General features: G+C 38.0%; 6 protein-coding genes and 1 long non-coding RNA gene across 10 annotated transcripts; 2 read left to right on the top strand and 5 right to left on the bottom strand.

Moving 5' to 3' along the window:
- Nucleotides 1-2734: 2734 nt before the first annotated feature.
- NCAPG (non-SMC condensin I complex subunit G) lies at nucleotides 2735-26707 on the bottom strand. Its single transcript, XM_008930369.3, has 22 exons — nucleotides 26526-26707; nucleotides 25713-25922; nucleotides 24556-24784; nucleotides 23132-23277; nucleotides 22115-22199; nucleotides 21837-22026; nucleotides 19467-19616; nucleotides 17040-17180; nucleotides 15964-16087; nucleotides 14540-14629; nucleotides 14227-14406; nucleotides 13669-13779; nucleotides 11499-11618; nucleotides 9754-9990; nucleotides 9247-9428; nucleotides 7574-7748; nucleotides 6999-7160; nucleotides 5998-6169; nucleotides 4480-4566; nucleotides 3958-4036; nucleotides 2935-3183; nucleotides 2735-2885 (listed from the first exon to the last, which is right to left on the bottom strand). Exons 1-21 carry the CDS (start codon nucleotides 26634-26636, stop codon nucleotides 3057-3059), a joined length of 3108 nt encoding a protein of 1035 aa, XP_008928617.2. The 5' UTR covers nucleotides 26637-26707; the 3' UTR covers nucleotides 2735-2885; nucleotides 2935-3056.
- A 6737-nt stretch (nucleotides 26708-33444) lies between these two features.
- Nucleotides 33445-74547, top strand: FAM184B (family with sequence similarity 184 member B). 4 transcript variants are annotated; one of them, XM_018067745.3, is made up of 12 exons: nucleotides 33445-33975; nucleotides 45771-46535; nucleotides 53736-53846; nucleotides 63084-63296; nucleotides 64520-64673; nucleotides 65855-65967; nucleotides 66385-66569; nucleotides 69535-69681; nucleotides 71079-71196; nucleotides 71381-71485; nucleotides 72155-72357; nucleotides 73818-74547. In XM_018067745.3, exons 1-12 carry the CDS (start codon nucleotides 33841-33843, stop codon nucleotides 73906-73908), a joined length of 2340 nt encoding a protein of 779 aa, XP_017923234.2. In that variant the 5' UTR covers nucleotides 33445-33840; the 3' UTR covers nucleotides 73909-74547. The 4 variants fall into 4 exon arrangements, with proteins under 4 accessions (XP_017923234.2, XP_017923226.2, XP_017923238.2 ...); XM_018067737.3 differs by having other exon boundaries at nucleotides 72152-72357; XM_018067749.3 differs by lacking the exon at nucleotides 69535-69681 and having other exon boundaries at nucleotides 72152-72357.
- LOC108638748 lies at nucleotides 72804-74774 on the bottom strand. The gene is made up of 3 exons (XR_001920060.2): nucleotides 74054-74774; nucleotides 73300-73740; nucleotides 72804-73184 (listed from the first exon to the last, which is right to left on the bottom strand). It is a non-coding gene; the product is annotated as an uncharacterized LOC108638748 (long non-coding RNA).
- A 776-nt stretch (nucleotides 74775-75550) lies between these two features.
- Nucleotides 75551-77690, bottom strand: MED28 (mediator complex subunit 28). The gene is given in 5 exon segments (XM_018067771.3): nucleotides 75551-75895; nucleotides 76331-76443; nucleotides 77369-77435; nucleotides 77539-77603; nucleotides 77606-77690. Coding segments are annotated over 5 exon segments (528 nt in total). The 3' UTR covers nucleotides 75551-75697.
- A 1384-nt stretch (nucleotides 77691-79074) lies between these two features.
- Nucleotides 79075-94321, bottom strand: LAP3 (leucine aminopeptidase 3). Its single transcript, XM_018067763.2, has 13 exons — nucleotides 94159-94321; nucleotides 93560-93675; nucleotides 93152-93206; nucleotides 91032-91137; nucleotides 89812-89971; nucleotides 87095-87256; nucleotides 85948-86106; nucleotides 85071-85195; nucleotides 83608-83696; nucleotides 82172-82274; nucleotides 80470-80549; nucleotides 79714-79826; nucleotides 79075-79604 (listed from the first exon to the last, which is right to left on the bottom strand). The coding sequence occupies exons 1-13, from the start codon at nucleotides 94279-94281 to the stop codon at nucleotides 79406-79408; spliced, it is 1590 nt and encodes a 529-aa protein (XP_017923252.1). The 5' UTR covers nucleotides 94282-94321; the 3' UTR covers nucleotides 79075-79405.
- Nucleotides 94322-98087: 3766 nt separating this feature from the next.
- CLRN2 (clarin 2) lies at nucleotides 98088-103197 on the bottom strand. Its single transcript, XM_008930338.2, has 3 exons — nucleotides 102670-103197; nucleotides 98776-98955; nucleotides 98088-98353 (listed from the first exon to the last, which is right to left on the bottom strand). The coding sequence occupies exons 1-3, from the start codon at nucleotides 102920-102922 to the stop codon at nucleotides 98088-98090; spliced, it is 699 nt and encodes a 232-aa protein (XP_008928586.2). The 5' UTR covers nucleotides 102923-103197.
- Nucleotides 103198-103434: 237 nt separating this feature from the next.
- Nucleotides 103435-112997, top strand: QDPR (quinoid dihydropteridine reductase). Its single transcript, XM_029962250.1, has 8 exons — nucleotides 103435-103503; nucleotides 103767-104084; nucleotides 104199-104291; nucleotides 105261-105357; nucleotides 106160-106300; nucleotides 108545-108653; nucleotides 110071-110154; nucleotides 112118-112997. Exons 1-8 carry the CDS (start codon nucleotides 103435-103437, stop codon nucleotides 112224-112226), a joined length of 1020 nt encoding a protein of 339 aa, XP_029818110.1. The 3' UTR covers nucleotides 112227-112997.
- The last annotated feature ends 8185 nt before the right edge of the window (nucleotides 112998-121182 follow it).

The raw sequence follows: 121182 nt of genomic DNA, 5'->3' as shown, positions 1-121182 counted from the left end.
CCAGGCACTGCTGGAAGTCAGACAAAAAACAACACCACTAGAAAAACAAACGTTCTTGGTGCAGCCCTTACCCTTCAGCTTGGGAGAGTGACCAGCCAAAGGCCTGTTCTCAAGAGAAAGTGTTTTAGGGTGTAGTCTGAAGAGACAATCACAAAACTGGTTTTAAGAAACAGAAACCAGTGTGGGAATAAACAGGGGGTCGCTTTAAGTTTGACAAGTGACCACTACTATTTTATCATTAATAGGGAATCAAGTCTAGGTCTAGTGTGGCCATGTTTCACACCCTGCTGTGTTTAGCCAGCAAAAAGAGAGAAGTCACACCGTAATTGGTCCAGAGCAACAAAGAGGCTGTTTTTAAACCAATTAGAATATTTTAGGGATTAAAATTTTACTCTTTAATTAAGCAGCCAGGAAGTTAGGTACTCAACCCATAGAATTAAAGTAAATAACATTATTTTAGTAAAAGGAGTAATGCATATGAAGTCAATATTTTTTTCACTGCAAGTAGTAAGATACTTCCAGACTTGGGTCCTTGTCACCTTTGGATGTACTTTTGCTACCATGTGACTTTCTCAGAAAGTCAGCTGCATGCATTTAAACTATGATTATCAGTTATTGTGAGCTTTGAAGAAGACAGCAAACATCTGATCATCCCATCCTGCAATTATGCAGCTACCCTCTCCTCAGTAAGTGAAGTAATTTTGCAAGAGCACACCACGTTTTCTATCGCACAGAAATCCCTTCCCTTTACAGGGAGCTGGGCAGGTGAATACCCAGAGGGGCTGGAAATTCAGTGCCAGTTGCTGGTCAGGTTTCCAACCTGAAAGGATCACAGGGTAATTCAGGCATAAAAGGACATCACAAAGATCCTGCTAAAAAGGCAGACAGTTGTGATGACTTCATTCAGTCTTGTCTTAAACTAGGACAGAGCCTACATGGCCTTCCCAGGCAACCTGTTCCAGCAGTTCTCAGCCTGTTTCACTGCCCTTTTCACCTTATATTCTGGTCAGAGTTTCAGTCTATACTCATTGTTTTTTATCCTCCCACCATATGCAACAAAGAGCCCAATTCCATCTCTTCATCAGACTCCTTGCAAGTAACTGAGGATCCTCCCAGAGTGAACAAGCCCAGGTCCCTCAGCCTCTCCCCATAGGGCAGGCACTACAGCCCCACACCAGCCCAGGTGTTTGCTGTTTGCCAAAGGCAAACTCTGTTTCCTATTAACACACACCAGTGAAGCCACATCCACAGCACCTATAGATAATGCAGGCACCACTTGTTGAAAGTGTATTAGTGGCTGAAGAGCAAACCACTCAAGAGAAGGAGGATGAGAGAGAACTTGTAACTGAAAAAAACCAAAACAAACAAAAACCCCAAAACAAGCAAACAAAAAACCAACCAACAACACTTGAAAGCCCCAAGGAAGCTCTGATTGACAATCAACTGAGAAAAACTGAACTATATACTTTGCCCATTTGAATTATGTTCAGGCAGCATTCAAGGGGAGAGAGAGCATCTCTGATCTCAAGTGCCTGCATGTACACAAACACCCTACAACACAATTTGGGGATTTGAAAAGAATTATCAAAAGAGGGAGTTCAGGGCCTCAAAATTCTGTTTAAAATTACAAATATAAATAATTTATCACAGTTACAGAAGTTTCTGAATAGCAAATGTCAGCAGAAAAGCATGTTGTGGCATTTTGCAGGTTGACAAGTTTCCAACAAAATCTGCAAAGGAGGAAAAGCAACACAATCCTGTCTGTTTCCTATAAGCAAGCTTGGAAATAACATAATAGTTTGGGCATTACACTTTGGGAATGCTACTTTTCACTTGTGTTCCTAAGTAATTTTTGAGAATTACCAAAGATCTTTTATAGTGTATTTACCTATTTCAAATGCAAGTTCCACAGAAAGCTGCATTTGGCATCAATAGTTGAGATGCACCTGTCAAGCAATCAAGATTTCTCCCACTGCCTCTGAAATTATCCATAATGGAACACAGACAGACATGACCAACCAAGTGTTTCCATCTCCAGAGTGAATCTGCTCAGCCACCAGCGACTACTACGTGCAGTGTAATCTTCTGTTGTCCTGTAAAACTCACGACCATTCCTAGATATGTCATTAGAAAAAGATTTTGAACTGCAAAGCTACAAAGAACCCATAATTGGATGCTACTTTAAAAAGACAGAACATGGGCCTTAAGAGTATTTCATTTTTTACACCTCTCTGTACTTAAATATTCCTTTCCTTACTGGATCTTATTTTGTACAACAAATGTTTTTATGCTTTTCTAAAAGTACATCACTGATTTTATATAACAAGGTGAAGATCAGTAGGAGACTTCCAGAGTTCAGTTTATAAAATCAGTTACTCAGTTTTACCACTTTTACATTTTTCAGTAAAGTGGACACATATCTGCAGGAACCAGAATTCACAACTAAGATCAACTCTATCTTACATTAACATGAACAGTAAATATGTGCATCTGCTGACCAGGTTTTATTGTTATAAAACCTTATAAAAATTAAGAAAGTGGGTGCCACAGAGGTACGTACATTCAAAATTGCTGCCATCACAAGCAACCACTACAGGTCAAACCCTCTGCTAATGTTAAACACCAAAACAGCTTTAACTATTGAGTACTTAGCACCAACAGCAATTTTATCTGCAGATAAGAAGCAGTATTTTCTTTAAAGTAAAAGAAAAAAACCTCCAAGTTTTGTTCAGGTAATACTTTATTATGTTTTTAATATATGAATGAGGGACTTATTGGGAAAATAATAAAAAAATAATAAAAAGCATTGCTTAAAAAAAAACTAATCTAGAAATCTAAAGGGACTTCATATTGGGAAAATAATAAAAAGCATTGTTTAAAAAAAACTAATCTAGAAATCTAGAGGGACTTCATACTGCATTGTTTAAAAAAAACTAATCTAGAAATCTAGAATTATCAAAGGAGTTAAATATGACTAACAAGAAAAAAAAATCTCATTTTTCAAGTCTGATGTTAACTACCAGCATTGGCAAAGGGCACTTTCTTTCCTTTTGTCTTCAATTCTCCACTTCCTCATTCAAAAGTCTTGAAAGATTCATTCTGGTTTTTTCAAGTGCCAATGTTTTTGCTCGTCTTGGAGGCCTTGAACTTGACACTGGGACCGATTCTGGAACTTCATCACAACTGAAATGCAGAATATTTAAAAGTAAGGCCAAAAAGACTAACCAAACTCAAGAGTTTTTATATTAACAAACTTGAAACATGGTCTTAAAGAACAAAAAAACTTCTTACCAATTTTAAACTTTTTATTTTTTGAAAAGAATATATTGTTTTCCAAGTGATATAGCAGTTGCAAAATAAGCATAACTCCCACAAATTAGGTGAAATCAAAATAAATACACCAAATAGGCAAAAGGGAGTGGACTGACCCTGGTGACCCTGAAGTCCATGGATTACTTGCTTGAGAAAGAGTGAGCACAGCTAAAAATTACAAAGATAATGTTCTTTTAATTCTCATAACCTATGAGATCACACAAGAAGAAATCCATTGTCTATATTCACTTCTCAGAAGTTTATCAACACATGTGGGGAAAAAAGCAACAAAACTGTGGAGAGGGAAAAAGAAATAAAATTTACTCCTCCACAGAACAGATTAAAAAAGCAGAAAAAGTGATTGGAAGAAGAGCAATAATGTAAACCAAAAATCTAACGTCAGCTAGAATATATGTTGACTTTACACCCCAAAGGTATGCTACAAAAAGGTTACAGGCTCTTTGACAAAACCTGCCACTGTTTCAAAAGTACTAGTTCAAAGAAATTTTTTTTTCTAAAATATTTATCTGTGTTTTAGGAACAGAGGATATCAAAGGTAAAAGTCTGGGAAAGAAAAGCATTTGAATTAAATTTCCTTGCTGGAAGGAACATCATGGTGTTGATGGTGAAGAGTCAAGGACCTACCTTTCAGTACGACGTTTTACACTTGTGCCAGCTTTTCTTCTGCTCACAGACCTCCCTTCTGCTGCTGCTTTGCGCTGTCCTAAGTATAAGCAAAAGTCTCTTTTCATATCATGATACCATTTGTTTTCTTAAGCTAGTTTTGTATCTTTCTTCAGTGTTTGATATTGCATTGAAACACAGAAATATGCAGTCAGCACAGACAGAATGTGATTACAATACAAAAGCAACAATAAAAACCCCACAATTTATCACTTCTCCCAGAAACAACTGTTTGTTACTGTCAATGGCTGTGACCAGGTTCCCTGGAAATCCTGTAGTCAGTCTTTCCTTCTTTTTTTTTTTAAATCTGTGTTATTGGGAGAGGCTGAGAGCACAAAAATTTCCACAAAACAGACTACTCTAATCTTTTAACAAATAAAACTGTAAAAACTACAACGGAGTATGAACGGCTTTTATATCAATACATTCATAAAAAGCATGAAATTTTTTTATTAAAAGCAACTCATATTGTTGCCCATGTACCTTTGCCAGTTTTGTTTCTTGTGGATTTTAATTTTGCCGTTTCTTTAACTTCATTAACTGGAGTATGAAGAGCATCTGTGTTATTTTCTGTTAAAGAGAATAGCACAAACAGAAGTCATAAAAGTTGATTATCTTAAGTACTAGTATTTTAAATTTTGGCTGTTATATAAAAAAGCCACACAATCTAACCCCACTTTTTCTTTAAACCAGAAACTACATATTAAGGCATGCACTCCCACTTTTCTGGGAGAAGAGGCCAACCCCCACCTTGCCTTTCAGGGAGCTGTAGAGAGTAATAAGGTCCCCCCTGAGCCTCCTCCAGGCTGAACAACCCCAGCTCCCTCAGCCACTCCTCATAGGACTTATGTTCCAGACTCTTTGAAAATTTGAAATCCCACAGATTTGAAGCGGTAAATGCTGCTTAGTTTTTAATGATCCCAAATGTATTGAGGGAGAGGGTGGCAGAAGGAAAGGGAACAATGCTTTTCTCCTAGAGTCTGCTTTTAAAAAGTGCTCAAAAATTCTTTTGCATGACAATTTCACACCAAAAAGGATTATCAGATGTTAGCCAAAAACATTGCAACTATTTGCTCAAAGCATACTTCCAACTTCCCATCCAAGAAGTATTTGAAGACATAAACGTAGAAGATAAAAGAAATTAAACTATTTGGCACTTCTGGAAAAAAAACAGATTAAAGCCTTTAAATAACCCGCTAAAAATATAAATAATTAACAGAATGTAAAAGAGCACATGATCTGCTTCAAACAACTGCCTTGTCAATACTTTTGCTTTGCTTCTGCAAGCAAACTTAGTTTCATCCAACTGCTTTTCTGCTGACTAAAATATTCTCCTTTGTGAGCCCCAGCACACCGTACACTGCTGAGGCACGTGCAGCTGCGCACACTCTGCTGGCAGGGCTGAGTCTTCCAGCTACTTCCACTTCACACTCTTAAATAGCAATAGAAGGAAATGTGGCTCCCACAGATGAGTTGGCAACAAGGACAGACTGGAGTGAACACTGAAGGTATCAGCTCTATCCTGCTGTAACACAGCCTGCAAGAACCACGGGCATGATTCTTAATACTCCAAAGTATAAGAACCCCACCCAGCACTTATTTCTTCCTCCAAGTTAGCAACTCTCGTTCTAAAGATGAGTTAGTCAGCATCAGTATTTCGCAGGCACAGGAGTGTGCCAGACATTTAAAACAAACCAAAACATCTTAATACTGTTTTTGGTAAAAAGAAAGAGCTGCAGGGCAGAGCTTAGGATGCAGAATACAGCACTATTCATACCAGAGTAATATGACAGAATTTGGTCAAAAAGCACTACAAAATGTAAAATATTTCAGTACAAATATTTTAAACTGCCTGCATATTTATTACTAAATGTTACCTTTTCCTGTTTTTTCCAAAAAGTAGATTAATTTAATAAAGGAAAACTAAAACTCATTTTCATAACATCCAAACAATTCACTGAACTGTACACCTGCTACTGTACTACATGTCTTCCGAATTACCTTCTTCATTGTGAACACTGTTTTCAGGCAATGGGATGTCAGTGTCCTGTGTCCTTCCAGAGAGACCTGTTTCCTCCGTTTGTCTGGAGTGGGTTTTGCCCACATTAGGATCCTTGGTCAAGTTCATCTTGATCTTCTCAATAGTTTTTTGACACAGTTTATCTTCCACTTTCTGGAGAAAAGACATTTAATGTTAAATGCTACTTAATTTTACAACTATTTATTTTATCCATTAAATTTACCTACTAACAGGATTGTTTAAATTTACTGCACAAAGGATACAATGTGTGACATGAAAATGATCAGTCAAGCTGAAAGTAGAAACACTTTCTCCATCAACATCAGGCACTGAAATCCCACATTTTTAAATTTTTAATAATTTTTTTAAAGGAAACCTGAAAAACATTAAAGCAACTGGACCTGAAGTATAGCTACCTCTGGATGATATACCCATAGTGGATTTGGCATCCTTTTCAACATTTCTATATACCATGGTATTCATCTGTCATACTCCCAAATGTTAATTTTTTTCCATATTAATAAAAGCACCGAAGTAAAAATTCTTGTAATCAATCCCTTCCCACTTCATCTTAAATCAAGCACCCTTTTCATGTTGGCTAATGATCTTCCAATTACATCATAAGTTTAGGTATAAAATTTCAGCTCTTAATAATTAACTAGAGAAAAGCCATCCAAACTGCAAAAGACTTAATAGTGAATTTTATTTTAACTTAAAAAAGTTAACTACATCACAAAGATCTCATTGTACCACAATATATCAAATTGGGCACACTGTTGCACCCTGGTTATACTGTCTACAGTTTATGCAGTGATATCAGTTTATTTTGTAAATTACTCAAAAATTAATTTTCAAAGCCTGGTTAAAAGAGAAATTCCAGTCACATCATCATAGTAAACAAAAGGCACTTCATTTGTAAGTGTATCAGAATATTAGATTGCTAATGAATAAAAAGGTAAGAACCACGTTATTTATGTACTACCTCTAGAATCTCATTGAGCAACACCAGAAGATTCTCTTTGGAAGAATTACTGAGTTCTAGTGAACTTAAAGCTTTTGCATAAATACGGACATCTGGTGCAGTTGGGTCCGTCAGGATTTCATTGCAAATCTTCATGGCTAAACTATCATGCACTGTTAACTCCTGTAAAGGAAAGAAATCAGATATCAGACATTTTGTTGGGAACTATTTACAAGAGACAGCAGTGAGAACATTCCGATTTAAGCTGTTAATGCTCTTATTTTACAGAGTAAACATCTTCCTAAAATGCAGTATTTTTAGTATGTACATCAAATGATTTTTATAAATACTTTTCCCAGTATAGACAATTAGCCATGGTGCAAGGTCCTAGTAGCATTTTGTAATTGTAAGAGGGAGGGCAGACTGGGGGGGAAGGAAGTGGGAGGGAAAGTGTCAAGCTATAAGATTTCATTACCTCATTTAATCCAACTGCTGGGAGTCTCAGAGGCCCAGACAGGTAGCAGTAAGCAAGAGGGAGGGGCAGCTCTTAATCTCTAGACACAAATACTATTTTCCTACAGTTTAACACACTGTACCTGGTAGTCCTGAGACTTTTTAGACTGAAGTTTCAGTCCACTTGGTCTTGTCAGGTCCACTAACAGCTCAGAAACATTAGTGATATCTACTTCAGACAAAGGTGACGTTGCAGGAGCATTTAACAGTGTTTGCAGAGTTGGAAGATAAGCTTCTTCAAAGCATTCTTGGTTAGACCTGTTTCAGTGGTATCAAATATTAGAAGACAAAACTGTTTTCTCTTCCAGGATGAAAGTTCTCCGACCCATTGTAACACATCAGTCAAAGCAAAGTGGGAGCAGCCAACCTTAGCAGCAACAGCCAGCAAGATCAAGATATCAAAACTTGCTTCACAAAACCGATTAAGTTTTAGCACATGGTATTTCAAGTAAGTTTTAAGTAACACTTCCTGCCTCTGAAGAGTTTGAACATTCAAACTTACTACTGAAAACCTAACTGATATGTCTGATATATAGACATATTTGCTCTTAAGGACAAGAGAATACATTTACATAAATACATTTCTCTCAGGTTTTTTTTTTTGATTAATCTTGTCTTCTGCTCATTCCTCCTTCCCGCTAGCCTTTTTCTTTGTGGGTACTTTTCATTGTGTAAGAAAGCAAGGAAGCCTGGCAAAAAAAATATGCAGTGGCTAACAAGATTTTTGGAAGAAATACTCATGCTTTTTTCTCAGAAGAGTTCATCATTCCTGCTAAGCAAGCCTAAAAAAACCATGCTGCACTCAGTTCTGCAATAAGTTGCCTGAAAGTGTAGTTCCACAACATTTTTCAAAACAATTTGAAAGACAAGGTGTTGCAAAGTACAGGGTACTAACTGAAGTGAAGCCTTTGCTGTTTCTGATATTTATTAACTTTTGCATCTCCAACAACTCCTGTTTGAACTACACTCCTTAATGTAGCAATGTATTGGCCACAAAAATTTAATTCAATTTGGCTGGAAAAATAGATAAGGTAACATATAATAGAAGTAAATTGAATATTAACCATAAAAACAACCAGATAAATACTCAGTTCGTTCTAAGTCGCTCAAACCACTGTTAAACAGCAAATGTTAAACTATTTAACAAAATTTAACAAAAAGTTAAACAACTTTTTCATTCAGCAGGTGAAAGGAGATGAGAGTTGCTGTTTACATAAGCTCTCTACCTCCTTTGTCCACTACCAAAATAAACAGGAGATTTTCAATCTGCTGTGAATTTAAATTGGAGTATTCTTTGGTTCAAAAACAAAACAAAAACAAACCCCAACCCACAGCCCACCAGCCTGCTTCTTTGATATCTGCTGGGCCCTGATTATTTTCTTTTGAAGCATTCCTGCTAGCTACTTTTTAGTGACTCTTCAAAGCCTACCTGTAGTGCTCAACAGCATAAATAAGTAAAGCACATCTTTTTAAATTAATATTTTATTCAGTATCTTGGAGAATAGTTTCAATTATAGGCTTAGGAAAGAAAAAAAAAGTGGAAGGCCACAGGGGTAAAAGGGAATTAATGGAAAGGTGTCAGAATAGTCACAGGTTGAGATTATGTACTTTCAAAAGCAATAGGCATAGGAGGCTGAATTAAACCTTTAGGTCTAACTTGCATTTCTGCAATTTCTACTTGTGCAAGACCAAAAAAGGTTCCTAAAGCTGCTAGATCGATGTATATTGTCACATCACAAATTCCAAAGACCATTACCTGTTTGCATACGCAAATAAAGGGAAGAATACTCCTAGACAGTGTCGAAGCCGAGTGTCCTCTTCAGTCACGGGGTTGTACCACAACAAAACAAGGCGAGAAAGGAGCTTGGCACTGATCAGCCTCCCAGAGAACATCAGTTTGGCAATGCCTTCTGCAGCTTCTGTCCTAAGCTCTGAAAACTGAAGGAAGAACTCATCACAAACACAACGCACCAACCACAGCCTTTTGCACTAATACTTTCTAGTAATAGTCTACATCCTATCTTGCCAATCAATTCTCTACATTCCTATATTTGCACATGCACAGAATTCAAAGCCAGCTCAAGAGTATTGTTAGTCTGTACCAGTGAAAAACTTATAGTCATTTTCTAGGACTATTTTAACATAAGACTATTGATTTCAGTTACACATCACGTAGTAGTCATATACAACCTAATGGGATGGTAAGCCATCTGCAATAATAATTTTAAAACAAAACTAAGGCATATTTTATAGTATTCCTTACCTCACTGTCTAAGAAACCAGAAAGTAGCTTCAGAAGGCTGTGAACTGTGGCAGCATCTTCTTCATCCTCTATTGTTTTGCTTTCATCCTCGCCATTTTCAGTTCTAATGTGTGCACTTTCACTTTGAGAGTCATTGTCTCTTCTGCTTTTAAAAGGCTCAATTCCAAACAGCATTAGTTGATCAAAGATTGCCTTTAAAGCACTGAGCTTTATCTTTATATTATCTATTTGTAAAACCTAGGTTTAATAAGGAAAATACATACATCATCTTCCAGCAGATCACCAATGTTAAAATTCAGCATAAGATTTTTTGCTCTAAGACAACTATTAATTTGGGAAACTTTCTATTGTACTTGAGACAACTTTCAGATTTTAGGAAGATGTGATACAATTTTAAACCTGGATTTATAATACAGTCTGGGAAATAGTTTATCAAGGTATCTATGCAATTTGCATTACATAAAATCAACTGAAGTTCACTCACAGAGTGAGCATGCATGTGTGAGATGTAATTTTATTGTTCAACTCATAAAGAGACGCTGGACAAAGTCTGTTTGCCTGTAGTAGTTCCAGAGTGTTAGGCACTACAGAAACACAGCTTAAAAAAAGTACAGCTTAATTAAAATCAACAGTATTTAAAAAGACAGCAGGAAGCAAGATAACAAAGTCAAAGTTGCATAGGTTACTACACGTATTAGAGTTCAAATTAGCATTCAAGTAAAACCATACATCATGGGTGGGTTAACCTAGAGATTCTAGATCTGTTTAGCCCCACACCCTGCTTCTGATAGCAGCCTACAGAAAGATTGTGGGGTTTAGCACCTATAGAAATAAGTACTCAAGTCTAAAATCTAAGTTACTAAAACAACTGTATCTTCCCTAAACAAACTTGTTTTCTAATGAGACATACTCAAAGGCAAATTAAAAACAATAATATATGCTAACTTTTTAGTAACCCAAAGTTCTCCTACTATGGTGCCTGACAGCTCTACCATCTTGTCTGAGCCCAGCATCTCAGCTCAGCCTCTGCTGACATTTCTCAAGTGTCTACATGAACACACCTTTAATAAAGCACAATGGCCACCTACATGACTCTCAAAGCCAAGGTCAAAAAAGTTAACAGGTGTCATCTTTGATACAATTAGCTCATCATGAGAACATGTACCACAAGGGTGGGAGATGCGGGTATTATGGCATCCGACATGTTCTATATCCATAGATGTTTGGCCATGCTATTGTTTCTTGGTTTTAATATTGCTTTATCCTCTACTTAACAACTCTTTCTTAATCCATTAAAAAAATAGTAATTCAGAAATTATATCAGACACCCAAGATCACAGGTAAGTGTGTGACAGAAATGTGAAAACAATCACAGTCCCATTTTTAGTTTGGTTTCCCAAGGAAGGCTTAAAGAATACTATACCTTCTCTTTTCTATATCAAATAACAAATACATGACTGATTATAACCAGATTTGGAAAAGAAAGTGAGACCTTTCAGATAAGGAATTCCTAGAAACTTTCAAGACAACAGATGACCTTACAAAGGAAAGGCATGCTACTACCAAGGTAAAATATAAGCTTGAATATTATTAGACATCAGAAAAACCTAAATGAAACCACACTCTCCAGAAAATCAGGCTCCACTGGTTCTCAAAGACCATTACTACATATAATAGCTTGTTATGGATACAAGACTAGTTTTATTTACTAAGTTACAAAGACCATTTCTGATCAGACATTTTACCTGTAACAGCAGTGGAAGATGGTTTTGGGCAAATTCTTTGTTCTGAAGGGTACAGCAACCCAAACACAGAACTGCCATATTTCTTACAGCTGGATGAACATTAGTTACGCCAGGAAGTATCTGGAAAGAAAAATATTACACTTTATGGTTGAAATATATCAATTGAAAATAAAAAACTGACTACTAAAATGTGTTTACCCTGAAAATAAAAATAATTTAGTTTGATACAGGTTTGGAAAGTGGCAACTACCAAATTCTCTGTTTATCTAAATATAAACAGAAGCAGATTGGGTATGCTGTTCGAAATCAGCAATAAAATAATGGCAAAAGTCACATGAGTGTTTTCCTTTGTGGGTGTTTTTAATAAATATTTGTTTTCAAACAAAATGGAGTTGATCACTCTGAGATAAAAAGATAACACACAACAACAACAAATCTACATATTTCTTTATAAAAGACATTAGCATTCTTGCAGAGAAACTGTACCCAAGTTACCAAATACAGATGCCACTTCGATGTACTTGGAATAGCTTTGAGAAGACAATTGTAAAACTCTACACAATAAAAAAGCCTGACTAGATACAGTGGGAACACCACATTGGCATCTTTTTATATTTTTGCATTTAGTAAAACACAAATAAGTATCCCAAATCACTTAATACATGAAAATCCAGCAGGAACATCAATACAAAAGCATGATCTTGGACAAAGAAAAGTGGAATAAACAACAAATGTGAAAATTAAAGAAAGACCAAGTTAAAAAAAAAAAAAGGTTTCTGGGATGCACAACATTAATTAGGACTTCTAAGAATACTTCTATACATCTGCAACAAATCAGGTGTGGTTGCACTACATTTCAGCAAGTTTCATTGCAGCTGAATTCTAAGAATTCCCATTCTGAGGTCATCCAGTCCATTTTCTCCCTATCAAAAGATCAAGTTCAAATTCCTATGAAGTATTACATAAACAGACTAAATAGATACGTCCTAAGAATTCTTGTCAAGGTCCCAAGAATTTGCAGCTGAGATAGGAATAACCAAATCATTCCGTAATATTTATTTTTCTTGAACTTGCTCAGTCTTCCTTGAAATTTGTACAAGTGTTCACCATCCCACGACAAGGAATTCCACAGATCACACTTAGGTGACGAAGCAACTCATTTCATGTTTTGAGCTTGCTAATGAATAGGTTCATGGGGTGATCAACCAATCCTTACTCACTTTCTTCAATGTCTTACGACTTCTGCCCTCTCTCAAGCCCTACCCTTAAGGTTACAAAGCAGTAACCTATTTAAACATTCTTCAATAGAAGCCATTCCATACTTTTCCTTGTTGATCTTATCTTGACTACTTCCATTACAAACTTCGAATATAAACTGTCTAAAAAGATAAGAATCGCACAGAGTATTCCCATGTGGATACATCATTCATACAATGGTGTATTATTTTTTCAATTTTTTTGTTTGCACTTTCAGTAACAGTTAAAAGGCTGTGATATTTAGAAATGTTAATCTTCAAATGCATAGTCTTCAAAATGGAAACTAGGAAGTATACCTTGTAGACTACAAGAGGCCAATAATGCCACTGCTTTATTTTTCAATACAAAAATATTTTGCTCTTCAAAGGTGCTAAGAAAACAGAGTGGGGAATCTTTTCTTGTACATGGAAGGAAAGAAAGAAAGGTCTATATGAGTTCCAGTCTTTCCGAGATAAAAAGTTTTTGACTAGAAACAAACTAAAAGCCAAAACAACAACAACAAAAAAAGCCCCAAAACATTAAAAGTTCTCTATTAGAGCTCTCATAACTTTGGCTGATAGAAAATCCAAGTAATTAGAGGCAGTAAGCAGACATCTAAGCACTCCACTTGGCACAGTACACCTCAGCCCTGTCCAGCATTGTCATATACAGTAGTCAAATATTTATTATATTCTTACTGTATTTTAGTATCTCTCTGCCACAACCAGTTCTGGCACAGGAGCTCAGAATAGCATTATCTGCACTCACCTCCAAGACACTGGATTCTCAAAAGGCTTAAAAGCACCAAGCACAGCACTACAGATACAGCAAAGTGATTGTGAAATAATCACAAACCACCCTGCCAGCATCCAAGGGCCAGCTACAATGTATCCATTTTCATTATAATATAAACAGTATTTTTATTCCTACATACCAGAGATTGAATGATTTCAGTTATGGTTGGACTGATTCCTTTAGAAAGGGACATGACCTTCAGAAGCTCATAACACATCATCAGACACTTCAACAGTGTTTCAGGATCACTCTGCAAGTGGGTCAGGGAAAAGAGAAACATTATCAATACAAATGGTGGGTGTAATAAGAAGAATGCGGCCATTAATCATAATTTGTCCCTACCCAAATAAACATGTCCACTACACATTTGTTGTGCAAGAATATTAATCATCATCTGATGATGAAAATAGATCCCTTTTCATGTTTTCACCTAGTCAAGAGTAAAAGCAGTAAGAACATGACCCTTTTAGAATTCTTTAGTTATTTAAGGACAAAAGAACAGTTTAACTGCAATTAATTTTTTTGCTAGGGCATACCATCAGCTTCTATACTTGCAGAAAGAGAATACTAATACCATAAATGTTTGTTTTCAATATTAAAAATGTAGATGAGACAAGGCCAAGCTACACTTTCATTTAAAACTAAGAATAAATGTTAAAACATAACCAGCACTTAGGAATACAGGAAGGGAAGAGACCTTCTCCACATGCATTTCTTTAATTTCACATTGCTCTCCCGCTTTTATCAGATCATTTTTTGTGTGTTCCAACTCAGTTATTTGCTCTTTTAATACTGATGCTCTATTAAAATCCTGCAGAGCAATGCATTCTTCCAAAGCTTGCTTTGCTTCAAAAAGCTTCACTTTTATTTCAGCCAACTGAAATACAAAGTAAAAAGAAAATTAATATAATAACCTTTGTGGTATTAGCCAACAACACTCTATTGACACTACTATATAAAACTCTAGATGCATAAGCTTAAAATAATATTTTTTTTATTAACTAGCTTACCTTAAGCTCCCTCCTTCTTATTTCATCAGCACTAACAGGCTGCTCAACTGCAACAATTGGCTCACGAACTTCTGATATAATTTCTGCAATCTGTTGGTACAAACAGTGTATTAGTGCCACTAATTTCAGCTCAGCTGTCATACACTAAGCATTTAACTTTTCCAAATTTAAAACACTATCCTTCTGAAAAAGTATTGCACATCTGTGCAGCTTCTCTTAACAGCTCATATTCCCTGCAAATAAACCCTCAATTTGACAATGCATAGTGTGACCACAAGTCTGGTGTTTTCTTCCAATCAGCTGGGAAAGCAAAGAATGAGAAGACCACATTATCCATGAAGTCCAGCTGTTTCTACACCAACAGTTCTCTGGCACTATCTTTCTCCTCTAGATATGAACACAAGCTTTAAAAAGAATTGCTGGTAACAAGAGTAGGGCTTTTCATCAGCCAAAAGAGAACACCATCATTTAAAGGTCTATAAACAACCATTTGAAGTAGAAGAAGGAACATCAGCTATTTAATTTCAAGCCAAATACGCACATAGAAGTAGAAGCAGAACTAGTCTGAGAGTTTTTCAGTGGGTTAGGGGCTTCCTTCAAAGTCAGTCCCATTATGTAAATACAAAATGAGATGAAACATGATGAAAACTAAAGACTGAATGAGACAGGATAGTCTTAATTTGATTTATCTTGTATCAGATCACCTAAGTTTAACCTTCTCTCAAGCTGTACTAAATCAATGGAATGTATCAAATCAGTGTATTTCACAAGGATATCAGAAATGCACACATTTACCATTACAATTGTATCATAATGCTACAATTACCATAGTTCTTCCATCGTAACCATGGAACAGACCTATATCCATATTTACCCACTGGGCTGAGGATTTTCCAAAATTATCTCTGTCCTCAAGTCCCAAGTTCATTTAAAATATTTGAGTAAAATCAAGGGTCCACTTTTCCAGTGTCAAGTTTAAATAATTGCACTACATTTAAAGAGACTACTATATAAAATACTTTTGTTATATGGGTTTTTAGTACCTATCTGAACTACCAGGAGGGAAGAGAAATATGAAACCGGAAAATCTACATTATCCTCACTTTGAACGTTTTAGTCAAAACACTTTGGATCTAAATACAATAAGGTATTATGGAACAGGCTGTTGAAGTGCAACACTTTCCTAGTTAGAGCATTACATTTACAACACCAGTCAAATTTCCAAAGATAAAGATCTCTAGACAACCACAAAATGCAGGTATGCTAAAAAAAAGAAAAAAAAAAACAAGGGGGAGGGAGACATAAATGCTTTTCCAAGCTAAAATATTTGAGCTCCCAATATTTCTGTTACAATGTTTCATAAAAGCTGTTTGATATGTGGGAAGGCAGAGCCTAGAACACTATAAGCTTTTAGAATTACTTACAATTTGAATCCTTGTGTCATCACCCTTAACGATACTGAGCAATCTTTCAACGAGCAGAGGTATAAGTGCTGCTGAAGTTGCAGGTAGAATGAGAATCTTTTGTAAAATAACTAACAGATGTTTTCTGCATTAGAGAAAAAAAAGCACAAAAAAAGCACATTTTCTTGCTTATTCAAGAAAATGGAAGACATGAGTTAATATTACCAACTTCAAGCTAGTGTGATGAAAACTTTATAAGATATTATGAAACTTCTCCATAGCTATATCAGCTGCTAAATATATTTTTTTGCTTAGCAATGTTTGTCTTTTCCTGATTTTACCTAACTTTTCTTGATTAGAAAATGTTGGATTTTTTAAACAGGTGTCACTACTGTTCAAAAAAACAGCAGAAAACAGTCAGAATCAATACTGTAGAATGCTTTCATAGAAATTATCTGTCTGAAAACCCAAAAAAAATTACAAGTTAAACTATCCTGCCAGTCTGGCACACATATATGCATTCCACTGAGAGCTTGGAATTATTGCTGTGTTTATACTATCATAACTGCAATTTTTCACAAAATGCCTGTGATGGCATGAATTTCCAAATTTATTCACTCTTCTTACCTCACAGCAAAAGGCTGTTCAATTATAGAAATGACTCAGTTAACACAGTCCAATTTAGCGTGGCATCTAAGACCCTTTAGGCCTTAGCAGAATATAGCTTAAAAACATATGAAACAAACAGGTTACTTGCTACAAGTCATCTGTTGCAAAGTAATCCATTTTTATCTTTTATTTTTTTATACACTATGCTCCAAATAAACAGTCTTGTAACTTCATAATCTCAAGAACACTTTATGAAAACAACTGAATTTGTTCTCCACAATGTCAAATCTGCATTAAAACTTACTTTTCCATAAAAGTAAGCAGACACCTTTTGACCAATTCCATTAGAGAGACTGTGCTTTTTTTTCCAGCTAGCATGAGGACTGTATTTTGTCTGACTGATTAGGTTCATTTCCCAGAGGTTCTATGCTTGTACAAAGGCATGAGTGTCATAAGCTTAATAACACAGATTCAATATTTAAGTTTACCTTCCTCCCTCTTCCATGGTATCCATGCAGCCAATGATAAGAATCAGTTGCTGGCCTATAAATTCTTTTGTCATCAGGTTTTCAAAACAATTAAAGTCTTCTTTTTGTTCTTCAGTAAGAACTGGCATGGTTTCAAGATAACTGAATCCAAACAGAATAGATATACTTACATTCAGAATCACTGTTGGACAGTAAAAAATTTAAAAAAAAAAACCCACCCCGAACAAATCAAAACCAAATACCCAAAACCACTCCTCTCCCTCCCAAAAAAGTCCCACCACTTTCTTGTCCTGTATGAACAAGTGGTTACATTAGTTACAAACCTTAAAACTTAATGTTTGTGTTCTTTTCCTAGATTACTATTTTCAGAAAGCTATTTATACCAAATAATTTACAGTTTAAAAATAAAGCACTTCATTAAAAAAAAATCCCTTTTGTCAATGTTAAACAGTAAAAAACATAAAATTACAAGTTATGCTTCTGTGTGTGATTTCAGTTCTGTACTAATGCATAAAGTCAGCATCTTGGGAATAAATGTACAGATGTAGCATTTTTCTTATTATTTTTCTGCATATTTAGGTACTATGTATTTTTTTACAAGTTCAGAAGTGTTATATTGCCTGCAAGACCAAATACAAGAAAATCATGAAAGCATACATGATCAAATATGTCATCCCAGAATAACAATCTGTTATCATATACACTCAGCCTTATAGCATGGAAGTGTAACCAGTTTGTTCCATTTCTTTATTTTTCTAGAATCATTGTTCTCTTATCAAAATTCTATCTGAGTTATGCACGTTCAGAAAATCAGGAGTGAAACATATAATGTAGAAAATCCAGTAACGAATAGAATGTAATAAAATGAAATTTAAATATTGATATGAGCTGAGAAAAAGATGCTTTTTTCTACCCCAGCTTTACAGATACTTTTCAGCAGCAGCTCATTATTTTTAGCAAATTTTAAAAATTTCTTCAAAGTTAGGACATCTGAAATGAAAGTAAGTGTTTCTGATCACTTAACAGTAACGTCACCTGCACCAGATCACACTGAAATACCTAAGGCAACTTGCAATCCTGCATTTTTTCCTAAGTACCAGTGACTTGCATTTTCTTGCTCCTTCTGATACTCAGTGCACTGCACAACTGGACACCAGAGGACTGCAGAACTGCAAATCTTACCTGAAACAACTAGTAGCAAAGCTCAACAATGAACAGTTTTTCAGTTGATACCACAAACAAGTTCTAGCAAACCTAATTAACCTTACTCAGCCTCACCCTGAAGAGGAAGGTAACTGAAGGCATTTTAAGTAAGATCAGATGGAAAGAGAACAAATGTTCTCTCTTGAAGAACAAATTTTTTGGAGAACAAATATTTTACGGCCTGTTAAATTAATTATGAATGAATGTACACCCACCAGACTGGATACACATTTCAAAATTAAGCAAGCACAGATGCTTCATTTATCAAATATTTATGAAACATGTTAACACATTCCCCATTGAAAAGTAGCAATGATTTCTGTAAGTACCACTAGTATACTACATCCAGTGACGTGAGAAAAGAATATGCATATCTTTAATTGCAAACATCTATCAATACAATGCATTTTTCAGCAGATACGATTTTTAATCATTTCAGGAAGCTTCACTCTATGTTTCACAAGTACAATAGCTCAGTTAAGATTTCTCAGCATTCTCCATGCTCACAAATGTGAAGTCTGTTCAAAATTTATGTTAAGACTAAAGAATCTCACCAAGAAAAAAAAAATACCATCCTTCACTTTGGGGAAAAGACTGGCTTCACAAAACATTCATTTCCCCACACACACCCCCCTCAATGAAATAAATGTTCTGCAACTGGCTCATTTGGCAGCTCTGCCACTGCCTTCAAACATAAGTTTTTGGGAAGCATTCCTGCCTGAGCAGGCAAAAAAGAAGGGAGGTTTCAATTACAAAACTACTTCTCCTGGAGAGAGTAGACATATTTTACTTTATTTTCACAAATTACAACGAAAAAAGTATCAGTTTCTGCAGCCTCTAAAAATCTTTGTGCAAACACAGTGACCTTGATAATAACACGTACACAAAGGATAGCTGCATATTTCAGAACAATGATTTTATTATCTTAAATAACACAGAATTATGTGCTATTGATCTAACAGTCCCATCTTGCTGATAATTCAGGAGAAAGGGCTTTCCAAACATTGTTTTTAGGCTACAAATTTGCTGTTTACAGGTTTTGTTTAAAAGAAGTAAATCCTCTCAAAAGTCTTTTTAAAAAAGGGAAGAAAAATTAAAATCATTGTTCAAGCATGAATTTGGGTTTGGAGGACACCTGAACAGTTTGAATAAAAGAAATATTCTTTGCTTAAAAAAAATAAATCAATTTTAGCAGCAAACGATTTATTTTTAAATGCAACATACCTTAATAAATAATCTGCGTATACAGCTGGTTCTGGCAACATCTCCTCTAGTAAATCTTCACCTTCTTTACCTTTTGATTTTAGATTTTCACAAAGACATCTCCAATGTAACACATTCTCAGCTGTTAAGTCTTCCAGTGGAATCAGTTTTCTAAACAAAAATCAACAAACAAATACAAAGAGATAAATAAAATAGGGTCAAGGACAACAAATGCCCAGAAATATCAGAAAACTAGAAATAAAGATTACTTCCTAAGATGAAAATAAAATCCTGTCAAAGGTACTTCCCACAGAATTACTTACAGATTGACAAAAAACTTCCTCTCTTAAGTAAGGACACAGAGCTCCCCAATTCTCTTAGTACATTGCCCTTCTCAGTGTTTTAACTCAAGACTATTCATATCAGTTTGCATAAACATTCTGCTCAACCCTTCAGACCAACTACAGCAACCACCCAGTACTTTAACTCTAGGAAACATTTTTATCACTGTACAAGTCTAGAAAACTGAACACCATTTATCTGCAGAAATGCAACGACTGCATTAAAATATTTTTCAGCTTCTGTTTATGAATTGCTTTTTCCATTCTTAATACAAGACCTTCACTCAATATTTGAGTAGCATAAAAAGTAATACAAGTGCTTCTCAGCATATCTCTAAGCTCATCCTCCATTTACTAGTCACAGGACCCCACTACTCTTTAGATTCAAGTCTTTTCCATGCCAAACATGGCAATTAGTCTTCATTTTCAGAAGCAGAGCATTAAGTTGTGCACTAATTCTATCTCAAAACAGAAAGGACAGTATCACTGCAGAGGTACTTTTCACTCTCTTGAATCCCATTTTACTGGCAAACCATCAACAAAAATTTTGGTTTTGTTTTAGGTCCCTCACATACAAAACAAACAAACCCGTGCAATATGTAGATGAAAACCGATCATTTGATGGCTTCTCATTAGTCTGAGAGGTCTTTATTTAACATACAGAAATCATAGAACTTCAAAAATCTAACCATTTATCATACTGATACTGCATCACTCAAGCTATTTTCAGGAACATCACACAAGAACAACCCTAATATTTTTCATAAATTAAATAACTTCATTATGAGCTGAATAATTTAACTTCTCAAATTGTCAATAGTCTAACAGACCTACAACTTAAAATTCTCAGACAGCCCAGTTTTTCAGAATGGAAGTCTCATTTTGTGCAGGATCAAAGTCAGCCCGAGAAGCCCATAACTATATGTAAGTTCTCCTTTGAACCTCTTAAGACATTGGCACATTTCCAGAGGCTGTAAGAAAGTTATTTCATTATCACTGATTCTTTTAAAGGCAAACAGGCCCACACCTATAGCTTTGGAGTGCAATGCATAGAGCATCTACTGATTTCAAAATATCTGTCATGCAACTACTAGAATGCAAGACACTTCATACGATCATATTATACATTTAATCCCAAAGTTCAAAGATTTTGTTATCACTTTTTAATCAGTGACAATTTCTCATTTAATTTTATCATCTGACACTAGACTCCTACCACTGTTCATTCCACTCTCATTGCCTCAATTAACACAAGACATTTCTTCTCACACCTTTTTGCCTCCCTTAGCAATTTCCTATAACTTAAATTTCTGGTTTTCTTCCCCTCTTCATTTTTCCTTTATGGATCTTAATATGCATCACACTATCTTCTTCAAGGCTTAGGATCTCAAAAAGAAGACTAAGCAAATTCTGTCAAGCTCTTAAAACAAGTAAAATACCTCCAAAACAAGACTGACACACAAGTCCAGTAATTCCATTCCGACTGATTCGCCAAACAGGTCATGGATAACTGAACCAGTCCCAAACTGTGCTGCCTCTTAGCTCAGCAAAAAGCACAGCAGGAAGTCAAAGAGTGGGAAATGTGGGAGAAAGACTAGAAGCATTACTAAGAGGGAGAAAGGAAACAAAGGAGCTTTTCAGTATCCCATGCTAAATGAAGAGAGGAAATCAGAATTGTGGGTGTAAACTGGAGCACTTAAAACAAATTAGACTCTAAGCTGTTACTCATATAAAAGCTTTTTTAACTGATTAATTTACTGCCTACTTTTAGAATTTGACAATGTGACTTTGGGGGTATTCTGGAATTGAGAAGTCAAATATATTTTTCTCTTTTTTTTTCCTCTTGCTTATCTGGGCACAGATAAGCTGGTGAACACAGCTGGTGTTTACAGATCTTTTTTTTAAAGAAAAAAAGCATATCCAAAACACTTAAGCATACCAACAGAGCTTACACCACAGTATCAGTCTTTATCACAGGCCTTAGTTACTCTGCTCCCCATTTAGATATAATCCTTTATATTGTTATGCAAAATATTCGTCTTTTGGATACCTGCTGTCAAGGTATTTACATTCCTGAACAACATCATGAAGAGGAGATAATGAAAACAGAGCATTTAGTACTGGGATGGCCACTTCTGGGCAGTTTTCTACATCCAGCCGATGAAGCAGTTCTAAAACATCCCCTTCAGTGACTTGTAACCAGACTTGAAGTAGCTTCTTCATTACCTCCTTAACAGCATCTAATAATACAGGAATTTAAAGGGTTTAAAACAGAGGTCAAAAAATATCAAGTTTTCAACATATTTTCACAAAACAATTTTCTCTTACCAGATCTGTCATTAAGTCCTTGTTGCAACAATTTTACTCTCTGTGCTATTGACAGAGCTCTCATGTGAACTTTTTCTGCCAAAACCTTAAAAAGAATTAAGACACGAAAATACATTTCTACGAATGATAACAACTGAATCCATTAACTACATGTTGTTTTATATTCTCACTTTTATCCACCCACAGAAATCCTAGGTCAATAAAAGTCTGTAATACTTACACCATCAGCATTGTAACAATACATTAACAAGTAGACCCTTGTGCATGGAAAACAATGTAAAATAAAATAAAAAGTTAACACACAGCTTAGAAGCTTGTCAGCTCTGTTTGAATGCAACACCTGGATACAAAAACTATCCTCTCCCTTTAAAGCACCAAGTGCAATAAATACGTGCAATAAATTACTGAAGTATGTACTTTTCTTAAATCCTAATAACACGGATTCAGTTAAAAAACATAATTTAACCTAAATTAAGAAAGAGCAGAAGATTGTTCTGTGTGAAAAAGTTGAACATTTTGTTTCAAGATCTTGCCTAAGATGCCTGCTCAAGAAACAGACAGGTTAGCACACATTCTTGCCCCTACTCTACATATAAACAAGTAATGGTTGATACTTGTCAAAATGGGAATAGCAAAAATATGTAATTTTTTACTACTGCTGTGACCCTATATTTACTTAATATCTATTATGTAATAACAGAGAGGAAAATTTGCTTAATAAACATCATAAAAAGCATAGATAGAAAACAACAGATTGCATACATAATTTATACTTCTACTGTCTGATCCTCGAGAGACGAGTTCTATCACAAAAGTAATTTCTATCAAACAAGTTCTGCAGTCAAGTTCAGGGGTTTTAACTCGAAAACTTGTATTAGAGCACTGCCCCTCCCAATTTTTGTAAATGAAAATAAGTTATCTAACTGTTCTTAGTGTTTAACAAGTAAAATACAAAAAAAGGCTTTAGAACTTTTATTAAATCAGCCCTTGAAACTAACATTAAGTGATCCAATTTACCTCATATGCCAGCTTCCTGACAGCTTCCTTCACATCCATAGTGCGGCCTACAATCACTGGCAAAGTCCGTGCTGAGGGAGCAATACATGACAGCACTGCACGTCTCACTTCTGAGTTTGAATCATTTTCAAGCAATGTGGTGTAAACTGAAAATAAAATAGTAATAATAATGTTTTTCTAAGAGTTCGAAACATTATAGGAAAACAGAAAACACTAACAAAACAAAACAAAAAATCAGCAGCTGTTATTAAAATGCCTCTCCTGCCCCTGCAGAGCTGATAATTTAGGAAACAGTTCAGGGTCACAACCCCGAGATTTCAGGGCAATTACATGCTGAGCTATGATCTCAAAAGAAATAAGGTTTACAATTGTAAGTAGGAACCTCAGTTAATAACTCCAAAAATTGCTACTCCAGATCCCATCCATAAATAACCATTTTGTCATTTACTGGGGAAAAAAATTTTCCAAATGTTGGTGCTTTAAGATCTCTACTGATTAGCTGTATATCCTCATTACCTTTGAGGCAGTTGCTCAAATTTTCCTATAAATGGAAAACTGCAACCTCCATTAAGCCTACCAAAACTCATAGAGTAAATCCCCCTTGCAACTTTCTTTTACTATATTCTTGACCCTTCCTCAAAATTAAAAGCAACTATAAAATTAATTTACTCAGAGTATATATGAATTCATCTTCTTGCTCTGTGAGACAATGATTGACTATGAAATTTAGGTACTCCTAAACAAGCAACCTATAAATAAACACTTAGAAAATAAAATATCAAAGAAGGTACCTTAACAACAGAAAACCTCATCTAACTAAATTGTCACAAAAGACAGCATGTGAAGTTTAATGGGGGCACAATTTACATAACAGCTGTGCTGGTACAAATCTACACTCTGTCTACCTGGAGGCAACAGAAGTAGCAGCTTAGTCAAGAATCACACCATATACAAAGAAACCCACACACAGCATCAAGACACCTGTGCTGCAGAGGTGCTGATCTCTTACAGAAAGTGATGATAATTAGAGGTAATAATAGTTTTTCTTTACCATCCCTACTGTTTCTTAGAGCTTCTTTACTAATTCAGTTCAATTAATAGTACCAAAGGGTCCTTAGAGGGCAAGAACTGAACACACTATTTTCACTATCCTATTTCTACATTTAGTTCACAGAGCAGCCCAAGCCCAATACAATTGTCTAGAAAATATCTCCTTCAAGCAGTTCTGTCTTTTCCCCTTGAACGTATGCAACTCTTGCATGTACAACCTCCTCTGGTAAAGAGTTCCAGTTCATGAATTATTACAAGAATACTCTCTAATATTCATTTACTTGATGCTTAAAAACAAGAAGCTTAAAAATGCTTTAAAGTAATGTAAATAAACAAATGTTCTTAGAGAAAAGAAAAAGACCATTACTACTTACTATTAACAACAGGACAGTCTTCATCCTTAGGATCCTGAAGTCTCGCCAGGGCCAAGACAGCTTGAATTCTCACATTCGAAAATTTGTCTTTAAGTCTAATCAGCATAGCTTCATTAATTTTATCAAATAGGTCATCATCAATCTGGGCATTTTCTGGCATATTTCCCAAAATCTTACTAACAAGCTGACATGTTCGAAATCTAACTGCGTGGCTGTTCGCATCATGAGACTTAGGAAAAGAAAAAAAAAAAGTATTCTCATAATCACTCTTTCTCACATCCAACATAAAGGTCCTAATACACACATGTAAGTAGCTAATATTTTAATAAAGTAAATGAAATATGCACTTCTATGTTTCAAAAGCTTTTCCTACTCATTTTTAATAAGATTAAAAAGTCACAGAACCGGAAAAAAATTATGGCCCATCACCTGTATCAGTGGCTCTTTAGAAAATCAGCACTTCCTTCACAAAGGAAGCAGCATGTTTACCATTCCATGAAACCTGCAGTGCACTAGCCAACTTACTGCTTTGCCTCCATAAACATTAGAAGGAAAAAAAGATGTTAGCAACCATAACTAGTGAACTTGGCCCGATCAGTAATCTTTCCATGACAAAACATTAGTCTAAGAAAATGTAATTCTCTTAATTACATTTCTATTTCTCACATTTCTTAATTTTCTATTTCTGTGTTCATGCTATTGGAACCATTGATTTTTCTATGTAACACTTCCACTAAGCAGAAAGGAATTAATACCTGTCAGCCTACTTGTATGGAAGATCTTTTAATATTTTTCTATTTCTGTGTTCATGCTATTGGAACCATTGATTTTTCTATGTAACACTTCCACTAAGCAGAAAGGAATTAATACCTGTCAGCCTACTTGTATGGAAGATCTTTTAATATTTTTTGTTATCAAAGAAACAGTATAAACTCATTTCCACACCACCTCCCCAATTTCATGCTTATAAATGCACCTATAGTGGATTTTTTAGGGTTGGGGGAGTGGTGGTGGTGTTACTCATATAGCACTATCTTTGCCTTGCTTTCACTTTCTAAGTTCTAGTTTGTAAGTATCACCTCGAGCACCAGCAAATTTTCCCTACTGCAGGAAGTTTGTTTGTTATGTCAAAGATTTAATAATAATCATTACAGTACCTCAAGCAGAAATTTAAACACATAATTCAGAAGTAAATTATCTTCTTCTCCCTCCTCACTATCATCTTCTTTCTCGGTCTGATAGAATGAAGTAACAAATTTAGCCACAAAATTGATCACTTGCTCCACTGCTGGTTCCCGTCTGTAGATTATCATAGCATACTTGAGGAAATGAATGAATTTTTCATGAAAGTCTTCTTTATCATCCATCTGGGGAAAAAAAAAATCAAACCACAACAAAAGATAACTGCCCGCTTCATCTTTCAAAAGCTGTACCACAGAAAAATAAAATAAATGTGCTTATAACTGACAGCTTCCACTTAAATTTTTAAAGAGCTGCAGCCAGCAGTTAGGGCACACCCGCTGCCGTGCACCCCTCACCGAGGATTTTGCTTTAAGTGCACAGCAGGCACGTCCCGACCACTGGGCTCCACCCTGGAGTTCACATTTACCCGCTGACAGGTTTCAGGATGGCAATCGACACCCCCATCTACTACCACCCACATCTCGGGGGTCACATCCACATCTCGAGGATCCAAACACCATCAATTCCTGCCGCGGGCAGTTCTCACAGCCGCGTTCGCGGGAGGCAAATGCGTAGAATTCAGCGGCTTGGTTTGGGTGGGGGTTTTTGTGAGGATTGTGGGGGGGGTGGTATTCCGGTTTTTTAAGTGGCAGGGCTCTCCTTAGGCACACGGGCTTCATTTTCAGTGGAGCACTGCGGAGAAGGCCCTCGCCCTCGAGGGAGCAGTGGAGCAGCCGCGGAGCATCCCCAGCTCCCCCCGGCCCGGGGCCGCCCCAGGGCAGCCGTACCTGAGTATAGGTGCCCTTCAGAGCCACCACGAGCTTCGCGTGGTTCTGGTGAGGCTTCTGGGCCAGCTGGAAGGCCTCCTGGACCTGCAGCGACTTCTTTCTCACGCCCATGGCCGGGTGGAGGCTGCGAGCGCAGGCCCCGGGACCGGCCCCTCACACACAACGGCGCGGCCGCCCGCGCAGGCGGGCTGTCAAACCAGGCGCTGGGAGCCGCTCCCGATCTCGCGAGAACGCGGGCGCGCGCGTTCGTGGCGCGCCGGTGGCGGGCGCGGCGGGAGGCGGTGGTGAGATGTTGTCGCCATCTTCGCACAAACGCGGAGCTAGTCAGGCTGGGAAAGAGCCCCGGGATCATCGAGTCCAACCCGCAACCAGAGCCCACTATGTCAGCTGTACCGTGACACTGAGTGGCACGGCCAGTCTTTCCTTAAACACCTCCAGGGACGGTGACTCCACCACCTCCCTGGGCAGCCCATTCCAGTGTCTAATCACCCTTTCTGTGAAGAAATCCTTCCGAATGTCCGAACTAAACCTCCCCTGGAGCACCTTAAGACTATGTTCTCTTGTTACTTTTTACCTGGGAGAAGAGGCCTATCCCCACCTGGCTACAACCTCCTGTCAGGGAGTTGTAGGGAGCGATAAGGTCTCCCCTGAGCCTCCCCCAGGCTGAGCGCCGCCAGCTCCCTCAGCTGCTCTCGTAGGACTTGTGCTCCAGACCCTTCACCAGCTTCATTGCCCTCCTCTGGACTCGCCCCAGTTGAATAAGCCTGACGAGCCGTGGTACTGCTTTCAGCCACTCTCCCAAAGTCCTCTCCGGGCGCGAGTATCTGCGAAAATGAGCACAGTCGCATTTTGTAAACAGGAGCCTTACACCAGAGCATGTGGGGCATCAACCCGAAAAAGCTCAGCCGGTGTCAGTAAGAAAAAATAACTGAAACACCTTTCTTTTTGTATCCGCTGTGAGGGGGGCTGAAAAGACACATAGTATGGATAGCTGACTTGTTGGAATGTCTATTTGGGCTCCTTCCAGACTGAATCCCTTACTAGTGGAAATTTTTTTCCCAAATTTTCAAGCATTTGTTGTGAACCTGATGTTTTTTTCCCCAGATATCCTTTAACTTGAGACTAGTAATACATTCTGAATCTCATTAAAAACTGGCAAGATAACTGAGCTCAAACTCCAGAGCTGTGTCACTGCTTACAGAATGTATGAAGAGCATTTAATGACACTTTTAATGAGAAGCAAGGCCACAGATGATTAGCTGAGGGGAAACATTCTGAGCATATAGTAAGTAGAGAGTTATAGACAGTATTCAAAAATGTTAATAGAAGTAAGCTGTGGACTGTAGGAACTTAAGGTGTTTGTCGTCCGTATGCGTTTGGCCTTTAAAAAAATAAGGTGTCTGATTACCTCGAGTGATGAAAGCTATTTAGTAAGCACAGGTGACAAACCATCAAATGACAGTAGGTCAAATAGGCAGGACCCGTGCTTATTTTTTTCTAAGAAAAATAAATAAAAACACATAAAATAGCAAAACACTAGAGGTCAGTCTTGTTTCAGATCTAAGTTTTCCCGGTGTTTTCTTTAAGAAGCAGATTTTTATCAACGAAATAATAGAATTATTTTCTCCTTACAGTGGTGTCAAGGATTATGGGATATAAGAGCTGGATGTGAAGGATGGAGGGCAGCAGCAGGAGACTAATTATTATATTTTATAGATAAAAATAAATTTTAAAATAATTTAAACATGAGGCAAAGGGTTTTTTTCCTGACACATTATACTACCATACATCTGTGTATGTTTAAAACAGGTACCTGCTTTTTAAGGGTGAATCGTTTGTATTTTGTATTAACTTTTAAAACATATAGATGTGGCCTAATCCCTTCCTGCTCCTAGAGAGTGGGAAAGGGATTCTATATGCACAAGTAGAATAGTAACATAGAATCTTACATGTTAACATTTTCCTAAAAGTTTTCATTTTATGTTAAAAAAATAGTCACTCTACAAAACCACTATAATCAACAGCAAATCTTCAGTGAGTTTGCGTTTTTTAAGGTTATATTTTCTAGGGAAATACAATGTGTAGTAATTTTTCTATTTAATATATTTTTACTGGAAAGTTAACTTCATCTAGATTTTTTCTGCAATAGGACCCTGTTTGTGGAGAAGAAGATGGAAACAGCAAGACAAGAGCAAATAAAACTTTGTGATTCTTGTGGCATTAAAAACCCAGGACTTTTATTTTAAGTGAAACTAATAATGCAAACTGAATTATTTTTGATTCACATATGTTTAGTAGCCCATTTGTACCTGCTTGTGTCTCAGGTCTACAGATGAGGATCTTTCCTGGCGAATACTTTATAGTCCCTTAAATTGGATTTCAGCTAGGATATGAGATTTATTTCTTCCAGCTGCTTTAAATATTTCTGCTGGGCTTTGTATTTATATGTAGAAATAAAAGATTCCTAGAATAATTGATATTTAATGTGTAGGTAAATAACATGCTGAAGTAGGATCACAAATGCTGGCCATCTCTGTGATACCAGATACCTTGTTCAACTGATAGAAGTGTTGCTGTCATAGTTTTTACAGCTTATGTTTCAATGCCTTGACTGCACTAATCAACCTTAATGAGCCCTGACCAGCCTCTCCTGGGCCTCCAGGAGCCCCATTTCAGCTCAGCCCTGAGCTTTCAGTCCTTTGCTGAGCTAAGTCTCAGGGTTCAGTCAGGGCCAGCTACTTCCTGAGGGATGGATATGATGACAGACTAGAGGAGCAAGGCTCTCTCCACCAGTGCAGGCCCAGAAGTTGTGGCTAGTGGGTTTCACAGTTCTGTCTGAAAAGGAGAAGAGTGATGAAACTCAGAACTTTGGATGGTGCTCCAGGCTCTGGAGGGAAGTGCACTCTACTAATTAAAGCTTTTTTACTTGTCCTTGGAAGTAGTGACCTTATCTGCTATGGTCTGCTTCTGAATCACTGTTCTAGATCCCTTCTCTTTCCTTTGTCAGTCCTGTAATGTGAGCAAATACAGTGGCACTGGGTAAGCCAAGCTTGCTGCATGCCAGTTCCTTTGTGGAAATATTGGATGTAGGTCACTGGATAAAAAACAGGTTACAAGAAATAGAAGATGCTACTAGCCCATTTGTTAGGTGTTCAAGGGCTTTTATATCTGATGCATTTTGTTGGTTCCAGTTTCCATATTTAAAATGTAAGCATAGTAATGTTTCATTCATAATTAGGCCATTGTTATGCAGTAGTAATCAGAGGTTCTCTTCACCACGTTACTCCAAAACTTGCATTTATATAAGTCAGCTGGAAAATTGTATATACATTTTTGAATAGTTACTGTTTTCAGTCAATGAGGAAATTGGCAGCAATTCTAGTGGTTTTGGAATCCTGTTTGCTTTATGAGGTGAGAAGAAATTAAAATTATAAAGTAGTTATATATAATATTTTTATATATAATTATATGTACCATAGGTAATTACTGAGGATGTAGCAGTGGTAGCACTTTATACTTGTCATTTTTCTTGTGTTCAATCCCAACCAAGTTTTATTGGAAGTAGGATAGCGAATTAGGTGAGCAGGATAACTCTTACAAGTCTTCTGACTACATTTTTTTTATCCTTATTTCCTTTTTTTTTCCTCCTCTAAGAAGGAAAAAAAGTTCCGGAATTCTCTATTCTGGGGCCAAAAAGCTACTCTGGGACCAAAGTGAGTGTAAGTGGAGATCAATGAGGGTAGTAATTTATGAATTAAATTAGAATCTCACTTAGGATTGCATCTTCCTTTGTTGACACACCAACTTGAGAAGTTTTAAATCAATTTTAGTAATAAGGCTTTGTCATTTGAAACATAGAATCGTTGGAAGGGACCTTGAATATCGTCTAGTTCCAACCCCCAGCCCAGTGCCACCATGGGCAGGGATGCCACCCTCTAGATCAGGTTGCCCAGTGCCCCATCCACTCAGTTCTGACATAACATGACAGTTAATGACTTACTGAATTGTTCTACCATTTCCAAATGCAAATTTTATTGGACTGTAAAACAGCAGTAGAGTGTAATCTGGGAGACCAGTTTAACTTTGCACTCATGTATTAAAAAAGAAAAAATCCCACTGACCTTGGTAGTACTGGTATTCAGACAGAGTAAAAGAATTGGGCTGTATTAATTGTTTTGGGAAAGCTGTTTGTAATGTGTTAAATAAAGGTGCACACTTAGGTATTAAACATTTGCAACAGAAATATCTTTTTTATCTTGGAATTTTGGGGGGAGGGGGTGACTCTTTTAATAGTAGCTAGTCTGAAGATTTCAGAAGTTATATAGACTGCATATTCAGCAAACAGGAGGCACCAAAAATGGGAGGCTTATAGTCTTTTATGTATGTATGTCTTATCATGTATGATTTGTCTTTTGTAATAAAAAGGTTATTTGTTAATGCACCTGAGCAGCAAAGCTATATAGAGTTACTCACAGACTTTTAGAAAGATGGTAGTGACATGACCACCTTCTCTCACACTTTAGTGAAAACTAGTGCAGTAATAATAATTCAAGCAGAAGTTTATGTATTTTCTGTTTAGACTTCTAATTTTTATTTTAAACTGTCTTTCCTGTTTACTGCCCCAAGTTTATAAACATTCTGTAATCCACCTATGTGTTCCATGTCATTCTCACAAACCCCTCATTTGTGTACTACACATTTATATTATGGTTTGTGATGTCCTTGCTTTGTCATCTTATGTATAGGTGATCCTTAGATCAATGAGAAGAAAAAAAAGATGTTAAATGCTCATTGAAATGCTCTGGCATTATCTGCTGAAATTCTGTTATTGAAACCAAGTGGAGTTTTTGAATAATGGGACTAATGAACTTGAGTCATCCATGAATTTATGTTCTGTGGTTGCATTTTCTGGTGCATGAGATCTGACTGAAACTTTTCCAGTGTTTGAAGTATTGTCTGAAAAGTCTTGTCTGGACTCAAAATACTTTACTAGTGACAAATTATGTTCTGCTAAAACACCATCTTGTACCAAAGCCTCAAGTTTTTCCCTCTAACCCCCCAAAATACAAAACCAGCTTGAGATATCTCAGTGGTTTATTCCATTTACACTGTCCCTGATGGTCTGTGCTCCTCTGCTCTGCCTGTGCCCATGTATGGGTCTCAAGTTTCTGTCCACCTGAGCTTCCAGGTCCAGTGTGTCCTCTGCTGTTCAGCTGAACAACCATACACAAGTAGAAGACTATAAACCTTCCACTTTTGGTGCCATGTTACTGTCCATATAGTAGAGCGATAACACAGGTAACTTATGGTGAGTACTTTTAAAACATTTTGCATTTTCCTGATTTGCTTTCTATTTTCACTTAATTTTGTTTGGGTTTTTTTTCCCCTGAGGAAACAGGGTGCTAGGATATTGCTGCAGCTCTTGCTATTCTCTTGATTGTCCTAATAAGCTTGCCAATTTAATCAAAATTTTACATATAATTAAATTTCTACACTTTTTCTCAAATTGATGACTGTGTAGAGAAGATATAACCATATTAACTGAGTTAAATTTAAGTGTCTTATTAGCTATCAGACAATTGACAATGCCATGTGCCTGTGCCCTAGTCACAGAAGAAGTTCCAGCAGCACCTTGGACATTTGTGTCAGTGAGTGAAGAAATTGTACTTTGGTGTTCCTTTGTGCAGGGATCTGTTTCTTACCTTTTCTTACTAATATTCTGTCTGGGCTAAACTTCTTTTGCCTGCTTAGAATCTCCCAGCAACTGTGATCATCTTTGTTTTCTCTTCTACATTGCATTTCTAAGTCCTCATTTCCTCTCACTCTGGAGTGAAGATTCTTCTGCCTCTGGATATTTACAGCCTCCCCTTTTCTCCCAGCAATTCAAGGGTTTGGTTTTCCTGTCCCGAGGTCTTCTTACTTCTCCCCACCGCCTGTAGGCATTCCTCTTCTGCCCTGATCCTTTTCTTCTGTGTTATTCTTAAAAGTGCTTTATCTCTCCTCGACCTCATCAAGGCTTTCCCATTTTCCTTTTATCCTGCCCTTAGCCAACACCACATAATCCTCCTTTCCAATTCTAATAGTCCTCAGGAAGCTCTTTTTTCAAACCCACCACTAGCAAAGCAGAAGCTTCTTGCCCAAGAAGGATGGCAAGTACTACCAGGAGGTGAGACTGGAAAGCTGCCTTAGCTGCATGGGGCAGGAGGAGGGAACAGGCTCACGAGTCCCTCTGGCTGCAAGACAGTGTGAGCTGAGGTGGAGCCCTTGACCTGCTCCGTAGGGTCTTGTGTACTGGCTAGTGACACATCAAAGGGGTGTTGAGCAGCTCTCAGCTTCTCTTACCTGTTCTTTCTCACTTTTCCTTTTCTCCACCTCTCTGATTTCACCCTGCTTGGCCTTCTCCTCCTTCCTTTTTCTCTTCTAGACTTGTTTAAACGTGTTAACTAACCAGTTTATTCTCATGTAACATTTGAAGCATTCTTTTTTAAAATTCCATTATCTTAATAGCTTGCCTCTTTTTTTGTGCCCTTTTTTCTGCCTTTTCTATCCTTTTATTTATTTTACATGTACAGACCTGATCTCTTTGAAACAATGTGCACATTAAAAAAAAAAACAAAGACCTGTAATATTGTCGGTTTTCTTCAAGCACCTTTCCACTGCATTTAGTGTAACTGAGGGGAACTGAGTCGCTTTGGATAAAGCAGGCAGACCGGATCCTGGACACAGCTCCAGGGCTCAGCTGTTCTCGTGTGCCTCTTGGCTCCATCCTTTTTTCAGTGTGGCAGCAAAAACTGAGCAAAGGTTTTCTTCATCACTTAAGTGGTCTGTCCAGACTTTAAAGAGTCAGAGCCAGAATAACAGAGCTTATGAAAGGTGCCAACACTGCCTTCTCTGATGACTTCTGCAATGCTCTGGCAGCCCAAGAAGGCAGCATGATTTAATCTTCAGGCGATCTATGCTCTAACAGATCCCCGGCAATGCCTGTGCTGCTGCCTGTATGGCTGGCTCAGTGTCCCCGCTGGGAAATTTGTAGCACCCAGCCGCTGGCATCTTCTCCTGGCGGAAGCTCAACCATTTGAAGAGAAGGGGAGGGAAAAAAATATCCCCATCAGGATGTTTGCACATGTTGTTCTCTGCCTGCTCGCCTGGGTGTTTTGCTGAAGGACTGGGACATCTGCAGAGAAGGGAGAGCGGCGGCGGCTGGAGCGTGCCCTGTTTGGGGCTGAAGTTCCTCCAGCGCCGGGGGCGGCGAGCAGCGGGGACGGGATCGCGCTCCCCGGAGCGTACACACAGACCTGATTAAAATTCAAACCTAATGGCCTCTGGCATAAACAACGTTCATCAGCCCGGGACTTGCAATGGATCTAAAGCCTCTCGCAGCGGCTCGGCAGAGGAGTACAATCGGGATATGCACATGAAAATGTGCAAGAAGATTGCCCAGCTCACTAAGGTAAGTCTCGCTGTTGCAGCCTTCCCAGGGAGGTGAGGCTGCCCTGGCCGGGGCGGCGGGGGTGCCTCGGAGCTGTCTCTCCTGATGGCCCCTGTCTGACAGGAGGGAAGGGAAACGGGTCCTCTCTCTTAGGGCGGCTACTGAGAACATCAGTGGGTTCAAACTTCCTTCCAAGCATTTCCCCGCGAGGGTGCAGCCCAGCCTTGGGGGCTGCCTTTATGGCAGACGACAGATGCCTCGCAGTTAAGTGCTCTAATTACCGTGCGACCATAACGAGAAGAGCTCCAGCTCTGCGAAGACACGGGGTTTGCCCCTGAACTGTTCGGAGGGATTGACAGTATCCGGGTTCTCCCCTAGAATTACGAAGACGGCAAGTAGTTTGCATTTTATAGGTTCACGAGTAATATTGTTGCAAAGCTGCAGCGGAAGCGAGGTACTACAGTACAACAGTACTTTGACTCGTAGTTAATTGTCCGTGATGTGCCTAAGTAGCGACACTTCAAATGACGTTGGTAAAAGGTAGGAGTTGGAGAAGAGGCAGGACTAAATTGCATAGTATATTGTACCTAAACTTTTGGTCAAATACTGAACTGCACTATATTTCCCACACCATGTTAAGAAATAAGAGAAGATATGTAGGAGATGGCAGTTACCTTTAAACGTATGTGTCTTTGTCAGCGAGAAAAAACTATTTACTACCCCTGTTTACTAACACAGCTTTTGCACCTCCTGTAACCTCACTGCAATTGATAGAGACGTTTTAACAATGAAAAAACACTGACAAAACACAGGTCAAACAATAGGAAGTCATTCAGATGCTCAGGTTAGAATGGCTTAGTAGTTACAGTGCCATCGTTCTCATCTCACGATAACTGTGTGTGATAATGTACATCATGTGTATCAATACATACAGAAGGGCTACTGTATATGCTATAGTATACTCACTGTACTATACCAATACTTATTTTACAGGTGCTTTGTTTCTATCTTTGTTAAATAGGATTTGTACACAATATGATCCTTACTTTTTGCCTGTGTTGCAAAATTTTGTTGCAGTGTTTTTTCAATTTTTTTTTTTGCTAAATTTCTACTGTTAAAATGTGAGAGGGTTGATTTCTTTACTTTTAATAGAATTTCTCCTCTAGACACTTTTCAGTCATCTGAAAAAAAAAGATTATTTATATCTGGAGCTCAAAAAAATACGTCCAGAAAGCAAATAATTCTGTTTTGGAATGTGGCCTTTAAGAACCAATTTTCTCTGCAATAACACTGCACTTATAGAGAACTCACGGTAGAATTGGAATTTAAATCATGTGCTTTCCCTTCTGAATTCTGGGTAGACTAAATCTGAACCAACAGTAAACAGTAAGAAGCAAAATATGACACCAAATTAGCTGAAAAATGGCTATATGGAAAATTTGTTGTAATAATTTTTGGCCTAGGAACTTTGAGAGCTGCCTTTCAAATCACTGTTTTCTTGGCTATATTGCAGTCGAGATGATGATAATAAAATCCCTCCTAAGTTTAAATGGCTCATAGTGCTTTCCTTTCTTGTTTCTAACCTAGTATGCAGTAATGCTGTTTGTTGTTGCACAGCTGCAGCTTCCTGTCTCAGTGACTTTAGATTTTCATTGATGAGGAGATGATGATCTCATTACTCATCCACTCAGTGTTGTGCCAGGTGAGATGAATACAAAATGTGTAAATTAGGTGTAGGATACAGATCTTGACTTCCATTCTGTTTCTTTGTTACATAGTCAGTAGTGTTCTCCTCCTACTCTCAAAGGCAAAGCAGGGGCGTGCAAAGGTATCAATGAAGACCAAACTGGGTGAGATTTCCATTGTTGCATGTAGTGGTGATTATGTTGTAAAGGCATTGGTTGGTGCAGGGAGTCTCCTCAGGTAATCTGGAGCCAGAGATCTTGACAGCTGCTCCCATTCTACTGCCCTGGTATTTCTGCTTTTGGAAAGGTAGGATATAGGAAGGTTTCATACCTTCAGTCATGCATTTTTCTGTTCTGCACATTTTTGGCTGTAGCAGCAAAAGTAATGTTTTGTTTGTTTTGAGCAGCAAACTACTGGTTTTTGTAGCCCATTTGTTTTGAAGTCAACCTGTTCATATGATTGAAGCAGCATGTATGACTTTGTACTAGTAATTCAGTGTTTGATGGAGAAATTTAAACTTGACTCTTGGAGTGCTGTTTTCTGCTTGATGGCTCTTTGTAGAGAATAATGTGGAGTTAAAGTGCATGGTGATTTTTATAAGACGCTTTGGGTTTCACTCCCTAGTGTCTCAAACTACAGATTTCTAACAACCATTGGCTATTGCAGGATATGCATGTGCTTATGGATTCTTAGGACAGTCTTTTTTATTTGAAATAGGATGAAAAATGCAAATGAACTTTTGATGAATGTTGAGGAAAGTGGATCAACTTTCATTGGCGAGGTGGTTCGGGAAGTTCTGGCAAGAACTAGATATGCTGCAGATATCCATGTTATTCAGGCTTCTTTTCAAATCTCTGGCAATGGGACTCAAAGTAAATCTGCTGTTCTGGACTGCAGTTCTGGAATCAAGCCTAATATGAATAACTGGGAAGGTGACATTACCTGGTGATCAGACAGCTACCTACGCCACAAAACATTTCTGTTTCCTTCTTAGAGACAAATTCCTGGATACCAGTTGAGGGATTTTTTTTTTTTTTGCCTTCGAACCCTTCTTTTTCCCGAGGGGTTCATCTGACTCTATATTGTGAATTTGAGAGTCTTATTGTAAGAAGCATGTTTTAAATTGCAGCATTATGGGTCAAGTAGATTGTTAGTAAAAAAAAAAATCGAGCAGTTTGGCAAGAATTTTGTGTGTATATGTTGGATACCATGAGTCAACAAAGGAGGAGAGTGCTGATGCAAGGAAAAGTTAATTGCTGGTAAAATGCACTTATGAACCCTTTTTATTCCTTCAGGGGAAAGAAATGTCAAAGGGAAGCAAATGTGTTCCTCTTCTAGAAGCAGCAGCATAGGCAGATGTTCCTGAATGACTCTGTGTGGAGCAGTTCAAAATGTTACACTCTAACTGCTTTTCACCACCAGTCATTAGAAGGTTTAGCCCCTCAGCTCAGTCAGCAAGGTAGAAAATATGAACTTTATATAATAAGCTTTGGTGGAAAATCAGCTAGATAAGCAAAACCCACTTTCCTTAGTTATTTAGGGAGGGATGGCTGACTTTTGCATAAAAAATGTATGTTCATATTAATTCTATGAGCTTTCACTCAGTGGGTGGAAATTTAGCGAAGAATTAGCAAATGACCTGGCATGTGTGTGAGGGCATAGGCTTTTTACACCACTCCAGTGTCTGTAGCATGGCTATATATTAGATCTTTTAACCTTTGCTGTTTTATTTGCCATAAACATATCAGCTGGTTTTTGTTTATAGGAATGAAATATGATCAAATTCTAATAGTTTATTCTGGAAGCACCTAACAGCTGAGCAACTGTAACAGAGCACTTCTGTGGTCTGCTCATGTTCCTGTTGAAATATGTTGCCTTTTTCACATTGTTTAAGATAAGTTTATTGACCTTATTTACTGTGATGTGTTAACAGTACTCAGTAACCAATGCTTAGAGTGGTTCAGCTGTTGTGGATTAGTTATTATGCTGCCTTGGCTCTCCTGTGTGCTTGAGGCTTTTTGATCTCAGTTCTCTAGAGAGGTATTCAATATTCTACAGAAATTAAGCAAAATAGAATAGCATAAAAACTAGGATCATTCTTTTGGAGCAGCAATATTTTTCCTTTGGGCAAGGAGTATAAAAAATATTTCTATATAGGTGAAGAAAGAGACTTTTTATAAAACTGGTTAAATTATGTGCTAACGAGACTAATAAAACCAGCTACCAATAACTCCATGTGCTTTATGATGTATTTGTTTTCATGATTTTTGAATACAATTTTCTATCAGGATTTAAAAGCTAGCATTATCTGTGCCTATGAGCTGACAAGAATGTGCAGACTGAGATTTCTTAACCTGTCCTCACTATGTTTTCCTTACAAAACTAAAAGGGAACTTCTGGATCATTAAGTATATGAGCAATGTTATATAATTGTGTTGATGAACTAGCCAAAAGCAGTCTTAAAGCCACTACTTCTATTAGGAAGGAACCTAGAATCTTATATTTTAATAGATAGAAGTTATCATTTAAATTAATTCAAGGTATAAGAATGATATCTCTGTGCTGGAATTACCTCCTTATCATACAAATTTGTCACTGATTATACCAATTTGCAGAAAATCTGACAGCCTTAGTAATCAACAACTCAAAACTACTTTATAATGGAAAGTACATAATAGATTCAAGTCTCTTTATCAAGGAACCCTAGATAATGTTTTTATACAAAATGTTATGCATGTTATTAATATGCATATTTTAGGCAGTAGATAATAAAATATCTTATGATTGTGTAATTTTTATATTTTTTATGATCTGTCTTTTGTTTGCGGGTAATATTTAAAAATATCTTTTTCAGTGACACTATAACTGTACTTCTCTCTTAACATTTCCTTTAACCAGTATGTAGATGCCAATGTTTTACAAATGTGTAAAATTATACCCCAGTTAGAAGTCAATGCCAACTCAGTTGAAGACATTCTCACATAAATATTCTAAAGCTGTGTATTTTAGATTTTTGAACGCTTCATCATTGTGTTTTATATATAAAATACTTTTTTTCCACAAAGTATCATGTTCTTTTCCCCCAGTCGCATTTTCATTAGATAAAACAGTGTTTATGTTTTATTAAAATATCTGTACCACTAAGGTAGAACTCCCTCTGTTGCCACCTTTATAGTCACATCTTAAACACATTAACTGGCTCACTGTAACAATTCATTTGTTTTTTCCTGCCTGTACACAACCAGTCTGACTTTATGTGGTGCCAAAGAGCACTTAACCTACACTTCTAGTAGACACAGATAAGGCATATGAGGGTTTTGTTTTGCTTGTGTTTAAAGCCATCAGGGAGTGTGAGAATGTAGCTAGTACAGTAACAAGACTGAGTTAATTTATCCTACCTCCCGGTGAGGCACAGGAGCTCAAACTTTGCTGTACTGGTTCAAACTTGGCATTTTACTTAATCTGTATTCATTTGTCTTCCAAAGGATTTGGAGACAGCAGAATACACATAACCCTATTACTGAGGAAATACTACCTTTATTTTATAACGAAACTACAAACTGACTGACTTTTCAAATAGAGATTTTTTTTTCTTAAGTTAATAACCTTGATGAAATTCCTCTGAAGTAACATTGCAGCTTTTTAATGTAGTAGTCATTCAAAACTTTGTATGACTTGGTTCTTAGGCACCTAAACACAATTTGAAGTTAAAACAGTTTACTACCAAAGAAGTCTTCTGTTTTAATTATCTTCGGAAGCTACAGCATCTGTTTTTGACTATGCACGACTAGTTGTAACTATATAACCCTCTTAGAGGATTACAGAAGAGCTACCTTTAGATGTAAATATGAGATTACAGTTGAATATATTTTGCTTTTTTCATTCAGGAAGAGAGAACTACTAGAATTCGATAACAAGACTGTTAAGAACTATAGCTGGTAATTGTAAATGTTTTTACAGTGTTGAAATATTTTTACTACGATGCTGATATACCTTAGTATTTCATAAAAATATTGAATTGTCTCAAGACTGTGGGACATTACAATGCAACTACAGTGCATTGCCACTTGGGCAGTCGTCACAGACTGTTTGCACTTTTTCTGGCAATATGCTAGTTAAGTTTTCTTGGGTTTGTGATCATTCATACAATCCCAGGAGATATCCAGCATATGCTTAATAAGAATGCCTTCCTGAAAAGGGAATGGGAGTAATGGCTGTATTCAGTCTAGTTCTGCTTTACAGTTAGGTGTATTTGGGTAAAAATTTCATGGATATATGAGTAATAGTGTAGTATTGTAATGTGTACTGTTATGTAGTCCTGTAACTACATAATAATATGTTGACTCTGGCTCCAACAATGCTGCTTTGAAAGTGAGGGGAGAAGCTGAAAGAAAAATATCTTTTAAAAAGCACTGTATGCTGAAGTCCATCTGGGCCAGTAGCTTGGTTCTGATTGTGCCCAGTGAGTTACAGGAATATGATGTGCCTCTAGTGCACTTGTGTAAAGTATTCTCACTTCCTCCAGTGATCTGTGAGATTTTCCAGAGGCGGGTGAAGTATCTTAGTATTTAATATCTCTGAGTGGATTTTTATTCAATATGTTTCTCCAGTCACTTCTTGAATTCATGTGACCTTTTAGTTGAATTTGCTTACAGCAGCAAGAACTTAAATTTTGGTGCATGCAGTAGTAGAAATTGGCATTATTAATTCATGGATACCTGAGGGTTCTGATGGTTTCTTTTCTTAATTAGCAAAGTATCTAGAATATATAAAGAAGTCTTATTAAATTTTCAGAAGTCCTTTATGTGATTTTTACCTGCAAACTACAGGATAGTAAGAATTTGATTCAGTCTTTATGATCCTTTTTAAGGTCTGTGTCAACTCGGAAGAAACAGCTCATCTATGCCTGTCACAGATCTACACTGAAGGCAAAACATAGAGATCAAACTTCCAGGATACAGACCTATGAGTTTTAGATATGTAACAAAAACCGGCTGGCTAAATTATCAGTGAATTACATGGCAATAAGGCTTTTTTCCCCGTTCTGTTCACACAGAATTGTTGACTTGACTTCTGTATTAAAAATTCTCCTGGACTACAATAGCAACAATGCACAGACAGGCCATAGGTCAAAATGTGGCTCATGTCAAACAGATTTTCTATTTTTTGCACATCACCCATCTGAAAGAGCTTCATGAGATAGAATTGAACTCATATAAGACTGTAATAGCCTAAGATTTGTGGGGATATTTGAGACCTTAAGCAGTTATGCAAGAATTTCACCAAGACAGATTGCTAAATGTGGCAAGAAAATACTTTGAAATCAAATAATTTGGCATTTCTGCTTGCCTACATATGTGTGTTAATTTACATTAATTGTCAATGTTTAAGCATAATGTTTTAAAGTATTTTCATCTAGTTCTGTGGTTTTTAAGAAGCAGAAATTTTACCTAATCTAATTTTTACTGAAAAGTAATGTGATCCTCTGGCGATATTTTAATAGAGCTTAACCTGATAAATACGCTCAAGATGGATTTGAATCACCTCAGGGAGAACAAAGAAATTGAAATGTATTTCATGTAAATGTCATGCTGACTGATTTTATTTATTCTAGTTCTTAATTGCACACAAAATCTAAAAAAAAAAAGTAATAGTGCTTTTGCTATTTAAGTTTTGCAAAATTATTTCTAAGTTATGTAGAAAAAGGTTTTGACAGATAAGATACAACATGAGTCAGGAACCGTAAAAAAAGTTTAAAACATCCTGTTGTGTGGAGTCAAATGCTTCAAAGATCTGGGATAGATCTTGCGTTATTTTGCATATTAAGTAATGACCTGGAAGTAAAAATAAACAACATATTAAAGTTAATACATTATACTAATTCAAAGAGAGTCATAAACATCTAAAAAAATGGAGATAAATAAGGAATATAGATGGAAGATTAACTGCATTCAGTTAATAATCACCCAATATCTGTTTTGGTTTGTAAAGTGTTGGTAAAACAGGATGAAGTGGGTGTACAGATATGGAGTCAATATAAAGTTTGGATGTTCGGAGTGCCAATTTTTTTAAAGCTTCTCTCATACTACCCATTTATATGTTTATGTTATCAACAGTTGCTGAAACTGTTTGGACACATAAAATTATTCTTGAACTTTCAGGAAGCAAAGGAAAGTTCATATGTTAGAGCAGTATCATTCAGCTGAAATCAGCATAGGTGTAAAACAGGATGAGTTCTGTAGGTAATCATAGCCTAGGCTATTACCTCAATTAAAAGATGTTCTTCTTCAGTGATAGAAAAAAAAAGAGAGACTTGTTAGAGTATTAATTAATAAATTGTGGGGGGTGGTTTTATTTTCTAGCCTGTAGAGTTAGTGACAGAGGAGGCTGAGGGATAGAGGAGCCATTCATTTAAATAACTGAAGTTACTTGTAATAATTTCTCTGCCCTTTGCTTTTAAAGAGACCCTTTTAAGACTGGCATGTTTATAGATACCTTACTCTGCTCTCATCTGCTTGGGAACTAGATGAGTTCAAAGAAACAAATTCAAGTGCCAGTGAAGACAAGATGCTGCTGCCACTAGTGAAAAGGAGATGACACAGTCACCAGTCATCTAGCAAACTATAAATGAAAGCTTGTCTCCTTCACTGCTTTGTTTAGAGTGCTGTCAGGAGAACCCTGTTTGGCACCCCCATCTGGGGCTTTTTCTCCATCTTGTGTTTCTTCTTTTTTACTTCTAGCCCCTTCTCCATCAGGAAGGATTTTTGTCCACTAGCTTGGGCCTGAGAAAAGAACACTTATGATCTTTTGCTTTTCTTTGATTCACCTTAGCATCCTCACTCCTCACCTTCCATACCAAATTGTCTTCCTTTCTTATTCAGCTAGTAAAGCAACCTGCTAGAAGAATTTTTTTCATTATGATAGTCAAGTTCCTATAAGAGTATTTAACACTACTGTAGGAACAGAGAACTGTCTTTTTTGGTTTGAGTACTTTAGCTTTTTTTTCACTGATGAGGTGCAGTCGAATGTTTTGGGGGTTTCTTTTTGTTGTTCTATATCACTGTAAATAAAAAGGGAAAGGAAATGCCATTTATATTTACAGCATTTGGAGGATAGAATAGGGCAAATAAGATGTATTCATATTCACTGCACTATTAATACTCAAGTGTATGTGTGTAATAGTGTTTATATCAATCTGCCATACAACTCTCAGGTGCTATAAATTCAGTACAGTGTTTCCCAATCCATTTGGTTTTGGAGAATTGTAAGAAGGCAGTAGCTATTGGTATTATGCTGGCAACTCCAAGAGTATTGAAGTGCTCTTTTAATTTGAAAGAAAATCTGTCTGTATTGTCATATGGTCAGTTTTAGAGCTGCTTTTAAAAAACTGTTTATCAACACAACTGTTAAGGGATTTATACCACATTACCCAGCTGCGTGTACACTCACAAGGTACAGATGCTGAAATAATTTTTCAGTATTTTTCCTTTCAGCACATAAAGACCCACATTTGTCCCATATAACTCCAGTCTCTAAAATGAGGTATCTTGAATAGGAATATAGTAGCTATATTCAGTAATCTGAGCAGCTTAAATTTCATGAAGTACAGAGCATCAGCCATGTAAAAATTAAATCTCTTAAGAAGGTTAAGATACTGAGGAGTCAGTTTCAGCACTCAAGCTTGAAGATTAAATTTAAGGTCATGCAAGTTAAAGTTCTTCATTGTGGTTCTAGCCACTATTGAACAGAAGTGTAGGAATCATAGATAGAGCAGAGAGGCCAGTTTCTTCCATTCTTTTAGATAACTCCCTTAAGGTGATGGTGGTGGTCAAATGCTTAGTGGATTTTGGGAAATCTCTATGATTAAGTCAGACTGTAGAGGAACCCAGATTCCATTGTCAGCCTGAACACAAAATAATATGAGACAGGCCATGGTGATTGACTAGATAAATTAACCAATAAGAGCGGAAGACTGAGTCACAAAGGTGGTGGATGTTCGTTTCTGTTTTATGGATGGAATGAAATACAGAAATATGATCATCAGCATCTGACGTAGTTAATTGAAGAATTGCCCAACCTAGTTACTGGTCATTCAGTGTATAGAATGTGGGCAGAATTAATCTTCTCCTTGTAGTTTTTATGTCTGTCTCCTGAACAGTTAAGAAGTACTGTTAATAGTTAAGAAATCACTGTTCATGGAGGGATTTTAGTTAGTGAAGGAAACTGCTCAGTATACTACAACTATTTCAATTTCAAGGAAAAGTGGTTAAAAATAACAGAGAATAATTAACAACTTGTAATCTAAGGTCCAAAAATATACATATCTAAATGTAGACAATGACTTCTTGTCTGACATTTTTCAGGAATATAATGCTGTTTTTCTCTTTTGTCACATATTTATCCAGAAATATATCCAGACCACATTTTTCATTTGTGACTTTTTAAGGCTTCTCTACTTAATTCATTACTGCCAGGGAGAAAGTTGACTACACACGAGATGTATTTTTGTGTTTGCTTTCATTTATGGTTGACTGAAATTCAATATGTTATTCATATACAGATAGCACAAAATGTGGTTAGACATAGATATGCCAATTCAGTAGTTCTGGAGACATCTTTGGGGCTTATACAACACATTAGAGGCTTGTGACACTTCGTGTGGTCAAGATACTTATTGGACTCGCAATTGAGGCTTGCCCTGAGGAAGGCTTGAAGATTACAGGGCCAAAATTCTAGCATAATTAAAGAATTAGCTGTGACCTTTTTCCTGTATTCATTTATTTATTTATTTACTTAAGGCTATGATTTTCTCAAACATTGTCTAATCTTTTGATTGACCTCTGTGGGCTCAGGCCAGACTGAATATATCTATCATAACTTGTGTACAAATTCCAAACCTAGTTTTGTAGACCAGTAATTTATCCCTAAAAAAAATGTAACCAAACAAATAAGTGGAAAACCTTCACACATGTTAATACACAATGTGTAGTTCTCCTTGAGTTAGATAACTATGTTCAGTAGAAACTGGATTAGTCCCTGTATGTCCTAATGAAGGTCCGAAAAGACAAATGTATCTTTTCAAGGCAGTTACTATGTTGTGCAATTATATGTAACTGTCTTGTAAGCTTAACTGCTCATTTACTCTTCATTTCAGGCCACTCCGGGCTTCTAATAGCATTTTCTTTTCAAAACAATAGTAGTGTGCTTGTACACCAGCTTCCATGAGAGGTCTTTGGTGTATGTTATGGGTAACAAAGCCTGCTATGGGTCATAACTTGTCTTACAGCCAAAAGAATTATTATTCTGCATTTTGTAGAAAAAAATAAAACATCAAAGGATTTAAAACAGTTGTTTGGAAAAATTACTTCTTGTCGTCAGAGGGGCACTTACATCTGCTAAAAGCTGTTTTCTGAGATTTATGACTATTACTGAAATGTGTGGTAAAAAAAATACATTGCCTAAACACTTCTCAGAATCAAGCAAAAGGGGCTTGCAGTTGAGTAATGCTTACCATACAATGCTGACCAAACTAACTTGCAAGGCATGTGGCTTCCAGGAATGCATATTCCATGGTGTTTTAGTTGGAGTGTGGAATTTAATCCACCTTTCATACTTTACTTTCATTTACATCGCAAAGTGATTTTGGTCCACATGAACTAGATATCAGGACCTCAGATTTTACTGCACAGATCTGCCACTACTGGTCCCCAGCACTTCCTAATGCTAAAGGCAATGTGGCAGGTAGCCCTCCTGCACTGAAGGCCAGGTGAACTGGACTACAGATAAGAAGTCATTTAGATTAAGAAGGGGCCTGATTCCCTTCCTTGCATTAGAGATCCAACTACAGGCATGAAGTGACAAGTTGCCAAGAATAAAAAGGAAATTTCTGACAAAAAGTAAAAAAATTATTCCCTGTCACAGTATTGTCTTCCTTTCCTATAAGGTTTTGCAGTGTAAAACTGTCCCTTCTGTTCCTAGTGAAAAAAAAATGAAACAAAGAACCACCACACACACACAAAATATTGATCTATTGTAGTAATTCTCTTTTATTGTTTAACACCTTGATAAATATAGTAACTGGATGCATGGCTACCATTCACTAGCTACTTTAATTTTGTATTTTTCTATAGGTGATATATGCCCTAAACACTAAGAATGATGAACATGAGGCCAGTATAGAGGCTCTGAGAGAGGCTCACGAAGAAGAAATTCAGCACATTCTTGCTGAGACAAGGGAAACGATTCTCCAGTGTAAAAGCAAAGTTGAAGAAGAACAGTTACTGAGAAAACATATTCAGGCCCTTGAAATTGCAGTAGAACAACACAAGAGATTGAAGGAAGAAGCCTTGGCAGAGTTAACATTGTGTAAAAAGCAGGCGGAAGAGAAGGAGTTGAGAACAGGAGTGAAACAAGCACAGGCAGTCCTCTCTAAAGACATGGTAGATACCAATGCAGGCTTTGAAAACAAGCTTCCACATTTAAATCAGGAGTTTGATGAACTGCTAAATGAATGCAAAGCATCTAGAAGAGAAAATCTGGGTAAAAAGGAACATTTAGATGAGAAATGCAGTGTGGAAAGACACACTCTAATAAATGAGGTGGAAAACCTGAAGAGCAAGAACCAGAGAGCAACTGAAGAAACTACTCAGAAAACATACAAACTGCAAGTCCCTTATGAGAGAGAAAAAGAGACTTTGAGAAAAGCTATGCATCAGTCTGTGATAGAAACAGTGATGAATTGTCAGCAAAGAGAAACAGAGCAAAGGAAGAGATCAGAGACTGAGGAAGGTTTTTTGCTGCAGCAGGTAAAGAAGCTGGAGGCAGACCTAGAGGAGAAAAGCCAGAAGATAAATGAGAGGAAGAAGCATTCCCAGAAGCTGAAGGAGAGAATACAGGTAGAGTATGAGATTGTGATCCCTATCTCTACCTATAAAAGTATAAATCATCAATTCTTTAAAATTTGTGACAGGAGGGGTCTTTTACATATCGAGTCAAATGCTTTTTAAGCAGTAAAACAGTTTTAGAGACTTAGAATGGAAATAGGAGAGATATAGTGCTGAAAATTTTAAAGACAGAGTTAAGATGATTAGTAACTCATTAGGAGAACACTTTGAACACTAGACTTTGTATTCTGTGAGGGAGGAGTAAGGTCCTGAACAGAATTTTACCTTTCCTGCCCAGAAATGTGAAAAGAATAGCAAACAGGCACTACTGCTAGCCATGAGTGTTTACACAGTATATTCTCCTTTTCCCTTCTGGTTGCCAATAGCTCAGTGCATGGATATGAACAGGATTAGATAAGAGACCTGAGCTAGCAGGTTGGGAATCAAATGCCTTGTATGGCTCTTGCAGCAGTGGCTTGTATCAAGTGCTATTTAATAAAGTGTCCTTTACACCCATGAAGTTTTATGTGCTGAGCAGTGAGACTTTCACCACTAGTTCTCACCTCACACTTTGCCTGTCTACCCTCACTGCTGTGTATCTCATACATTTGCAGCACAGCTCTGCAGCCCCTTTTAATTTCTGTGTAATTGCATCAAGTGTCAGATGCAGTTTGAGAGGCTGGCATGTCATGGGCAATTTGCCAACCAGCTGCATGTGGTACATAAGGTCAGAGTGCAGGAGAGACACTGATGAGCTGTGCTGAAGTTGAAGTACCCAGCCATGCTCTGTGCTCAGCAGTTCGACTTCCTTCTAATGGTGTTGGTCCTTCATGTCACATCAACTCACCTACCAGACCTGCCCCCAGCCCTATGACAGCAGTCCTGCGTATTAGATAAGAAAACACCATGAAAGTCTAGGCTTGGAATGTTACAGAATAACAAGAATTTTTTCCTAATGGGAAAGATTTATTTCTTTTAGAGTAAGAGAATCCCGGAATTCTGTAGAGAGCAGGGTCAGCCCTGTCAGCTATGTTCTTCCAAGACAACTCTTTACTGGTTTTGCCATCTGCCCTCACATCTTGCTTACTGGTATCATTTTGTTGATGGTGCAGAGTACTGGGCCTCTTCTTTGAGGATGATCTTTGAGGGAGTTCAGCCTTCAGTAGAGTCACTACCTTTTTGTTTTGCAAGATCAGAGGACTACTTGAATAAACCTTCCCCAACATTATTCAGATTTCATTCTCTCTGTGTGTAGATCTGTAGCAGAACAACCTCTATCTTCTACAGAAAAGTGGAGAGGATATAATGAATGACAGAGATGCAGATAAGCCATTTTTTTAAATTGAGTCGCAGAAATCTGTAATACCTGTTTCAATAACAAAAAGTATCCTGGCTCATAGAAGTTAGAAGTGATAGAGGGGGAGAGGGAAAGCAAGATCCTGATTTTTTTTGTGGGTACTTGAAATAACATCCAGGAAAAATGAAGAATGGACACAAGAAAATTTATGCACATGGTTTACTCCTGATTTATTGCATAAGAAAGGCAATCTTTTAGAAATAAATAACGTAAAATATGATAGGAAATGGAAATAAGAAGGTGGTGTCATTAGCAATTTATTTTCTAAATTCAGTACCGGCTGGATAAAACTGAAATATTTTCTGAAGGACATATGCTCAACTCATACATTACAGATCCTCTAAGTCTGTGGAATGAGGCTGATTTACATACCGCTGGAGCATATCGCCTTGAACCTGTGAAGAGAGAGCCTCAGACTAGGATAAATCTGGAAGAAGGGAAAGAGACATGATGTTATTTTCTGTTTCTTTACAGTTTAAATAAAAAAGTAAAAGTTTCTCCTTTCTAAGTTGGGTATTTCTTATGCCACCATTAAACACTACATTTTTTTCAGACTCATGTAGACAGTGCCAGACTGGGAAATAGAAACATGTTTTTAATCTGCAATACCTCTGAGCATTGGTAAATACTAGCAACAAAATCTATTATAAGGCTTGAAAGGTGTAAGGACTGTTGTTTAAGCAAGATGAATTTTCTGTTTTCTCCTTAGTGTATGCCTAGAGGTTTGAGACTTTTAGATGAAAAGCATCACATTAGTGCACATTTATTGTTATTACTGTAGAAGAGACAATGCAAAGGCTGACAAGTCATTAAGTCTGAGCTGTTCAGTTTAGTTTCAAAAGAATTTTGGCATATGCCAGAGGTAAAACAAACAAGCTTATCTTGAAGTTCTGAGCTACAGAGAGTGTTAAATATGAGTTAGTTTTAACCTGTAAGGTTTCACTCAGCATTCATCTAGGAACAAATGGCAATTATAACTGAGCAAATATTTCAGTATTATGCTATACATCTGAAAACTGAAACTAGAACCTCCAGAAATAGAACATTAAATATGGTTCAAATTTTTGCCTTTAGTTATGGACAGTCAATTCCCAGCAAAGTTCATAGGAGCCAATTTTTTCTAAGTTTAGGCATTATGGAGTATGTTACAACTGTTGTATTCCAGCAACTTAAAAAATTTCCAAACTAATATACATTAACTTTTAGCATACATTGTCATGAAATTACTGGAAGTATAACCTCTTTCAAGTTTAGGATAATCTCAGACATCTTTTAGATGGTAACTCTTGATGAGTGTTCACTTTACAATGACGCTTACTACATGGGAGGGAATGGTTCCACATTACAAATATTCTGGCAGCAGAGACAGTTGAAGGGTATGGAAGAGCCAAAAATGCATTTAAATCAACTCTCTAGGTGAAAGATTTATGTTATGGAACTACACCAAGAGAGAAAATGACCATTTATTTATTGTGACAGGAAAAGGACATATGTAATGAACGTGGAAGTAATGTCATGCATATTTTAGGATTTGGAAGTGTAGCTTAAGCAAAGACAGCAAGAAATTCTGGGATCAAAAGGTATAGTGAAAAAAGTGGAAGAAGATCTAAGTGTAGTCAAAGGCAGAAATACACACAAGAAAAGGAAATCCTGCATAAAGCAGGTAAGATGCTCATTAATGTCATTCTAAAGTATTTCCCCTGTTAGTAGTCACTTATATTGGAAATTCTGCAAGTTATTTATGCTATTTGAAGTGTAAATTTTGATACTGCAGAAGATGTGGAAACTATGTTGAATTTCCAAAGCAAAGCTGTTAATACAGTAGATAAACTGAAACATCAAATAACACAGCTGCAGCAAATGACTTGTCCCAAACAGAGTAAGAAAAAGAGCAGCTCTGAAGATGTGCAGGAGCTTTAACAGGTGTTTTGCTCTCAAATATTCAAAGGCATGGCATACCAAAAGTACTGAAATCAGTGTAATTTTTCTTTTAAAATTAATGGCTTTTGGATTATTATACAGTAGTCAATCCTGTAAGATTCCCAGATCTCTGAGCTCATTCAGTGGCACAGTGACTCGTATTCATAACCTGAAGTACATAAGTTGCTGCAAAGACAGCAAAGAAACTATGAACATCCTTGAGCTATACCAGGGCTGAGTGTTCAACTGGTGCTATAACAAAAACCTTAAAGAGAACAATGTCCAAGGCAGACTTTCTCTGTTGAGGTCAAGTTGGAATACTGATTTATTTATTTTTAAATATATAAAACAGTTTTTCTGAAAAGCAATGCAGAAATAGTACCAGGAATAAACTCAGTGCAATGAGGAATGTGGGTATCCAGAAAGTTCCCTCTGTACGATGTCTCCCCTTAAGCAACTGTCCAGCCCTGAATCTTTTCTATACTTTTTAGTTCTCTAAAACTATTGTTATGGTGCCATTCCAGAAAATATGACATGGCCTCAGAGACATAAGAAAAAACAAATTGTCTACTGTACTTTTCCACAGGACTAAGGTTGTCCTTGAGGAAGCCTGCATGATTGGAAGTGAGTTACATAGCCAAGATCAAACCAGAACAGCAAAAACCCCCAAACTATTACTAGACTAACGGGGAGGTTTATCATCCTGGATCAATACAGTTCTGTATTGCCAAGTAAAATAAAGCCAGTATTTTTCAATGGAGTATTTCCACCTAAATAGCATATTCACTACAAAATAGACTACTGCCACCCCAGAATTCTACCCTCTTGGGGATTTTTTTCATATCTATATGATATGAAATAGGATATTCACTACCAAATAAACTATGGAAACTGTAGCTATTTACAAAGAGGGTATGAATAAAAGAGAGAACTGTCTTTGTAAAGTCAAGCCTCAGTCCCATAAGGAAAAGGCTTGTCTGAAGGAATAGCTGTTGAAAGGGCTGGTAGATCTTGTAATGAAGGATACAAAGGAAATCAGGGCAGTCTAAAAGTTCATAGAATCTGAAATAAAAAAATGCAGAAGGTAGGAATGTTCTTTTATTTATAAATGCTTTAATTCATCTGGTTTTAATCTTTTTGGTCGCAGTGACATCATTTGAATTATGCTCACTGTGGGCACTTTGAATTAACATAAAATGCCAGGATTTTATTGCTATGGTCTTACTGAAGAAAAAGAAATTAAAAAAGGTCAGACTGATGTATTTCTGTGAAAAGCTCCACAGACAGGAAGGTGAATTTATCCTTGATGTGACAAATGGCCTTCTTAGCAACACTTATCCTTGCATGCTTTGCATGTGGCAGTTGGAGTGATTTATATAAGAACGCTCCTGGAGAAAAATGTATTGTGGGTGTTATTGTAATTTCTGACTTAAATTTTCATGAATCACTACTGTGAAACACTCAATAAATTGATTTAATCAAAATTTTGCATTGTTTAGGCAGAGGATCTAATTCTGCAGAGAGTTGGTAAATTAATTCAGAGCACGTGTTACCAATGAAATTACAACTATTTACAAACAAATGCATGCACACGCACACACATATGCATATATATATGTATGTCCTTATTTAACTTTAGTCAGAAAGAATCCTCATCTTCTCATGGATCCAGACAGCTTACCTGAGCAATACCTTTTTTCAACATGCTTTAAGTGGCTGGGCTGTAATTCTTGTTGTTGATATGCATTAGCAGCAATTGGCTTAAGAGATTTCTCAAAGAATTTCACTTTCATGAGAACTACTATCTGTGACTGAATCCTTTGGCTTTAGGAAGTTTGCAGTCTCTAATGTTTCTGTGCAGTAAGAACCTGAATGTGAGCTGAAATCTATTCAAACAGAGGAGGACCTTGAAACACGTTTGCCTTTAAGCATGTGCTTTAGTGCTTAGTGAAGCTTACAGCCCAGTGCATGTCCAAGTGGTTTGCCAAAATTGAGCATAAACTAAGGAGGAATTTAGTTTCTGACTCCTAATGTACTTGTGGGTTTGTCAGACATCTTCTAGACAGAAAAAAAGATTAATTGGAGCAGTATGTAGAATTGGACAATCAGACTACTGGTCGAGTGTTCTTTAGACCCTTCTTGGTGCTAAAAATATACTTTTACCCATTTTTTGCAGTTAAGACTAATATAACTTTCCGAGTTTAACACTGACTTGAGAATAATCAAACCAATTGCTGTCAAGTTGTGAAGTCATAAAAAGCACACAGCTGCTGTCACTAAATGTTGAGCTTCATAGTACTGTCGTGATTTTGGACACTAGAAATTGTGTTTACTGCTCATCAAAAGAATTAATTTCCTTGAAATTGTTGAAGTTTATACATTTTTGCAATCTTATTTCTCAAAACAGAACCCGTGTGAGTAAATTATTTTATCTCCTTGTGAAAGGGCTCATGTTTGATCAGTATGTGAAGATGCAGTGCTTCAAGGTACACAGCTACATCATGAAAATGATATTGCCTTTTTTATGGTGTATTCTTCTTATTATAAGTTTGTACAGGTATACTTAAAATTATGCCAGGATGAAGCTCTTCATGTGAGTCAAATCAAATTTAAATATCAAACATTCATACTTTAGAAAAAAGGCATAGTAGTAGTTATTTATTGCTTATAGGCAATAAATACTGTTGCTTGTAATCTTCTCTTCTTAGAGGTTCGTATTAATTAAATTAGAAAAATCTTGAGTTAGTAAAACTTAAATACAATGACAATATTTTTCATTATTAATGCTATTTATATCCTCTGATTCAATTAAGGTCTGTAGCAGCTGCTTGAGAAGTATTATATCTATTTTCCAGATAGAAAAATTAAGATGTAGAGAAGAAAGTAAGTTGCCAGAGTTGTAGTGGGAATGTTGCACCTGATCTTCAGGTTTTAATCAAAAAGACTGTTATATGCTCTTCTTTTTGTGCAGGCAAAAGTAAAGCTAATTTCTCCCTTGCAGTACTCACACATCTGTTTAATTTCATCCTTTAATTGCTATCTAGATTTTAAACAGAGTGGGATGTGTGAGAAGGGGCGGTACAGGACGGGAGAGGTGTTAAATTGCTATTTTTTTCTCTGTTTCCTCCATTTGTAGTGTCTGAAGTTATAGAATATTTTTTTGAGTCAGGAAATTGGCACAAATAGGAAGAGCAAGTGCACTAATAAGCTTGTAATGCATATCACTTCAGGAGGTTTCTAGAAGTTGCACATTCTGTCTTTCTACAATAAACAATTGCTCACAATTGCTGCAAACAATTGATACAAACTCTTGGTCACTGTCTTGCAACTGGGATTATCAGTGATTTTTCAGCTATTTCCAGCGATAAGGTGGATTATTGTCCTCAATTCTTTTTCCAATTTAATTTAATTTTAATTTATTTTATTTTATTTTTACTTCCTCATTGTGATTTTCTTTATGGATGCTAGCAGGTAGTGCTTCCTTTGATTCTCTTTCCCATAAATTGCCCCTTAGTTAATCATCTTGTTATTCATATGGCCAAGGTATATTTATGTTTTTTCAGGTCTTGTCGGTGACTCTTACATACTAAATTATTTTTGAACACTAACACCACTTGAGGCAAAATCGTCTGACTCTTCATGCTGTACAGTTTTCCTCCATGGGGAAGCTTTCAGTAGATTAGGATTATGTGAAGTGTATTGTCGCACACTAGTATTAGAAAGAACCAAACTGTTAATACTTTTTAGTTGAATGACACAAAAGCGACATTCAAAAACAGTAGCATGTACTATTGTGTAAACTGCTCTGTTATCTAGGGTGATGTAGATGAAATATGTTCTTTCTTTTTCATGCTGCATATTTTATTCCAGCTGTTGCATGCTTTTGTCTCGTTGCTTCTTTCTTTTCTTTCTTTTTTTTTTTTTTTTAATTTTAGGAGCTCCAGACACAGCTAGATGAATTTCAAAGAAAATCAGAGTGTGAACTAAAGCAACTAGAGAAAGAGAAAGAAGTACTAACTGGGAAACTTCAGAACTCTTCACTTGAGGTAAACTGAGCATAAATGTAACCCAGTAATAAAAGGGCGCTTCATTTTTCATCCCATTTGAGAGATTCTGGATTACATTTTAATAGTATTTGTTGTGACTTTCATTCAAGAAAACATGCAGGGACTCCAGAGAGAAATAACAGAAATAACTGCTTCTAAACATCTATGAAGATTTTGACAAGCCTATTTATTTTGATAAATTTCATATATCACCTTTTGGAGATATACTAAGGCTTCTGGTGAGGACTTCAGCTATACCAGGGTTGCATGGTGACTGACTGTACAGTACTAAGTGAGATTAGAATCTTCCTTACAGCTCTTGTTGACTTTCTGATTTCTTTTTCTTAATGCTTAGAGATCTAGAAGGGGCTGCTTGTTTGCTTGTCTGCAAGAGAATTCAATGGTAAAAAGGTCAAACAGATCATTGTTTCTGTTCTGCCTGCTTACTGGTAAGGTTGCTAACTGAAGGAGATTTGAATGTGCAATAATTTAGTCTATATTATTAGTTAGGTATGCCTCCCTCTATGTTCTGAAGGTCAAGAGTGAAATAGGGAAAACATTGTGACCCTAAAGTAGGTTTGAGGGTGTCGTGGTTTATCCACGGTTCTGCACTCTGGTTACACCTAAGTCGTAGCACAAATCGAGAGACATGGATTAATCTGGAAATAAATAACTGAGCTGTGTTATTAGATTATCCACCTGGACCATCTGTAATGTATAGTCAGTTGCAGGCCAAGTCATGCAAATTTTCCAGATTAGTGCATCTGCCAAGATATTTTTACAGGTAAGTGTCATTATTTTAAAAGCCAAAAAGCAGATTGGCTAAACAATTTTATGCCAAAACAAAATCAGAACACCTACAAGGCAATTATTTACCCAGGCAAGCAGTGCACCTTTAAAATTTCTGACAGCTGTGAATATGTTTTCTTCCTCTCAGATGTTCCCCTTTTGTGTTGTTCAATTCTTTTTGGCAAATACTATCTGCTTTAAAATGTTATGTACAGGATATTTCCCTTTCTTCAGTGTGATCATGTGAAGTTTTTACCTCTGAACATTTTGATACTTCTATCTCATGGATAAGCTACAAAACAACTGCTTTAACAGCACTGAAATCAGTGCCCTGGTGAAAAGTTCTGATGATGCTCCATGCTGCATGTATTTTTCTACTCCCAGTATAAAAGTGCATTTGGTACCTTTTTCAGGAGAAGAATGAAATTATTCATGATTGTCCATTCTGGGAGATTATGGGTTAATGGAAATGTTTCCATCATGAGAATTTGTCATCTTTTTTTTTTCTTTATCTGCCGATGCAGGTTTTGAGGCTCCAAGGTTTTATTAAGCAAAATGAGAATATTCCCAAACACAAAAAATTTTTTCAGTCTAGCTCAAGAAAAAGTAATGAGCCATGAGAATTAGGTAGGTCATGCTGTGGAACTACTGAATTACAGGTAGCCACTGATGTTCTAAGTGGCTGTCTGTAATTTGCATTGCTAATTCTAACCAGTTTCACTACCAGCAAGTTCAGCAGGAGTTTGCATGGTGACATCTCCACAAAAGCTCAAGAGCTAGATCTTCCTCAGCTGATATTTGTAGACTCTGAGTGGCCATAATAACCTCTTGTTTAGTTTTTGAAGACAGAGAAATGAGAGATAGGCTCTTCAGGGGGCTACGCAGGTTGTTGTTCTCCCTCTACTGCCTGTTTTCAGTTTCCCACATGCCATCACTACTGTTTGGTGTCCATGTTCCAGCAATCGAGGCATGTGTTGTGCACATTTACTATATGTAACGCCTGCTTTTTCTCCCATCTGTGCTATACTAGCTGTACAAGTTCTGAATGCAGCATGGCCTTTTCTCTTTCATTTCTCCCATAGAACAGATTTGTACATTCTGTTATCAAACAGAGGCATTCTGACTCCATTTCCCAGTCTTAGACATACAGAATTTAAGTGTAGTTCTTAATGTTCTGAAAGTTCTGGCTAAATCCCGTTTTTAGGTTTCATTACACATTTCTGCATGCCACTGTTTTCTCCAGGTTCTTGTCTGAGACAATTTCAGGTCAATCCAACATCTTTTGACCTATCTGGAGTGACTTCTACACATGTATTGCAAAACATGGGTTCTCAGAAAGCAATTGTCTTTATTAATTTTCATATTCTCTGAAATATACTTTTTTTCTGACCAAATATAATCTATTCAAAGATGAAAATTTACCATGATATTCTGGCATCCCTGGGTAATGCCTGAAAGTTTACACTGATTTGAGGCGTGAGGAAAAGAGATGAAAGGGAGGAGTCCTGGCACACTGTATGATCTCACAGTATTGTATATATTCATGCAGGTGGTGCATTCCACTGAAAGGTCTCAAAGAAATCGAAAGGTTTATAGCATGAAGCAATTATTCTTCAGGTTTTTGCAGATAAAAAAAGTAAGGCAGTGAGTCATCAAATTACTTTTCTTGAAGTCATGTGTTCAGGACAGAAAAATATGAAAGAAACCTGTGTTATCTAACTGCTCATCCTCTCGTATCACAAGATCATGGTAAATTAGCAAAGAGTAGTAGGAAATTATTGCCACTATAAACATAAACATAAATAATATAAAATATAAAATAGTATGTATGTGTTATGTTCACAACACCATGTTACATATAAACAAATACTTTAAGAAACATTTTATTGTGTCTTAGAATCTAACAGTGCTCCCAAAAAGGAGGAAATGCTCCATCTGAAGAGAAATTTTACATTTTTCTTGATACTCCAAAAGTTACTTTCTGAACTAATTACTTGGCAGTATTGCCAGGGAAGGGAAGTAATTTCAGCTTGTAATAGTTTCCTGCTATAAGTACATGAATATTCACAGCCAAGAAAGAACCATTTACTACACAACATTATGTTTCACTGAGGGCATGATTGCCAGCTGGGAACCTTTGCAATGCCTCAGCCCAGAACTTCCGCCTCAAAGGTTAGGCAATGTGCTGTTACTAATCTAGTTCTAACCTGGATACAATTTCAGATCTAAAAATAGCTTCCTTGGCTACATAAGACCCATTTTTGGTTGGGCAAACATAGCTAGAGCACTATGCAGAGTAGGCAGAAACATGATAATTTCATCTCTCTGGTGTTGCACTTCTAAGTGGCAGTATTTCTGTATTAATGAGATTTTTCTGGATCAAGAAATCAGATTCACATCTGTTTGGTCCTTTGGAAGGAAGAATGGGAGATCCTGTGTGGGTCAAATGCTAATTCATTGAGGCCCTCCAGTTCCTTGCTTTTGCACTACAGGATCTCTTCAACATGTGTTAAAGGGTCTTGGCACCACAATATAGGAAAGATATAAAGCTCTTAGAGAGCTTCCAAAGGAAGGTCACAAAGATGGTGAAGGGCCTTGAGGGGAAGCTGTATGACGAGCAGCTGAGGGCACTGTTCAGCCTGGAGAAGGGGAGACTGAGGGGAGACCTCATTTCAGTTACAACTTCTTGTGAGGGGAAGAGGAGGGGCAGGCACTGATCTTTTCTCTGTGGTGACCAGTGACAGGACCTGAGAGAACAGCCTGAAGTTGTGTCAGAGGAGGTTTAGGTGGAATATTAGAAAGAGGCTCTTCCCTCAGAGGGTGGTTGGGCACTGGAACAGCTCCCTAGGGAAGTGGTCACAGCCCCAAGCCTGACAGAGTTCAAGAAGCATTTGGACAACCCTCTCGGGCACATGGTGTGACTCTTGGGGATGGTCCTGTGCAGGGTCAGAAGTGGGACTCAATGATCCTTGTGGGTCCCTTCCAGCTCAGCATATTCTGTGATTGTGTGCTTCTATTCTGGAATTACAAAATACATAAAATCGAAGTGCAGACATCACCTTGTCATATAGATCTTTGAACAATACTAACACAGCAATGCCCAGAGTTTTGATGGGTCTTGGAGGTACCACCAAATAGCAGAGTACCACCAAATAGTAGAGTGTGTTCACACCCTTCCATCTGATCAAGAATTGCCACAAGTTTAGGAAGAATGGAAGGCTGTTTAGGAAGGCTCTTGCCTGTGAACTTAATTGACCTAACTGTGAAAAAAAGCCTAAAAACCCCAGTAAAATGAAATTTCTTTATTTTGTTTTTACTTCTTATACCATATTACTGTTATGATGTAATAGCATCATAGTAGGAGTGAAACCCTGGAGCATTTGGGGGCCTTATGTTGACTATGAACAACTTCTCAATTGCAGTGGTTTTTCTATGCATCAAAAGACAATTTTAAGCCTTTTATAAAAATCTATTCCCTACAAATGCACTGAGAAACTGTGCTTGCAAGCACAGTGAATTAAAATAGTGAAGTAGAAGTCAAACAGGGGAATTGTGATGGCATTCAGAGCCTTATACTTGCCAAGTGTTTTTATCCACGGACTATCAAAGTCTGAGAAGTACTTCTTCAAAAGAATCAAGCAATCCTTCTCAGAAGAGGGACAGTAATTATGGTTAGAAAATAACAAAACTTGGAAGACTTTTGAAATATTTCAAAACTCATCAGTCATCTTTTAGTAAGAATTGTTCATTTCTTTCTTTACATGGAAGACAGTTGGAAGCAAATTCAGCTGTTGTAAGAAAGATCCAATGCAAATGTAACCCTGAAATTTTAAAAGAATTTGGCAGAGCCTAAAAAGATACTGTTGCCTTGAGTTTATACTGTACTGTTTGCATCTTTAAGATCACTTTATGCAATTCTGGTGGATAAAATTGAATCAGGAGTACAGAAGTGAAATTTTTTCAAGAAATTTTGTTTTGGAGCAGGAAGACATTATAAAACACAAAATCCCAGAGTGCTGTTGGTTTGTTAATAATAAAAGTATCCAAATAGATTCTGGACTGATGTGAGTTGGTATAGTTTCATTGGCTTAAATGTTGCTTTACCAATTTAAACAAATTGAGGATCTGGCTGTCTGTTTTGAATTAATGAAGCACAATAAAATACTTGGGCACTGCAAATCATTCCAGAGAAGGATTTTCACTGGTGGATTTGAAAGCCCTTTTAATTGAAAGATTTAATTTCCATCCTGATGGGATGGAAACGTTTGTTTCTTAGCCTCTAATGTTCTCTTCATGAGAAAGAATGTGTTTCTGTGCCTGATACATTTCTGTAGGGTTTTTTCCCGTAATCACTGAAAAACAATGTTTCTAAGACTAGTTTTCCATCTGATTTCTTACTACATGGTGTTCTCTTTGTTATCAATTTACTGCTTAGCTTATTTTTAGTTAGTATGATCTTTTGTTTCATGTTAGAAGTGCTTTGAGCCAATAATTGTCTGTGAAGAGTCTGGAAGGTTTATAATGTTGTGACTGCAGATGAAGTTTATATGTGCATCTTTTCATCCTCCTGCTGAGATGACTGTTTAATTTGCTGAAGAAGTATTCTCAGTGACATTTTTCCTGTGTCCAGTTTTTCTATTAGAAAATATACAGCCTACTCCTCTGACACATTCTTTTTACTCACTTTACTTTAAGGAAGCAAAGAAAAAATGCATACTTGAGTGTAATAATGCTAATGCATACTTCATCAGCTGATAGGGGTGACTCTGCAGCATTAAGTGTTTCACATCAAAGATTAGTTTTATAAGGACCTGCAGTACCAAAAGACTTCAGTGTTTCCTTTCTCTATATAGGAAAACACTGGCCTGAGTTCAATAGGTGTGAAGACAAAGTAAATTTTTTACCTGCAACTAGAAGCCAAAGTGCCCCTTTTCATTAAATCTTATGATTTACCATATATTAAAAAAAAAGTAAAAAAATAAAAATTGCAGCAGCTCTGAAACAAAAGTATGCTTGGCAAGTGGCTCTGCCATTTGCCTGTTCTTGGAATGTATCCAGGCCACAGATAGATTCCATCACACAGCCACAGTAAAGACAATTAATATTTTTCATAAAGAATAGTATTTGGCAATTATTCTTTGCTAGCTTGTTCAGACAAATATTTTTTTGTGTGTTTAATTGGATGACAAAACAGAAGAAGCCAAGAAACAACTGGATGACTAGTTAACTGAAACTCAAAGTGGAGGCAGCTGAAGCTATGTGCTCTTTGAAATTAAATAAATCAATTTGGTTGGATAGCTTCAGTGAAATTCAAACATACCATGTTGGTTTGAAGTTGTTTAAGAAGTGCTTTCCAGCACTTAGAACAAAATAAAGAACTTTATTTGCAAAGCACTGGAGGAAGGAATTTTTATTTTCTTCTTATCTACCAACCTGGCATTCCCATGATTTGTGAGAGGTCTGGGCTTGTTTTGGTTTGTTTCTTTGTGTTTCTTCTGTCAGCTTTCTCACTTATTTAAAGAGTTTATAGGATAAAATAGAGTAAGCTACAGTGTCACCTGTTGCCATTTCTTCACTTGTATATAAAGTTGTCATTGGACAGCTTAGGCCTTCATCAATCAGGTAAGTGTCCCAATTACCTTCATATGCTCATGCATGTACTCTTGTTGTCTTCTTTTTTCTTTGCCTCTGTTCTTCCTTTCTTTCTTACAGAAACAAAACAGAACCATCACTGCTACCTCTTCTTTCCCTGTGTTCTATGAATAAAGCGATTTTTCTTCTTACCAATTTTTAAATAATTTAAGTTTTAAAAACACCAAATTAATATTTGAGGAAAAATGTTAAGTTTTCAATTTGACCTGTACATTTAAAAATGTCTCCTTTGGATTATTTGACCGGAGGTTTTATTGATGGCTTGGTTTGGCCACCAAGAAGGAGGCAGTCAACTACCTAAACTGGTAGATCTGCTAAAGAGTTTTTTAACAAGGTTTTTCTCTGTTTGCAGATTTCTGTCATGTCTAAGTTACAAATGCTGCTGTAGATCTCAGAACATGTGAAACATCAGTAATAAAGCTGAGGAACTTTGAAATTCAAACATAACACACTATCTCATCTGGTAAAGGAAATCCATAGTAATGTGGCCCTTTATGAGCAAGCTGTTGGAAAGGATTCAGAGGGAAACTGAAGTTCAAGATCAGTGATGATAAGTTATGGCTGCCACCAATTAATTGGAAAAAAGGAGTTTGCCTTGTGGATTTTCAGTGAAGAACAAACTGTTATGTAAATGGAAGGAATGCAATATATTGACTTGTGTATAGGAACAGCAGTTCTAATAAAAAATGAAACAATAATTTATTTTTGTAGCTGCTCAGAGGTATAGAATCCAGATTTAGTAAAGGAAGTTCTGTTGTTCTCATGATATATGTGTTTGTTCAAGTAATAGGTTTTGAGGTATCTCCAAAGCATATGAAGTTCATAAACATTTGTGTTTCAAATGAACAGTGCTTACACAGAAAGAAATCATCTTTATCTGATAGTCTGGAAATGCAAACTTTTTACTCAATATTATAAGCTACCAACAGACCAAACACAACAAGTTTCTCCAATGTTTTTGGGGGCCTACATAGTTGCAGTGTAGAAAAAAAAACAATTAAAATAGGACAAATTTATCAAGTAGAAATAATTCTTTCTAAGCTGTATCTCAAAAGGAAAAAAGGGTTTAAATTAATTTTTCTTCTTTAATATCAGGGTTCATTTCTGGGACATAAAGACTTGTACAAATTCTAGAGAGAATGGAGCAGATGCCAAGAAACAATAAAAGCAGAAATCAGGACTAGAAGTGAAGACAAGGGACAATGTATTTGGAAGTACAGAATGTCCTTTCTCCAGAAGGAGTTGAAACCCTGGGAACTGATTCAAGCTTTGTGGTTTGCAGCATTACGAGCCTTCAGAGCACAGTTCTGTGCTAGAAACCTATGAGAATACTAGAGGCTTAGAGAGTACTTGAGTAAGGGTTGTGATCCATCTGGGAATGGAGAAGGGCCTCAGGAGAAGGAAAGGAGAAAATGCATCATTTGGAGGAGAGGAGCCAACATGCTCAACAAATGTGAGAAAGAACAGTGCCCTGAGCTAGCAGGAGTACACCATCAGAAAGGCTTACTGTGATTTGGAGAGATCTGGCACAGTTCACCAGTATCTCCATTTGGACAGTGCAGCACTGACTGTGCCCAGGTAGTTAATAAGAAGCAAGGTCTTTGCATATCGTGCCTTCTTTTCTCCTGTGTAGCTCAAAATGTACTGGAAGGTGCAATGTGAATAAACCGTGGAATGAGAGAGACACCTTAGCCCATTTAGTAAATCTTCATGTAGCTTTTGTGGTGCTGCATCAAAAGGGGACACAAACAAATATTTATCTAGCTAAAGCTACAGTGATTCCTCAGCTAATAGTCTGTCTACATTATGCATGGAAAAAAATAAAGGCAACACGGAAGAGTAAAAGAACATGTATTAGTGTACAGGTAAGAGTAGGACACAGGCATAGGCTATAATCCATATTGCATCCAAATTGCAGATGTGAGTAACATCATTTCAATCTCTTTAAGTCACATGAAATCATAAGGATGCGAATTACTTCCTTTCATATTTTGATTAAGACTGAAAAGTACAAGTATATAGAAATGAAAAACAGACCATCCTCTTTCACATATTCCCCAAAAGAAAAGGCAAGAGACATAAGGGTATTCTGACTTGGAACTCAGATACAGCAGCAAAACCACTAATTGGCCTTATTAAGTATGCATGTTCCTATGCAGAAGGCAATTTTTCAGAATTTCAAATACAAATTTTTGCTGAAAGTTGAGAAAACCTACCTACTAGAAAAGACAACAGACTCCTCCCTCCTTCCCCACCAAAACAAGCCCCACTAATTTATTCTTACAGATGGGTATTTTTTGTTACTTTTCCGTCAGCCATTATACACATCTACTGTGTTTAGTAATTAAGATAGTAGAAAAGATAAATCTGAAGCTTGATGTGCAGAATTCTTGTTTCCATTGGTTCTAATCTACTGCTTTATGTAAATGGATTCTGCAGTGTTACATCTCCAGGACAGCAAGAAGCACAGTCTTAGGCCTGCCTCCAAGTTTGTGACATAATAATTGTGCAAGTTGAACCATGGATTGCATGTATGAAGTGGAGGTGATTTGAAAAGAAATAATTTTTAAAAAATACCTGATAAGCAACAGACAGTATATACAAAAAGGTTGTTATTCTTCACTGAAAAAACAGTTCCTTGCACAAAATCCGCATCTTTCTATTTTTTCATGTTCATAAAGTTTTCATTGTTCAAGTTCAGTTTTCGTGTTCACAAAATATGTTCAGTTTTACGTAATTCCTCTCTGTTGTGAATGCAGCCATTAATCCAACTCTGCTGACTTACTTTTCTGGAAGGTAGCTCAGCTGAAGCAAATATTAGACCAACAAGCAAATAATTTCAAGGAGTCACTAAAGAAACATAATCTACAGTCCAACAAAGAAAAAGAGAAGCTTTTGCAGGATCTTCAAAACACCATTAAAGAAAACCAAAATGTTAAACTGCAGTTGGAGGCATCACATCAAAAAGTCTTAAAAATGTTGGAGAAAAGCAAAAATCAGGAACTAAAGGTCAGTTTACTACATACTAATGTAAATATATATATATTTATGGCATAAACCATTTTAATGACAGCTGATTATTAAAACTCAGTTATCTCCAGCTTAGTGATGGGTTGCTATTGTTGCATGTAATGAATTATTCTGTGATTTTGGAACCTCATCATCATCAGACTGGGTTATTTGTATGGGGTTTTTAAAATAATTTTAACTTTTTAACTTGGACCACAGTGAGAATTAATGCTTCATAAAATAAAATACTCTACAGTTAGGCTGTAATGAATACAAGCACCTTTATCTGTGCTGCTGCTTCAGAACTACAAAGGAATTCCTAAGTATATTAATAATAGGACTCAGTTTTATTATTTTTCATCCATTATTAATTTACACATAAATACTTCAAAAGCATAATAGACATGTATAATGATGTGTATTGCCTTACATACCTTCAATCAATTCAGTAAGTGGATAAAGGTTTGAGTGGATTTATTTCAGTGACAAAATGTTAATACAATATACTAATGTTCTAAAGACTTTTGCTGTTTGAGAAAAAATCAATTTTAAAATGTAAATGTGATTGTGACATGGAGCTCAGATGTCCCTGTTGATTCACACAGCTTAGAGAACCTTATAAAACATTGGTAATAAAACCACTCTAAGAAGAATTTAATATCTTATTTATATATTCAGAATAAAATTCGAGTTTAAACAAAACCAAGCTGAAGGCAGTAAGTTGGTAAGAATGAAACTGAGGACAGGATTTTGCTTTCAGAGCCGCTGCAGGGCAACTGCTCCCTCCATCATTTACAGCATGACAGCAGTACTTCTAATGACAGTGGAAGTTTTAGCCAAGAATGATACAAGGGAAGATAGAAGACTTTATCTGATACACTGTGATAAGTAATGAAAAACAGGTCAAATCTGGGGGCTTTGTATGTTAGATAATAAAACATCTTTCTAATGTCAAATAGTGCAAAGATGTCAGTGTTATTATTTCATCATGTACACCAAATCTAAGAGGTGATATCTTGATAATTTATCTTGTATGTATTAAGTCTTAAATTTTAACTTTGGCTCATTTTTATGCTTTCATTGATAAACTGTCTTGTAAAGTGGTGATAAAAATAAAAGTTGTACAGTGGAAGGCCAGATTCATCCTGGCATTACAAGTAAAACAACAAGCTGATAAATAGACTCCAACTGCTTTGTTTTGGGGGGGGGACTTTTGCTTACAGGAGGCAGAAGAACGTTTGAAAAGGGAATTTAATGAGACTTTCAAGATCCAACATCAGTCTCATAGGCTGGAAATACAAACCTTGGAAGAGAAAGCAAAGAAAGAATTACAAGATGAACTTGAGCAGATACAGAAGCAGCAAACCCTGTTGCTAGGTATAGTGTCTCATGTCATGCACAGCTCCTACTGCTTGATTAAATATATGCTGAGAAGCACTGACTTTCATCCTATTCATTTTCTTTCCCATCTTCTGGGAAAACTCAGGTCTTTGTGAATCTCCTTTTTCATACCCTGAAATTTCAGCAATACAGTCAATATTCTTTGTTAACTTGGCCCTCAACTGTCAGCAGCAGAATGTTGCTGAGAGCGTGGTCTGGTGTACAGCATTCAAGTATGCATTTTCAGGTATATTAAACTGGAAAAATGTAGTTAGTGTGTATGAATTTCCTCTTTTTTTTTTTCTATGAGAACAAGAATTATTCTATGTTGTTCAAGTCTGCTCTGTTGAGTCTAGCAATGGAGATCAGTTGTTCCCTATGTATTGTTTAGTCGGTTTCAAAAGTGCCCTAAATTGTTCAGAACTAAACACAACACTGCATTAGGAAGGTGTGTAATATCTCCAGGTTTAATCTCATGTTATTAAAGCTCATCTATAAAAGGTTTTTTAATTTAAGAATAATTTGAAAGTATATTAAGTACAAACTGGATTCTCTTCTTGCTTGTTTTTTTTTTTTTTTTTTTAGAAATTCAAATTTGCTAGAAAGATTTCTTGCTCTCTAAAGTTTGTGTGTTCAATAAACCAATTCTGTTCTTCTTCAAGAATAATTGTAGGGAGACCATAGAGAGAGAGAAAAACTTTTCTCCTTGTACTTGATCCATCCCAAAACTTATACCCAATATACACAAAAGTTGCAGTACATGACAGGTGAGCTTACATAAGTGTTTTACTTCTTTAACACGACCAGAGCTCTCCTCAGTCTGTCTTGTGATCCTCTATAAAACACCCGTGGACTTAACAGGGAAGCTCAGGGGTGCTCCAATAAAGTTCAAGATGAGAAGAAGCAATTACAGTGGTGTAGTCTGCAATACAACTGCCACAGAATTGCCTCTCTGATTCTGACATGGAATCATTGTTACTGTAGCTCCACATCATCTTACTGTTGCTCAACTGAGTTACCTCTCTAGTAATAGAAGGCCATTATGCCTAATGGGGAAGGAGTTGAGGAACAAAGCAAAATGTAGTAGATCAATGTTTTCATCTACATTGCCTATGTCTACCTTCCCCATCCAGCTCTCCTCTGACTGCCCAAATGATTGTCTGTCTGATTGTTACTAGGATCTCTAAGGATGGAACTCTCTGAGCAACAAACATCATGCACTAACCTCAAGAAACAAATAGAAGAACTGCAAATGGAGCTGAGGAGTGTGAGGACACTGAAGAAGCAACAGGCAAGAGACCAGTTCCTACTTCATTGCCATGTTGTGTTTAGCAAAAGCAATAGTATCACATTTGTCTCTTTAGGGATAATAAAAGTGTGCAGTCTCTTACAGAAATTGAATGTGTTTCCTTCCCTTATTTCTCACTTTAAATGATAGCATTGTTTATAATTTCCTCCCTATGGGCAGGCTTTTTTTTCCATTTAAAGATCAGAATCTACAACAGAAGTAAATGAATGTTACAATAAAATAAATTCTATGGAGACTAAGTATATTCAAGAAGTTTTGATCACAGGTTTTGTCTTGCACACATCATGGCACATATAATTGATAAATCAGAACACAAAAATTCAATGCACACAATTCTAGCAAGATCTTAACATTAAAAAATAAGAGTCTGTGAATAAATAAATGTGGTCTTTTTCTTAGGAAGGAAGTAGCCAAAGCCAGATCAGATCTCTTCATGATGAACTGGAAAAATGTCAGAGTGAAATTTCTGAACTCAAGAAAGAGAATTTACTTTTGAAGGACACAATGGAGCTACTCAGTGCTGAGCTGGAGTCGCAGAAGCAAGAAGCTGCACAGCTTCAGGATAGAGATAAACAGCACAGAAGGTTTGCCTTAAATTCAAACTTCACAGTGCTATCTAGAGATTCAATAATAATGTCAGCATCAGAGGTGTTCTAAGTGCAATGCATGTCAGAATCTTTCCTTTCTAAAGTACTAATTTTAGAGGCTAGGAATTTTGTAAAAGCAGTAGTTCATTTCACATTTCCCTCCAGCCATAATAGAAGCATCTGAACTAATTGCTCATTATATGGCTCAGAAAAATATGTCTAGTGTATCCCCAAAGGAGTAACCTGAGAAAATCTGCAAAATGTCAGCCTTAGAAAGGCATTGGAAGACATAAACAAATCCTAAACTCACCCAAGAACTATTAAAAAAATAGAGAAGTCTCTGAGAATAAATATCAAATTTTTATACATACTCTCTGTAGCTGAAACCAATGTTAACTCCAAAGGGGACACTTGGGAATGCTGTGTATACTCCATGAGAGTTTGCTTTGGTTGTAGCAGTCAGCTTTGCACTGAGGGAATAAGGGCAGTGACAATGGACACTGACAGCATCTCTAGGCTGATGGAAGCCTGGAGCTGTGACATACTGTCAGGGCACAGGAGGGGCAAGATGACTTGTAGTCTTGTAGAAGGTGAACCACATCTTCTTAGTGTAGCCACAGGCTCGGCACACATGGTGCATTGCAGTAAAAGCAGTCCTCCCATTTATGTACAGAAAAAGTGCACAATCACAGAATCAATTAGGTTAGAAAAGACCTCTGAGATCATTGAGTCCAACCTATGACCACCTTGTCAACTAGACCATGACACTAAGTGCCTCCAGGGGTGGTGACTCCACCACCTCCCTGGACAGTCCATTCCAACGTCTAATCATCCTTTCTGTGAAGAAGTTCTTCCTAATGTCCAACCTATACCTCCCCTGGTGCAGTTTACATGGGAGACAAGACTGAGTTCACTGCCCACTGCATTTTTATGGTTTTGAATACTTGGAAATTTCTGGATGAACATACTTAACACATTCTCTTGGCAGAGGGATATGGTGTGTGGGTACCTTTCAGTTTGTATTTGCAATGATGTAGAATGTATACTCCTAACTGCACAAGTTGTATATATAAAAGGATTTCTGAAAAGTATGCCCTTAAAAGAATCTTTAAAATTATGACCCATATAGTCTAGGGAAAAACACTCAGTGGACAGAATGTCTCTCTGCAGACTGTCAGAGTGGTCAGAGTAATTCCATTCCTGTCTACCAGTCAGCAGATATTCAAAGAATGAGAAACGTTTTTTTTGCCCTTGCACTCTTTTGAGAGTTACTTCAAAGTGAATTTCATTTCAAGCTTTTGAAGCAAGATCAACAGAAAGAACTGCAAACCAGAGTGTTTCATCAGTGCCCTCCAGCTACCTTGAAGGAATTTATAGCCTCTGTTCATGAAGAGAAGAATTATTCACGTGTCAGTGATGAGGTCTAAAGGGCCTCAGATGCTACCATGGGAGGACTTGCTTTACAGGGAATAAATGGTGTAGCTCTACTACAGTAAGCATTTGAGAAGGAAGCATTAATGGAAATTATGTAAGCAGAAATTCTTCAGATAACAGGAGGTAGGACCAGAGAGCTGAAGTGGACACAGGCACCTGCTATAGGCTGCTCTAAAATTAACCCATGGAAGACCCAGAACATTAACTTGCAGCTCTCGTTTTGCTTTTGCAGGACTAAAAGTTTGTGTAAGGGAATAGTTAAGTTGGTGACTGCATATAAATAAGTGCTATTTTTACTTTAACAACACTGACCCTGTCTTATGCCATATAGTTTTTTCTGATTTTAAAGTTGATAGTGGCTTGTTATTTGCATGTGATAAATTTTTTAACAAATTATTTAAAATTACTAGTTCTACTGTTGCCAAGTAAGTGAAATCAATAATCTGCTGGAAGTAATAATTCACATTTCCATTCTCTTGAACTGTGTGAATTCCACCTCCCGTATGGCAAGCTTTTGCAAGGATTAGGATGAGAGCAAAGGTATTTTTATGGGAAGAGTGGACAATTTCCAAAATGGCTATTCTGAAAGAGAACTTTTATTCTACCCCTAAAGATCTATTTCAGGGATTTTGCTCCCTTTTTTACCCTTATTCTTCTGCTTCTTATCTTATGCCAGTCACTTGCATGGCTGTGCTCTAATTTCAAGGCATAAACCTTTTGTGGGCCTTTTGGCCTTTCCTGAAGCCTTTCAGAAACAAGTGAAACAGGTTTGGGAGTACATAAAAAAATAGGGGAAAAAAAATTTAAACTGAATATCTTTTGTGAAAATTACAGTTGTTAATCTGCTGAGTTGAGCATCTCTATTTTAAACAGTAAACCATAGATCATGGACTCTCCATTGAGTTAATGAAAAAGTTTCTCCAAGGTTTAACAAAGCATTAGCAAACAAAAGACAACAAACTAACTATGATTCTTCAGAAGATGTCTATTGCTTTTGGAGTTGGTTTTAGAAAGCAATGTTCTGGTTAGGCTTGAAAAAACGTTAGGCATTTTTTAGTTTTCAATTATTTTTTTTTTTAAATTTTAGGATGATGGTATGCAGTATTAAATGTTCTAATACCATGATGTGGTAAAATAAATCATCAGAGCCTCATATTAAAATCCCAGAGATTTCAACATAATTTTGCTTAATGTGAGTGAGGTATTTTATTGTCATGTTTTATCATTAAGATTAGTGCACAAACTAACCCTAGACAGAATATCAATAGCATCATTATATGGAATATTCCATTTCCCGAAGGGTGAAGGTCACGTACTTTTCAAAAAATTTTCCTCTTTGTCAGCGTTAGGATGGTTCTGCTCAGATTGCTACCAAAATGTCAGTCAAATCAGTAGAGAGAAGCCAGCTCTGTGCCCAGTGAACTACCTTTGCAGTCAATAAAAGACCTCAAAACTGCATGCTTTGATCAATGAAAATAAACTAGTATTGAAACATGATAATTCAGACATATTTTAATACCAATGGAAGGCTACTGGTAGAAGACCTCAGTATCAAGCATAAAAAAGAACTGGACATACTGAAACAAGATCAACAGAAGGAAATTGAAACCATATTATCTGATTTCAGCAGCACTCAGGCACATCTTCTAGCAAAGATTTTCTCCTTAGAAACTGCGTAAGTAATTTAAATGAACTGCTGCTCATAGTGGCAGTGAGTTCTGTTTGAATTTATGGTTCTTAGTATGTATAATTTTTGTATTAATCATACATAGAGTGTTGTAAGGATTGAAATACAAGTGTATTTCCTTTGCAAACCAAAAAGACCCAAAGCCATTATAATAAATTCTGAATATTGGTTAATCTAAAGCACTATACATAAAGTTTTACAATACTAAATTAAAACTTGCATGTAGTATCTAGCAATTTTATGAAGTGTAAAATAATCTTTGTCACAGATAATACCAGAGGCCTTGATCCATGATCTTGTACTTAATTTTGTTCAGCAGAGCAGCATCTTTGAAGTTAAGAAGCTCTTGATCATTTTTAATCCATTGAAAATTTCCCAGGACAGCCCCCACTAACTCATATAAATAAATGCACTTTGCAGCCCCCTGTGGAGTTGTTGTGGTGCTTCAGATTGTACAGGAGAGGCCACTTAGAATTATCCCCTTTGATTATATATCCTTTTCCCTTATCTCAACTGTGAGCAGAGGACCAGAAGAGAGACCTTGCATGTAAGCAGGCCTCAAACCTTTCAGATGTTAAGATTTATCTTTTTATTTAAACTCTGACATGATAAGGTCCGATGGTGGTCCTCTAAAAAATACTTACACCCCCCCCCCCAAAAAAAAAACGAACAAGAAAAAGGTTGTTTGTATTCTGTAATACATTGCTCAGTGTGGGTCCTGGTTATGGCAGGTGAACTTCATAGAACTCAGTTTCTCAAACAGCAAAATTCATGCATTTGGCTGATTGAAAGAATGATTTGTGTTCTCATGAGTCAATCAAATGTATGTTCCCACACCATATCTAAGAATGTGTAATTCGCATTTGAATCTTTTCCCCTGATTAAGGAATTTAAAAAGCTGAACTCAGACTACAGGTTTTGACTTAGAGAGTTCATTAAAGCAGCATGTATATCCAAGCTTCTCTTCATGAAAGTTATAGGAATTGAGTATTTCTGAGGGTTCTAAAGTTACTGGGTCAGAAAAGAGAACAAATAGATTAATACAGGTATGTATAGATACTGAGACGCAGATTCTTTTCTTTGGGAAACTAGACTAGCCATGCAATGTGCAAGCTTCTTATTTTACACCAGGGGCTGGATTTTATGCAGACAGGTGTTGTGGATTAACCCTGGTGGCAATTTATTTTGGAATTCCACAAGATTCTATCCTTCTATGTAAACCATGTATAGATGCCTATTTTTTTTTTTTTAAAGGATGTTTAATCAGAAAGGCCTGGTTATGCCCCTGTATTTTAGGTTTGGAATTTAGGGCAGAGTACAGCCCAGGTATCTCTTGAACCTGATCTGAGGAAGTTTTTTTCCAGTCTGCATTTTCTTTGGAACAGATTTAAAGAATTAGAAGAAAAGTCAAGAAAATGGGAGTCCAGGTCAGAAGATACACACCTTGTAAACTGTCTGCAAGACAAATTAAGTGAGAGAGAAGAAATCATCAAGCAGCTGGTGGTAAGACTGCCTTTTATATGCAGTTATGTATTTTGGAATCTATTGAAAGGCTCTATTCAGTGTTTCGCACATTGCTTCAGACTGGTTGCTTCTTTCTGTTCTAGAATACTTTGACAAATGTGTGTTTCCCTACCAGCTTCCAACAAATACATGTTTCTATACATGTAACTTTCTTTCCCCTCAGGAAGGAAGAAAATGTCAGCATTCACTTTCAGCCAACACTGAATCCTCCAGGAATCGGTCATTTTCTTTCAACCCTAATACAGCAGGCTTGACTCCTTCCATCAAGGTAAGATGGGCAATGCAATTAAAATCACAAATCATGAAGTTTTGTTACTATTTGAATCATACAGGTGATCAGGACAGTAAAAGTGCTATTAATTTTTTATGATAATGTTATTCAGTAGGATTCTTTCCAGTAAGCCAACTTAGTCAGGTGTTGAGTATAACATAAATTCAGTAGAAGTATATGTGCAACATGAATACAGGTTTTTAAGCAGATGTAAAACACTAAAACTCCAAAGGCATGAGTCTTCCACAGCGATAAGCACAGCCATTGTTTGCAGATTTGGGAGTTACTAATTGGGATATTGCATGCATTAAGGAAAATTATGAATCTGTTTGGGTTGCTCAGTATTTGCTCTTTGCCATTCCAGCCCCTCTGCATGATACTGTCTATAAATAGCCATTAAAAGAGGGGAGGTCAAGTTGGTGGAAAGCACCTTGATCTGTCTAAAACCCCAAGATCGAATACACAAGTTGTTTTAATTAGATGGGACCAAATCCATGGATCCTCACAGCATACTGTCAGAATCTAAATGCCTACAGAAAAAGATGGGACCCTTCCTATCTGAGGTTCCCTCACAAGACATCTAGGAATGAGGTATTGTTGAGGTTTTATAGTATAAATTGAAAAAACTGTGTATGTAATGAAATTTTCTGTTACAATAAAAAGCAGCAGAAGAAAACACTTGAGGTGCCCAGTCGTGTTGTCAGTGTTCCGAATTTAGCTTCCTATGCAAAGAGCTTTTTGAGCTGTGACTCGAGATCAAAAAGAAGTGCTCCTCAAATAACAAAATCTACAAGCTTAGACCGGAGTCCTGGCTGCCTCAGGGTGGGCTCTCCATCAGCACAGTCCTCAGACAGCAGTGCTGCCACAAGGTATTTATCCATTTTCTAAGACAATAAATGAATTTATGTTCAGAATCTTGTAGGCAAATCAAAATCATTATACATTTGGAAATACACAACAATGTGAGGTTTCTGCAGTGCAGTGAACTCCGTGTGTTCAGTTCTCTGCAGACAGACTCAGAACTTTACTGCAGGTGTAGGCTATAATCCCTGCCCAGCAGAGCTTACACTTGCAACCCCTTCTGGTGCTAAAAAACAAGAAGAGTTGCAAGTACTTAACTAAGAATGCAGTTAATAGTGAATATGGCTGTTTAAAACCTTGAGCATCTACCAGTGGTTCTAATAAGGATGTGTCTTCTCTCTTATTTTTGTTTCTTCACCTTGCACTTGGTAGATGTAGATGACATATTTTTATTTTTAGGAGGTATTTCAATGAATCTAGGCTAATCATTTCACAAAGGGTTTAGAGACTTAAAAATTGATTAGCAGACACTTAAGTAAAAACTTCATTTCATGTTTTCTCTCTGAAGAACTTGCATTCTTCAGATTTAGGAGTTATTTTAACAATGTTTGGTATTTTATAAACATAGCTGAACTTAATTAAAAATACATGTAGCTAACATACAATTATAATGATAAATATTAAAAAAAAACAAAACCAAAAAAACCCAAAAAACAACAAACCCTACCACTATGTTTCAGGACCAAATCCAGTCTTCTCACCTATCTCCTGGTGGAGATTATTTATCCTGTAAATTATGTGCTAGAGTTCTTTACTTCAGGGCAGATGGTGCTGACTGCCGACAGAAACAATAACCTGGGACTCAGGGTTGGATCCAGTTTGGCAATTCCCACATCTAAAAGATAAAAATGTGCTGTGTCATGCCAGATGACTGCCAAGGCAAATCAGATTTCTGTTTGAAAGGGAAACAAATGCACAAGGAGACTGAGGGTAGCTTGGCTGCTACTTACTTAACTCTTTTAGGTCAGTCAATCATAAGTCAAGTCTTATTTGCTATCATTTGTTAAAAAAAATCCTGAATGATGGAAAAGAGACAAGGTAATAGGGTTGATTATAAATGCCAGATAATGTTCAAATTAATCTTTCAGTGTCAAATAAAACTTTTACCCAACATTTTTAATACATATTTCATATTTTGAAGAGTGAATTGCAGCTGCCATTCTCTGATTTTCAAGACTTCTTATCCTTGAAGCATCCTTTTATTTTTCAAAATGTCAAGTTAAGAATTATGTTCAAACATTTCTCCATAGCCGTTTAGCTCTGCGTGTTACGACCAGGCAACTGTTCGAGTTACCTGACTAGCACAGATCCCACTAGTGTTTTGTAGCTGGCACCTTTTGGCCTTATCCATTCATGTGAGCACAGCACCATGCATAGCATCAGGATTTTTTCTGGGAAAAGAATATTACATATTAATGAGATTGTAAGTAAGTAGGCAAGTCATGCTAATGCTTATTTGTTTGTACAGGGCACATGGCAGTGAACCACCACAAACCAAAGATGACCAAAAACAAGACCCTCAGCATCAAGAATGGTTTACTAAGTATTTTTCATTTTAAAGCAAACTATTTCCATATTTCTCAGAATCGCTAGAAAAGCCATTCCTATTTTCTTTCAGGGAATGATAATCCAATATATGATTTAAGGAAAGAAAATAATAAAAGTAATTTCTAAGTAAATGATGAGGAACACCTGCACTCTTACATCTATTAACTATGGAGTTACAGGCACGGATTTCAAAAAAATGCATTTTTTTAACAACCTCTGTAAAAAATGAAGAAAAAGCAAAAATACTGTTATAAGACTTTTTATAATCAGGAGACTCTACCACTCCACCATTTCATTAAATATGCAATTGGGACTCTCATACATCCTATCAATCTGGTACCAGCTGAAGAAAGGTCTTACTTCTGTACATTTATACATTTGATTCATCAGCTGTTTAAAGTAAGTTATGCATATAATGATGTGATTTTTTAAGTTTTTAACGGTTTTTGTTAAACTAATCTTAAGCTGTACAGCATGCAGTATACCTTCAAGAATAGCATGTTTATAGGAGGCTGGTTTAGAAATAGTTTTGGGTTTGCTTAATAAACTGTTTTGTATAGTCAGCATTGCAATATCCCTATTGCATTTCAATACATGTATCAGCCTGATAAAGTAGGATGATGTGTAAGTATGAACATTAAAGCTTGTAAATGATCTATTTCTGTGTTTTACAAAAGACTGCTACGTTATGCTGAAGTGTGAGTCAGATTGATACACTGAGTTCCAGAGTGATGGGAACCACACACATGTACCTTTGATGCCCACCTAAATGTAAAGTGGAGGAATGACTACATTTATTAGATCATGCTAACTCACTGCTGGGAGGAAAGACACCTATAAAGAAATTAACCCTCAGGTAATTAACTCATCAGTAACTGTGCAACCAGCAGCCTGGTGTTTAAGATAGGCTAGCTCCTCTTCAATTGCTGTACAGTTTGAATCCCTGTTTAATTTTGACCAGCAGGGCCCAGCTATGTTAGAAATTTTCCGTGAGCGAGGTGTACCTCCAGCCTAACCTCATCCTCTCTCCAACAGCCAGCAAGAGCTGTTCCAACAGATGCAAATAATTAATACAAAACAGCTGCTGCACCTCACTGGTGGTGAAAAGGTAGCAAAAAGGGCAGAATGCTTCTACAGGCTAATACTTTTTATCCCTGCTATCTAGCATTTTCTCCAAAAGGAACTGCTTGATTTGGAAAGTGACTTTGGCACTAGATTTGACAAAAAGACACTTTTAATATATGTAATTAAGAAGATAAAACAGTGTGCAGTAAGTAACACTGAGTGCCTTGGTATCTATGAGCAGATCATCCTGTAACAACCAAATTTGTATATCCCAAGACCCCTTCTGTGAGCTGAACAAAAGTGTGGTGAAGAATGACAATTCACTTCAAAAAAGTACAGTCAAATCTAAGAGTGTTTCTACAGTGGTCCTCGTGGATAATTACTGGATCACATAACATTCAAATCTTCCAGTAAAATCAAACACTAATCTTTGCAAGTATTTTCATCATACCAGCAAAGACAGAGGGAAAACTAGGGCCACCCTCTCTAGAAGGAACAGGATGCATTCTAGGAGACACACGTCTACCAGAAAGCATCGTGAACAGCAAATCTGAATATTTTCCATTGAAATATAAAACCAGTTCATACTTTTGGGAAAAAAAAAAGAAGATAATTTATTTGGCTTATCTTAACTATTTATATTTGTAGTACAAATTACATTATACAAAAAGCATAGAAAGCAAGAACACCACTGCTTTGCACCGTTGAAAATACTGAACTATGTAAAACTGAAGATTATGTTTGCTTCATTGGAGCAGGAATATTCGCAGAGGCTTGTTCCAGGTAAGCTAAAGGACCTTGAGGCATTTCTGCAGGCTTTTTGTGCTGTACACTGATGTCTTCCAGGACCTGTTGCCAGTGTCGCAGTTTACTCAAATGCTTCTGAATTAATGCTTCTTTTCTCTGCAATTCATTTCTTAATTCTGAAACATCCTATGGATGAAAAAAGCGTATTAGTAAATAGATGGTATTCATATGAGCAACCACCTCACATAAAGAGCATCTAATTTTTTTAGCTTGAGTTTTCAAGCTGATCTTATAGTGGAATAATGGAAAAGTGTCCAATGAAACTGCAAATGCACTAGTGCCATTCCCCTAAATCCCATATTTCAGAGATCACTACTGCCAACAAAATCTGACTAACTGGTTTGTCTCTTCCAATGAAACTACCAGCTGTGCTCCAATACTCCACAGAGCAGCAGGCATCCACTTTCTCAAGGATCACAGTGAGAGTTACGTTAGAAGTCAAGTTCTACCAACTTAAGGTACAGCACCATGTTGAAAAACCCAAAATTAATGTGAACAAGGTGACTGATGTGCACAGTTTATCTCGTCTAGCACAAGACAGGTGAATTAATTTAAACATACCTCTTTAATTACTTGTTCTGGTTTCTGAACTGATAGCTGCAGTCTTTTTTGTAGAAAAAAGCATTCAGTTTGTCTTGCAACATCCAGAAACTTTTGGATACACTGATCGACACCTAAACATATATAGCAAAATAGAAAGAACAGATTCAAAAAAAATAAGATATCAGGCTGATAATAGTAGTGATCTGCATGCTATTAAAAATACTTTTCACAGTACTTACTAGAAAGAAAATCTTCAGAATATCTAAAATTTCTTATTTGTAAAATATATTTATTAATGACATATTTATAAAACCAGGATGTGCATTAAGTCTCCATATAAGACACTGCTCTGCAAACTTTCAGAACTTCTTTTAAAGCTGCAAGACAACAACACTTCCAAGTTTTATTACCTGTCTGACAATAACAAGGAATAATAAAATAATTCATGGAACTTGGTTGAATAAAGAAAACATTTCTGCATGCTCAAGCAACAAGCTCAACGTAGGGTTCTCAAATATGAGCATATTGAGGAGAATTCCTATATCACACACTGCTGATTTAGTAATGAAAGCTGTTCCATCCCAGCATACGAATATGACCCAACATCCAGAAAGGAGTTTTCAGAAGTATTTATGCCGTTTTCGACACAGCACTTAAGAGTCAAGCTTCAAAAAATTTTCAGGGACAAGCACACTTCCAAGCAGTCAAGGCCACTTTCCAATCTCTGTTCACACCAGTTCAGTATTTATTCCGCCTCCACGAAGGTGGGTCAGTCAAGCCTTAAAGCACCGCTACGGAGCAGCCTGGGCCGTCCCTTCCCATCTTCTGTTACTGCTCCATACAGCTTCTCAGTTCATCACCCGAGCTCCCTGCATTTGGAACCATGCACTTCACTGTCCGTCAGTCTAATCCCACACGACCCCCGGAGCCAGCCGGCACTCGGACCTCCCCACCAGACCCCGCTCCTTCCCTTCCCGGTGGGTTCCTTTCCTCCCACTGCTGTGAGCAGCGTTCTACCGGGGAAGGGGCGACCCTCAGCTCCCCCCCGGGGCTCACCGGTGCGGATCTCCTCCTGGTCCGTGCCGTTCACGTAGTCCTGGCTCACCAGCGAGGCGAAGCAGGCCTGCGGGACAGGGAAGCACCGTGCTCAGCGCCTGCGGGGGGCGGCGCCGGGAGGGCAGCGCCCGCCCGCCCGCGGCTCCCCCGCCCGCGGCTCCCCCGCTCACCTCAAAGGACGCTTCCAGCTCGTCCACCAGCGTGTTGTTGGGGTTGCGCGGCCCGCGGGCGGCGGGATAAGGCCGGGCGGGCCGGGGCGCCCCGGCGGCGGAGGCGGTCCCGGGGCCTGTGAGCCGAACATGCCGCCCAGCGCGCCCGCCATGGCGGCAGCGGCGCATGCGGGGGCGGGCCGGCGCTGCCCCGCCCGCGGAGCGACCCGGCCCGGGCACCGGGCGGGGGGAACCCGCTCGTGTTAATCACAGGGTCGTCAGGGGTGGAAGGGACCTCTGGAGATCATTCAGTCCAAGCCCTCTGCCAAGGAAGGGACACCTTTTCACACAAGAACGCGTCCAGGCCGGTTTCGAGTGTCTCCAGAGAGGGAGACTCCACAACCTCCCTAGGCAGCCTGTTCCAGTGCCCTGCCACTCTCAGCGTAAAGAAGTTCTTCTTAAGGTTGAGGTGACACTTCTTGTGTTTTAGTTTATGTCCATTACTCCTCATCCTCTCGCCAGGTACGACTGGAAAGAGCCTGGCTCCATCCTCTGGGCACCCGCTTTTGAGATGTTTATATGCATTAATGAGATCCCCTCTCAGTCTTCTCCAGACTAAACGGGCCCAGCTCCCACAGTCTCCCCTCATAAGATGCTCCAGACCCCTCATCATCTTTGTGGCCTCCGCTGGACCCTCTCCAGTAGCTTCTTGTCTTTCTTGTACTGAGGAGCCCAGAACTGGACACAGTACTGCAGATGTGGCCTCACTAGGGCTGAGTAGAGAGTGAAGATCACCTCCCTTGACCTGGTGGCCACACTCTTCCCAGCAGACCCCAGGATACTGCTTGCCTTCCTAGTAACAAAGAGCAGAGACAGCAAAGCCATCCTTCCCAGCAAGACCCTCCTCCTCCAGTCTCTGCCCTGCCCACACCTCACTGCCTCCAGCCTGGGTAAGCACCGGTTCCACATCACTTGTTACAGACCACTGTTTAACAAAAAAACCTGAAAAAACACCCTAAACCAAAACAACCTCCCACCCTCTGGGCCTGAATCCCCCAAATTGTCAAGAAAACATCACCCCATGATTTTAAGTGTCAAGCCTGTTTGATGTTTGAACTGATTCTGGGAATACTGTCCCTGCTGGGAACCCAACAGTCTCACACCAGGAAAGGGGGGAAGCAATAAGATGACAAAAAGTATGTGAGATGGGGGCAGGTTCCCATAAAAACCCCCATGAAACACTAACTTGCATTCATTAATTTTTCTGAAAAACAGTTACAAGACACACTCATGCTGACATGTTTAGAACTAACTATATAATTCTGTGCTGAAGTCATGCTAATCATGCTAATTGCAACAGCCTAAAATGTCTGATGCAGCATCATTTCTGCCTCAATACACACCAAGAGCAGGTTTAATTTTTCTAAGGAAAAATGGCAAAATGGCATTTTTATGAAGACCTTTGCAGAGCTACCTTTCACATCACCCAGAGTGTACCCAAAACTGAGGCACAGCTATGATCTCCTATTGTGCATTCTCTCTCAATCAAAACACATATCCAAATAAGGTATTTATTGCTTACAATAATTATGCTTACTTTATATATAAAGTAGGAGTCCCAATATTTTCCATTATCATGTTTTGGTATTAAATATCTCAATAGTTCAAACAGAGTATTTTTTATTTTAAGATGCATAACATGGGATGACAAATCTCAAAGCTGAGATAATCTTACCCAAGTAATAATTTATAAAATGCATTTTTAGTTAATTAACATAATGAAAATATGCTTGGGGCATTCATTTATGAATAGTACCATTCATTTATGAATAGTACCTTTTAAGATTTTTTTCTTAAGGCAGAGTGGATGATTTTAGAACAAGTATTTTTATTTGGCATTGTGACTGTCTTGACTTAACCGAGCTGCAAACTCTACGAGGGTTCTCGTGGGCCGCCCTGCCATGCCCTTCCGAAGGTAGGGCACCTCATCTTTATTCGACATCACACCAGCAATATCCAAATGAGCCCAGTGAGAGGCAGTCACAAATTCCTTCAGGAATGCGGCAGCTGTGCATGCTCCTCCAGATCTGTGGGAAGTAGAAAAATGTATTGTTTTTAACAGCAACTCCAACAGCACACATATTAAATAAATACACTCAAAGAAAGGGGCACATAAAAGATATTGGTTCACCTTACCTGCTGTACTTTCCAATGTTACTCACATCTGCAAGAGGACAGTCTGTTACTTGTTTTGTGTAATGTTCAAAAAGAGGCATTCTCCAAACTCTGTCCCCTGTCAAAATGCTGGCCTGAAAACGGAACAGTGATAGTTTGGGCAAAATTCTTTTTGCTTAGGTTTGACCAGTCTAAAAATCTTCAGTCCAATATAATATTAGGTATTTGGGAATACACTGCAAAACAAAACAGGAAGTCTTACTTTTTAGGTAATCTAGTGTCAGTCAAAAGGTGACGTCAAAAGGTGACATCCAAAGACCACATTTTTTTATCTGTTTTTTCTTTTTCCTGACAACACAAATCTTTACCCTCAGAGGCTTCCTTGATCCATCACACTTCAGTTACCCACAAGGCCTCTGAATTTCTGTCTCAGTGTTGTTAAGCAAGAACAATTATCTTTTTAACATGAACTAATTACTGTCAGTAGTCCAGAGCTTATGCATATGCAGTAAGTTATCAGAACATGCAGATCCTCGAGATGATCTGCATGCTGTTTGGTGTATGATATCACACCTCACTGAAGAGATGGTAATTAATAGTCAACATTAATTATTTTCAATTAAATACAGTACTGACACCACTCCTACGAAATTTCAAAATGTAATAATATCTCTTTTAGATTTGCATAAAGCCTTTCAGTAATGTACTAACTTTTCAATAACATATATCACTGAATTATTACTACTATGATTTAATAACATAGGTAGGATGGCCTACCTCATAGAGGTGAGTCCAAAGCCAAGATGAATTTGTGAACACCCCAGTCGCAGCAGATCCCAATGCAACATCCATGGCACCTACAGAAACATACCTTCAAGTTTATATGACAAAGGCAAAGGTGGACCTGAGTTATTCCCTGCATCCTGACTCCTCACAGAACTTCCCCTTTTCAATTCCCATTATCAGTAATGGGAACTAATCAGACTGCAAAACCTAAAGATTTTAGTACACTTGTATTTTTAAAAGTTTGAACATTTTTAAAACATTTATATAATCTCACAGGACAAGAAATCATAAAAATTTCGTTTCTCATGAAACTAGATTTTTTATTTCAGCTTGATGTTTCTTAGTAATATTTCTAAGATAATGTATTAAACAACAATATCCTCTAAAAAAATCTAGATATTATTTCCATCTAGAAACTGAGTGGATTTTTTCCAGTTTATAGACCTTTACAATTTTCGAGCTGGTACTTTCCCTTTGTGAATTTCATTTGCATAGATTTTTACACAGTGTCTATGAATTTACTTTAAACTAAAATAATCCTTATCAAAGTACTAAACCATGCCTAAAACTGAGGGACTACATGCATATTTGTCTATTTGATGCCACAGAACTGCTTCTCTAATACCAACACTCAATCCTCAGTGAGATAAAAAAAAAGAAAAAAAAGTAGTTTAACAAAATGATATGTCAAAGAAATTTCTACAGGAGCACAAGGATCCCAAACAGGAATACTTTTATACAAGGCAACAATCTTAAAATCAGTTTCCCTTCCATCTACTGAAATTTTCCACAGAATTTAAACTGGTAGAACTGATGGAACATAATTTAAAGCACTAGCACAGAATTTATATAAAGAATTATTTTGCATAGCATATTCATTAAGTAACACAGTGGACTCATATCTGAACTACTCTTCTATGTTTGCTCTCATTTCAGCTACAGTCACCTCACCCATGACAGCCTGTTACTGTGTGCATGAGATGCATACACAATGCTCTTTTAAAATTTAAACTTATAATTTCACTATTATGCAACTGTAGAGACAAAACAATTAAAACACATTTCATAGTGCCTAAAAAGCATGCAAACTGAACACAAAATAAGAGATACTTCAGTCAAACATGTTCTTGGGAAGATGGTGACTCTCCTGTTATCTACCATCACGGAGACCTGAGCTAGCTCTCGAAGTGGGAGAACTGGTGCTGGCTAGGTCAGAACTCAGGCACTCAGCAGGCCACTCACAAAGAAGCCATTTGGAGTGTTTGGGCTCCAGCATGGCCCTGACATGTGGACCAAGCAGGATCTTCCTCAATGCCACTGTCTCTGCATCACACAGCCCTGGGAGCTGGGAGGGCTTAGCTCAGAAATGGAAGCACAGGGAAACATTGAGCAGAAACATTAAAGTCTGTGTAGGGTTTCCCACTTTTAGTTCCAGTTGGGCTGGGCCAGCTGAGCCCAGCTTCATAGACACTGCTGAGCACATCCCCTCCATGCCAGTCCCTCCCCACTCCCAGAGACACGGTGCAGGTTGTTAGAGCACAAGCTGTGAGCACTGTTCCTGCAACATGTAAAATCATTTCAGTTGCCTTTGAATTAAGGCTGGGTTTATGTACACAGTGCAACTAATCCACAGCCCACCTAATATGTAGCAAAGAACTGATAGCAAACTGAGCAGGGAAGGGAAACTGCTTACCTGTTAAAGTTGCAGCATTCACAATAGCCCTTGCATTAAAATTGTGGGCGTAACAGAGAGCATCAGCTAACAGCAATCTTCCTTCTGCATCTGTGTTATCTACCTTCAGAGGTAAAATTAATAAAAAACAAAAAAACTACTGTAAACATTCCTTTCACTGATGTATTTCTTACATATTATCTTAACTAGCTATAGTGGATACAGGCTCTAGGAAATTCAGGTAATCAAAATTTACTCAAACTACACTAAAAAAAAGAAAAAGTGTTGATACACAGTTATGTTTACAAAATAAAAGCAGATCTGTAGCTGAGGTCAAGTCATCTTTCAGCACTGCAACCTGCTCTGTATGCTGGGCCTCTGTGCTGCTGACTCCTTAGAAGAGCCTGGAAAGGTACCCCAGTGGAACACACAGGCTGGCACACCCAGCAAAGCCCCAGGAATCCCAGAGGCTGAGGTATTGCCAATGAAAACCACAAAGGAGGAGAGGGTACCACTAAAAAGCACCAAGACATGACTGGAAACAGTTCCTTGTTATACTGCTTTCTCTTTGGATCTCATAACTTCTTCCCTCTAAAAAAAATAATCAATTTGCTCCTTTCCCCTTTCACGAAAACTTCATGATGAATTCTGCAAGATTAATTACATGATGTGCTCTGAGCTACTACCACTTTCTTGCCAAGTTTTTCCTGGTTGGGGAATACATGCCCAGTCTTTTCCCTCAGAGCAGAGGGTGACTGAACTCAGTTTTGGGAGATGAACCTCAAAGAACTGGAAGGTTCAGCAAGTCAGGAGGGGCAGAATCACAGAAATCCAGACAGAAAGAAATATTTCTGAATTAAATCAGTGATCTACAGCACAATGACTTTCAGTGCAATTTAATCTATTAGATGAGTATGGAACTGTTGGTAATAAATATGAAATATGTATTTTGGGTAAGCTCCGTTGAACCAACAGCCCCTATGACTCAGAGTTCTGAATGTACAGAGCAGTTTGGCAGTGTAAAGACCTTGGTTACATCAGCAGGAAATTAATAATCTTATGTCTTATACAGATAGCAAGGAATTGTCCTGAAAGGTCTGTTGGAAGCAATTAATGTTATTCATTTAAACTGAGAGCCTATATTTACAAGCATTGTAAAAACCTCTTGTGCTAAAATGAGATTTTCCAGCATGCTCAGTAAATGACCTTACTTTGCAGCTTTTCCTAGCAATTTATAAAACATGTCTCATCTCTTCAATCTAAATTTATATTTGAAAGAATCCTATGATAGCAATTTCTAGTTAATAACATGTTTCTTACATTTTTAAAAAACTGTATATTTGCACTACTTGTCTTTTTAAAGGGTTTTTTCAAACGTGCTCTGATCACAGTCATATAACTTGGTTGATTAAACCAATTCACTAAAAGTATTCAAAATCCAAGTTTCTCATGCATACCTGTATTGTTTTTCCATTTTTGGCTCTAACCACATCCCCAGGCTTGTTTGCCTTACCACTGGGCATATTTTCACAGAGGGGTGCCAAACCTCAGAGACAAAAAGAAAACTACATTACTTGTTTCCTTCTCAGAAAAGATGTAGAAAAAACCCCACTCAGATAAACCCCAAACACCTCTTTAAGAAAACAATACTAGTCTTATCTTGAATTTATGCTCAAAAATTATGCTCCAAGTTTTTTCTGGTTACTGAAAGACAAATGGGGTCTGGTTTTTAATCAGGAAAATTCCTCTGCATGATGCACTACCACACTCTCCCACCTACACCATTTTAACACTAGGATTTACTTCTACTTTATGCTGTGACAAGTGACATTAGAGAAACAATAAATATCATTTTATGTCTCCCACATATAAATAATAGGTCACATGTAAAGGGATTTCTTTCTGAAATGAAAATTAGCGCTTCTCAAATTAACACTGTGAGCCATTCAAGCTCTGCTCATTATAAATAAACATTGTGTAATGTCCAGAGTGGTCCAAGGAGTTGTCATGTAACTCCAACTGTAACAAGAGCAACTAGAGATGAGCAAAAAAGAGGGTCAGTGTCAAAACTCCAACTGCAAATGGGATCATGGGATGAAATGCACTTCACCACAAGGTCCACAAGTGGACCACCTCTCTCGAGTTGATTTACTACAGACTTGCTCCACTGACAGCCCTTCCCATCACACTTCCAAGTGAGGAATGCCGCGAGGATGTGTGTGTGCACCGCTGCCCTCTACTGGTTGAAACATAGAAGTAACTAAAATATCAAAGTCGAGTTTTTCAAACGTAAAACTTATCCCAGATCTGGTTACATGTCATCACCACCTGGTTTTGCCACGATTCCTGAATAAGCTCATTTAATTTTAGCTCTGCAGGAAAAATAAGCCTTTTTTCCCGAAAAAAAAATAAGCATTGCTCATACTTAACAGTATCAGCAGACTGGGTTTTTTTGTTTTAGTTTTCTGCTGAGATATTCACTTGAGAAAATAAGAGCTCACCCCTCTTCCTGTTCAACTGTGGCAAACAGCCATGGAGGTAGCTCAGCTAACTCCTTTAATTTTAATTGCTTATACAGACATCCACATTCCTTCTTGTAATGAAGGATCAACACTTTGAAAAACTCATTGAGAATATGTTTATTGACAATCATTTCTCTCCTAAGGTCTAAAAATCCTGCCTTCAAAATCTTAATTCAGTGTTGCAATATTTTACTCAAGCAAAGCTAGTTTTTGGTTCAAGCAAAGATATATTTTTTGATATGCAAATAAAAATGGAAAAGAGGCTGAGCAAGGGAATGAGAGAAGTAGGTCTGCAAGAGCCCAGGATGTTTCTACGAGGCCGTCACCACTGCTGATACTAGAAAATTACAAAATGTTGTAAAATTAAGATTTTTGGGTTCTCTGACAAACACACTTACCAATTATGTTTAGAGGTAGATTTAAAGTGGCTGCTGTCACAATGGCTGAACAGACAGTTGCTGCCCCCCCCATATCTGCTCTCATGGCGTCCATTCCCGATGACGGCTTCAGTGAGATGCCACCACTGGAACACAGAGCACAAGTGTCACCCAACGTGTGCAAGTTTGATGTTGCATATTGATATAATAATATTGATAATATTCTGTCCACCAGTATGCTTAACACCAAGTATCAGTAAATGCTAGACCTGGTGTTTGCAAATACTCCTGCAACCCTAGTAAGTATACTGAAAGCAAGGTATCTGGGTTTTCATTTCAATGTCCCTGAGATATTTCCTCATAATTAGGAGACTATAAAAATCCATGTAACCTGCAGTGGACTAACTCAATGGTCTTCATAATAGCAGAAGTGCACAAAACAAGGACAAAACAGTGCACTTGGTAAAATCAATCTATGGAAGGGGAATAGACTGGTAAATTCTTCAGTAATATGTGACATGGAAAGCAGTTATAAGGAACTATTTCCTATTTCCTTAAGCATCACCTAGATGTCCAGTGGCATACTGCAATTCCAAACATGTAAATTCTGTATACAGAGATTTGTTCAGGACAACAGAAAATAGCATGTTCTTTGAGGTTTTTTCCCCTGAATTTCCATTTTCCCCTTACAAGATGATGGCATATCAATTGCTACAATTCCTTTGTACAACCAATCTTGTTTCATCCCCAGAAAAGGCAGCACAAGCTACTATCTGAGGCAAGTTCAATGGAATGGCATTGGAAGATGTGCTGAGCAAAGAAAAAGCATCTCCCTGTTGAACATGAATAGTAGGAAAACATTTCCTCCCTCTAGTCATTAAAATATTAGCATACATACCTGTCAAATGTAACTCCTTTTCCTACAAATACCAATGGGGAGTCATCTGTATTAGCAGCCCCTAAATAGTGAATCTCCAGAAAGATGGGAGGTTCACTTGAACCCTTAGCTACACTCAGGAATGCTCCCATCTGTTCTGTTGTTATCCAAGACTCCGGCCTGGAACAGAAATATATATTAATTTATTTTTTTTTTGTAGTTGGACACTTTGACCAAGGTGATTGTTTTTAAGACATAACAAATCTTGAAGGTTCGTACACAAACCATTTTATTTTAGTTAGTTATTTTGGAAACTGTAATTTAAATCTTATTATTATTACCTTTTGTGTGAGGCAGAAAAATACTTCCTCAAAGTTGCTCCTCGATCTTTGTTTTGCCTTGTTTAAAAAGCAGCCAAAACGAAACAGCAGAACAACAGCTTGTCTACAGCTGCTGCATCAGAAACTTTACACTTCCACTTGCCTAGTAGGTGAAGTAACAGTATCACAGGAAGTTACAGTTTAGCTTTCTACTAGCAACACAGTTAACTATAGGCAAAGTTGATTTCCCTCAGTCTTTCGCTTGTCAACAAAACAGCCTCTAAGACCTGCACAACCACTTTCATTTCCACTGAAGAGCAGAAAGTAGAAATGTAGGGACAAGAAGCACTAGCTGTGCAAATCCAATTGCAAGGGCTTTTACGGCTCCAACTCAACATTTTTAAATCTTTACCCCCAACAGTAACAACAATAAATAGAGGATGTTTCATTGCCACAAAAAAAAAGCAAAGGTATGTTTAAAACCTAATTGGGAAGAAAACAAAAGGTACCTAATATTTGCCCTCTATTCACTGAGTCTTTATCAGGCTGCCTTTCACAGCACACGTGTTAATTAAGCAGTAATTGACTGCATGAATAATTGACAGTTAATCATTTTACTGCATTACAGTATTGCTTCCTCTGCAAACTAGCATCTCACCTTCTAATCCTGAGAGTAGATTGCAGTCTGGGCACCCCTCATGCTTTTTTCCCAAACCCTCACTGCTTTTGTCATTTGAAGTAGCAGAGAGAAAATAAGAGACAACTGCAGCCTTGAGTAACCTGGAAGGTATCTCATCTTACAGTCATGGTTCTCTACCCTGTAAAGGAGTTATTTCAGTGGAATTTACCTTATATGGACCTTCACATTGCTGAAACTTCTGAGCTTCTGTTCAATATGTTCAGCAAATTTGATTGGAGTTATATAATTAGCTGGAGCCTCCATAAGGTATCGAGCAAGGTTCTGACCCTCAGCATAGATAACCCCTTTTTGCCAGGCTTCACTTTCAGCACTAAACAACACACAATAATCAGGATTATACTCATTTGCAAAAGTAAGATGTTGTCCGCATTCATATATTCTCTCCTTTCTGAAAATGCAGTATCATTAATTTGGAGCAATTAAGAATATCATAGTTATCGTACTACAAGGAATTTAGTATGAGATTCAAGGTACATCTAGTCCAGTAACTCATCTGTGGTTCTAGTCAGTGCCAAATGCTTCAGAAAAAAGTAGAAAAATCCTGGAGCAGACAGATGTAAAATTATCTGTCTGATACATTAGGTCTTGTCCTAATCCTCAGTATTTAGAGATAGGCTTAAATCCTTAAGCATGAAGATTAACACACCTTCCAAAATTTGTAATCACATTATTTGTAACAGCCCTAAAAGTTTTTATTTACCACATAAAGCCTCCAATTCTAGTTTTCCATTTACTGAAATATGATTATGCAATAAGAGTGGAATTTGGATCTCATTTCACAGCACACTCAAGGCATTTCACTAAGAATGACAGAGCAAACGTTCACAAAGTTGCCTGTATAGGAAAATGGGGAAGTCGCTCTGGTTACTTTGCAAGACAATCAGTACAAAACCTTTCATTTTACTGAGACAGAGCTGAAAACCTGACTTGCTTTACAGGACATCACAAAGCAGGACATTCAGCTGGATTCCACCTCTCAAAAGAGCAGGACAGTGATGGAGGAAACCAGGAGGAATATGGAAGTATTGCCTGGATATGGAGGTATGCAATTAAGAAGCCAAATCTCAGCTGGCAATTGAAATTGGGAAGAAGTGGGAAAGGTAACAAGGGGACTTCAACAGGTACACCATCAGCAAACAAGGCATTATGGGGAGCACCTGAAATGGGGAAGGTAAACCACCATTCACAGGGGCCATGACAAGGTGGAGTAACACCCCAAGGGGAACACTGAGAAGTCTAACAAAGACTGGGGTAAAGTCCTGTACCTGGGACAGGACAGCTCTACACAACAGTCAGGCTGGACACTGACTAAGCAGAAAGCAAAACCGCAGAAAAGAACCTGGGAGTACTGGTAGACAAGTTGAACAGGAATAAGCAGTGCATAACTGCAGCAAAAAAGGCCAACCACATGCTGGGGATTAGAGCCAGCATGCTAAGGGAAATAATTATTTACTTCCTTAGCATTTGTGAGGCTGCATCCAGCTATGTCCACTTTTGAGTTCCAGAATACAAACCCAACACTGATAAACTGGAGAAAGTGCAAAGGAGGGCCTCTAAGAAGGGCAGGGAGCAGCAGCACATGGCATATGAGGAGAAGCTAAAGGAACTGTGTTTGTTTCACCTAAAGAAGAAAAATTCAGGAAAGAGCTAATTGCAGTCTTTCCTATAATCTTAAATAGGATTCATAGAAAAGATGAAGACAGACACATCTCAGAGTTGCACATTAGGACAGTAGCAGACAATGGTCTCTAGATTCAACATGGAAAACTGCAACAGCACATAAAGAAAAAAAATCACCGTGAGTGTATTTAAGCACTAGAACAGATGGCCTAGTGAGGTTGTGGAAATTTCATCTCTGGAGATAATAAAATATGGACTAAACAAAAGCCTGATCAACCTGACTGAGCTTTAAAGTTGTATGTAATGTCCAGGTTATCCCTAATTCGAGTAGGAGCTGGACTGGATGACCTCCAGAAGTCCTTTCCAACCTAAATTACTATATACAGAAATGACTTCCAGTGTCTTAAGTGGTGATAGGACCATCTATGTTTTCAGGCAATGTTTCTTTGATATAAACATAATTGGCTACCAAACTATCTGCTGTGTTACAAAATGGGAATAGTGTTGGATGTAGCTTATCAAGACACCCTTAAATCAAGACATTTTTATTTTAATTCACTAACTTTTTCATAAGGAAGGACTTGTTCCTGTTTAAAGTATACACAGGAAACACCTCTCCTCTGCATGACAGAATATCCAATACAGAATGTCCGAAGTCCACTCTGACAACTGTTCTAAAACCAAAAGCTCTGATTCTACTTTCTGCTATGAAGTAACAGTGATGCCTGTTTAGAGACCAGAAGCATCCAAGCTTCTCGCACTGTAGTCTGTGAATAGAAATGTAACAATTGAACTGTGTAAAATATCCATCGTGACATGGCCTGGTGTCAATTAGCATTTCCCAATTCTCAAAAGGATTTATCCATTCATGGGCTTTAAAATACCTCTGCTCCACAATTTGGGCACAGAGTACCAACAAAAGTCCTTGTATGTTACAACTATGCTTTGAGCAATATTTTACTTTTATTTTTATCCTGGGCCTTCTTTTCTACGAAGCAGCATTTATTTACCCTTAACCTTGCAACATGACATACTAACAAAACACACAGAACAAATACCATAAATAGACTTGAGATGTTAAATACTTCAGGCAACTCAAATGAGTAGGAGGAGTTAAGAGGGAAACTGTTGCTGGTCTTATTCTTTCAGTTTTGTTTTTCTCCTGCACAAGCATGCCATGCATACAGTTCTATAAATAAACAAATAAACAGATAAATAAATAGGCAAGCTTTCCTTTGCCATCACCTTCCATGAAGCTGAGGAGTAACTATAGGTTTCTTTTTTTGCTTCAGCTCATTATATTCATGCAATCCAAGGACAGCACCTTCTGCAGCTGATTGTGCATCTCCACAGGGGTCTACTTCAACACAAGGGATCTCCAGGTCTTGGATCTGCCTACAGCCAACTGAAAAATACATTACAGAACTAGTAGTCCAAGCACAGAACAGCAAAACGGTGTCTGAGATGATCATTGTGACATTTTAAGGAAAAAAATAATTGTAACTCAAGATATCTGAGTTTGTAAGTCAGTCAATTAAAGAGATCGTGCAGTAGAATAATTGAAAATGCTAATGACATATACTGACAAATATGACTAAAAATATCTGATGAATTATAACGATTCAAGCATTTCACAAGAATAAAAAAGAAAGTTCACAGTTGTTCACAGCTCATTCTATAGCAAAGCAAAGCTCTATCATTCTGGAGTACTACGAATTATGACTACCTACAGGTAGCAGAAATTTGCCATAACTTATATTTTTGCCAAGAATATGACTACTCCTCCTTCAAGATGAGTTTACATACATTTTTATAAACAAACAAATTCCATAAATTCTGTTTTGTACCCAAATAATTTAACAGTCTTTTGGCAGCTACTGGCTAGTGATTTGGACATAAAGCTTTCATCCAGTCAGAGATTATAAACTCTGTAGTGAGAATTCTTTTTATTCTTGTTTTATACACGCTTAGATGCAGCAGTCATCCTTGATTAAAATAAAGGCCTCCTCTGCCTATGACAGATAACATACTGAACCATACTGCTGCTGTTGTGAAAGATATTAGCTTAAAACACAAATATCTTAGTTATGGACTAAGCAGCAGAAGTAAATGTATGTGCATATTTAAGTACAGAGTGAGCACAAAGTGAATGGGTGATACTCTCAGGCTTCAAAGTAGTAATTAGACAAGTGCCTTTTCAGTATCACACTGTTTAGAGAAGTTATTTGATACAAATAACTGCAGTTACCTGTCTGCAGATTTGATTTACATGCGCCATAATTCTTTGCTCACTGAGGAAAAATTTACATGAATATCAGTGACAAGTAAATGCATTTACCAAACGAGGCAGTAAGTTGTGCAGTTCAAAACAAAGGCATATCTAGACTGGCTCTTCAAAAATGGAGCATGCTGCACCACTGCAATTGTTTTATAGACAAAATGCTTCAGAAAATTTAATAGTTAACCTGCAACAGCGGCACGAATATTTTCTTTGCCTTCATTCCAGTTTTCTTGGTCATTTACTCCAGCATTCTTCTTACCCAAGCCAACTACCACCACACTCGGAAAGTCCTAGATGAAGCCAACACACAAACAGACTTGCTTTCCTCATTGTTACAGCAGAGTTGTTATAAAGACTTTACTTTCCAAATCAAACCAAGCACAGCATTAAAATACATTCAGTACTTTTTCTACAGTAGGTGCGTTTCATTAAGAGTGCCCATATGGTGCCACTGTCCTGTGCTCCCAATCATTTTCCACAGGCATGCAGCCAGTTACTCTGTTATCCAGTTAATAATTATGTGCATTGCAGCAGACTGGGCTTTATGCTCAACATGTAGTAAATTTGGTACTCATAAAAGTAAGCAAGCTCAAGAGTCCTTGGAAAGCAGATCCAGCTTTCCAGCTGCAACAAAGGCCAGAACTGAGCTGGAGAATTGTAACCTTTCTGGCATAGTACTATGTTCAAGGAAATAAAACCACTTTGAAAGCTGAGTCTGTTAGCTCATCTCAGGAGCCGTGCTGGCATGATTTGACAGGTAGCAAACCAAAGCTGCACAGAGGTACAGCTCTTCGGAACTCAGGAAAACAATGTAGCATAGAAGACTAAATGCTTGCCTTATAAGCTGCTACTGGAAGGCAAAAAGGAAGAAGTAGCAAAGATAAAAGCAGCCTTATAAGAAGGAAGTCAAATTTGTATAAAACTCAAATTTGTATTAAAAGTTTTATATATGAACGTGTATATATATATATATATTTCCACAGCTCTGAAAAGAAATGAAGTTAGTCTTTCCCTTCCATCTCTGTCAGCGTCTAACAATGAGCTTTCAAACTACTACACGATAGTAAAATCTTTTAGTCCACAAGATGCTGAAACTCGTGTTAACTTTCCAGAAGGTCAGTGATTCCAGTTAACACTGTTTTAGTTACCACTATTTTACAACACACTTAGAAAAGTGTGTAAGGCCAAATTCTCCTGTCTTCTCTTGCAGATTCACTACCCACTTCAGAGCCTATCCAGTATGCAGAACAGGGATAACGGGATCCTTAGTGCACTCACTCAACTTCCATGAAATTTCTGAGAGCCTTTTTACTGAGTCCAGTGTCAGCTGCATGGGGTGTCTGCACAGGAATTTCTACATGGTAAGTAATACTCTCTACAAATGAATTTATTTAAGGTTATTTAAGTAGCCCTAATGTAAGATTCGGGTACTTAGACAGGGACACATAGTGTCATTACATGCCTGCCTAGGCCTAGCTACTACTCTAAAAAGGCACAAATAGTATCATATTGGCCAGTTTCACATGCATGCAGTAAATGTATTAGGGCTTCTCAAATGGCACCAAAAGCCTGATTCTGAGCAGATGACTCCCCATCTCATACCTCTGTGATCCACTATGTCTGTGCAGACAAAGTCCTGCTTGAAGAACACTCCCATGTCTTGTTTTCAGAGGTTTCAAGCACACAACTTTGACACCTCCAATGAAAGCTTATGATGGGACTACCTTGAGTTAGAACTGTTATATGGAAGGTCTTTGCAGCTATTGGTACACCTTCAGGCACTCACTCCTCCCAGATGCGGGAAGCACAGTGGAATCATAGAATATCCTGAGTTGGAAGGGACCCACAAGGATCATTGAGTCCAAATCTTGACCCTACACAGGACATCCCAAGAATCACATGATGTGCCTGAGAACATTGTCCAAATGCCCCTTGAACTCTGGCAGGCTTGATTCTGTGACTACTTCCCTGGGGAGCCTGTAGAAGTCAGATCCAAAACTGCTGTGTTTCAGCTCATTCAGTAAGCAGTTATTCAGAGTAGAGTACCTTTGGAGCAGACTCGTTTACATCCTCTCAATTTGCAACACACCAGAGGGAGTACAGGACTTTGCAAAAGGCCATGCAAACATGGGTAGTGCAGAACAGGAGGCTTCAATAAGAACTACATTTTTGTTGAGAGAGGCAAGAGGGGGGAAGAAGAGCAGGCCATTTATAAAAGCACAGCAGTGAACTTAGCTTAAAATTAGATGTAAGGGCAAACTTCACACATTAATCAACTAGCACGCAAAAATGCTAAGTTCATACCTGATGCAAACCATGAAATACGCGTGTTTTGCCTTTCTTCAAAGGTGGCCCACATCTAGGACACAAAAAGATTCCTTCAATACGAAAGTCCTTACTGGTGATAAATCTTATGGTACTACATTCACTCCACAACTACACAGTATGCCACACAAATGTACTGGGATGCTTGGCTCAGTGCTCATTCACAGTCAGGTCTCTACAGAGGACAGGTCCCCTGAAACATCTTGCACGTTTCCTCAGCGTTTAGTTTTATCATGGGAATTCCCCTCCAAACTGTTTGGCCTGGTAGAAGCAAATATCAGCCTGACAGTTACACGGACACAAACACTAATAACGAAAAAAACCCCATCATTCCCATTGGTGTTTGTAAGTACTTTAATTCATTTCAGAAGCTTATCACACACTTACAGGGACAGAAGTTCTCTCAGCTTTCCAGATACGAGTCTATCAAAAGCATCTCCTGCAGCAGTGAATTGGGCAGCACCATCATCCTTTTCACTTGAGTAGACTCCCAGAACAAGACCCTGGAAAAGGACACACATTAATGTAAACAACACAAAATTTGGAGACCCATCAGAGGCAGCAAGCACACTGTTCAAACCATTGCTACTTCTGCATTTATTTATCTCATGTTATCTATTTATCTAACACGATGCACAGAGCAACACCTGGTAAACCAGGATCAACTGCTACAACTACTTTCAAGTGTGAAAAAAGAAACTAGATACAACATAACTAAAGTTATAATAATTTTTCCGAACACATAGAGATAAATAAAGACAAAACCTCTTCTAATCGGTAATTTTAAGTGCAAAAGGGTTTCTCCGCCCCCCTCCCCCCAAAGCAGATCTCCATCCAGGGGCACCAAGGAGGAGCACAGGGAGTCGCACCCCTCCTGGCTCAGCTCCGGGGGGCACAGCGACCCCGCTCAGCCGTGAGCCGCAGGACCGAGCGGGAGGAAGGGACCCGCTCCCACCACCGCCTCCTGCCCCGGCTCAGCCCCTCACCTTCCCGCCGGCCCCTCGGCTGTAGCCCCGCGGAGCGGGACCCTGCGCCGGGCAGCTGCAGGCCAGGGGCAGGTCCCGGCTGAGGCGGCGCGCAGCCACCCTACGCACACAGGGCAGCAGCATGGCAGGGAGCAGAACGGGAAAGGAAAGGAGGTAAGCAGGAAGGCAGCAGCACCGCCCGGCCCCGGCGCGCCCAGCGCCTCATCAGCCGGCGCCGCGCGGGGCGGTGCCCGCGGCTGGGAAGGGCCGGGACTGAGAGCGGGAGGCGGGAGCGCTTCCCGAGTTAGTACCCGGAGCGGGGGGAGCTGAGGTTTCCTGCTTGTGTACGGGAGGTGATCAGGATTCTCGTAGCATGCTCTAGATGGGTATGCGCGCTTCTCTTTGGGGTTTATCACAGAGTTAAAAAAATCAGCCCTAGTCTGCTTACTGCACGTTTAATTTGTGTACTGAAGATTAAAATGTAAATTACTTAGGAAAAAAATAAAGCTTTATTGCAAATACACATTGTTTTCTAAGACAAAGCAGTACAATCCCAGATTGAAATTACAAGGGGAAAAAAAAGAAGAGTGGTAAGTGAAAATAAAATAAAAAAACAAACAGTAAGAATGACTATGGTTATATTTTATCAGGAAAAATTACACTGGAATGCTCGGTCATCACTGTAATGTCAGAAGTGGATTTATGCTTCTCTAGTAAAAACACTGTATGGAAAAGAACTGTTTGGAGTTTGCTGATCATTATTGTATTGTCAGTCTGAAAGGCAATGAACATGCACTGGACTTTAACTTTAGGTGATCCAGATTTCTTTTTGTTTCTTTCTTTCTTTCCCTGCTGCCAAAGTGTGAAACATAATAGTAATAGATAATAAATAATTCATTTTTATATGTGAGAATGAATCATACACCTTGCTACACTATGTATAACAATGTTTGCTTTTCCGTACATTTGTAACTGGAGTTATGCTGTTAGACCAGCAGAACATGATGAAGAAGGAGCTGGGCCTGTTCTCTAGAAGTCCATTGAACTTCTCACCTAATAGCTTTTTCCATGAAGTGGTACAGAGAGAAATAACATGTTTTGTTAAGGACAGCGGCACTCAGAAACAATGATTGAGGAAATTGCATCCAATTTGATTTGTCTTGTAAAATTTCATTTTTTAACATTAAACCATTTAGAGAAGCGAAGTGGTAATTGGTTTTTAACTTCATTTATTTTGGCAAGGCTCTTGGATACAATGAACAGTTTCTTAGTCCGTTGAAGGATGGCTCCATAGTTTCATTACATATTTAGCACTTCTGTATATTATTCTGCACATACAAATTAAGTGGATATTTTCAGGGTAAATAAAGTCGTCTTTAATTTTATGGAAAGATAGGATTGGACCCATCATCTCTTCAAAATTCTGGGCAGGTATTGCTCATAAATGTTCTCATTCAGGATTTCAATTCTTCCAAATTAAGAAGTGCCTCCAAAGTATTAATTTCCACATGTCAAGCGTGACTATGATCAGATACACTATGTGAAGTGTAACTAAAAGGTATGTAAATAAAGTAGATCACACATATAAGCTGAACATTTTTGTAAATACAACATTTTGTACAAGGGAGAGCTGAAAAGGTCTAAGTGGTAGACTTACCTATTGTTACCTCAAGGTGTGCTTTGTAACTGTACATCTTAAACATGTATGATTGCATTTAACCTCTTTTCCCCAGACAAAATTTCCCAGAGCAAATATTCTATGCATTGTCCTCTCAGTGCGTCTTAGCTTGAACTGAGACAACCTGTGAAGCTGAAAGGTTAGTTTGGCCCTACATCTCTTACATTCAGTTTAATTAATGCATGGCAATACTTCTGCTCACTCTGAAGTGAAAATACTATCTTCTCATAAGTTACAACACAGTCATTAGGTGATAATGGTATTCGGTCATTCAGCTCGTGCAGCTGCAGTATCCCATAATCATACTTCCTCATATCTGCTGTGAGAAATCTTTTTGGAGTATATCTCACTGAATTCATTCAAACCAAGAAATTACAAAGCTGATCAGCCCAGCCATTCCTTTTTAACTTCATGTACACAGTGTACTCTATGGGTTCTTTCAGGGCTACCATGACCTACCTAGGAATCCACTCCAACAAATCTTTAATCTTGTCCTCACCTAAGTAGTTCCATGGGTCTTATTCAATAACTAGGTTGGGTGTGGGGGGGAGTTTGGGGGGCATTAAGAAGTTCATTATCAGGATGAAAAATATGTTGTAATACATGCAATATTAACACTACTGAAAAGCATTTCCGAAGCGATCACTTGAGGATTTAAAGATCTGCTTTCTTTTCACTTCCTGAAGAGAATTATATTTAGTAAATATTAAGTTACATTTCACAATATAATTCTTTGTGTAAAACAATTACTTCTAAATTATATATGTTCATAGAACAATTACAAAATATAAGTATTACATTTTCTACTTGCATAATTATGCTGCACTCTTAAGTTCTTCTGTTTCAGAGCCACTCGGAGTTTTCTGGAAGAGGAAAGTGGTGGTACCCCAGAGGCCTCTGTGGGCAGTTTTCTGGGCAATACTGTGCTGTTACCATCTAAGGCACCTTCGTAGACTGGGTTTGTCTGCTGCCTATCCATGTACTGGGTATTGTACCATCTTCCTGGAGTTGTGGCCCAGGGTATAGACTGAGTGAAAGCACCAGTAAAATTAGAGCAGTGAAGTAAGTAGTTGCTATAAACTAGGAATTACTTTTTCTGCTCTATTGAGCCTCCTTTATGCTAAAATTGTAACAGTGCCCTAGACTTATCATAACTTTCCATCTATCTCTTAAATTTTATGTGACTTTAAAAAAAATAAATCAGTGCTCCTAAAAGTCTCATGGGTAATGCTGTCTTGAAGAAGACAGGTTATTAGGGACTATTGCAGAGGCACCCTCACAAATTTCTGCTTCACTCATACTCCTGCTAGCCTTGAAGAGCCAAAACCGAAGATGGTAGAGGCCACTGTAACCATGCTTAAGGGCGTGTTCTTTACTCAAATATATTCTTTCCTCATAACCCATGAACTGGTCGAATCCCTGTCAAAATTATGGTACTTCCTAAGAAAGTAACTTTTCCATCTATTTAACCATTTTTATTCATTTTAATACTGTTTCATCATACATCACTTTTACCTGATTTCAGGCAAACTTAAGAATTGACAAGGTTCTGAAGATAATTAATCTGTCAGATCATTATTTTCTATGTTATCTAAAAGCACTATTACTTAAAACCTGTTTACTTTTCTTCCAAAAGCTGCCTTGGAACCTTTATCTAGCAGATAAAATTTTTTTTTTGTAGACTAATATCATCCCATAAACTTTACATTTCTCACTTCTTTGCCTTGTGGGGTTGGATAATTTCTGTTTTAAAAACATTTCATGCATACTTTGCCTGTCCTGCCTCTTAGCTTTAGCCTCACAGATGATGTTTTCTTTTTCAATATGGTATAGCATCATAAAATATATTTTATATGTCCTTCTCAGCATTTTCTAGATAATTAGGTGAAAGGAATTGGCAAATGTCTATTCTTTCTGTTTTGAAACAACCTTTCAGAGACTTGTGATAACAAATTTTCTTCTAAACAAAGAAGAGACTTGGTTTTGATGAAATCATATTTTACCTTAATTTTCTGAAGGTTTAAAAGTGTGAATTTTCTAAAATCTGAGAAACAGCATATATTTACTGCAGATAGCAGTCAGTTTTGAGAATAACAATATTTATAGTATTTGTGTTTTTCTTTTTTCACAGACATGTTAATTGCTGGTATTGTAGACTGACATCTTTACTAAGTTGATAACTAAACCATCCATCCAAATCAAAGGTGGAAGAGCCAAGAAGCTGTTTCTTTTACAACAGTTCACTTAACTGAAGTAGTTTTGTATAGATTTATTAGTACATGATATCTTCTGCTGTAACATTCACTTCTTCTGTTTTAGGCTTAATTTTAGGAAAATTAATCCCACTGATGGCTATTAGCAGCAAATTCACTGCGTGTGCTGTGGCACTTGCCACACAAATCCAAAAACAGTCTTCAAAGCGTTCTTCTAAGATAACAAATCGAAAAACATTTTCCCGAAAATTGGCAATTCTTTCTGTGAGGTGATGAAGTTTCACAGCAGCCATAAAGCTGGTGACTGCAAGTACTACAAATCCACCTGCAACAAAATAAAAGAAGTATTCACCCTTGTTATATAATCAAAACAAGACAGACATTTTGATTGTGCTTCAAAAGACTTACTGAATACCACAGTGAGCAATATACAGAGTAGGGATAGACATAGGCATGGCTTAAACACCTTATTGTATGGGCAAACATGACACCAATGTTTGTAATAAAGTCCTTTTATCAGTGACATGGAACCTAAAGGCTGGCATTCATAGCTCCTGTTAAATGTTGACTAGACACCATAAACGAAGATGCCACCTGGCAGTTCTGTTTAGATAGATGAGAATTCACTGTTAACTTCATTTTATTTACAAGTATTTGAGTCAACAAGATATTTAATAAGGCAAGAGAAGGAACTTTTACCATTTTGTATGAATGTGACTAGTAAAAAGTGCTGGTAAATAACTTTACCTGCAAGGAAATTCCAAAGGCATACTCCTGCTGGACCTTTAATAGCCCGGTAAGGAACTTTTATTGCATTAAGAATGCAGAATCCAAAACTGACCAGAGAAAAGCAAATGGCCACACAGAGGAACATTATGATCATCACATGCAAGCCTGTATTCAACTTTTTCACCATGTGTGGGAAAACTGTCAAGAAAAAAGAATCACATATTAAGTATGTAGTTTTTCTTGATGACGGTAAACATCACACTGTGCTGGTGCTTCAAACTCAAATTATACTACTTTATATTTTTTACAGAAGTGTTCAATTCAGCTAGTTACACACATCTTAGTTCATGATGTTTTATTTTTCAGTATAACAGACAAACCAGGGATATCCTGCTACAGGTATAATCCTTTACATAGGGTCTGTGAATAAGGATTCAGGCTTAAGTCTTGTTTATTTATCTAGCTGTGTTAATGTCTTTATCACCACTACTGTATTGTCTGCTCTTTTTCATCTCTGTTCCTCAAACCAAACTCATGGTTTTGAGCTTCCCATTCCTGTCCCATGCTTTCAGTCTTATCCCTTTGAAGTCTGACAGTCCCAGTTTCCTTGTCCAGGCCCTTGCTGCCGTAAATAGTATGACTTCTTTCTGTGCTTATTTTCTCATGTTCTTTCTCTCTCTCCCTTTCTTCACTGCGGCTCAAGTGAGATCTGCCCTAATTTCACACTTCTAATCCCACAGGTTTTCACTTTAAGATTCCGATTCCCTTCTTGGTTTCTCATCTAGTGTCTATGACTCCTTTATGCCTTTCTGGGTGTCTGGCAGAGCTTTAGCTACATCTGTAGGAAGCTTGTAAAGTACTGAAGTCAGATGGGCTTTCAGTGAAGTGCTCACATGTTCTGCTGTAGGCATGAGCTCTCCCTCAGCAGCCTGTCACTCATCTGTCTCTAAAGAGTGATAACTTTCTTGGTTTTGTCTTCACAGACTCAATTACTTAATTGGGGGGCCAGATTGGCCAGCAGCAGGGAAATGTGCACCTGAGTATTTAGTTTATCCTGCAGCCCTTTAGTAAGAGAATCAGAAGAAATGTGAGTAGGGAATTGTAGGTGACATGCTGACTGACAGGAAAGAGAGAGGCTGATCGAGAGGAAGCCTAAAATACAAGGTGATCAAGAAGAGACCTTCACGTGGTGTAGCACTGCACACTCATACATGTTTTGAAGAATTTACTGCTTAATTACTAAAAAGCTACTAAAAGGAAGGTACATTGTGTTATAAACCAATAAACAGATTGCTTCCTGTGCTTCATAACTGAAAAAAAAGTCTAAACAAGCCACATAAAAAGTAAGCAGTAATAATTGGTAGATGTAACAGTGAGCATCAGGCATACAATCTGGTCATGCCATGACGGAATTCTAGTAGATTATGTAGAAAAATTCATACTGTACATATTCCATACAAAAATTCAACAGTTCTACCTCTTCAGTAGCTCATTCTGAGGTTGTAGGTGGGCCTGGTATACATATGAGCTACAGAAGAGACTCCAACAAGAAGAAGGGAGGGAAATAAATGAGAATCAGAAGTACATATGAGACACGGGAAGCCAAAAACTAGCTTCCTATCTGACTGGAAAATAACTGGCAGTGTAACAACAAGGCACATAGAATTAAGCCTTCCTACAAACCAGCAGAGATTTTTGAGTAATTGTAAGGATTATTTGGTCTCTTTTCTGAGGCTCTCAGCCAAATCCCAAAGACCTGACCAGGGAGTCTGGCTTAGTATGCAGAAATAAGAATCCTCAGGAAGGATATTACCATTTCAGCAGTGTTTGCCATGCATAGGCAAAATGCCTGGCTTCCCCAGCTCGTTCTCAGAGCTTGATTCAGCTGTCAAAACATAAGCATTTTATGCCAACTTAGATGCCTGAGGACTATCATAACAACCACGTGGGTCTAACATACATGCTGCATTATGTATGGGACACCTTCAGAAGTAGTAGCTGGAGACCAGATGATACACCTTGAGGAGTACAAAATAGTACTGGATACCTATTACGGCAATTGAGTCATACTGTCACTGTCCCAGCTAAAAAAGAGTGTGCCAGCCATAAGCCTACTCTAGTTAACACAGTGAAAGGCATTGTACTAGTAACAGTAAATTATTGCAAATTCCAAAGTGTCAGAGCTACTGCAGTACTGCAGTGTTTGAGGTGCTAGCCTTGTTTTGCTCTATGTGATGTCCATTTATGTTAACTCATTCCACAAGAAAAGTCTCACAGTTCTTGCTCCCCAGTAAATTCAGAATGCTTGTAAATTAAGGGGGACATTCAAAGCGAAAACTCAGAACCCCCAGAGTGAGTTCTGCTCACCCTTGTGCAAAAGTATTTAACAGCTTTGTGTACTGTTGTTTGAAACCAGTACTGTGAAAATATCAAACCTGATAGTTATTAGAATATTTAAAAGGAAAAATCTCTGAGCTGCTTGTTGACCTAAATGCATATTTGTACCCATTGCACTTAATGACCCAATTTTAGAGTTCTAACAGGGAAAATTCTTACTAGCTTCAGTGACAGCTTTATTAAGGAGTATAGGATCATGTACTCCAAATATGAATCAATATAGTCCAGAGTGATGGTGGAACCTTAGGCCTTCCTCTCAGGTTACAGAGTAAAAAATCAGAAAGTTTATTAAAGAGTCCAGAAGGTTGTACAGAGATTTTTTTCCTCATTCTCTTTGACAGGATAGGATGAGAGAACTGAGACTGAATGACCATGACTATTATATCCATGTCATGAAGTTGCAGCTGCAGTCAGAGCTTGAGCAAGAACTTGGTTATTGCAAAAGCAGCAAGTCCAAATTTATCCAGCTTAACAACTGGTCATGCTGATCTAAGCAGAGGTTGCTCTGGTTCTTTTCTCCATTCCTTCTGAAGTCCCACAGTCCTACCTGCCTTCAAGTTTTTATAGAGGTGCTTGTGCAGTTGTGTAGTCAGCCGCAATCCTATAGGAAAACAACTATTTTTTGGTAGGTTAATTTTTTTGGCCATCTTAACTTCTGAACTACACCGCCATAACTATCAGAGACATTGCAAAGGATAGGGCAGGATAGCACTGCTGTGGGCTAGGGAGAGGGTGAGACTGCAGCAGCTTCAACTCATATTGGTTTAAGTTGCAGTCAATCTGCACACTGAACTAAAAATCTTCAATGCAAATTATCATTTTCTCTACGGCACAGAGTGAGTGAAATTTGGAAATCATCCAGAGAACAGCTGAGTGCTTTTGAGACCTCAAGAAAATCTTTTATGTTAAAAGGAATAAATTTATAAGAGTTTCTACATTTTTTAAGAGTTCAGCATTTTTTTTCTCTCCAAAGTTAGCAGAAAAGAAGGTAAAAATTTCTTCAACATGTTAATAAACTTAGCAGTATCTGCTATGGCAGACATTTGCATTAGAACAGCTAGAGAAATACAGTGATGTGGCCAAGTAAATAAATCTCTGTTTCCTAAAGGGAAAAAACCTCAGAGAAGTTCAACAGAGAAGGTAAGGACAGACAGATGGCAGAGAAACACTTGGCATGGAAAGAGTCAATCAAGGGGAAAGTGTGATTTACAGGGTCATCTCCAGATGCCTTTGACTCCCTTCATGAGGCTAAAAGGAAACTCTCCATTTAGCCTTAGGGATTTTTTTCCCCATCTTGATTCCAGGATTATAGAACATAACTGGGAGCAAAAAGTGTGCTTGAAATGATAGGGATTTTATATTCACACTCAGACACCGAACCATAATGACCACAAGTCAGCCACAAATTTATTTAATAATAACAATTAGCATTCTACAAGGTCTGTAAGCAAAAAGAATAGAATGCTATATTTGAACTAGACATTAAACAAAAAATTCAACCAAAATTGTACTTACTTGTGAATTTGGAACGCCTCCCGCCCAACCCACACTGGCGTATTTTGCCGCCCCGAAAGAGTCCATAGTAAATTTCTCCAATGAACTTGACCAGCTCTGGATCTGTGGCATTGACCAAATCAGCTCCTGTTTTGCAAAGAATCTTTCCTGTCATCCACTTTGGGGTCCCCATTGCAACAACAATTAAGATAAAAGACACAAAACTTATTAGAGAAGCCAAGGCAAATAACGTCTTTTTAAAGCAGCCAGGCATCCTGGTGCTTTCAAGGGATCATCTCCAAGGCCTCTCTGCAGCAGTCAGGCATATTTCCCATTTTTTCTCATGCTCCGAAATCCACAGTTGAATAGCAGGCATTTCAAAATACTTCTCTTTGTATTTTGAAGCTCCAGCAATTAATCTGTACTGTTAAAAATCAAAGTCTAAAATACGTTTTGCTGCGACAACATCCTGAAATGGCTGCAAGTAACAGCTTCATTATGCTGTAGTGCAGTGATGCTTCTTTCTGCAGCAAGTAATCCTATCTCTATCGCCTGGCTAATGTTTCATCAGAGGCTTAATTGTCATGTTCAAATGACATCAAGTTCTTTACTGTAACCTCATGTAAAGAAAACTAAAAGAATCCAGTTTTTTAGATTGTTTAGAAAAGCGAGTAAACAGCTGTGTGCAAGGTGCAAAGCATTAAAACCAGATAATTTGGCCGGAGGATTCGGCTGGCACCTCAGCCAGCTACGTTCTCCCGGCCCTTGCTCTCACCCAGCCTCTAAATGTCACAGCTGTCACAGCTCCCGCGGCCGTCCCTGCGCTCGGAGCGGTGCCTTCCATCGCTAAAGCCTGTTAGCTGAGGGACAGAAGTGATGTGTATGGAGTGCTCTGAGTGACAGCGGGGCGCGCAGAGCCCCCAGCAGCCGGGGAGGCCCGGCCAGCCGTGCCGTAGCCCAGGTGCTCGGGGGCTGCAGCGGCGTAACTCAAGCTACAGGTGCGATAAAGGAGCGCTAAAGGAAACCGGCCATAATTGCCAGCACTTCTACGGTTACCGCTACTCGAGCCCTGTGGGGACCTTCACAACCACTAATTAATTAATTAACCCCCGCAGTAGCCCTGGGGGCGGGTAACGGAGTCCGTCGCTGTGGCTTGGACGAGGTCCCTGGACTTCTGCTCCCGGCTCGGCACAGCCCGCCGGGCGGGCAGAGCCGGACCCGCCCCTTCGCACCCCACCCCCGGGGCCGCGCTGGCCGCCCCCTCTCCCGCCCCTTGGGGCGGCCGCATTCCGCGGGCGGGCCGGCCGGGCCGGGCCGGGCCGGCAGCAGTGGAGCCGGGTGTGACAGCGGCATGGCGGGCGGGCAGGGTGCTGGTGTACGGGGGCAGAGGGGCGCTGGGCTCCCAGTGCGTGCGGTACTTCAAGGCCAAGAACTGGGTAAGCGCCGGGCCGGGGGGTGGCGAGGCGGGGGAGCCCCGCCGGGGGGAGCGCCCCTGCCCCGCCGGGCCGGGCGCTGCGGGGCCGATAACGCGCCTTCCTCTCCCGCCGCAGTGGGTCGCCAGCATCGACCTGGCCGAGAACGCGGATGCCAGCGCCAACGTGGTGGTGACGGCCACCGACTCCTTCCCCGAGCAGGCCGAGCAGGTGGGTCGGTGGCGGGCGCGGGGCTGGCAATGCCGAGTGAGGAGGTGGAGCGATGCACTCAGCCTACCCCCGAGTGTGTGCATCCCTTCTCCCGAGCGATGCTCTCAGCCTCCCCTCAGGTGTGTGCATCCCTTCTCCCGCGGCTGCGGGAGTGCGTCCGGCCTCAGGCAGGAAGCAGGAACTCGGCCGGTAGCGGTTCTGCAGCCGTACCGCGAGCCCCAAGGTCCTTATGCTTCTGCTTGTCTTTTTCTTTTTCTTTTTCTTTTTCTTTTTCTTTTTCTTTTTCTTTTTCTTTTTCTTTTTCTTTTTCTTAACTGCACGTATATGCAGAAAGATCCTGGAGACTGGAGGTTCAGCACATAAGGCTGTTTGGTTTGTTTTTGTCTTTGTGACTTTAAAAGTTTCAGACTGAACCAGGTGACTGTAATGAAGACGGATAAGGACATCCTAAAATGCAATGCTTCTTTTAAATATCCTATCTTATAAATGCACTGTGTATAGGTAGATGATGTGCTCAAAGCACCAAGGGATTCCTAGGGAATGCACAAAGGTAAATATGGGAGACTCTGAGCTAGCCTAAAAACTCTTTTGCTTTTTTCTCAACATATAGGATCTATTTTTTGAATTTTAACTTTTGAACCTATTTCTCTTACTGATAAACTGAATCTCTAGACAATATGTTTTCATTATAGCTATACAACTCTTAAGGCTTTTAAAGAGTAATGTAGAATATTTGCAACACAATTTTCTATGCACTTTTTTGAAAACCAGTAGACTTTTGTTCTTTTATTGAGAGATGAATTGTTTGCTGTCCACTTAGGCAGAGAAAGTTCATGGCCAACAAATTCATTACCAGTTTTGAGGTCTTATGTTAGAAAGAGAAAAAGTAACTTTAAGGCATTTGTGATATATACTCCTTTATCTTATTGATTCAGTGTTTTCAGTATGTTTTTGTTCTGTGTATTGAAGGTGACAGCAGAGATTGGAAAACTTCTTGGTGAAGAAAAGGTGGATGCGATCTTGTGTGTAGCAGGAGGATGGGCTGGAGGCAGCGCCAAAGCCAAATGTAAGATTTTGGTAGATGTGTGCTGATGAAAACATGAATGATATCTGAAAGGAATCCTTAAAAATCGTGGTAATAAAGGTATTTGAGATTATCTTTCTTTCCAAGTCCAGAAGAGGACAAGAGCATAAAAGTACAAAATAGCTTAGTCACAGTGCTTCTTAGTGCTTCTCTGAATTTTCTTTGCCTGTTAAATTTGCACAGCACTTCATTTCCTTAGTGGTGTTTGTTGACACACCAATTTTTATTAAAATGGAGGAGTTTCAGCACTGTTAAGCTGACTTTGCCAAGGTTACCTGTGTCAGGCAAATTGTGAAAGACAGTGCTGAGTAGAAACATCGATGTTTCCTGATTAATTCCTTTATGAATAGAAGTTCAGTTGCCTCCTGCAGTTCTCTGAGCTGTTGCTGTGCAATACAATATTGGAAGGCACTGCCTAGTGACCCAAAATCATGCTACAGACAAAGCCCTTCAGATTAAAAAAGGCTTTTAAACATGTAATGTTCAGAGTGAAATTTTATACTTTACCCACTACTGTAGAGATACAGGAAGAAAAATAACCTTGTTTTCTGTCTGGAGTAAATCTGGTAAAATGTGTCCTTCTCTTCTCCCTTCCGGTTCAGACCTTACAGGCTCAAAGCAAAAGAAGATACAAAAGACATAAATGAATATTTTACAATGTGAAAGTAGAAAATGGTAGAAAGCATGTTGTCATAGTGCTTTTGCACTCTGTGGGACGCTAAGAAAACTGGAATTAGAGGTCTTCCACCTTTTAGCTAATCTCACTAATTCTCTTTCTAATCAGCTTTATACAAAAACTGTGATCTGATGTGGAAGCAGAGTGTTTGGACATCGACTATTTCCAGCCACCTAGCAACAAAACATCTGAAGGAAGGTGGTCTCTTGACTCTCACAGGAGCTCAAGCTGCTTTATCTGGAACCCCAGGTAAAATGCAATGCATGATATCCCTGCACCATGGCTGCAGGGACAGCAGCAGTTAGAGATACCTGTTCTTCTGAGCATTCTTGTTTGTGAAGCAGCGGTTTCTCTCCCCAGTTGCTTGACTTCTAGTACAAATGGAAAATTGCTGCTGAAATATGTAGGGAAAGTGTAATTTTATAGTTAGCAATACTGAATTTCTCAAAGCTGGAGTGCAAACACATAAAATCAGTATTTAAATAATATTTGACATGATTTGGTGAAATGTACTTGGCTAATATATGATATAGGAAAAAAAGTCTGGAAATGAAGACTAGAAGCACACAGCAATCTGTAAGTCTTTAGATTAAGTTAATTTTCCTATTTGTGTTCTGAAAGACAGAGTCCTTATTTGACCAATTTTTCTGTTGGTGATGACTCAACTGATTCTGATTACTGTGCTTGTCCTGTTCATGTTCTGATTCCAGTCTACCTTTGCTTCAGACATAGATAAGCTTGTTGACTGTTGGCTTTGCCATCTGCTAGCTATTTACTATGAACTTTATTGGATTTTTAATCTCACTCCTTAACTGTGTTGATCTGCATGGAGGAAGAAATCTGGGAGCAATTTAAAATCAGAAAAAAAAAAGGCACTAACACACAAGCCCACAGGCAGCAAGAGGAAAGTTTGAGATAAATACTCCTATTTCCCAATCTTTTATTAGTGTCACTTCAACAATATTTTTATGAGACACAAATACTAAGATTTTAAAACATATGCAATATATGAATATAAAACTGTTCAGGAAAACTGAATTTATGAATATAAAACTTTTCAGGAAAAATATGCTGTATTTTCTAGTTAATGGTTTATCTTCTGTGTTTACAGCTGCATCTGTTATAGTCCAAAGATAAAAGGCATAATTTCCAATGTACTGCTGACTGACCACATAAAAATGAAAAAATGTTAATTCTGGCAAGCTTTCATGGTTTTTGTTTGTGTGGTTTTGGGAGGTAGGGACCACAACACAGGAATCAAAGAGATTTGCTTTCCCGTTTTGAACAAGCTGGTTTCAGCTAGTCTGGATTTTTCCAAAAATCACAGCAGTGCTTAGGGCAAACACATGCAACTTATTAACTTCAGGAAGAATTGGGAAAGAGTTGTTACTCAATTTCTGCAAATATGCCTTGCTAGGCTTGTTACTACGAGCTGTTCTGGAAGAAACAATGTTTTTCTTGTTTGCTGTTAGTGTTACCTTTCTTTTCCTATGAGAAAATGTTGTCTCAGATAATGCAAGCTGAAGAACGCTGAAAATCGCATTAATAGTTACAGCAGCTGTGTGATAGTGATGGCTAAGAAATGTATTAAGCATGAAAAGATTTAAGAAGACTTAGAGTGCTTGGTTTAGACAAGATGAGAATATGATAGAGTTGCAAATATTTTTATCATGACAATAAAATAAGTTAGCTAGTGCTGTCCGTGATTCCTCCTAGCAGAAACAGGTCCTATACAATTTGTCTAAGTGAATATAACAGAAATATTTCTACAATGCAAAATGCGTCTACAGGAACACTGGAAAGGGGCTATATAGATTGGTAGAAAGAAAGATAGAAAATACCTGACCTGTGTGCCTTATACTCTCATTGCTGTTGCTCTTGCAACTGCTAAATACCATCTGCCTAGAAAACAACAGTGTTTAGGAAGAAGTTTACTTTCCCTGCAGGTTATTTAGTAATTTTTCTACCATGAGGATTGTTTTGGGTTTTTATTCGTGGCTTTCCCTGAAGGCCCTGTCAGACCTGGGATTCTGACCAAGTGAATTACAGTTCAGGAGAGAAGTGAACTGTATATATTTGGGTCCAAACCTGCAAATACTTTAGTCATATGATAAAAATTAATGGATGATCACCTTAATAAAGTCTATGAGCATCTTCGCACTTACTGTTACATTTGTAAGCTCAGCCCTGTAGGTCACATCCTTCAAAGCATGTTTTGGTGCATAACTAAATGTGCTTAACTCAGTAAGCTGCTTATTTCTATAGTGCTGAGTAAACTGAGTTCCTGGATGTCTAATGAATGCTTTTGGGTTTTTTTCTTCCATTTTTTTGCTTTTAATATATATGTTTTAATATGTTTCGAAAGTCTGATTCTGTTCTGGCTGTGGTAAGTGGCCTTAATATTCACTAAACAGTCTTGAGTTTCTATCATGTTTCTGATGATATTGAGAGCTGTTTTGATTGTGCTCTAATTTGCCTGTTTTAAATTGTTAGGGATGATTGCCTATGGCATGGCCAAAGGAGCAGTGCATCAGCTTTGTCAGAGTTTAGCTGGTGCCAGTAGTGGCTTGCCATCTGGTTCTGCTGCTGTTGCCATTTTACCGTAAGTAGTTGCTTAGTTGTCTCTGCCTGTGTTGTTTTATTTAATTACTGCTGTAACCTAGAGCCACATAGATATGCTTGTAGTGTCCTGTTCACAGTACACAAACAGCTTCTCAGACCTCCTTACAGTTTCACAGAGAAAGGGGGTAATCTTGAAAGTGTGAACAAAATGATATCCAAGAAACCCTAAACATGGTTACCTTCCTTTCCTTTCCTTTGCAAAACTGTAGTGGATGTTGGGATTAAAATTTAATTCATTTTCAACCAGTTTGACTGTAGCCATGCATTAAAGTGTGATTTCTCTTTTTTTCAGTATAAATAGAACTCTAAAAATGATACGAGCTATTCAGCACAGTTTTAGACTTAGCTGTGTGATAGCAGTAAAGCAAAGGATTACTTGGCACATTTTCACTTGGTTAAAGATGCTTCTTCATAAGGTGCTGCATATCTATGCGTGATTAGTAAAATTAGGTCACTTTGAGGATCTGTGAAAAGAAAAAGTTTAGCTTGTATTTGCCTGTCACAGTTTTCTTTTTGATGAGGAAAGCTAGTAAGAAGTGGATGGCTTAGTAAGTCTTCACTATGTCTAATTTTATCAATTCTGCTGCAAAAATTAGAAGTATTTTTCTTGCTAGGTCTGTTTCTAAATCAGGACCCAAAAATAAAGACTAAAGAGTCCTATATGGGAACTTCAAACATTACCTGAATTCTCCCTGCTTTTGTTTTCCTCACACACATGCACACTCTTAGTGCACGTGTCTTTAGGTCAGAGAGTAAAGGCATTAAATGTGTTTGGATAATTGACAGCACCTTCCACTGGCATGCAGACTCCAAGATCACTGGATTTGTGCACATGCTGCACTTGTGTAGTTCTCGTGCAAAATTCTGCCCTTGAGTGAATTTTTCCAGAGTAAATATATCTTGGATTGTCAACAGCATCTCAGTGAGGGAGTTGTGAAAAGTTCACCCCTTAATATCATTGTGCATAGTGTAAATATATATAATCAAAGTCAAAACTTCCGATGTTTGTGCACTTAATCGCTGCGTTTGCAGCTGGCATGAGGCTGTCTGAAAACATGGATGTAGTGCACATATGCTGTGTAGTGCATGTGAACAAGCATATTAATGCCATTCCCTGTCTGCACGAGAGAGGTGGGAAGGGAGCTGCGGACTAAGTGATTGCCCTCATGGTCAACTCCTCTGTGAGCTGGAAAGGTGAGAGATTATAGGTTGGAGCCTTGGATAAACGTTGAAACTGATGACTGTATGCTGGTAACACGCTGGGAGGATGCAAGAGAAATCCATACCATGTGGTGTAAAAGTCAAGCATATGTTACAGCAATGATTTGAAGCAGGTGGTGCTCATCAGGAAAATGATTGTGTAAAGAAAAGGTTTGTCTTATCTTTTTTAATCACAGAGTTACCTTAGATACACCGGCAAACAGGAAATCAATGCCTGACGCAGATTTCGGCTCCTGGACACCCTTAGAATTCATTGCAGAGTGAGTATCCATGAGCAATTCCTCACTGAACCTCTTGAGGCTGCACCTTAGTGCATGTTCTTTTTAAATAGCTGCCTTGGATTTGAGTGGGGTTTTTTCCTCCATTGTCTCCTCATTGTGTATGTTTCTAAATCACATTGGGTTTTATTGCACAGGCTTCTGAACTGGAGAAAATTAGCCCAACTCCATCAAATTCAGCTTCTCTACACGAGTTATTTCAGCAAGGGAGATAGCCTTAAGGAGTTGGAAGCCAGAGAATCTCATAAAGCCTGTAAACAAATTAAATTGCAGACAGCAGGTGCAGGAGACACCTGTCTTAAAGATAAACTGCAAATAGGCATGTAAACTTGGGTGGGATTCTTTTTCTTTTAAACACTCTTTACTGCCTGGTTTACAGTGTGTTAGTTCAATTCTCTCAACTGGCAAAATTCCTGCTCTTGTTTAGAAAAATTCAATAAAGATATCTTTTTTCATCATCTACAAAGGCTTGTCTTGAATGATGTTGCAAAATGCTGAAACTTCAACTGTAGCTTATCTAATGGCAGGCTGCAATTATCTGCTTTACTGTTCTCATTCATTCTTAGAGAAGGTGCAGCATGAGTACTGCCTTCTGCCCTGTGATGGGGAGTAGCACACATTCCACTGAGGGTAAACTGTCAAAAGGAAGAAAATAAGGGTACAACTGTCTTGCCCCTTTGAGGAAAAACAAAGTTGGATATATGTTCAATTTTTACAAAGGGATTTACTCTTACACATTTTTAAAGTCTTTTAAAACTGATGCTGAAATTGGATTTACCTATTGCTAATTGTTCAGAGAGTAGTTTAGTTCTGACATTTGATTTCCTGTTTTATGTGAACTTTTTTAAGGTAGATGCCAGAGTCAGAAATGGTTTTGGTTGCAACTGTTTAGTTGCAGCCTATGCAGCTGTCTGATGTGGCTCTTTAAAAGGGCCCATCAATTGAATTTAGTTAGCCTAAAAAGGTTCATAAAAAGATCTTTAATTTATTGTGCTTTAGAAACTGGAGCAGAGTCTCTCAGAGACTGCTTAACCAGATGTTGTAGTTCTGCAAATTAATTTTTTTAAGTTTAACTTTTAAGTATTTTAACCTTGTAGGAGAATTAGGTTGATTGATTTGTTTTGTTTCTAATTCCCTAAACTTTAACCCCAGCTTTGAAAACTGAAAATCTCATTGTCTGTGCATCAGAAAACATCCAGTGTTGTTAAAGTGTTGGCAACATCTGCATCCTGGGTAGGATGCAGGAAATCCTTTCCGTCATGGCATTTGAATTTTGTGCCCTGGAAGCTGTTGTCAGATAGTGGAATGTTCCAACATGGCAGTTGCTATGTCTGCATTATTGCAAGGGTTGATGGACCTTTAGAATATACTGCACTTTCTGTATTGCATTTTGATAAGAAGTGTTCTGTGTTCTACCTAAAATGAATCCATCTTACTCAGCACTATTTTGGATGTCTTAAGGCTTTTTGTGCTTCTGCTGTGACCACTTTCATAGTTAAATATCGAAGTGTTATAATGGCCTGTTGGCAGAGTAATGGGTTTAGCAACTCTATCCTAGCCACAAAGCTGTGTTTCTAATATATATGTTATAAAGTCAACTAAAGCGGTGCATCTTCCACTTTCAGTTTTTTTTTTATCTTGGAAAAAACCTCACCACTCTGACATTTTATACTCCTGGTCTTTTCCTCTGAGATAGTCTGAAAATCCCCTGTGTGTGCTATAAAGCCCTAGGGTTTTCCCTGCACCTCTGCTCAGCTTTGAGGGTCTGAATCCAGTGATCGCATCACTGGTTTACAGAATGCATAGAAATCACTAGAGAGCAGTAGGAAAAGAAGGAAAAGTAAATAGGCTTTTATTTTATTTTATGCTTCCTGTCACTATACTTGATAGTAGTAGGGATTTTTTTATCCTCCTCAACTTGCTTTATCCATTTGTTTTAAAACAGAACCTTTTATGACTGGATAACAGGAAAGAATCGACCAAACTCTGGGAGTCTAATCCAGTTGATAACTACAGGTGGGAAGACGGAACTAGTTTCAGCAGCACATCTTTGATGTCAGTCACTTAAGGTGATGGAACTTCAGTGAAGGAGAAGCTGTGGAAAATCTGTCTATCAGTATAATTGGATGGTCTTCTGTATCCAGTGATTGTTATAGTTATGCCATTAATGGAACCAGATTTCACATAATATTTCAGTGCTGTCAGTTGTGAGCTATCAGCTTTTGTTTACCAAATAATATCAAGTACTTGTCTCTAAATGAAAGTTGCAGGCTTTAAAGTCTGTAGATGTTGTAATTCTGAGCATTATATGTCAACTTACCTGTTTTCTGTGAAATGGGAATAATGCTTAATGATGTCATGTGATCACATACATGGTTGGATTTTTTTTCTCTGTCAGTAAGTGTTTCTGGTAACTTACTGTGAATCTTTTAGTACTCTGTCTTTTTCTGTCTGACAATATAATGCCGCTGCTGTGTATTATGTTGGCTGTAAACCATAGGAAACATTGGAGTCATATATCCTGTCCTAGTTGTGAAACATTTTTCTTGTGAATGTTCCACTTGAGTTAATGGAACTGCATAGAGATTAGTCACTTGAGAAGGAGTTCCTAGTTTGCCTTACAGTTCATAAGCTGCTCTCAGGCCTACAGTTGTAGGATAAAACAGTCATTCTGTCAAATGATTAGTATGTCTTTCTGTTAGTCGTGATGGTTCTTCACTTTTTTAGAAACCAAAGTGCCGTAACGTTGTAGAAAAAAAGCATGCATGCACTTCTATTTGAATATGAAACTTTTTGTGCTAAATAAATGTATATTGTTTTATATACTGGGCCGTCTCTGTCACTGTAATCCCAATATCTAGATAACATTTTAATCAGTTTAATTGAACGTAGAGTTCAATTATGACAAAGGACTTAAATTTTTACTTATTTTATTCTGATCATGGTGCATAAAATATATTTCTGTGGTAATGATGCCAAATATCTACTAGCCATGCATAAATGTTTTCTTAAATTCAGCTACGTTACATGGAAATACAGTTCAGACACAGAGTGAAAGCATTGCCTGCTCTAAGCCTAGACTTACATGGAACCAGTGCTGTCAGATTTTTTTGGAACATCTTGAAAACAATTGAATATACTAAATTGTGTGTATGTTCTTTCTTTACACTTTTTTGTTTCTCAACTGCAGGGTTGTGTTGGGGAAGGATTTACTGCCATGAGTCAGGAAACCTTTTGCCACTGGGAAGGTTTATGTACCTGTGTCAATTTTAACATGGCATGATTGCCTGTTTGGTATGACTGTCACTTTGCTTATTTTGTTTTGCTGGATGTAGAGGTGGAGAGGGAGATTTTTCTGTCCTATCAAACCAGTCCAGGACTGTCAATTTGTAAATATGCTTTTGATTTTAAATGTAAAACTCTCATCCATGCTATTGAACCAGCAGTTTATTGGCTGAGAGTACAGACAGAAACTGCAAGGCGCTGGTAAGGAATGAAACACTGAGGTGTTGCTTGATTATCCTGGAAAAGGGGATAGCTACATACTACAAGCTAACATGATTTGAAGGCTTCCCTTTGCCAAGCTAGCTGAAGCAGTGAATAGTGTGAAAACATAATTGTGAATGAAAGACTTGACTGGATTAACTTTCATCAGTTGCAGGTATGAGCAGAAAGGTACAAAACCAACATTACTGAAGCTTGAGAGTGAGGATGAACACGAGTGTATGACAATGAGGCAAGTGTATATCAAGCTTGCAGATAAGAGTGAGAGATTTAATCTGAGGAGTTTGATGGAAAAGAGGCTTTATGTGACCAGTTTCATCCTGTATTTCTACAAATATTATTTTGGTTAATTGTCTAGGAGAAGAAGCTGCCCCAACACTGCAAACATCAGGATTGCCTGGCACCTTCAGCAGGCCCAGAGATATGGTGGTGCTGCAATGAGGAGGAGAGGTGTGGGCTGTGGGAACTGCGAGGAATTAATCCATGCTGAACACACACAGAGACACAACTGGAGACTGCAGGCCTGTTGTGAAGATTTTCACAGAATTACAGCATAGTTTGGGCTGGAAAGGACCTCTGAAGATTATCTAGTCCACCCCCCTGGTCAGGCAGGGATAACTTAACTGCTTCTTACAGAAACAGAGTACCTGACGAGTTTCTACTCCAGTGTTGATGAAAATCCCTGAATTGTTCATATTTTGTTATTTATATGGCACAATTAACAACAATGTAATACTGCAGATGTTAGAAGCTTATCTTCCTTTAATTTAAGGAATGCAATATTTATTAATTTCTTATATATATATTAAACACCTGGATTTATCTCATTTTTTATTTAGAACTCTACAAATTTTATACTAGTTTAGTAAGGCACTTTTCTATACAATCTCCTCTCAAAGATGCATACTACTATTTTTGAAAGAATGAAGTTGGTGAGGTCTGGGGAAAATTAAAACACATGCAAATGGCATCACATACAAATTTGCAGAGACAAAAACATGGCTTTGTCAGAATATCAGGGCATGAACATTTTTTTTATTCTGTACAAATACTTTTTTCCTACAGATTTAGAGAAATATTTTAATAAAACACAAATAAGTGTGAAAGAGATTTTTACATTAGGATATCAATATTATCATTACAAATCCAAAGACAAGAAGCTGGTTTTGACATTCCAGGTGTTAAGTGGGTGAGAACCTGAGCTGCAGTCTGGAAAGAGGATGTTCTGTGGAGCCTGACCCATGCAGGGTCCTGTTGCTGTCCAGAATCTTTGGTTCATTGCAAGACTGAGTCTGAAAACTTTTTGGAGTTCACTGGGAAGTGAAAGTCACATATTTTACCAACAGGTTTAATTTGTCTTTCAAAGTTATATTTTCATGGTAAAATTAGTTTTCTACCAATTATTTAATAACAATTGTCACAAAATACAGAATCATGCCCTGCATCCAAAGAAAAGAGATTGAAAGGTTTCCACATACGATGGTAACTGAGTCATTCAGCAGTTGTAGTTCTACACTAACCCAAAATTGCACTTTGAAAACTTTTGTTGAAATAATTAGTTATGCTAAACAAGCATGATTTTTTTTTTTAATGTAGTGGAATGAAAACCAACACCACAACAAAAAATAACATTTATTATCTTTCTTCTTCCTTGTATTGGCTCACTGGAAGAAAACAGATGGGGACTGTGGAGATGCTTCAGACTAACCCTCGCAGTGTTGAACAAGGTGAGAAGTAGGCAGACATCTGAAAAGCATTGCAGGAGTCAGTAGCAAATGTCACTTGACATTTAGATCCCTTGTCAGACACTGTCATTCTTGCACTTCCTGAAACACCACCTTCTGAAGGATTTGCTCTATAAATACGGCCAGTCTCAACGTGGTCTGCGAGGACTCTCGGGGGTATGATCACGGACTCCCACGGCTGAGCCAGGCTGATCTTCAGGAATGCCAGTAGAGGGCAGAGACTTCCAATGCATTGGGGAGATTTCTCTACTGCTAAGGAATATCTAACTATGTTCTTTTTATCAGTGAGGATTTTAGTTGTGCCCACAGCCTCTATTGAGAGGCTCATTCCCCTTTCTTGCTTTATTGCTCCCAATCCAAGCTTTCTGGCCTTTCCTACACCAAGCACATGCAGCCTATTCCATATACCACTTCCAGAAACAATTCCATCAGCTTCAAACAAAACAATCCAAAAAATGACAACAAACCCCAACAAACAACAGCAGCAACAACAACACACAGACACATAGAAAAAAAAATACAAAAAAAGAAGCCAGTGCTGTGATGAGAGTCCCGCTGCAGGGTGTAGCATTACTATTGACGTGTTATCAGCAAGTGGAGTGTCAATCAATATTCTGTAACAGAGATTTAAGGGCTTGGACACAATAGGAAAAGAAAGAGATTATTTAATTGCTGTACTGCACATAAGGATTATAGGAATTTCCTAACCATACCAAAAGAACCAGTATCTGTTCAGGCTGGACTGGTATTAACAAAGAGACAGAATTTGGAGACAAGGGATTTTGAGTATAAAAGTTTTAAGTCCTTTGCCTGTGAAATGAAGGAATGGATAATATTTTTAAAAAATGCTATTTAGGAGGTTAAAAGAAGTAGCAAGCCCCACGACTCATTTCTATATTCATTATCCAGTATCTTCTGTAGATAAAAACTAGACCACTAATCATAGTATTTTCCTTGTATGAACTTCTTCCTGAACACTGTTATTAAATAAAAATTACAACATTCTTACAAATGGAAAGGATAGAAAAGCCTTAAGATTGGAGGCCTGGGTTTCTATTTCTATTCCTGCTTTGACTAGTGGTCTGGTGGAAGAGTTTGAATACATCTCTGCATTTGCACCTCATATCCCAATATATATGAGACCATTTTAAAGTGCTTTGAGATCTGCTGATGAAAATCAGAACATTTGAATGAAATGCAGTTATCTCAGTGAGTACAATAATAGAAGCTCAAAATACCTCTTTTGTTCATTGAAGTTAATGTAAAATTTTGACCTCAAGCCAAAGTCATATCACTTTGCTACCAGTCATGTTTGGTGATTTGCAGAAGAAGTACTATGCCAAGGACTGTCTCAGCCAGGAAGTTTGTCCAAACTGTGTATCTGGTAGTAGACAGTTGTATTTTCTCTCCAGTACAACAGGTGTTAATTTTTAATGACTATCACAACTGGAATTTAAAAATACAGTGTTGATTTTCATTTTGAACAAACCATTTGCTCTTTCTATCAATGTACCTCAGTGAGACAGGGCTGAGGAAATTATACAAATGGGCCCCATATTAATTCTGGATCCACATGAATTAGTGTGATGGTTAACTTTTTTATTTAAGCCAATACACAAATATTACCTGAAAGAAAAGAGTGTCTTTGGCCCCCAAGAAGTTATTTTTTCCCATTGTTGCGGTTCTTCTCTTATGCTCAGACACACAGATTTTCTCCATCCTCCATGTGAAGAATGACCAGGCTTTTAAAATGCCAGCTGCTAGTTATCAAAATCAGTGCACACTATGCCATGCAGCAGGGCATAGCTATGTATGTCCTAAGTAAATGCCTCATGCATACAATTTTGCACCAATCAAATAAAACAGCCCATAATCCAGCAGAGGTTAATGATCTACTTTATCCACATTACCTGATAAATATCTTTCATGTGGCTAAATTTTGTTAATAACAAATTTTCTTTCTCCTTACAACCCCCCAAAAAACTTCTTATTTGCAAATTCAGGCCCATCTTCAACCAATGTGTTATCCTGCAAGGCTTTACACCATCTGTATAGTTAGCATGTAGGAAAACCACGCTATTAGCAGTATGAGGCTTCACAGACGTGTAAAAACATGTATCCTCCCCCCTCCCCAGTCTCAACTTCCCTTGTTTTCCCTGTGGATTACAGTCTCTCAGCCCAAATTTGCTCAGAGAGGTGTCAGGCAGTGTAGGAGGTTGAAGTGCTGTGCTCCTAATGGTTTTCTCCTCCACTTTGCCTCCTGGTTTTCCTACTACTCTGTCCGCTGGGGCTCCTGCTTTTGCCACCTTGCCAGGGGGTGGGTTGAAAGACTTGTCTGATGCAATTGCAGGCACACACCAAGTTCCTGCTGTTGGAGGGGGTTTGTCATTGTGCTGGTAGGAAAGAAGAGCCTAAGCCATGCTTAGCATACAAATATCTTGAGTGCTGTAGAAAAAGGCATGTGCAAGATACATGGAGCGGGGAGGACAGGTTATTAATGATGTTTAGCTGGCATGCAGTCATGAATTCACTTAAACATTTTTTTCTTGGTGGCTATTAGGAAGGGCCAAGTGGTGTTTGCCCTTATAGTCATCAGATGGTATAAAATACTGTTTGAAGGGGCAAGGACAGTTTCCCAGCTCTTTCTGTGGCTGCTCACTGGGCACTGGGTACAGCAGGCACCTGGGCAGCCCTGCAACATGCCCAGACATGTGGCTTCTGTAGACCCTGGTCACCAGGGCTAAACAAACAGGTGATTTCAAAACAACAGAGGTGGATGAAAGTATCTTTCTGAGAGCAAGAGTTGAATTTTCAGGCATGGGAATAGTTAATTGTTTCATGAGGATCTTACTTGAAACACTGTTTAAAATTGAAACAAAACAAGAGTTGTCACTCTTGAAGTGTCCACTATTCATTTCCAACTGGGAGCTGAGTTTTCAAATTAACATCTTCTCCTTAACTCTTGTGCCTTTAATTAGTAACTTGCCAAACCCACTGGATTTCAGATAAGGGGATACACCTCCTGTTTTTTTAACATCTGATTTTACAATTCTTAAATGGTTTAAGTCAATACTTTCTATTCAGAAAAAAGATATTAGGTTCATCTGCTGTTACAAACATCTGCTACAACAAAATTTCTTGGTAAACACCTTCAGGATTAAGGCTTTCTTAAAGCTGTAGCATATTTGAGCTACATTTCATCATTTCATGTATTAATTTCACCTGAACCATAGTCAACAGGGAACAGATGAAGACAGAGCAATTGCTTTGTACATGGCTGCATTATGTGGATTTCGTGCAGAGAGTCTGAATGTAGCTAAACATGTCATAATTAGGAAAATTCCTAATGTTTAGGGGTTTTTTCCTATAATGATTTTTCACCCAGGGTGGTATTTACAGGGTAATTTTGAAGTTCAGCAGGAAAAAAGAGGGATTGATCTTGAGTAGTTTTGTTCCACTTACTCTTTGTTAAACTTATTATTCTTTGTTCTATTTTTTTTTTTTTGGATCTCAATCAAAACCAATTTAAATGAGGCATGATTACAGCCACTGTGATTATAGGTTCTTTGGATTGCTGAACAAAGTGGGAGTGTTAATAAAAGATGGTCTCTGATGAGGGTGAACTCATGCTAGAGCTTTATACTACAGTCTATTCTGGTGCAGAACAAGTGGGAACAGTAGTGGAGGATCATGGTGATACTGAAGACTGAGATAAAATAAATGAGTGAAATGAGAAGAACACATAAGGGTATGAGGAAGAGGGGGTTGCTCTTCAAACTAAAAGTAAAGATACAAGCCCATAACACCAGCACATAGCAAGAAGTGGAGCTGTGCAACACTCCTGTTCCTATGCTGAGTAACAAAGCAAAACTAGCATTGTACTAACACTAATTGGCACCACTAATTTGGTGTGGTGGTATCAACATCATACTGAAGAATCAGCTTTCTAGGCAAAGAAGCAAATCACGGATTTATGACCAAGAGGGGAAAAACACTTGAGAGGTGAATTCGAGTTAAGAATTAGCTAAAGCAGACTTGAATATTAACAAGGTATTTTCTTCTGTTTCTTGACTCTTTCCATATTCAGGGAATGTGTTCTTTATGCAGTCATGAAAAATATAAACTAACTTGGAAATGTCCATTATAGGAGAAATTATCAACCAGGTGAAAGAAATGTATGTGTTCCATCAAAAAAGATGAAATTTTAACCCCTGAATTGTATTTCCTGAACAAACAAGTCTATTCTGTGTTGCTAACCTCAGAAAACAACCCTCTGCTTGACTGTTAGATAGATAAGAAAGTGGTTAGATGGTTATATCCATAGGGAAAAGTGATGGCTTTGGGGTGACCTAATTGTGGTCTTCCAGTAACCAAAGGAGTGTACAAGTAAGATGGAGAGAGACTGTTTTCAAGAACATGTCAAAGACATGTGAATAAAACAGGGGAGAATGGTTTCAAATTGAAAGAGAGTAGGTTTAGATATTCTTCCCTATAAGGGTGATGAGGCACTGGAACAGGTTGTCCAGAGAAGTCGTGGATGCCCCAGCCCTTGAAGTGTTCAAGGCCAGGCTGGATGAAGCTCTGAGCAACCTGGTCTAGTGGAAGGTGTCCCTGCCCATGGCTGGGGTGTTAGAACTGTGATTCTGGGATTCTGTAACTGTATGATCTTTAAGACCCCTTCCAACCCAGGCTGTTCCATGATTCTGTGATTCTCGTTGTGGTAATGCAGACCTCCTAAATGTGTGTCATGAATAACAGTCTGTTTTTCATACATAGGCAGAACAGCCCACTATTTTGATGGGAGTCTTCGTCAACCATACAAAATTAATATTAAAAGACTATCAGGTGCTTAAAGGTGGCATAAGTTGCGATTTGGATGAAAACATATAATATGGTTTAAATGAACCCAAGGGAAACAAATAGGTTTTCATTCTACATCCTTCTGCTTGTACCAGGAAATGGAACATCTGTAACACCACATCAGAAATTAAAAATGTGGTTCTTTTCTCTGTCAGCATCTTCTGTTTCTCTGAGCAGTTACAATTTCTGTGGCGAAACTAGAGGCAAAAGAACAACTTAGTGGAAGGAGTGGGTGAGACAGAAGATAATGCATAAGATTGGGACATTGTGACCTATAAAGTTAATTGGCTAGTGGGAGGGATGTAGAAAATGGAAGACAAAGTCTAGGATCATTCTGCAGCTGGAAGTCAAGTCCACCTCTACAATTTTCCACCACAGCCTTTTACCACTCTTCTTGTTCTCGGTTACCTCCAGGCTAATTTCAATAATAGCAGCCTCCCCACTATGTTTCCTGCTATTGCCCTGCTTCTCTGCATCCCTCTTTTATTTTAAGGAGTGTAAGAGATGAAGTTCAGTCTCCATTCAGTTCTTTCCACTTTTCAGAAGTGTCTCAGTCTGAAGAGACTAGAATGTTTACTAAAGAGGATGAGTTATGAGATAGACCAAGCTCCTCTCTCTCAGCAATTGTAAATTCAAAATTAAGGGGCTTTAATCGAGGAAGTGTGGTAAAAAACAGAAGAAATAACAACTCTTTATTAAAAGATATATGTATGTTGGCAAAAACAGTAACAGAACACAAAAAAACTAGACAGTAGTCCTAGAAAAAAAAAAAAAAGTCTGACTGAATACTTCTCTGTCCTTTAGCGCAGTCCTAACTGTGACCTGCAGGGGGCGCTGTTGGATCACTAGAGGTCACCATGTGGGGAGAGGGGCCCGGGGGGGAAGGGAGGGCGGTCCCGGA

This window comes from Manacus vitellinus, unplaced genomic scaffold (assembly GCF_001715985.3).
Source record: "Manacus vitellinus isolate BGI_N305 unplaced genomic scaffold, ASM171598v3 scaffold_0_pilon, whole genome shotgun sequence".
NCBI lineage: Eukaryota > Metazoa > Chordata > Aves > Passeriformes > Pipridae > Manacus > Manacus vitellinus.
Note: the sequence above shows the minus strand (reverse complement) of the source record. Positions and strands in the feature narration are given on the sequence as shown.

What these genes read in the sequence shown, in the direction of transcription:
- NCAPG (XM_008930369.3), bottom strand. Translation starts at nt 26,636, where the DNA reads ATGGGCGTGAGAAAGAAGTCGCTGCAGGTCCAGGAGGCCTTCCAGCTG. An exon ending in TCAGGAAGCTGGCATATGAG is followed by an intron (nt 22,200 to 23,131) that starts GTAAATTGGATC and finishes ATTCTTTTTAAG; the next exon opens with GTTTTGGCAGAAAAAGTTCA. An exon ending in CAGTGTTCACAATGAAGAAG is followed by an intron (nt 4,567 to 5,997) that starts GTAATTCGGAAG and finishes TCTCTTTAACAG; the next exon opens with AAAATAACACAGATGCTCTT.
- FAM184B (XM_018067737.3), top strand. Translation starts at nt 33,841, where the DNA reads ATGGCCTCTGGCATAAACAACGTTCATCAGCCCGGGACTTGCAATGGA. An exon ending in AGCTGAAGGAGAGAATACAG is followed by an intron (nt 46,536 to 53,735) that starts GTAGAGTATGAG and finishes TTTTAATTTTAG; the next exon opens with GAGCTCCAGACACAGCTAGA. An exon ending in GACAGCAGTGCTGCCACAAG is followed by an intron (nt 72,358 to 73,817) that starts GTATTTATCCAT and finishes TTGTTTGTACAG; the next exon opens with GGCACATGGCAGTGAACCAC.
- LAP3 (XM_018067763.2), bottom strand. Translation starts at nt 94,281, where the DNA reads ATGCTGCTGCCCTGTGTGCGTAGGGTGGCTGCGCGCCGCCTCAGCCGG. An exon ending in AAAATGGAAAAACAATACAG is followed by an intron (nt 82,275 to 83,607) that starts GTATGCATGAGA and finishes TTACCTCTGAAG; the next exon opens with GTAGATAACACAGATGCAGA. An exon ending in AACATTGGAAAGTACAGCAG is followed by an intron (nt 79,605 to 79,713) that starts GTAAGGTGAACC and finishes TACTTCCCACAG; the next exon opens with ATCTGGAGGAGCATGCACAG.
- CLRN2 (XM_008930338.2), bottom strand. Translation starts at nt 102,922, where the DNA reads ATGCCTGGCTGCTTTAAAAAGACGTTATTTGCCTTGGCTTCTCTAATA. An exon ending in GAGGCGTTCCAAATTCACAA is followed by an intron (nt 98,956 to 102,669) that starts GTAAGTACAATT and finishes TTTTCTTGACAG; the next exon opens with TTTTCCCACACATGGTGAAA. An exon ending in CCTTTGGAATTTCCTTGCAG is followed by an intron (nt 98,354 to 98,775) that starts GTAAAGTTATTT and finishes ATTTTGTTGCAG; the next exon opens with GTGGATTTGTAGTACTTGCA.
- QDPR (XM_029962250.1), top strand. Translation starts at nt 103,435, where the DNA reads ATGTCACAGCTGTCACAGCTCCCGCGGCCGTCCCTGCGCTCGGAGCGG. An exon ending in AGGCAGCGCCAAAGCCAAAT is followed by an intron (nt 105,358 to 106,159) that starts GTAAGATTTTGG and finishes CTTTCTAATCAG; the next exon opens with CTTTATACAAAAACTGTGAT. An exon ending in CCCTTAGAATTCATTGCAGA is followed by an intron (nt 110,155 to 112,117) that starts GTGAGTATCCAT and finishes GTTTTAAAACAG; the next exon opens with AACCTTTTATGACTGGATAA.